Source organism: Papaver somniferum, chromosome 2 (assembly GCF_003573695.1).
Source record: "Papaver somniferum cultivar HN1 chromosome 2, ASM357369v1, whole genome shotgun sequence".
Lineage (NCBI taxonomy): Eukaryota > Viridiplantae > Streptophyta > Magnoliopsida > Ranunculales > Papaveraceae > Papaver > Papaver somniferum.
The window spans coordinates 80,686,964-80,799,191 of record NC_039359.1 but is presented as its reverse complement, the minus strand read 5'-3'; the positions used below and the strand labels follow the sequence as shown (position 1 = coordinate 80,799,191).

Genomic DNA, 112,228 nt, shown 5'->3' with positions numbered 1-112,228 from the left:
GGTATCTCAATCACTCTAATTCACCCTAGCATTGGTAACAACTTGAATCGTGGGCCCCACGTATCACTTAGAGAAACATAGTTTAAAAACAAAATAAAATAAAAATAGAAGTGAAAAGGACTCAACGAGATATGGTGAAACTATCATGTTATTTCTAACACCTGAGCTCTGTTCTTTTATGAATAGACTCTTTAGATGTTTCCATCTAATCAGATTGGTTCCTCAAACTCCTACAATCAAAATGCTTCCATCCACTTAGATTAGTTAGTGCAATCCTCAGTAGGCATAAATTTCTAGGCTCTGGAGTTTATTTATTGCAAAAAGGTGACAAAAAGTGTTTCTTCCCCACCCCCAAACTTAAATCTTACATTGTGCTCAATGTTCTAAAGATGAAATTAAAAGCATGAACAAGGAGAAACTATTACCACTGGAGGGAAAAGAAATAAGGAAGGATATTACCGTATCACATGAACGCGGGAGCCTCCCAGGAAATGCTAAATTTATAGTCATTAGCTAGACATCAAATACCTCAAAAAGAATTCACCTTCCAAAGTCGTGTACCAATAGTCGAAATAATTGTGGGTCCATAAGACCAAATAGAACTGCCACAAATAGGAGACAAATGCTCAAGATCAGAAAAATGAGCAGATAGAGCACAACCTGATCTAAAGTTTCTCGCAAGACAACTGGATTTATATGAGGTTCCCACTTGGGCTTCATATGAGTGTCTCGGCAAACAGATTCATCCGAAAAACGGGTCTCTAACATATGGATTTTCTCCTGGACATTATCAGGCGGATCAGGTTGTGGAGTCTGAATACACTCAAGCGATACCTCAGATGCACTAGGCTTGAGTCCCAAGTTAGGGACTTCTATTGGGGATAATTGACAATCTCTACCCCCAAACTTAGAATTTTGGGTGCCTCTACAATGACTAGTCACAATGTTCCTAATTTCTAGACCATCAGCTTCTTGAAAAAGGTCAATTGCTTTCTCTAAGTCATAATCAGGTGGTTCATCCTCAGCTTGCTTCATATCTTCTATGGTCCACTCTAAGGCTTCCTTATTTTCTTGAAGCACGGTCTCTGGACTACTTTCCTGATCACTATCCAAATCGGAGGCTATAATCACAGGGAAAGACTCGGGTGGGCCTAAAAATGTATAATTAGACTCCAACTCAGGAGGCTCTTTTAAATAAGGTATTAAGATAGACTCAGAAGCTAGTAATGGTTCGAACCTATCTTTACATATATCAATATCTAACATAGGAACAGAATCCAACAGAGCATTTACTTGTTCAATGTTACTATCATCGTCGAAATCCAGGCTAAAATGGGATAAACAACTCTCCAATGTATTTTCCGGTACGATGTTTGGTAATGACTCCTGAACTAAGGTTCCTATCATGTTCACCTCTTCAATACATGTGCTATCTAGCTCAGAATGTAGCTTGTTTACATTAAAAATATTCAGCTCAATAGTCATATTACCAAAAGATAGATTCATAATACCATTTCGACAGTTTATGATCGCATTAGACGTAGCTAAGAATGGGCGACCTAAAATCACAGGTATTTGGTTCTCTGGCTCGGGGACAGGTTGGGTATCTAGGACCACGAAATCCACTGGATAAATAAACTTGTCGACCTCAATAAGAACATCCTCGATCACACCACGAGGGATTTTAACGGACCTATCAGCTAACTGGAGTGTTATCTGGGTAGGTTTCATCTCACCAAGTCCTAGCTTAAGGTACACATGATATGGCAGTAAGTTCACACTGGCTCCTAAGTCAAGCAACGCTTTCTCAACACGGTACTTACCTATTGTACAAGAAATGGTAGGGGTATCGTTCAAACTCGAACTTGTGAAGGTAATGGATTTTTAGATTTAAAAATATATATACAAATATTGACAAATTGGTAGAGAGGTACTGGGACTAATGATTCGGCCAATCTTCATAACATAAGGCTTAATGATTTATTCTCAACAATAATAGCTCAAAACATATATGGACTCTTATTTTGCCAAAGTCGATTCTCAAAACATTGGTTGTAAATGTTAAGCATGGAACATCAAATCACCTAAGCTAAGCATGACCCATCTAATCAAATAACACCCAATTTAATCAAATCATATTTCAATTAATTTTTAATGCAAAAGTCTTAAAAAGAATTAATAAAATTACCCATTTATGAAGCTCGGCCTCCTCCGTCGCCCCAGTGTTGGGGTTTAACTCATCATAGTAAAAATGCTCTCAAAATAATTCATTGATGCTCAAAAGTGTTTTACAATGAAGAGAAATACAAGAAATTGATGTAAAACAGAAATATGCGACCCACAGAAGACGTCCAGAATCAACGACAGAGCTGAGTTGCTGTTGTCGTTGAAGAACTACGACCCACAATCGACAGTCGATGTTTCTGTTGATAAACGACTGCTGCTGAGAGTCCGTTCTTCGTGTTCTTCAGGCGTGTTAATGGCAGCAGCAGCAGCAGCAGGTAACTTCTCTGCAACTCCTCCTGCGCCTCTCTGATCGCCTCCAAACCTCCCCAAACTCTCGACAAAACCTTTTCTAACTTCTCTACACCTCTTATATACTTCACAGCTCAAAGAAATCCCGATAGAATCTCTTTTTTTTTCTTCTCTGCCGTTGAAACAATAATCACCTCTGTCAGTGTTTGTACGCGTCTGTTAGCTATAAAATAGCCACCAAACTCTTCCTATGACTTGAACAGGACCAAATACATGATTATACAGCGTAAAACTCTCCCAAAATCTCCACAAAATCTTTGAAAGTGCACAACAGGACACGTCTCTCTGTTTTAACTTTGATTGCTTCTCCCGGATATTCTAGCCCAATTAAGCCCATGAAATCATCCATACTAGAATTGTATATCCATATCACGTCCATCCCATGAGAATCAGTGATTTAATCTCATTAAAACTCGTCCGAAAATCCAACCCTAAATCTGTCTGGTGAAAGAAAATTTTCCCGCCAAAATTTGTTTTCAAACGGTGAAGGTGACCTCCCCCTTATCCAGTTCTGGTGTCCCTTTAGCACATGTCCGAATTGGGTTACCCCTTATCCATAGTGAGAGTCCGAATAACACTTTCCCCTTGGGTGCAAATAGTAATTTTTCTGGGATATTTTCAACACTTTTTCAGGGTTCCTCCGGGGTATTTCTGGGGTGCTTCCAACATACTTCTGGGGTGCTTCTGGTACGTTATCTACGGAGGTTCAAATGCCACATTTTGAGCCAATTTCGCCGCAAAAGCTTATTTCTCCAAAAACACCTACAAAGACATAAAATAACCAAATAAGTACAAAATCGAGCACTAACAATATAAACAATTGGGACAAATTAGACACATAAATGTGTCTATCAAATACCCCCAAACTTATTATTTGCTAGTCCCGAGCAAATCAAAACTACAAAATAAAATCCTAACTCACTGTCGCAGGCATCGTCGATTGCATTTAGCGTATGCAATAAGCCTTTAAACCCCTAGGTGGCCCTAGTGGCCGAGTTATAGTCTCGGGAGGGCTTACCAGAGATATACCCACAAAACCTGTACTCCAGACCTTAGCTATCTACGCAGAACCTTGGAAGGAACTAAAGAATCTCCTTGGTTGGCATACTTATTGACTACAGGAAGAAGTACCCTGATGCGAAATTCCAATTGCTGTACACGAGTTTGCACTCAAGCATACTAAAATTCATATAAAGTGACAGAGCTCTACTCAGATAGTTGCACTATGGACATCATATTCGGAGTCAAACTAATCACATGGAAAGATTAAGAGATGGATATAGAAAAACATAGATGGTTTTGATGTTTACTAAGTGAACGACGTTTCCCATATCTGTCTGAAGGCCTCCGCCAAAATGAACCTATCCTAATGGATTGAGATACTAGTCTGACTAATATCAATACACTGGCATATACAAGGGTACCAGTGGTCGATAACCTAACTCTAGGTCAACACAACTGGCATATACAAGGGTACCAGTGGTCGACTTTATTGAATTTATTCCTTTTGGTCAAATGGTCTGGTCTCAATTTTTTTTTCATGGTATCTCAATCACTCTAATTCACCCTAGCATTGGTAACAACTTGAATCGTGAGCCCCACCAAATCACTTAGAAACATATTTAAAAAGAAAACAACATCAAAAAAAAGAAGTGAAAAGGACTCAACGAGATATGGTGAAACTATCATGTTATTCCTAACAACTGAGCTCAGTGCTTTTATGAATAGACTCTTTAGATGTTGCCATCTAATCAGATTGGTTCCTCAACTCCTACAATCAAAATGCTTTCATCCACTTAGATTAGTTAGTGCAATCCTTAATAAGCATAAATTTCTAGTCTCTGGAGCTTATTTATTGCAACTAAGAACTTTCTCCCATACCCCCAAACTTAAATCTAACATTGTCCTCAATGTTCTACAGATGAAATTAAAATCATGAACAAGGAGAAACTGTTATCAATGAAGCAAAAGAGATAAGGAAACATATTCCCGTGTCGCATGAATATTGGGTTACCTCCCAAGAAGTACTAAGTTTAAAGTATTTAGCCAGACTAAGCAAGGATTAGTAACCACGTAGAATCATATAGTAGTAGCCGGAATAACTGTGGGTCATCTGGATCAAAAAGTGTTACCCACAAGAAGAGGAAACTGCAACATACCAAGAAGATACCGAACATACCCTTGATTAAGACAACTACATCTAGTTGTGGTTCAGGTTCAGGCTCTATAAAAGGGTCTAAATAAAAGGTTTTCATCGGTTGGATTTCCTCAAAGCTAAGATCCGGTTCAGGTATTAGAGTCTGGAAAAACTCAAGTAAGAACTTAGAAGCGCATAATAAAAGCCTGAATAACTGGGAAACCTCAAAGTCAATCAGATTTGACTCACACAACTGACCACAATGAAAGAGGTGGTTTTCCTTAAGAAAATGTGTTGACCCTAATATCCTAAAGTAATTAGGTTTAGTCTCAAAACTTAATAACCGACACATCTGAAAATCATATGTTCCCACAATTGGTTGAAAAGTTTTTGGTGGGAAAACAATGTCAATCTAGGTATCATAGCCTGGGTTAACCACATCAACCAGAGGATGGGTTTCTAACAACTGAGCTTCTCTATGGACATCATTAGGTTCGGGAAAATGTGTATGAAGATAATCTTGTAAGATGGTTGAGGCATAGATGTCAAGTCCTACAGGAGGGAACTTCCTAAGAGTTAAAGCACACGAAGAATGATAATCACCTCCAAACTTAAGAGTTTTCTGTGTCTCTAGAAAGACTAGTCACAACTTCCCTAATTTCTAGGTCATCAGATTCCTGGAAATGGTCAATTGATTCTTCTAAGTCAGGTTCATCCTCATCTCTACGAGTTCATCTTCTTCGTCTAAGACTATTGTTTCTAAATCGCTAGACTTTAAAACATTATTCTCAGAATAAACTCGTTCCTCTAAATCATTATCGGCTTTGTAAACAGGAAAAACTACATCGTCTAAAACGGTGGTATCCCTAATCAAATCCTCGTCCTTTTGAATAGGTGAATAATCATAAAAATTATTTGGATTTGAACTAGAAATAATATAATCATTATAAAGCTCAATTGGATTAATAGATTCCTGATTACTATGCCTACATATTTCAGATTCTTCATAACTACTATCCTCATCATCATAATAGTACAAAGATAATTGAACCTTATCCAAATAAGTAGTGTATTTTATTCTAGCCTCGTCCTCTAAATTAGGCAAATAATCACTATTGATATCAAGGGTAGAATTAGAAACCCTATTTTGGAAATTTAGATTATTTCGAGCAGCATTAGCCAACTGTTCATTTTCTGCCTCTAGACGTGCCTGAATTTCACTGAGCATAACACTCATACGTTTACCACTCTCGTTTATCATCTCAGAATATCGTGTACACTCTTCTTTTGAACTATTCATTGCAACTAAACATTTATACGTCCTTTCAATCCGTTGTTGGGTCTCTTCTAGAGATGGAATATGTTCAGAAATATCATAATCAGGACTAGTTTCAAAAAACGAGTAACCAGTACTACAGTGTTCATGATTTTCTTGCTCGTAAGACCAATTCGCGTGTGGATAGTAATTGGGATAACCATGGTATGAACCATAACCTTGAAAAGGTTGGCGTTCCCAACTACTATTCCCACCATGGTCATAAAAATGATGATGTCCATATTCAAATTCAGATCGATACTCATTGTATTGGCTTTTGTCATACCAGTTCGACATTCTTAATTGCAAGGGAATTCTACACAATCACAAACAAGGCTGACTCGACCAAATCAAACCTATAAAGTCTAGCAAACAACAAGCATGATGGCTCCACTTAGATTTTTTTCTAGACCAGCTTCTATTCCTTCGAAAGGGAATTCGTTACAATTTGAGCACACCCCTCTGGAATCAATCCGAGCTAATGTAAGTTGAATCGAGGCGAGGGAAGCTCAGTGGAGCTTTGATACCCAAAGCCTCACCGGTATTACAAGGAGGCGCAGTCACGCATTTAACTTACAGAAACCATCAAGAACTTTGAAGTGTGCTTAAGAAAGTAACCAATATCCTTCGAAATATTTTCCTAATAAGCGCGTTACCCTATCGGTCTCGTTCTAGTCAAGTTTTAAGCTTGGGTTCGCGTTAGGTTTCGTTTTCCTAAGGCGGGCAAGAAGGGAGCTGTGATGAAATCCGAACCCTTATCTTGTATTGGCCAGGCCTTTCCCTTTACTAGGAATTTAAAAACAGTCCAAATTCGTCCTCAATCAATGAATCACCTTAAGGAATACAGTAACTCGCTTACAGGAGATTCGCGAGTGTTTCGATGGACTTACCTCCCGTACCAGACGGGGGATGAACCGTTGTCGTCGACTCGGGCCACGACTCCTATGCCGTGTGCGAACCCGAGGGGCCGAGACGATATAGTAATCGTCGTCCTTCCCTGCACACAGTTTATATAATAATAATTTTTTTTTTTTTTAATAATACCCTTCCGTAGGGTTAAAAAAATAAAGTCCAATTTTTAAAGTCCAAAGTCCAAAATAAATAAAAAAAAATTACAGTTTTCCTCACACACTCTAAAAAAAATTAAAAATTAAATCCTAAAATTGTCCTTTTTTCTTCTCTTTTCGCTTTTCGCTTTAAGCTTTTTCCTCTCCAAGTCCTTAGTGCTCCACTTCGAACCTGTAAATCAAAGACAAAAAGACAAAGTAAAAAGGAACAAATAATAAAAAAAAAAAAACCTAAAAATTCTACCTAAGCACAAATCCGCGTCGGCGGCGCCATTTTGATAAAAGATTTTTTGGTGGTTGTAGTAATGATGATAAGGGGTATCGTTCAAACTCGAACTTGTGAAGGTAATGGATTTTTAGATTTAAAAATATATATACAAATATTGACAAATTGGTAGAGAGGTACTGGGACTAATGATTCGGCCAATCTTCATAACATAAGGCTTAATGATTTATTCTCAACAATAATAGCTCAAAACATATATGGACTCTTATTTTGCCAAAGTCGATTCTCAAAACATTGGTTGTAAATGTTAAGCATGGAACATCAAATCACCTAAGCTAAGCATGACCCATCTAATCAAATAACACCCAATTTAATCAAATCATATTTCAATTAATTTTTAATGCAAAAGTCTTAAAAAGAATTAATAAAATTACCCTTTTATGAAGCTCGGCCTCCTCCGTCGCCCCAGTGTTGGGGTTTAACTCATCATAGTAAAAATGCTCTCAAAATAATTCATTGATGCTCAAAAGTGTTTTACAATGAAGAGAAATACAAGAAATTGATGTAAAACAGAACTATGCGACCCACAGAAGACGTCCAGAATCAACGACAGAGCTGAGTTGCTGTTGTCGTTGAAGAACTACGACCAACAATGGACAGTCGATGTTTCTGTTGATAAACGACTGCTGCTGAGAGTCCGTTCTTCGTGTTCTTCAGGCGTGTTAATGGCAGCAGCAGCAGCAGCAGGTAACTTCTCTGCAACTCCTCCTGCGCCTCTCTGATCGCCTCCAAACCTCCCCAAACTCTCGACAAAATCTTTTCTAACTTCTCTACACCTCTTATATACTTCACAGCTCAAAGAAATCCCGATAGAATCTCTTTTTTTTTTTCTCTGCCGTTGAAACAATAATCACCTCTGTCAGTGTTTGTACGCGTCTGTTAGCTATAAAATAGCCACCAAACTCTTCCTATGACTTGAACAGGACCAAATACATGATTATCCAGCGTAAAACTCTCCCAAAATCTCCACAAAATCTTTGAAAGTGCACAACAGGACACGTCTCTCTGTTTTAACTTTGATTGCTTCTCCCGGATATTCTAGCCCAATTAAGCCCATGAAATCATCCATACTAGAATTGTATATCCATATCACGTCCATCCCATGAGAATCAGTGATTGAATCTCATTAAAACTCGTCCGAAAATCCAACCCTAAATCTGTCTGGTGAAAGGAAATTTTCCCGCCAAAATTTGTTTTCAAACGGTGAAGGTGACCTCCCCCTTATCCAGTTCTGGTGTCCCTTTAGCACATGTCCGAATTGGGTTACCCCTTATCCATAGTGAGAGTCCGAATAACACTTTCCCCTTGGGTGCAAATAGTAATTTTTCTGGGATATTTTCAACACTTTTTCAGGGTTCCTCCGGGGTATTTCTGGGGTGCTTCTGGTACGTTATCTACGGAGGTTCAAATGCCACATTTTGAGCCAATTTCGCCGCAAAAGCTTATTTCTCCAAAAACACCTACAAAGACATAAAATAACCAAATAAGTACAAAATCGAGCACTAACAATATAAACAATTGGGACAAATTAGACACATAAATGCGTCTATCAACCGCCCAGAGATTGACGACTCTATTATCAAGTGACTCAGGGACGACTGGGGACTTTCCACAATTGCGGTGCTTCTCACAAAACTCGGACTTACACCTGACTCATTTTTCGTTAGTAGATCCAAAAAACCGAGTAAGTCTTGCCTAGACAAAATACATGGTTTACTATTTCAAATTTTCAAGGGAATGATAAAACCGATAGCCATGATATGTTTCATCCCATGTCATCTACCGACACGCAACGTTCACGGTTCCATATCTTCCCTGGGATGTTTGTGTCACTTACAATCATAACTAAAAACGACATCATCCTAAAACAGTTCATCCGAATAATAATCCAAAACCCTCATAGGTAACACTTGTCTATCAACCCAAAAATCCAGAAAATCAAAACCATAAAGCCAGGTGTTTCATTTGCCTTTCAAAAAAAAAAACGAAACAAAAGAATTTCAGAAGACAGAAGTGCATTCAAAGGAAGCCATTCAACGATGTTTTGCTCTTCTCGAAGAAGGCGTCTTTCGTCATTTGGAGGACCGCCTGTTTCAGCTCCAACTCTTTGGACAACCTTACGACCTCCGCTTCTTGTTGTTTGGCCACGTCCGCAGAAGGACCTTCGGTCACCTTGGCCTGCAACTTTTGGATCTCAGAGAAACCATAACGCCCAGTTCCTCATGGAATCAGTCACCTACTCGTACGTACCTACTTTGCATAATAACGATTACCAGTAACTATTCATGAGGTAGCCGACGCTACTACAGTGATATTCGAAGAGAAGAACAATATTTCTACAGATTCATGGAAGGCATACCTATGGCTAGGATTTGCTCCAAAACAAGAAAAAAAATTGAAAGAGAAACGCTGGAGTACATAGATGGAATGCACTTGCCCACTTTATTGCTACCGCTAACACCTGGACGTGAGAACAAAGATACGAGATAAAAAAGAGAGCCAACCCCTTTCATACGCATAACACTTTTGGAATTTGAATAAGGAAATCATTTCCTATTTGAGCTACGTATGGAAAGAGGCAACTGGGCCCGCAATAACAAGTCCGTGCCAAGCCAACAGTCTGCGCCATGCCCAGCCAACAGTCTGCACCATACCAAATCCAAGCCAACGTCCACACCAAGACAGCGCCCATTCCAAACCGATCCAGCGCTAACACCTTGCATCTTTCCAGCGTCAGCAGCTTGCATCCTTCCAGCGCTAACAACTTGCATCTTTCCAACGCCAGCAGCTTGCATCCTTTCAAGCGCTAACAACTTGCATCTTTACAGCAGCTTGCATCTTTACAGCGCTAACAACTAGTATCTTCCCAGTGCCAGCAGCTTGCATCCTTCTAGCGTCGCCTTTTGAATGCCCAATAGAAGGGAATCAACAATCTAATTTCATCACACGTAATGATCAGGAACGACTTCTCCAAAATAGAAGCAAAGAAAATCAACAACCTCCCTGAGTTCACAAAGACTCTCTTCCTGTCAGGAGCTGCATCATTTCCGGGGACTTCGCCCACAAAATCGTGCAGTCTATGATGAAACACTTATGTGAGATTCTGTAGGCGCAGCGTCAAGACATATTCGCAGCCCTCAACCGCACTGCATCAGGGAAGCAACTGTTTCCAAACAGAGAAGACGTTCCCAAACCCCAACCTCTCATGGAAAGCACGATTGATAGATGGAACTGGGGACTCCTAACCATTGTTCGCTTGAAGGGTGTCTAGTTTGACAGCACACTGATTAACGTAACCGCTCCGCTTCAACGTTCGCTCCAACAACCGCTTCACTTCAACTTCCTCTAGTAGCGGCTCCGCTTCAACGTTGTCTCCGACAGCCGCTCCGCTTCAATGCTCGCTCAAGCAGCCGCCCCGCTTCAGCGTTCTTTCCATAAGATGCTCCAGAATCCGAAGCTTCAGCGTTTGGCTCCTTAAGTTTCAACATCTTTTCCAAGATCCAAAGATGCTTCAACGCCGTTTCTTCCTGCAAAAGGTCGTACCACCACGCTCCCCATGTCAAGCATCATGATCACATCCATCCAACCTTCGTAGTCATGACCGCCTTTTGATCCATCTCGAACATGGATAGTTTGCTCGCTTACGCGTCCAGCCAATCCTTTTACTTCCACAGATACCTATACAATTCTAGCCAACCTACTTTGTTACCAAGATAATGTAGTCTCTTCTGATTACATCTTCTACCAAGAACTGTTGCCGCTCATTTGTTGATACCAGCCAGAGCTTCACCACAGCAGTAATCACTACAAAAGTAACCTGTACTCCTCCATATTTTAAGTTCCACGTGGAAGAAGTAACAAAATCACCAGTACGAACGCACGATGGTGATGTATTTATCATGGTCAACCCACTGACCATACAAGATGGAAACATGTAAACCGTACTTGGGGACTGAGGATATACACGGAATCCCTTCATTGTCAAAGCTCAGAAGACACATTCAACCAAAAGGTCATAGCCACAACAAGGTCATCTACTCTTCAAGTGTACAGCGCAAGAAAATAATCAGTTATCTGTCCAGAAGACGCCTTCAACACTTTACAAGTCCGCGGAGGATCCCAAGCCTGCTCAGAGAAAAACAACTTCAGAAACTGAAGAAAAATGCGACTGCAAAGACTCATGAGTTAATTCCAGAGACGCGGCTGAAATATTTTCTTGAAGAAACAGAGAGAGCCATGATAAACAACATAACTCTCTCATTCCTACCACTTCACTATCCAGGATATTTCATCATGTGATATTCTGATCACCCCAACGTCACATCCAGAAGAGTACGATAAGCTTATATCAAATCTCGTGGACGTGGATTCAAGGCGATGCAATAAAATTAGGATACACATGGGACTACCAACATGTGACGCTTTCACTCCCCTCAACCAGGTTATTTCTGATTTCAACATCATCACTATCGAAGTTTTACGAGCCGCATGAATTTCTCAACATGAAGCCGTAAATGTGCACCGAAGACTCCAAATGCACGCCACAAAGATACATTCACATATTCGGCCAAGCCATCAGATCTAACAGAAGCATAACTGGGGACTGCTCACCATATCCCATTCCACACGATAGTCCAACATTCGGAAGATGGTTCGAAGGATGCCACTTAGAACCAAGTCCTTGAAGACTTGATAGTAGCACATCGCCAACGAAACGTCTTCCAACTCATCTATTTCATCCAGTGTCTACGGAAGATTTTGACCAATACAAGCATCCACAACATATTTTCATCGCGATCAGAGGGTCCAGGCACTGAACAACCTAAAATCAAGGATGGACCGAAAACGCAACCACATCCATCCGTCCCAAGAATGCAATGGAGTTTGATAAATTTTGGAATCCACTGGAGAGACACTGCAGACGAAAGCACGGATTCGGATGAGCAACAGAAAACAGAAGAAGGTCAGTATCTCTTTTTATGCAGACGGAGTTTCTAGAGTTTGAAAAACATAAAGATTCCTTCTTTCTCCATGAAACGGATGACTGGGCGCGACTATACCACCTCGGGCCCGCAACATCCCTCCTGAGTTCTTCCTGAATTTTACTGTAGAGTTGTTTTGATCTCCCGAACGAGCTCAATACCTAAATATTCCCTCGTGAGGAGATAGGAAATTCTTTTCCGTTCATAATGGAGGGGCGGACCGTCAAAATCCGAGTTTGTACGAGAATTCTACAGCGATTCTAGTAAGGGACGCTAATTAGGGTTGCAACATGCTAAAATCTGAAGCAAGTTGTTACCTTCCCGAAGTCAGTCGTCACCTTCCCAGGGAACTGAAGCAAGTTATTATCTTCCTGAAGCCAGTCGTCACCTTCCCAGGGAACTGAAGCAAGTTGTTACCTTCCCGAAGCCTGTCGTCACCTTCCTAGGGAACTGAAGCAAGTTGTTATCTTCTTGAAGCCAGTCGTCACCTTCCCAGAGAACTGAAGAAAGTTGTTATCTTCCCAAAGCAAGTCATCATCTTCCCACAGAACTAAAGCAAGCTGTCATCAATCCACGGACCCGCAATTCTTCCTGAATTTTACTGTCGACCTGTTTTCACCTCCCAAACGAGATCAAAACCTAAATATTCCCGCGAGGGGAGATAGGAAATTCTTTTCCGTTCAGAATGGATGGGCGGACCGTCAAAATACGAGTTCGTACGAGAATTCAACAGCGATTCTAGTAAAGGGCGCTAATTAGGGATTCGGCATGCCAAACCCTAATTCAGACAAAGTTGCCATCATCCCATGAAACTGAAGCCGGTCGTCATCCTTCCACGGAACTGAAGCCATTCTTCATCCTTCCAAGGAACTCAAGCTAGCTCCACTCCAAGCCGAGAAACGCAAGCAACTCCATTTCAAGACGACCGATGCTAACGACTCCCATTCAAAGCCGACCAACGCCTGCGGCTCCCATTCCAAGCTGACCAATGCATGCGGCTCTCATTCCAAGCCGACCAATTCCTGTGGCTCCCATTCCAAGCCGACCAACGCATGTGGCTCCCATTTCAAGCCGACCAACGCCAGCGGCTCCGCTCAAGCCGCACCAACACCGATAACACGTCAATCCAGCACCCTCGCGTTCCCTAGCCCATCCAAGATGAAGCGTGACCAAGCCAAGCTGACAGTTTGCATCTCAACCAGCAGCCGCCTCTACCATTTCAAGGTCTAGCCAGCAACACCACGAGTAGAATTTACGCTAGGCCGCCGACACAAGAATCACGAATTCTCCTTACCTCTCGAAAAAGGTTAGTCGGGTCTTCCTGACCATCTTTTCATGACTTCCCATTTCGATTTTGTCCTGGCCTGTCACCAGCTTATGCTTACCTCGCAACAATGCTCCTGTTCCGAGCTAAGCAGGGGACTTAATGTTGATGGTGGTTTTTAGATTAAGGTTAAAATCGTAAAACCTTACATCTGACATGACGTCACTACAACCACTAGCGCATTTATTGAATCATTCAACATACCTACGTAAGAATTACCAGGGTACCCTTTTTTTATATACATGTGTCATGTTCCACGGCAGAACCCTTAGTATTGACCGACATAATCTTCGTACATACCAAACCCTAATTCTCATGCTACCGCGCCAAGGCATGCCAACCATGCCAGCCGCACCACTGTGCCAATGGCAAACCATGCCAGCCACATCTTCGCGCCAAGGCATGCCAACCATGCCAGCCACACCACTGTGCTAATGGAAAACCATGCCAGCCACATCTCCGCGCCAAGGAATACCAACCATGCCAGCCGCACCACTGCGCCAATGGAAAACCATGCCAGCCACATCTCCGTGCCAAGGCATGCCAACCATGCTAGCCACACCATGCGCCAATGGCATGCCAAACCCTTGGACCCAACCATGCTAGCCGCACCATGCGCCAATGGCATGCCTTGGCCCCACCATGCCAAGCCAACCTCACCTTGCCTTGGCCCCACAATGCCAAGTCGTCCGTACCAAACCCTTGGCCCCACTATGCCAAGCCATCCGCGCCATTGTCCTTGGTCCCACCATGCCGTCCTTCCCTATGCGGCTACCAAAACGAAGGCGTGCGATGATCAATGACACCCTTCCATCCTAGATGCAAATCCTAGCCATCCAAGGTCGCCAAACAACGCATGGTAACCTTTGGCCCAAAAACCCTAGTTTTGGCCACGCCAAACCGAGCCAAGGCATGCCAATGGCATGCCAACCACCTTGCCGCGCCATACCATGTCGGCCTTCCCCATGCGGCTACCAAAATGAAGGCGTGCGACGATCAACATCCACCCTTCCATCCTGGATGCAAATCCAAGCCGTCCAAGGTCGCCAAAAAACGCATGGTAACCTTTGGACCAAAACCCTAGTTTTGGCCACGCCAAACCGCGCCAAGGCATTCCATGCCACATGTGCCAATGGCATGCCAACCACCTTGTCGCGCCATACCATGCCGGCCTTCCCCATGCGGATACCAAAACGAAGGCGTGCGACGATCAACGACCACCCTTCCATCCTAGATGCAAATCCTAGCAGTCCAAGGTCGCCAAACAACGCATGGTAACCTTTGGCCCAAAACCCTAGTTTGGTCCACGCCAAACCGCGCCAAGGCATGACATGCCACATGTGCCAATGGAATGCCAACCACCTTTCCGCGCCATACTATGCTGGCCTTCCTCATGCGGCTACCAAAACGAAGTCGTGCGACGATCAACGACCACCCTTCCATCCTAGATGCAAATCCTAGTCGTCCAAGGTCGCCAAACAACGCATGGTAACCTTTGACATAAAACCCTAGTTTTGTCCACGCCAAAACGCGCCAAGGAATGCCATGCCACATGTGCCAATGGCATGCCAACCACCTTGCCGCGCCATACCATGCAAGCCTTCCCTATGCGGCCACCAAAACGAAGGCCTGCAACAATCAACGACCACTTTTTCATCCAAGATGCAGATCTTAGCCGTCTAAGGTTACCAGCTAACACATGGCAACCTTTTTCCCTAGTTTGGTCGCGCCTAAACAAAGCCAAAACCCTAACTTTTTGTCGCGCCTAAACTGGGCCATATTAAAGCCATACTGATCATACTTTCATGCCACTGGATACCAAACGAAAGGTTGCAATAATCAACAGCTACCTTCCTCTTAAGATGCAAAATCTCGACCGTTGAAGGTCACCACCGAGTCGGCAAGTCTCCCAAGATCAACTTGCCAGACAACAACAACATGCTACATGTTTTCCACGAAAACATTCGAGACATCAACACATGTCACAAACTAGGGGATGCGCATTGGGTATTGGTTTGGCGGTTTACAGCGTGCGACGTACACTACGCTCGTTATAAGAAAGTGTCATAAGGATGATGCGGTTAGTAAATACATGGAGTAATGGTGAAACGCTTTCTTTTATGGAACATCAATTCCAAGCATTACCGGTTACCACCTCCTCCCATTTAATCACCCGTTTTCAATTTCTTAATGAGACCAGTGTACGTTTCACTTCGACTTGTATAAATAGGCATTACCTATTTCCACCGAACAAAAGGTTCAGGTCAGGAGGATACAACACTCAGAAAATATTTGCTAGCGTTCCATCTTTTAGCTTCCCACTTTCTGATACAAGTCATGAAACAACTACTCTTCCAGAATCAACTATTCTGGTCTCAACACTTTCTTCGCTTCCCTCCCCAAAACCAACCCTTCTCCTTCACTTTGTGACCGAAGCAAGTCTGGAACGACTATTTCTTGGTTTAGGACGGATTTGTACAGATTTGTCTCTCGAATCTAAAGTACTCCCTTGCAGTACATTGTTTAGGGTTTAAATTCGTTTCTCACCCACACACCCGGAATTACCAAAATCAGCAGAAACCGTTTTCACCCTCAAACACCTATTTACAATCCCATAGCAATTTTTGGTAGTTTTTATTACTAACATTTTTATTGAAATAAATAAGGAAAGTAACTAAGGGTATGCATGTAAACTACTACGGTCTCCTTAATATTTTGACAAAGTCAAAACAGACTGTCTTTTTGAAACGGAGGGAATATATATATATATATATATATATATATATATATTTAAATTGATACAATCTCCATCGTAAACTTCATGGTTTTTATTATCTGCCTACTTTCATGCTCTATGATTCCTCTTTTAGAGCCAACAAGTTAAATTTGATTGAAACAATCAAAATCAAATTATTGATCAAATGTTTAAAAAACAATATCATTATGAACTGATGACCAAATTACCATAATATGATCTTATTAAGCCTATCCATGATCTTGATTCTCAATTTTCAACATCATATGAATTTGTATTGTACTTGTTATATTGTTACCTTGTTTACATCAACCCCAAATCCCTATCTGATAATCTCTAATCATATCGGTCAAATAGAACTTGGATAATCTTAATTTCTATTGAATCCATCAAGTTTGGTTTTCACATCTATTCTTTTTATGCTGAAATAAAGTTGAGCTATGACCTAAATTGATTAAGCATCAATATTCTTTTTTTTTACTTGACTATAACCAAATTTAGTGTATTTACAATAGAAGTTTTTTTTTTTTTTAGTAATCTCATTGTTACATATGAGAATAAAGAGAAATGAGAAAAAGAAAAGATACAACAACATTAGTTGAAGAGGAAAAAAAGTATTAGGACGAATAGAGAGATAAATTGAGTGAAGAAGTCTTTTACCCTCTTGTCTCTTCCCTGTTTTTTTTTATTTTCTTTCCACCTCACCTTGCCACATTGGATAAGGAAAAAAGCAGTAACCGAATAGCATTGCCAATTAAAATTAGGGATATATAATACACCTTTAATCACCTATATTGTTAACCTGACCATCGATAGAAAGTGATTAGGTTGTTTTGACTGACAAGTGTAATGGGTAAAAGTTACTGACAACAAGTTTAATGATTAAATTATCTGTTTAATGGTTAAAATAAATTACTGATAGGAGAGTGGTCGACTCAAAAATCAAATTACTTTTACCTTATGTTTTATTTTCCCTCTCCTTATTCTCTTGCTCAAATCAAAATAAAAATTACTTATTATTCCTAAAACACCCCTGAGCTTCTTTCATACGTTACCCCTTTCCCAACCGTCACTTCCTCACGTACCATTGGACACCAATTTGGAAACCTTTCAAAAACAGTTCTTTCTGTACGTTCTGCATTAGCACGCGCATCCCTTCTCTCGGTCTAAGCATTTGAAACACGTGGCACTACCATGTTCAAAAATTCAAAATTTGTTGCATCTCACTAATTTATGCCGAAGGCGCAATACGCACCCCATGCATTATTATCAAAGTCTAACGGTAGAGATACAAAGAGCGGGAACAGAAGTCTCTTGACTTTCAGAGACTTCGACGAAGAAAGAAAAATGGAGAATGCTGGTTCTTTTTCTTCCTTCAAGCAAATTTCTTCCTCTCATCATCATCATCATCATCGTGAAAATGTAGAAGAAATTCTAAAGAAATTCTGTAAGCAACATTTGGTATTTGATCAATCATTTCCTGTTGAAGAACTGATCAAAAGTTTCTGTAAAGATCAATCGTTATCATTAAATGGTAATAAACAAGCTGGAAAAAATGGTCTCGATTTGATCGAAGAAGTAGAAGAAGAAGAAGAATCTTCGAAATTACTTCGGAGGAAAAATCCAACTCTTACTGTTTCTATAAATACAGATTGGTCACTCAAAGTGATGAATCTGTTAATCAAGAGAGTGTGGATTGTAGTGAGTTGAAGAAATTTGATAGTTCAGTTTCTAATTCTCCAAGAGGTGATTGAATTATTAAACCCTAACTTTTGAGTACAGTGTTTTTTGGTTCAAATTTTTCCCTAATTTTTTCTGAATGCTGAAGTTAGTTTCGATTTTGGTTTGATTTTATTGGTAGATGATGTGGTAACTCAACGTATGAGATTGGAGGATCCAGAGAAAGAGAAAAACAAGAGGATGTTGAATGTTGATCAGCCGAGTAATCAAATGATTAACTTGGAATATTCAAGTACTGAGAAGATGAAGAGATTGACATTTAATGATCCACATCTATTAGGTTTGGGGGAACTGGAGTTTAAGAAGATGTTTTTGATTCTAAGTTGCTGCGGAAAGTAAGCTGATCTTTGATGGTACAGTTTCATATGAAGTTTTGTTGTTGTTGTGTGTGTGTGTTTTGGTAACATTTTAGGGGTTCATTCTTCTGCAGGGAGTATAAATTGGAGGATTTCATTAGTGTGGATGAAATTCTGAGGATGAAAAGCTTACAGATGGATCATTTTGAAACCAGGCTTAGGAATATTTTGGGGGATAATCAATATGTTAAGCAAACAGATAGAACAAAGGTGGTTTCGTCTTTAATCATTTGTCAAATGTTTGATCTCAATAGCAGCATTTAATGAGTTTTCTTAGTCTTGCTTAGTTAGTAGTTACATCTGAATCTTGCCAAAATGACTTTTCATTTTTCCTACTTATGAAAAAGTCTGCTAATTTCAGCTGCAAGTTGAGTTGTGATAAAATTTGTGTGCTTAATAATTTATCTTAAGAATTGACTAGCCAGTTATCTCTGACAACAGTTATGTTGCTTATAAGGCTAAAATGATGAATCTGGGGGTTCAGAATTATCTCTGCAAGTTCCTGAAAAATCTGAACTGAAACCATCCAATTCTAAAGATATTCTGTTGTACTAATCAGTGCCAATTCTTTGGAATTGAAACCGGTCAATTCTAGAGATCTTCTGTTCCATTTCGTAGTGCTGGACCTCTAGAAACCTTCCTGAACCATCACCTCCTACAATGTTTGGCTTAATGTATCTTAAGCCAGCACATGAATAGTCGAGTTTATATTTGCCATAGGAGCAAGCTTTAGTTTTTGTTTACTAAATGGGAATGTCACACACATATTCATGTTCATAATTATGTCGACGCAATTACATTTGACTTGAACTGTTTTGCAGAATCTTGATTGGGATTCCGAAAAACCTTTTGTGTGCCACTGTCATGTTGAACCTGATGGGAGTTACACATTTAAGGTTTGTGATTCTTCTCTAAGATATAAGCTTGTGTTTGTTTTCCTATGTTCTCTTGTACTCCATCCTTTGTCCTCGTAAAAGTGAATAAGTTTTTTGAGCTAGCAAATTTGTTTCATCTGTTCAATTTTGCTTCTGGGTTTGCATCTTATACATGTGATTTTTGTTAATGCTCAGGGTCCGTATCTTCAAAGAGATACTACCCATCTACACAGGGTATTAGGGGACGATAATGTATTGCTGGTGAAGTTTTCTGGAAATGAGGGGGATCGAGATTGTAGTTCAAGTCCTGTGTATCATAGGATAGGAAAAGAGGGAATTCTTGTGGGTTTGCGCCGCTTCCAGTTTTTTGGTGAGTTAACTCTTAATGCATCTGATCTGTGGTAGAATTGGCCTTGCTTATTCCTCTCCTCCTGAAAGGGATGCATCCCAAAATGGATCTATTTTGAATGTGGATGTATCTGAGCATGTGTGAGTGTAGTCAACGTGCATTGCATTATAATATAAGCTCTATTTCCACATGCCACAGTAAATGTGATGTACAACTACTGGAATCCTAATAAATAAACATAGAAGAGGATTTAAGATTTGGGGTTATACCAGTAACGTATAACAGAACCTCTAAGATTGACTCTCTTTTCCTCTCTACTTGATGGCATCACTTAGATGAGTGAACTATCATCCAGTCATCTCATATGTACTATGAAAGCTTTGTAGTAGATTCCAACAACAACAGTTGGAATGAACTCATCAACAGTTAAATTGACGAATCCTAAGATATCCATGTTTGTCAGTTCTCCAGTAATCTCTGCCTGTTCCTGAGTGCATCATCTCCAGTAACCTCTGCATTTCTTTGACATCTCTTCTAGCCATTGTTTCAATGATCCTTGCCGTATATGGTTTTCCTCTCATTTCTTTAACAATTTAAATTCTGCACTATTGATCTTTGGATGATTGAAATGGAAGGCTTTGTTTTGTTCCAACTCCTGTTAAGTAGATAGAGTGAAGATGAATGAAATGCACTAGTAACAGTTTAAAATTAGTCTTGGGATCAAGATCTGAGTATTCTATTAGATTCTTAGAACTTTTAGCATGTACCCATATACTGATCAATGTGGTCCGCAAAAACAGAATGAGATAGCATTGAATGAGTCCGCTCCTTGTTATTAGGCCCACGAACTCTTGCCAGACACACCCTCTCAAAAACTTCAAACTTTTAGAGGAAGTAGTTTGTTTACAACCCCAGCGGTGTCGTTTGTTCTTTTCTCATACGTTTTCCAGTAATTATGTTTGTGTTGCTTTGTTACTCTTGTCTGATTTATGATATTTGTTTCTTTTAAACATGATCTAATGTTCCTTTTGTTTCATGGATTCTTGCTCGCATATTGCATCAGTTTTTAAAGATGGGGGCAAAGAGCAAAAGAAGAAACAAATGCAAACAAGTTCCTTTGCTTCATCTGTCAAGTGTTACTTTGTCTGCTTGGAGTCTAGTGGCTTACACGATAAATCTATTTCTGAAGCACGGTCTCATTTTATGCATATACACAATATTTCCAGCATGCCTAAGTATATGCCCAGGTTGGATGTCGTTGCAATTCATCATCACAATTCGATGTAACTAACAATCTGTTTTGAAACTAACCTTAAAGTGCATAATGCAGGTTATCTCTCATCTTGTCTAAGACCACCAAGATACAACTGGATTTTGCATCTGTTAATATTGAAATAATTAAAGATCAACCTTGCTTGGTAGGTAACTTCTGCTTATTATTGTTTGAGTAGGAAATAGTCATTGTCAGTCTTGATATATTCCTACACCCACCTTAGAATGATATATTATGTTGCCCATCTCTTAAGGTCTTAACATCATACCATCTTATTTTTGAATTATAGGACCAGAATGGTAATACCGTCCGCAATCAAGATGGGGACATTTTGATCCACACGGACGGGACAGGGTTTATCTCTGAAGATTTGGCTTTACTATGTCAGAGGAATATTAGAAAAGGGAAGTACACTAGTCTTGATGGCGATAAGGTTTGTTAATCAACCTAACAATTTCAGTTGTAAAATTTCATTTTGTTATGGCTGGGGGTTTGCGTATGAAACCTCAAGGTAAAGATTACTCTCAGATATTTGTGTTTTCTGTGAGTCTGGTATCGCTAAAGCTCCATAATGCATGAATATCTTGTATTTAATCTTTCGCATGATAAAATGATGCTCATAGGTGAATGTTTTACCCTCTAGAGAGTTCTAGATCGAAATGCAGCAGAGGAAAAACCTTCAGATGACAAGTCAATAAGGTCTTACATTGGGGATCCGGTACAGTTGTTTCTGCTTTCTGCTCTCTTTTTTATTCTTACCCTTTTAGTCTCTGGTTAAAAAATTTGCTCTAATTTTATTTTTCATTTTCATGTCTAGCCTTTGCTTACCCAGTGCCGGTTATTCTATGATGGTGCTGCGGCCAAGGGAACCTTGCTCGTCAACAAGAAGGTACTCTCCAGTAGGATTCAGGATCGTCTAGTCATTCCCCAACCCTTGGGGCTTTAGTTGTCAGGGTTGGGGTTCAGACCTATAAAATTGACCATCTTTTCTCCTCTAATTGATGCATCACTTGGAGGAGTGAACTCTCATCCGGTCATCTCTGATTAAGTACTATGCAAGCTTTGTAAGTAGATTCCAAATGGTTAAATGGCAAATCCAAAGAAATTGGTGGTTTATCACTCTTGAGTGCATCTTCTCCAGTAATCTCTGCAAGTTCTTTGACATCTCTACTAGCCACTGTTCCATTAATCTCTGCCTGTCTATGATACAGTGCGAGTCAAAACCAACAGAAACTCACTGATACGTCACCCTAAAAATCTTCCTGGGTTGAATAGAACAAAACCATGAACCATTCTTCTTAAAACCCTTAAATACCACTCAAAACCTCCCAAACTTTCTTAATAAAATACAGTCAGATTTTTTTTTGTCAGTGGAAGTCCAACATAGTCGTTAATGTTTCCTGTTCATATTTGCAGCTACCATTCGATACAATACAAATAAGACCGTCGATGATAAAAGTTGAAAGTGACCCAAAACTTGTAAATGCTGTGAGTGCTAATTCTTTGGAGAGCGTAACGACAAGGTATAACCTGGTTCTAGCTTTTTAATTAAGGTAAATGTAGTGGTTTTGTGATAATGTTTTTGTTTGCAGTAGCTATTTATAACCGAAGTTTAAGTCTGTTTGAGGTTTACTTGCAATGTAGAACAGTAGAAATTAGGATATAATCGTCATTATCAGAACTGAAGTAGTTGATAGGAAAGAAGAAGAAGAAAGAGTAAGTTAGTTCTTTGTACCTTATAACTATAAGTCAAAGAAAAGCAAACAAACAAAAGTTCAAGGCTACTTATATGAAAAAATAACATACGATAAGCTTTTGTCCTTGACCAATATTTAGTTATTACAGTTTGTGCCCATGCCATTCTCCAATTGCCTCTGTTCGGTTAAATTTACGTATCAAAACTTCAAGGTGATTGAACTTGAACTGATCACTGATTGATCCACTGATGCGTGTATGCCGGGGTTTTTAGTGATTTCCTCAGCCCTTATATGATTATATCTGAGCTATGCCACTGCAGGAACAAATTTGTGTTTGAGAACAAATAATGAACAGTGAATTGGTTGAGGTGTATTATGCATGCGTGGATTTCAGATAATATCTATGTGAGCTCACGTAGGTTGAAGGGAACAATGAACATGGTGCAGGTTGATCTAAGGGTGTTGACTTCTCTGGGAGGAGATGGTGTTATTGGACAAACCGACGTGGGAGGTGATTGGAAGTAGTCAATAATAGATGAGGATCTGCACCAATTTTGTTATCTAGGCTAGAGATAGTAGTTCAAGAGGTTACCTAATTACGGTCCGCAGAGAGTTTAACTGGTCTCAGATTTGGGGATGCTCTACTTAGCAGTTCAACCGTGTAGTTTACAAAAGCTGTTGTTGATGATGGGAGCTTAGACCGAGGGCCTTAATGACAAGTTCTTTTCAGTTGACTATGTACATGTATTGTGCGAAGAGAACATCTGAGCTGCTTTTCTTGCTAAAAGAGGTTCCATCTTGGAAGGCTTCTCTAGTCATTTAAACTTTTCATCTGGATTGAATATCCAAGCAGGGCCTTCTTTTGGTGAACACTGCTTGTGTTATCTCTATGACTTTGGTCAATTTGGTGATGCCCACCCTGTATAATGGGATGGTTTACCAATAGTTTTTAAATTGCTTACTCTTTGTCTAGGCCTTTCTTTTATTTTCTGGTTTTAGGAGGCTCCACAAGTGCCTTGTTTTTGCACTAGCATTTTGCTTTGGATCAAGCAAATAAAAGATCTACTTGTGCATTTCTAATATTAACTTATGTGATAGATAACTTAACTTGCCTGATTCGAACTCATTATGTTTGACACTCGTATTGAAAAGCTGTTCATTTCTAATATTAACCTCTTTTTTGCCAGCAATAAACCAAAGAATTCGTGTTTATCGAAGTATTTACTTGCACTTCTTGCTTATGGTGGAGTTCCACAAGAGTACTTTATGAACCTTTTAACAAAAGCACTGGAGGATGCTCAAAATGTTCACTACAACAAGCATGCAGCATTGACAGGTGATAGTTTACTATTGAATTTATTACGAGTCATCAGATTGCTGTGGGGTTTTTCTCTTATCAAAATTGACTTGAAATGGATTCTGGTCAACAATCCTAGATGTGATTCACATCAATTAGCGATCTACCACCCCACCTCACCCCTTTTTAAGCTGTAGGATTTTCTTGACCCTCAGTGTAATTGCAGTTGCATTGAGGTACGGTGAAATGGACAATTTTCTAGTACCGAGGATGATTTTGTCGGGAATTCCTATTGATGAACCATATTTGCAAGATCGTTTGAGAGTCCTAATGAATGAAGAAAAAAAGAGTCTCATGGGTGGAAAGCTTCCTGTAACTGAATGCTACTATCTTATGGGGACAGTAGATCCAACTGGGATTCTAAACAGAGATGAAGTTTGTGTGATTCTGTAAGTATTTCTGTTATTATTATGTTGTCATATAAATCCTGAGGCACTCTCACTTATTGAGTAGTAGTAAAAGCTTAAAAAACTTTATTTGCTCTAATCACTGTATGCAACCAGTTCTATTCCAGTTGATCAATCCAACCAGTAACAATATATTGAGGATTATAATGCCATTTGGCAGAACAGCAGTGTGGGAAGTGCAAACAATGCTAAAATGTCTTTCCGTATTGTGATTTATTTGATTTGCCGAATGATTTTCAGTGAAGATGGCCAACTGTCTGGGAATGTGTTAGTATACAAGAATCCTGGACTACATTTTGGGGATGTCCATGTAATGAAGGCTACATATGTTGAAGAGTTGGTGAACTTTGTTGGGAATGCAAAATATGCCATATTTTTTCCTACAAAAGGGCCGCGATCCGTGGCTGATGAAATAGCAAATAGCGACTTCGACGGTGACATGTATTGGGTTTCTAGAAATCCACAGGTTGGTTTGCATACTCATAATTTACGTACATTTCATGATTTGTAGTTTCATTCGTTCAAAGGAGAGACAGGAAAAGAATTTAGGGAAAAACATAACATAAAAATAAGGAAGTATATGTCGAGCCTTGTTAAAAGGAGTGGAGATTTGTTGCAGTTACTCTTGCCCAACTTTGTAAGAGTTGTGAGTCTTAGTGAAAACATAGAGAGAAGGCTGGGAACTAATTTGTAGGTTCGTCTATGTGTATTAGTCTTATCCTGTGCTAACTTATGTTAGTTTCTGCAGTTACTAGAGTCTTTCAATCCAAGCAGCCCATGGGAACAAAAATATACAGCAAAGAATGTGCGCCATCGGAAGCCAACTGATTTTTCTTCTGGGGAACTAGAAGATGAACTTTTCCAGCAGTTCTTAACAACTAGATTCAATCCAAGGTTTGCACTCTCTTGAAGTTCACTTTTGGTTTAGTTAGTTGACGTCGTCCTGTGGAAGTTATTATGGTTCACATATAGATATGCTTAATTTACTGAATAGGGACTTGGAAGGTGAGCATTTAAATATGCATTACTGCTGAGCTTGATGTTACCTTTTTGGAAGTTATCTTTCTTTCTTCATTTTTTTTGGTGTATTCCCAAGTTGGTGTTCGTGATAATGTGAAAGGTACCTAAAGCGGTAACGATCAGACTACTGGTGTTTATCTTCTTGCAGTTACGGTATGGGTGTGGCAGCAGACTGCTGGCTGGCTTATATGGATAGATTATTGACCTTGAGTGACGACTGCACTGAAGAGAAGAAATGCATGAAAGACAAGATGCTTCAGCTTACTGACATATACTATGATGCACTTGATGCTCCAAAGACGGGGGAAAAGGTTGGCTTACTTCTTTTCTTTTAATTTCCGTAGAATCATATCAACTCAACTCTTCTCCATATTTTCTGAAATCTGTTTGTGCTTTGGAATTCAGTTCGATAAGGTTGCTTAGAGTAAATAAATTGAAGATTATTCTGAAGAGCAGTTGCACCAAGTTACCTTATTCAATGTCAATTCTGTTTACTTTCTACTCTTTCTCTACTTTACAGGTTGAAGTTCCGAGCAATTTAAGAGTCAGTAGATATCCACATTACTTGGAAAAGTCGAACTTGGGTTCATATCAATCAAGATCTATTCTGGGACTAATTTTTGATAAGGTGGCTTCTTTTAAAACAACTCAGAGGCTGGAGGCAAATGGTGAGAATTTTTTTCGAAATTTTCATGTTCCACTGGTTTTAGAGTTACTGATAGGTGACATGTATTTCTTTTATGAATGTGGTATGCAGAAGCAAGGAAATTACCTGCTTTTGATGGAGAAGAAATTCCAGCATCCTGCATGCGATTATGGGAGGAGCGATATGATCAGTATAGAAGTGAAATGACTGATGCATTGAATCAGGATGACGATGTAAAAGATGATTATGCTGAAGAAGTTAATCAAAAGTATAAGCAGGTAATTCTGTCCGAGTTCGCATTTTCTACACCATCTCTGGATAATTTCGACTTTATGAATCTAGGCATTACATTACATCTATCATTATTGCTTGAAATGCAGATGTTATATGATGCCCCAGAGCTTAATGAAAGTACAAGGATTAGAGAGGAGATATACAACGAAGCACTTGCTATATACAACATCGTTTACGATTATGCAAGGATTAAGGGTGTGGGTAGATGCGGCTTTGCTTGGAAAGTTGCTGGTCAGGCGCTCTGCGAATTTTATGCCAAAAAGCTTGATGAAGATCCCATCATCTGTACTAAATCAGTACTACGTGAACTTTTCATCTAACTGAGCAAAAAAATGTGCCAAGAATTATAGGATTCAGGGTTCATAAGTGAAAAAAAAATTTGTAAAGGGATCAGAGCTCATGATATTTTGTATGTAAAGTTGTAAACATGTAATTATGCAATTTCCTTGTGCATTTTCTTTGCTCGGATACTATGTGATCAGTTAGGCAAAAATGGTCCTTTTGGAATTCCATTTTCTGTGCATAATTGGAAGTGGTGACGCTTTAAGCCTTATGAAACTTCATGTTATTTTCCATTCCAATGTTGAAATATGATGGTGAAAAACGCTTGCATCTATTACCAAAAAAAATAAATCTTGAGCAAATACATGTATGAGATGGGAACTTCCAAAAGAAAAGCAGTAACGTCAGAATTTGCCGAGTATGAAATGGTAGAAAAGAGTGAAGAAGACGGCCAGACTGAAATTACTGAGTATGAAATGGTAGAAAAGATTGAAGAAAATACCCAGTCTGAAATTGCTGGGTATGAAATGGTAGAAAAGAATGAAGAAGATAGCTAGACGACATTGTTGTCGAAGAGTAATACTATTTATTTCTGTTGATGGGAATTTTTCTGCTGCGCTGATGGTTGGAGGGGAGTAATGGAAAGCCATTGATACTCTACTTTCAGATTTTCCGGTGAAAAGCGGCCTTCCGATTACATGCTTGTACTGCCCAACACTCCAGGCCTGAAAAAAGAAAAGACAAAAGAACACCAGCATTACCACTGGCATTGCACTTGCAAGAGTCATTTATCCTAATGAAGTGCCAAGCAAAGTACTGCAAATTGCAAAGTGTACCTGAATTTGATCTCCAATGGTAACAACAAGGGCATTTCTGCTAGGACAGAAAGAAACCCATCCTTTCTTGGAATACAGATTAAAGTCTGACGAAGACGCATCAAAGACATGAACAGACAGTGCATGGGAGTAATCAGATCCTTTTACCAGCATCCGTATGACGTCCGATTTCAGTGAGTTCTCACATAACCGTGCATTTCCGGTATCAAGATTAATATTTTTGCAGTGCTTATACATACAACAGAACAAACCATCCTTGTTTGTCAGATTAGTATTTTCCTTGGCTAACTCTCGACGAATGAGTGTATTTGATTCTGATAGTACCCTCAGAATTTTGGCCGCAATCTTCTGTATCTCTGTTGAAAGGTTCTCTAATTTTTGGCTGAAAAATAAATGAGTTTTGCAGTAACTTAGTACTTTATGATACTTCGATTATACTACTTCCGTTTCAGGAAAAGTGATACTTTTCACGTTTTCACCGAAAAAAATGTCAGAGAGAAAAGAAAGAAACATACCTGAAATTTAAATATCCGTCGGACCAGAATACCTCCATTAGAATATTCAATCTGGAATCTCTACACCAAGCAAACTCTTCACTCGTTTCCATCTCCTCATCATTACCACCACTGGAGAACTCCTCAAACCCGTACGGCTTCCCCGAATTTCTCGACAAAATCGACTTATACTCTTTAGAAATTCCAAAGACTCCCACAGAATCATTCAAAACCGATTCAATCAAATCATTTGAAATTCCATGGTTGAGTAACTGGAAGCAACCGATGACAGAAATTGACTCCAGAACCTCGGAGTCAAACTGTGTTGAAGAAGTCAATGAGTTGTAATCAATTTCTGGTGGCTTTTTTGTAGACAATATTTCTCTAGGAAAGACTCGATTAATGGGTAGAATTAGATCAGGAACTTGAAGTGACCGTTCCAGAAACTCGTTCAGTTCATTTTCGTTAACGAATGTTGATTTTCGATTCGTGTCGTTGTTTCCTATGGGAGACGGTGGTGGTGCTCTAAAATCTGTCTGGTTTTGTTGTGGCAATATGAACGTTGATGATTTTCGGTTGTTTCCTATTGGAGATGGTGGTGGTGCTCTAAATTCTGTTTGGTTTCGTTGTTTCGGTGGCAGTATGATTTGTAACGACGGCGACATTGGTATTGCGGTCGTGTATAGGGAAGAAAATGTGAAAATGCTTGATGAATTCTTGTTTTTATGTTCATGATACTTCTGTGAAATGAAATAGAGAAATAAAAGGAATGTAATGATGAATTATGTTTTAAAAACATTTGGACAGGACAGAATCATTCTATATCACATTGTTTGCTTCTCTTTTTCTGGGTGTCTTTCTTTTTCTTTTGACAATCTTTATTCAGTCATGGCTGGCAAACTGTAGATGTTAAGATTCGTTGATCGGGGTCCATTGTCATAGTTTTTGCTCATAAGAATTTTCTGGACACCATTGTGTCCACTTGGATTTGTCATTTATGTTTTATGATGTATTTGATGAATTTTGAGTCTTTGATCCTTTTGTGAAACTGGCCATATATCATGGGCCATGGCCACAACCACAAGCCCACAAACCAAGGCTGTTGCAACTTGAAACCCTTTTTTTTTCTCTTGGAAAGGCTTGTAGCCTCTAAGTTGTTATTTTAACCTCTAGAAGCAAAACAGTCAAAAGTCAATTTGTGTACACAATTTTATAATGACTTCTAAAAAGCAAAAATAAAATAGAGTAAACTTTTGTGAAGCAAAAATATTAGTATGTTAAGATACCAGAAGCAGAAATCAGAAGTGAGAGTCAGAAGCAAAATGTTTTTGCTTCATAAAAAGTTTGTATTTTGTTTCTAAAAGTCATTCTGAAATCGGGTACCCAAATTACTTCTGACTTTCCTCCTTCTGGAAGTTAAAAAGCAACTTCTGAAGTGGTATTCAAACAACTTTCTTCTGACTTCTGCTTCTGGAGAATCTGGAACACTTCTACTTCTAATAACCAGACAAACTTTTTGATCCACACTTTTGGGTGGCCTAAAATTTGTCTTGCAGTCTCTTATCTCTGTAAGTGTGATACAAATCTATCACATGACCCAAAATCTAAATGGTAATATAAAAAAAAAGTCTGTAAAAATCGTAATCCAAAAGTATCTTTAACGTGATCGAGTGACTCCCAACCGGCCTATGACTCTATTGTTGAAATCCAAACCAAAATTTATTTGATAAATTAAGTAGAAGAAAAAATTAAATAAAATAACATTAAAAAACATCTTCCTAAAATTTTCTTATAAACCTACGAAGTACCTTGTGGCGTTAAATCTACATTGTAGTTCATGATCTGTTGAGTGATTCAAAATAGGAATAGGCCCCGTGTGACAATCATAACTTTGTTAGGTTTTGTTCAGTTAAGTTCTGGAATATTCCAGAACTGGTCAGAAACATTACTTGGGTATTTCCCAAATTCTGTGGTTTCCTAGTTGAGTTGGTTATCTATTTTAGGTAGGAAACTAACCTAGGAAGTTCTTGTGGAACATGTTTGTGTCATCTATAAAAGGGGTCCTTAGGATCAGGGTTTATATATCTTATTCTTAGGGAAAAACAAACGTCTGTTTGTGAGAAAAGAAAAGAACAACTAGAGTTCTTATTGTGGGAGAGCTTTGAGTGACTAGTTTTTGTGAGGAAATCTTTTGTTTGTCGAATCGTTCTTGTCTCTTCTTAGTTTTTCTATATTGTATTTAATCGCTAGAACATCTTACTCGAGACGAACGTGTAGTAGTGTTTCTATCTTAGAGGAAATATCTACTGAATTCTACAATTGGTGCGGAGAGCGTTGATAGTCGAGAAGGAGTTGCTACGATGGAAAAGTATGGAGAATTGAAGCCTTATCGTATGGAAAGGTTTGATGGGAATTCTGATTTTAGTCTATGGCAGATGAATATGAAAGATTATCTTGTCGTGCTAGATTTAGATGATGCCCTAAAAGGTCCACCGGTAAGGCAACAGAAAGAGAAAAATGTGGAGTCGTCATAAGATGTTACCGATGCATGGAGAAAGATGGATAAAAAGTGTTTATCGGAGATTCGTCTTCATCTCGCTAGAAAGGTGCAAGGTCATGCTGCGATCAAGGATGCTACATCAGCAAAACAACTTTGGGTGTCCCTTGAAAGTTTGTTCATGGATAAAACAATGACTAATAAGATCTTTATTAAGGGTCTTTTACATGATATGAGGATGGAAGAGAACAATCCGGTAATGGAACATATTTCTGACTTTGATTCATTAATATTGAAGCTTGAAGCTGTTGGAGACAATTTGAATGATCAAGACAAATCTCTACAGCTGATATGGACGCTTCCAGAATCGTACAAGACGTTGTCACAGAATTTTATGAGTCGATCGTCGTTTACTACATTAGAAGTCTGTAGCGCTTTAGCTGCAGAGGAGATGATGCGAAAGAGAGATCGGGTTAGTAATACTTCTGAAGATGCGTTTGTAGCTGATGGGAAGAGAGTTGGTAACAACAAAGGAAAACGAACTGTTTTCAAAGGTGATTGTTACAAGTGTGGTCAGCCAGGTAATTGTGCTAGAGATTTTCCTAAGAAGAATGAAGGTTTTGGGAAAGCTTCGGCAAACTTTCCTAAAGATACTGCAGCCTTAACGATGTTATCGGAAGATGGTGATCGTGATGAGATCCTACCGACGCCTGCAAATTTTAAAAGTCAGGAAGGATGGGTATTAGACTGTGGTACCGCTGTGCATGTTTGTAACAATCGTTCATTATACAACAATTATGAAGATTGCAGCAGGTTTGTCTACATGGGGAATGGCTCTAGATTGCTGGTTCATGGAGTCGGTGAAGTTCGCCTGGAATTGTTTGATGGCTCAGTTCAAACAATCACAAATATTAGACATGTACCGGAGATGAAGTGGAATCTAATTAGTTTACCTAGATTAGAATCACTTGGAATGAGATACTCTACTAAAGATGGAGTAATGAGTGTATATCATGGCAACAATGTAATCTTGATGGCAAGACGGTGCATGAACTTGTATGGATTACATGGAAGAGTTGCTTGTGGTGGTGCTAGAAGTTTAAGAAATATTCGTTCCGGTGGTGCTGATGCAACAAGGAGGAGGTTAGGCTTAGGTGGTGCTTCTAGACGCAAGTTCAAGACAACTCAATGGAAGGTGTCATTGACTATGTCCTCTTTGGACATGGATTAATTATCAACCTAGATAATTGAGGGCCCTTAAGGGAGGGCGGCCCTGAATAAGGGTGAGATAAAAGAAGATGTTTGTACGCAAAGTGAAGAAGTAAGAAGACAGCTGCTGGTTTTGTTCACGTCACAAAAGGTGGTGATTGTTAGGTTTTGTTCAGTTAAGTTCTGGAATATTCCAGAACGGGTTAGAAACATTACTTGGGTATTTCCCAAGTTATGTGGTTTTCTAGTTGAGTTGATTATCTATTTTAGGTAGAAAACTAATCTAGGAAGTTCTTTTGGAACAAGTTTGTGTCATCTATAAAAGGGGTCCTTAGGATCAGGGTTTATATATCTTCTTCTTAGGGAAAAACAAACGTCTAGTTCTTATATTGGGAGAGATTTCAGTGACTAATTTTTGTAAGGAAATCTGTGTAAGAGTTTTTCAAGGAATTAGTGAAATCTTTTGTTTGCCGAATCGTTCTTGTATCTTCTTAGTTTTTAATATTGTGTTTAATCGCTAGAACATCTTACCCGAGATGAACGTGTAGTAGTGTTTCTATCTTAGAAGAACTATCTATCGAATTCTACAAACTTATCGTTTGATACAACATCAATATAATTTCTTAATATTTCACTGTAATAAAAAAATATGACCTAAGTTTGGTCTCAATTTTCTTCATGATACAAAACTTACCGCGAGATTCAAAACTTGGTTGACCCAAATGTGGGGAGTCATTGATTACTAATTACAATGGAGATCAGTAGTATCAACGCAAGAGTAATATGTAGTGCAACATATGTAACCTAAAACTCTCACATAAAGGGGTAACTACTTATTGGGACTGGAACCTCTGACCCCAAATATGAAAGAAAGACAAGAGATGAGACTTACCAATGATTCCCTCGCAATTGGAGAATCATGAGTCCCCAAAGCGACAAGTTGAAGACCTTCACCAACTTCACTAACTTTCATATCGCTTTGGAGATGAATCGAGCGACTCATCTAAAGAAAAAGAAAACGTTATCTGTTGGGATCCTAGTCCCACATTGGTTAGATGGGGCTTAATTAGTAGTTTATAAGTCAATGGGTTCCCTCATCTAGTCAACCAGTTTTCGAGTTGAGTTCTATCCATGGGCTTATGACAAGTTTAGGTTCGGTACCCTAACATTTGGTATCAGAGCCAACCACCACGACTCCACGGAAGGGGTGACCTATAGGCTAGATTAAAATTTTAGGGCACCTATGTATGGGCGTAGTTGTCACCCGCATTGGATACTGATAGGGGAGTGAAGCCGCCATAAGAGAAAGGGATACCTTCGGGTCAGTGTCGATAGAGTGGGCCAACAAGGACGTTGGGTCTGGAAGCGTGGTGGGATGTTGGGATCCTATTCCCACATTAGTTAGATGGGGCTTAATTAGTAGTTTATAAGTCAATGGGTTCCCTCATCTAGTCAACCGGTTTTCGAGTTGAGTTCTACCCATGGGCTTGTGACAAGTTTAGAGTCGGTACCCTAACATTATCACTCTCCAACATCCATATTCCATAACTCTAATTCAGAATTCAAGAATCAAAGTAGAACAATCCAAGCATTAAAGGTTAACATGCGGTTTCCTTTTGTCAATCAAACTACAATATCAATCCTACTTCAAACAGGAAAGGGATTCAATTCAAACAATAAAGAGGAATTTGATTAGATAAGAAAAGTTAGTCCATAAATTTTCCAAGTTGAGCTAAGGGCGTGATCAAGCCCTATTTTATGTATGTAATCAACCTCATACATGTTCAGGGCACCATCCACTCCTCCCTCTCTCCCGAGTCAGAAACCTATGGCGCAAACCAGAAACCAAATTATGGTTAGGAAGAGTAAACCCTAAGATTAAATTTTGACGTATTAAAGACAAGGTTTTGATCATTACCAACTTGTGAGTTGTGACGAAGCTTCAGTTTTTTAGCTTTGTGTTGTTCAACTAAAAGTGTTAGATCAAGCTCAAGTCAGAAAAAAGGGATTGAGCCTTGACTCCCATAATAGGCATTGTACACTACCAAGACGCAAATACGACCTCAACATTATGCACATATTTCACGTCAAACAAGTTCTTACCTTTCCAATTAGACCACGAGATGAGCCAAAAGTTTTGGTCATTAATTATTAGCTCTTGATAAGGTCTCAACTCTACAAACTCACGGTTCTATGAAGCCAGTGTGTACCATCTGAACATGCAACAACTCACGGTTCTATTGTGAGTAATCTAGATAGTGATTCAGTTAATGAGAGAAAAATTGGTTAGTTCGAATATTATCGCAAAACTTAGACTCATAAGCCCAGGACAACTCTCGAACTCATGAGAGAGACTCCGCTCCCGGCTTTATGTGCGAGACTTATCTCTTGGCCTCACTAGAGACACTCAGCTCTCGGTCCCACGAGAGAGACTAAGGTATTACACACCTCGTGACTGACTCATAGTACATCCCACCTAGATACACTAGTCATGTCTGCTTTACATAGTAATCACCCACCCTTCACTGAAACTGTCTCCATCTAACCACTGCGGTTGTGTGTGGTTTTTATCTGGAACTACTACGGTCATCCAACAATAGCTTCCCATATGGTCACCCATCCTTGGATTACTGCTACCCAAAAACACTTAACTGCGGAGCTTTTTGTAAATTTTGAAGCCAATTGTGCTGAAAAGGCATCGGTATAGTGTAGACGTACCCTGCTTCTTGTGAATCCAGCATCTGGCATAACCACTGATAGACGCATTTTTGTGTCTAATTTGTCCTCAATGTTCCGTATTGTTAGTACTCGATTTCGTACTTATTATGGTGTTTTGTGTGTTTGTAGGTATTTTTTTGGAAATAAATATTATTGGAAAATCCGGCTCGAAAAGTTGCTCGGAGTACCCCTGGAGGACATTTGCTATACGGACCCCCACTTTTGCTAAGGAGCACCCACGGCTATGTGTAGCCCATTTGTCTATAGCACCCACTGGTTATTTGGCACCCAAGACGTTGGATAAGGGCTACCCATCTTCATCGTTTCAAAACTCTGGTTTTAGCGGGAAACAATGGCAGCAATAACACATTTCTGTTTCGAATTTTTGGTGATGATTTAGCCAGACTCAATAGCTGGAATTGCATGGGAAGACTTGACTGAGCCTAACGAGATTGGTATGGATCATCGGTTTGATTAAATTTGGCTAGAACCCGTGTTGAAGTGAAGCAGCGAAGATACTTGCGAACACGACCTGGATGGAGATATTCACGGTATTTTGAGAGTTTCGTGAGACTACACAATGTTCTGAGTCATGCAGAGACGTGTTGGAACGTGTTTGCAGAGATTTAACGCGTGCAGGAGAAGAAAAAGGGAAGAAAATATTCCCGAGAATATTTTCTTTTACTGACGAGTATTAGAAGGATTTTCCGGAGTAATGAGCGAATATTCTTGTCCCTGTTGAGTATAAATAGCGTATTAGGGTATCACTGAAGAGGATGGAAAGTTTGGGAGAGGCGGAGAGCAAGAACATAAAAGAAAAAATCGTACCAGAGAACCACCATTTCTGTTGCTGCTGAAGAACACGAAGAACAAAACACCACCAGAGGCAGTCGTTCATGCTACAGTGACAACGACAGTCACACGAGGGTCGCAGAGATACAACAACAACAACAGTTCAATTTTATCGTTCTTTGTAACAGTGTTTTGCAACAACTATAAACGTTGCAGACACCCGATTTTCATTATTTTCTCTTTTATATTTCATCTTTGTAAACAAATTTTGAGCATGAATCAATATTTTGAGCAAGTTTACACAATGATGAGCTAAACCCATCCTCTGGGGCGACGGAGGAAGCTATTTCGCCAATGAAATGTGGTAATCTCTATTTTATTTTATTTATGCAATTATTATATGATTATTTGCCTTGATAAATAAATAGATAAAATGGTTTTTGTTAAACAATTGTTATTTCAATTGATGGAGCATGCTAGCCTAGGGTTTTTATGTCCCATACTTTCGATTTACAATTGTTATTTCTAAAAAATCAACTTTTGCAATATTAAGAATCAATTTGAATGAAGGATTTGCATAATTATAATTAGAGAATATAAATCACTTTGATATTGGTAATTAGTGGAATCCATAGCCCCAATCTTCTCCATATTTTTCATATCACTTTTATTTAAGTTTTCTATATTTTTTATTTAAAATTGAGTCTAAAATCTGCTTTCACAAGTCTTGAACGAATCTTATTACTACAACAACATTGAAAATAACATCAATTTTTGGCGCCGCCGACGAGGATTTGTCATTAGGCTAGAGTTTTTAGATTTTTTTTTTAGGTTTTTATTTTATTTGCTCTTCTTTACGTTTTTGGGTTTTTATCTTTTTCTTACAGAATTCGGAATTTGGAGCGAAAGAAAATTTTGCCAAAGCTTTTGGTGAATACTTAAAGAGCGAGTGAAAGGCAAAGCGAAAGGAGCGAAAGAAGAATTTTTTTTTTATTTTATAAACAAAAAAAGAGAGAAAAAAAAAAGAGAGACATTTTTATTTTTGTAGATTTTTATTTTTTTTAGACTTTCTTTTTCTTTTGCACTTTATATTTTTGGGCTTTAGACTTTAAATTTTGGGACATTATTTTTAAATCCTACGGAAGGGTAGTTTAAATATAAACTGTTTGCAGAGAAGGACGATGATTACGATATCACCTCGGCCCATCGGGTTCGTACATGACATAGGAGTCGTGGCCCGAGTCGACTACAAAGGTCCATCCCCCATCTGGTACGGGAAGTTTGTCGAAACACTCGTGAATCCCCTGTCAACGAGTTACTGTCTTTCTTCGTATGCATATATGTTGAGGACTTGAAAACGGATGCTTTAATTTCCTAGTAAAAGGCAAGGACTGGCCATACAAGATAAGGGTTCGGATTTCATCACCGTTCTCTTCTTGCCCGCCTTAGGAAAACGACACCAAACGCGAACCTAAGCCTAAAATTTTGACTAGAACGCGACCGATAGGGTAACGAGCTTAATAGGAAAGTCATTCGAAAAATATTGGTTACTATTTTAAGCATACTTCGAAGTTCTTGACGGTTTCTGTAAGTTGAATGCGTGACTGCGCCGCCTTGTAATACCGGTGAGGCCTTGGGTATCAAAGCTCCACCGAGCTTCCCTCGTCTCTATTCAACTTACTTTAACTCGGATTGATTCCAGAGGGGTTTGCTTAAATTGTAACGAATTCCCGTTCGAAGGATTAGAAGCTGGTCTAGAAACAATCTAAGTGGAGCCATCATGCTTTTTGTTTGCTAGAAATCAGTATGTTTGCTGTGGTGGAGTCAGCCTTGTTTGTATTTGCATAGAACATCCCTTCCTTTTTAGGACTTTTATTTTTAATTTTGTTTTTCTAGTGTATGCCCGAAGTTTTTAAACGGGCTTGGAAAAGAAACACTCTAGGTCGTTTGATTAGTGACAAACCTAGTAGTTCTTCTTGTGAAGGCGGGGAGCTCGAAGACTCTTCTTTCGAGAGCCCCTTTTTTGAAAACTTCAGTTTTGAGAATCTGTCTCTTCGTGAGAAAAGTATCCCTAGTACTCCTAGTCCTTTCGTAGTGCCAGAAATGGCAACTTTGAAAGCTTTGTTAAACCCAACTAGGACCTCTCGTCCGTCTTGTATCAAGTTAGCTGAAACCGAGGCAAATTATGAACTGAAACCTGGGACTTTACAGATACTCCCAATGTTTTTAGGGAAGGAGAATGAGAACCCCTATTTTCATGTTAGGGAATTTGAGGAAGTTTTTAGTACTCTGAAAATTAAAAACCTAAGTGATGATGCGTTGAAACTTAGGTTATTCCCCTTTTCCTTAAAAGATAAAGCCAAATCTTGGCTGTATTAGTTTGGACTCTGAGTCAATTGAAACCTATGACCAACTTACTTCTGCCTTTATACATAAGTTTTTCCTAAGGAATAAAACATCGTCTATTAGGACGCAAATATGTACTTTTGCCCAACAAGAGGGAGAATCTTTATATAGGTACTTAGAAAGGTTCAATGACTTGATATCTCAATTTCCTCATCATGGTTTGGAGAAGGTTAGGTTAGTTCAGATCCTCTACGAGGGTTTAGATTATTCAACAACAACCATGGTTGAGTCCTTATGCACATGTGGGTTTGAGAATAAAACTGTTGATGAAGCGATGACATTTTTGAATGAAATCGCCGATAAGACCCAACAATGGGAAAATAGTATGGAACCCCAGAAAACAATTCTTCTAAGTAGAGGAAATGTTAATAGGGTAGAAGGATCTTATGAGTCAGATGCCAAAAATAGCAGCTATATCCAAAAGGTTAGAAGCCTTAGAATTAGGTCATTCTAATGGTAGTAGTGGAAGAAATGAGCCTTTTTGGGAAGACCATGTTGTTGAAGAGCAAGCCAATGCTCTTTATAACAACACTAGGTTTGATAACCGACAGAAGTTTTACCCATATTTAGAAACCTATAACCCTGGCTGGAGAAACCATCCAAACCTTTCTTGGTCCAAGGGACAGAATCAAGGTCAGTCTAGTAATGCTCAGGTTCCCCAAGGTTTTGGCTATACTAAGAATCCTTCAGCTCCGGCACAGTTTCAGAACCCTTCAGATAAGAAGATTATGAGTTTAGAAGAGTCTCTTGTTGTGTTAACTCGTAACACTGTGCAGTTTCAGCAATCTGTTGCTCAAGATTTAGAAGAAAATAAGAGAATAGGTCAGGCTAACTCTCAGGCTATTTCCGAGTTGAAAACCCAGGTTAGTCAGATAAATGAGTCTTTAAGAGAAAGAGGTAAGTTTCCTAGTCAGACTCAACCCAACCCTAGAGGAATTAATGAAATAGGTGAAATACCATCTGATCATGTGAATGCTATTAAAACCCTTAGGAGTGGTAGAGTGATAGAAAACAAGGTTTCCATTCCTGATAGTGAACATGTTGTAGTTCACCCTTCTGAACCAGAAACCGAGGAGACTGATAGAGTCTCTAAAGAGACCAATGAGGGTCATATTGAGCCCGAATTTCTCCCTAGATACCCATTGCCACAGCTTCTAGTTCCAACTAAGAGGGAGCCCAATTTTAATGATATATTGGAGGTTTTTAAGAAGGTAACTATCAACCTTCCACTACTAGATGCAATTAAGAAGATTCCCTCTTATTCCAAGTTTCTCAAGGATATGTGTACGCGAAAGCGAAAGCTTAATGTCCAGAAGAAAGCCTTTCTATCTAGTCAGGTGAGTTCTATTATTCAGAATACCACTACTCCTAAGTATAAAGACCCAGGATCCCCTACCATTTCTTGCACAATAGGTAAATACCGTGTTGAGAAATATTTGCTTGACTTAGGAGCTAGTGTGAACTTACTACCATATCATGTGTACCTTAATCTAGGACTTAGTGAGATGAAACCTACCCAGATGACACTTCAGTTAGATGATAGGTCCGTTAAAATTCCTCGTGGTGTGATCGAGGATGTTCTCATAGAGGTTTACAAGTTTATTTATCCAGTGTATTTTGTTATCCCGGATACCCAACCTATCCCTGACCCAGAGAACCAGATACCGGTAATTTTAGGTCGCCCGTTTTTAGCTACATCCAATGTGATCATTAACTGTCGTAATGGTATTATGAAATTCTCTTTTGGTAATATGACTATTGAGATGAACATTTTTAATATTAGTAAGCTACCCTCTGAACTAGATGACTCGAACATAGAAGAGGTGAACATGATAGGAACATTAGTCGAGGAGTCATTACCAAACACTTTGTTAGAAGATCCATTAGAGAAATGCCTAGCTCACTTTGGGATTGATTTTGATGATGATAATGTGATTAATGAGGTGAATGCTTTGTTAGATCCAACCCCTTTGTTGGACACTAGTAATGTATGGAAACCTAAGTTTGAACCACTACCAGCTTAAGACTACCCTAGTTCCTTCATTAGAAGAGCCTCCTAAGTTGGACCTAAAACCATTGCCAGATTCCCTGAAATATATGTTTTTAGGCCCGTCTGAGACTTTACCTGTGATTATTTCTTCCGTCTTGGATAGTGACCAGGAAAGTAAGCTAGTAACTGTCCTTCAAAACAACAAGGAAGCTTTAGGGTGGACCATAGCTGACATTAAGGGTATAAGTCCCACTGTTTGTATGCATCAGATCTATTTAGAGAGTGATACCAAACCTTCTAGGGAGATGCAACGTCGACTAAACCCTAATATGAAAGAGGTAGTTCGAAACGAGGTCCTTAAGTTGTTAGATGCAGGCGTTATCTACCCCATTTCAGACAATAAGTGGGTCAGCCCCGTTCAGGTTGTACCCAAGAAATCTGGTATTACTGTAGTCCAGAATGATAACAATGAGTTAATCCCGACCCGAGTGACCACGGGTTGGCGTGTTTGTATTGACTATAGGAAATTGAACAAGGTCACTAGGAAGGACCACTTTCCCCTTCCCTTCATCGACCAGATGCTAGAGAGATTAGCTGGACATAGTCACTATTGCTTTTTAGATGGCTACTCTGGATATAATTAGATCGTTATTGCCCCAGAAGACCAGGACAAAACCACTTTTACCCGTCCCTTTGGTACCTTTGCGTATAGACGCATGCCTTTCGGGCTTTGTAATGCCCCTGTGACTTTTCAGCGTTGCATGATGAGCATAGTTTCTGACATGGTAGAACGGTTCTTAGAGGTCTTTATGGATGATTTTTCAGTGTTTGGTTCGTCTTTCGATGAGTGCTTGCATTATTTGTCACTAGTGTTGACTAGGTGTAAGGAAAAAAATTTAGTGCTTAATTGGGAGAAATGTCACTTCATGGTTCCTTCAGGAATTGTTTTAGGGCATATTGTATCTTCTAAGGGTATAGAGGTAGATAAAGCCAAAGTTGACCTTATTAAGACTTTACAGGTCCCAAAAACCGTAATAGATATTAGGTCATTCTTAGGGCATGCAGGTTTTTATCGTCGATTCATTAAGGATTTTAGCCTAATTTCTAGACCTCTTTGCAATTTTCTTGCAAAAGATGTTAAGTTTGTCTTTGATGATGCTTGTTCAGAGGCTTTTGAGAAGCTTAAGAATTTACTCACTACCGCCCCCATAGTCCAGGCACCCAACTGGAACCTACCCTTTGAGATCATGTGTGATGCTTCAGATTATGCTATTGGTGTTGTGATAGGTCAGCGAGAAAACAAATTACTTCATGTGATTTACTATGCTAGCAAAACTCTGAATGATGCCCAGTTGAACTATACCACTACCGAGAAGGAACTGTTAGCCATTGTGTTTGCCTTAGACAAGTTTAGACCCTATCTCTTAGGTTCTATATGATCATGCTGCTTTGAAATATCTTTTGTCTAAGAAGGATACAAAACCTATATTAATTAGGTGGATCCTTTTGTTGCAAGAGTTTTCTCCAGACATTAGAGACAAAAAGGGTGCCGAAAATGTTATAGCAGACCACTTGTCTAGGCTAGTTGTTAGTTCCCCTGATGATTCCCTTCCTATAAGGGATAACTTTCCTGATGAACAATTGTTCTTTGTCACCCAATTACCTAGGTATGCGAATATAGTGAACTATCTTGTTACTGGTCGAATTCCCCAACATTGGGGTAAACAAGATCATTCTAGGTTTTTAGCTGAGGTTAAGCACTTCTTTTGGGATGATCCTTATTTGTTTAAGTATTGTCCAGACCAGATTATTAGGAGATGTATACCTGAGAGTGACCAGTACAGTATTATTTCCTTTTGTCATGATCATGCTTGTGGGGGTCACTTTAGTGCTAAAAAAACTGTTGTTAAGATATTGCAGTGCGGATTCTATTGGCCTTCGTTGTATAAAGACTCCCACAGTTACTGTGTGACTTGTGAACGTTGCCAGAAATTAGGAACCATTTCCCGTAGGAACATGATGCCCTTGAACCCTATTTTAGTTGTGGAGGTCTTTGACGTGTGGGGTATTGACTTTATGGTTCCGTTTCCTAATTCTTTTGGTAACTAATACATCCTTGTCACTGTAGACTATGTCTCTAAGTTGATTGAGGCGGATGCGTGTAAAACCAATGACCATAGGGTTGTGATTTAGTTCTTGAAAAATAATATACTTACACGTTTTGGTACACCGCGAGCTACAATTAGTGATGGAGGGTCGCACTTTTGTAATGGACCTTTTAGGATTTTGATGAAAAAATATGGTATTACACATAAGGTAGCTACCACATATCATCCACAGACTAGTGGTCAGGTAGAAGTTTCCAATAGGGAGATAAAACGTATATTAGAGAAAACAGTTAATCCTAATCGGAAAGACTGATCGTCTAGGCTTACTGATGCCTTATGGGCTTACCGTACTGCGTTTAAGACCCGCATTGGAATGTCGCCTTATCGTCTTGTTTATGGAAAGGCATGTCACTTACCTGTTGAGTTAGAACATAGAGCTTATTGGGCTGTTAAGCAGCTAAATTTTTCACTCGACAAGGAAGGAGCCCATAGGAAACTCCAGCGAGTTGGAAGAGATTCTTAGAGATGCATACGATAGTGCTAAGGAGTATAAGAACAAAATGAAACTTGTGCATGATAGAAATATCTTAAGAAATCCATTTTCTCCAGGTCAAAAAGTTCTTCTGTATGATACCTGCTTGCATCTTTTTCCTGAGAAATTACGTTCTCGGTGGACGGGTCCTTTTATTGTTCGCAATGTCTTTCCTCATGGAGCTGTTGAAATCGAGACACCGGATGGTAGTAGTTCTTCGAAAGTTAACAGTCAGAGATTGAAACCCTTTTTAGAGCCCTTTCCTACAGGTGATATTGAGGAGGTCCCTGTTTACCCTTGATTGACCATCGAGGCGATTGTATGTTGTATATTAGTTTTTGATTTCTCTCTTCACCCAGGTACTATCTTTCCGACTTCTCTCTTTACTAATTCCTCATGTTACTTTATTGTTTGGTATTGCTCTTTCATTAGAAACATTGAGGACAATATTAGATTTAAGTTTGGGGGTGGGGAAGAAACTTGTTGTTAGCTTTTAGTTGCAATAAATAAACTCCAAAGCCTAGAAATTTATGCTTATTAAGGTTGGAACTAACCAATCTAAGTGGATGGGAACATCTTGGTTGTAGGAGTTGAGGAACCAATCTGATTAGATGCAAACATCTAAAGAGTCTATTCATAAAAGCACAGAGCTCAGGTGTTAGAATTTAAAAAAACATGGTAGTTTCGCCATATCTCGTTGAATCCTAATCCTTATGTTTTTATTTTTTAAGTGATTTGGTGGGTCACACGATTCAAGTTGTTACCTTTGCTAGGGTGGAATAGAGTGATTGAGATACCATCAAAAAAAAAATGAGACCAGACCATTAGACCAACCTGAATAAATTCAATAAAGTCGACCATTGGTGCCCTTGTATATGCTAGTTGTGTTGACCTAGAGTTAGGTTTATCGACTACTGGTCCCCTTGTATATGCCAGTTGTGTTGATATTAGTCATACCGGTATCTCAGTCCATTAGGATAGGTTCACCTTGGCAGAGGCCTTCAGACAGATATGGGAAACACCGTTCACTTTTAACCATCTTTTTATCCATCTTCTTAATCTTTCCATGTGATTGGTAGACTCCGGTTATGATGTACATAAACTATCTGAGTAGAGATCTGTCACTTATATATGAATTTGAGTATGCTGAGTGCAAACTCGTGTACAACAATTGGAATTTCGCATCAGGGTACTTCCTCATGTAGTCAATGAGAGTATGCCAACCAAGGAGATTCTTTAGTGCTTTCCAAGGTTCTGCGTAGATAGCTAGGGTCTGGAGTAAAGGTTTTGTGGATACACCTCTGGTAAACCCACCGGAGACAATACTCCGCCACTAGGGCCACCTAGTGGTTTAACGGCTTGCTGCACGTGCTAAGTGTAGTCATTTTTATTTTCTAGATTAGATTTGCTCGAGGACTAGCAAATAATAAGTTTGGGGGTATTTGATAGACGCATTTTTGTGTCTAATTTGTCCTCAATGTTCCGTATTGTTAGTACTCGATTTCGTACTTATTATGGTGTTTTGTGTGTTTGTAGGTATTTTTTTGGAAATAAATATTGTTGGAAAATTCGGCTCGTAATGTTGCTCGGAGTACCCCTGGAGGACATTTTCTATACAGACCCCCACTTTTGCTAAGGAGCACCCACGGCTATGTGTAGCCCATTTGTCTATAGCACCCACTGGTTATTTGGCACCCAAGACGTTGGATAAGGGCTACCCATCTTCATCGTTTCAAAACTCTGGTTTTAGCGGGAAATAATGGCAGCAAGAACACATTTCTGGTTCGAGTTTTTGGTGATGATTTAGCCAGACTCAATAGCTGGAATTGCATGGGAAGACTTGACTGAGCCTAACAGGATTGGTATGGGTCATCGGTTCGATTAAATTTGGCGAGGACCCGTGTTGAAGTGAAGCAGCGAAGATACATGCGAAAACGACCTGGATGGATATATTCACGGGATTTGGAGAGTTTCGTGAGACTAAACCATGTTCTGAGTCATGCAGAGACGTGTTGGAACGTGTTTGCAGAGATTTAACGCGTGCAGGAGAAGAAAAAGGGACGAAAATATTCCCGAGAATATTTTCTTTTACTGCCGAGTATTGGAAGGATTTTCCGGAGTAATGAGCGAATATTCTTGTCCCTGTTGAGTATAAATAGCGTATTAGGGTATCACTGAAGAGGATGGAGAGTTTGGGAGAGGCGGAGAGCAACAACAGAAGAGAAAAAATCGCACCAGAGAACCACCATTTCTGCTGCTGAAGAACACAAAGAACAAAACACCACCAGAGGCAGTCGTTCATGCTACAGTGACAACGACAGTCACACGAGGGTCGCAGAGATACATCAACAACAACAGTTCGATTTTATCATTTTTTGTAACAGTTTTTTGCAACAATTATAAACGTTGCAAACACCCGATTTTCATTATTTTCTCTCCATTTCATCTTTGTAAATAAATTTTTAGCATGAATCAATATTTTGAGCAAGTTTACACAATGATGAGCTAAACCCATCCTCTGGGGCGACGGAGGAAGCTATTTCGCCAATGAAATGTGGTAATCTCTATTTTATTTTATTTATGCAATTATTATATGATTATTTTCCTTGATAAATAAATAGAGAAAATGGTTTTTGTTAAACAATTTTTATTTCAATTGATGGAGCATTCTATCCTAGGGTTTTGATGTCCCATACTTTCGATTTACAATTGTTATTTTTAAAAAATCAACTTTTGCAATATTAAGAATCAATTTGAATGAAGGATTTGCATAATTATAATTAGAGAATATAAATCACTTTGATATTGGTAATTAGTGGAATCCATAGACCCAGTCTTCTCCATATTTTTCATATCACTTTTATTTAAGTTTCCTATATTTTTTATTTAAAATTAAGTCTAAAATCTTCTTTCACAAGTCTTGAACGAATCTTATTACTACAACAACATTGAAAATAACATTAACCACCTGGCATACTCTCCAACCCGAGCACAAGATACCTGTCCCTAGTTGTATCAAAACTATCACCGATATTTTTCCACTTACCCACTGCAGTTATTTAGCAGTATAGAAGTTTTAGCGACACTACTGAGAGGTCACCTATCCCGTGACTACTCCCGACCGAGCATGCTTAGCTGATAACTGAGAATTTTTTTCCACAACTCAGTCAAGTGTACCCATCAGGCCTCGGTATGATATAGACATTCCCTGCCTTATGTGAAGTATCTGGCGTAACCGCCCAGCATAATCTCCCGCACGAGCACAAGCAATATTATATCCCACTTACCCACTACGTTAATCCAGTAGCGTGAGATTTTTTAACAACACTGCTTCTGTCATCTAGACACAGCTTTCCGATAGGTCACCCATCTCGTGACTACTCCCGGTCGAGCACGCTTAACTTAGAAGTTTTTCTCAAAACTAAATAAAGTATATACTCTTCAGCCTCGGTATAAGGAAAAACAAACCATTACCTACATTTTATTTAGCCATTGCAGCTATTCGGCAGTGTGGGGTTTTCAACGGGCACCACTGCGGTTATTCAACAGCAGCTTCCCTGGAGATCACTCATCCATGGATTACTCCCACCCGAGCACACTTAGCTGAAGAGATTTTTGCTAACGCTGGAGATAATTATGTTGAAAAGGCCTCGGTGTTTGTAAAGGACAAACCATTACCCATATCCCATTCGGAAAACCCTACCTGCCGAATCGGGGTATTACAGTTCCATAATCTCATATAAACAAGGAACACTCTCAAGCACATATACATGCCTCACTTTTAGTCTCATGAGCATATCCAAGTTGTCTCTCTTTTGAGAACTGTTTTGATAGTTTTTTAACTAAGATTAGTTATCTCAGTAATCTTTGTCTTAGTTGATTACCATCCGGGCCTGATAGAACTGGGCCCAACAGCTGCCCCGTTGTACACCTGGAATTTGGCTGAATGCCAAATAAGAAATAAACACTTGAAAATACGCAAGGTCGAAAACAACAAACAAGTTATTTTACGTTTTTGTTTAATATAGTTTGCGTATATTTTAAAATTTTGATGTTTATTTAAATGAGCTTGGATGAGAGTCCATGTCACCATTTCTAAGGGATTCAACTTTTACAAGCGTTATTAAATTTTTATGGATCATGCTAATGATTTGTTTTTTAGTTTTATCCCCATCTAAGATAAATTATCCAAACATTGTTGAAGATACTCTTATATCTTAAGAAATCTTTGTGCACTATGCTAACTAATTTTTTCTTATTTCTATCTCTACCTAAATTACAGTACAAATGCTATTAGAAACGCTCCAAGTAAAGGCGTAAAATGTGCCATCAGAACACATCACGACAAGTGAAGGAGCGTGCATACCGTGTTGTGTATCGAGTTGTGATGTGTGAGCTATTAAGGTGCATTATACCGTGTTGCACTTTTTTAGTTGAAAGCTTAGCACAACTAAATACAGAACACAATACATGAATTACCATGTTGTGATGTTCCCGTAAACCTAAATTACAGTATATTTATCCACAATTATATCATCACCAGAAATAATGAAAACATAATGAAATATTTATATATTAAAAAATAACATATACAAGCCAGCGGATTTGTGATTATTCAGTCAAAACTTGGCACCACAGGCCACGTGATACAATACGAAAATAGTCGTGTGGTGTTCTCATCAGTAAACCTAAATTATAAAATTTGTATTCAAAACAATATCATTACCCATGACAAAAAAACTTGATTCGTTTGAGCAGGAAAAGGCTATGCCCAAACTAGAAACTCAATAGATGATCAAAAATGAATGATATAACAAGTGTCAAAATTGTGCAAGTGAAATTCATTACTTTGATCTGGGTTTAAACCTCCTAGTTGGTATAACTGAGTATACTGCACTTTTAGGTGATTTTCAATTAATAATATAGTGAACTCAATAAGTCGTGCCCGTACATATTTCCAAATAGTAGTATATGTGCAATTTATACTTTTAAGAATGAGATTTTGATAAAGTACCCATGTTTTGAAATACACTAGATTAAAGTATCCTCGTTTTTTTGAACTTTTCAAAAGTTCCCCTTTTTTGACCGTTTTTTCTTCCGAATAACGGTTTCCATCCGGTTGAGTGCTAGGTAGCAGTTATCTCACCCATTAAAAGTCATATTTACCCCTGAACCACATCTCATTGGTGAGTAGGGTAAATGATTCGACGATCATGAAACCAATGTAACGATCCATTACAGCCTCGATGAACCTGAAATAGGTGTAACGATTATGAACTAGGCTCGACGAACTTTTAAAGTGTTGTAGAAGGTCGATTCTCCACCAACCAAAAACCTCAAGACACTTGGAAACGATGAACCTTTTTTAAGTAATGATTTAACGAATCTGAAAACGGTGAAACGATCCTGAACCGATCTCGACAAAACCTTAAAAATAAGGTAAAAGGTAAACGAGGCAACAAGTGAAGGGTAAGTAGAGTTCAGAAAAGTAAACTAGTGTTGATTGACTTAGAAGAAGAAAATTAATTGTGAGGGTTCTTTTGAGAATATTTAAACAACGGGGATAATTTATTAAGTCGGACTTTCAAACTGGGGTACTTTATCAAAATTTCCAAATAAAATACTCCCTTCGTCCCACTATTAATCGACCTATTTATTTTTAGATTTTGTCCCATTAATAGTTGATTTTATATTATTTGATACTCATGTTTATATTCGTAACGTAGGTGTTTTAAAATGCTTTTCAATGATATAAAATATACGAATATCCGTGGTATAGTTTGAGAGACAAATCATTTCTAAATTGTACTACTAGGTAAATTAATAGTGGGACGGAGGGAGTATAAAATATGAATTGATAGATAAACCTCCCCCACCTACAACAGGGAACGCAACTGACGTCCCAACCTATCATCAAATGGCAGGTGATGCAAGGGACACTTGCGAATATAAATCGTTAAACGTTTCTATTTCTAATTTTTCTCTTCAGATAGAAGTATTTGTTTTTAATTTCTGACATTCTATAACATTTTACATTTCACCTTTCATTTTTATATCTTATTTTTGAATATTTTTTTAACTGAGTTATGATTATTTTCCCAAAAGGACCTGTTCATTATGAACAAAAAGTTGATCCCCAAGATTAATCTCTCTCCGTAATTTTTTCTTTTCGCAGTGCAAATGCTAGTACAACTTAGTGATATTATACTTCAGTTTTCGTTACTGGAACTCCTGTTGATATTTTGGCTAATTCTTTCAAAATCGATGTGGGTACAATTGAGCTATGTGTTGGTTTATTTTCTTTTTGTGTGTGTTAGATTTTTTTATTTTATGTTCAATTAACATCATGTAAGATAACTAAATATATGTTCTTTTTTCTTGCTTTTTTTTTTCTTTTTCTTCTAAGGAACTTATACATTGCATCAAACCATTAAACGGATCCAAATAATATTTTATTAAATTCTTTATTATGTATTAGATTTAGACATTTATTTTATTTATAATTTGGTTTTTTAATTAAATAACAGGCCTGATATACTATAAAGGCGTCTATCGTCTTTTTTACCAGTACAACCCTAAAATTATTGTTTGGGGGAATATTATATGGGAACACTCAGTATCCACTGATTTGATAAATTGGTTTCCCTTTGAACATGCATTGGCTCCTTCCAGACAATTTGATATAAATGGACATTGGTCAGGTTCTGCTACTATACTTCTTGGAAACAAACCTATTATACTCCACACTGACATCGATCCAGACGAGAGACAGGTACTAACGTTGCAGTGCCAAAACATTTGTTTGATCCATTATTAAGAAAATGGGTGAAGCTCGAATACAACCCAACAATTATACCAACTATTGGTGTAAATGCGAGTGCATTTCGAGATCCCACGACCGCATGGTGGAGTAATGATAGGTACTGCAGATTAGTAGTTGGTAACAAGAGATATAAGAGTGGAACCGTTGTGTTCTATAAAATTAAGGATTTTACCCATTGGACTAAAGCTAAACATTTGTTACATTCTTCTGCTACTGCAGGTATGTGATAAAAAAATATTTTTTTAATCTTGTATCACTGAATGGGAAACAAGGATTAGACACATAATTTGTCGGTGATGGTATTAAACATGTGTTGAAAGTGAGCCTTGATGTTACAAGGTTTGGATATTACACTCTTGGTCAACATTTTACTAGCGAAGAATGATATGTACCAGACAACACTTCAGTTGATGATAGTCGTACAAGTTTAAGGTATGATTATAGAAATTTCTATGCATCTATCTCATTTTACGATCCGTCGAAAAATCGAAGAATTTTGTGGGGATGGGCTAACGAATCGGATCGAACTCCAGATGATCAAATTGTTAAAGGCTAGGCAGGGGTTCAGGGAATTATCCTTTTCATAACGTCAAATATGTGGTTTGGAGATTTCAGTTTTCATTTATCTTTTTAAGTAATTTTTGTTCTCATCTATAGACAATTATCGGGACTGGGTGACTTGTTAAAAATGAAAAATAATTCTTACAGTCGCCTATTGAAGAAGTTAATCATTTACGAAGCGGTCAAGTGAAGATGACCAAAATACCTCTTAAACAGGAAAGCTGCATTGAGATTGAAGGAATTATACCTGCTAAAATATGTTATTTATAAAATTAAAATATGATATCATAAATATTTTTCCCAGACTTAAATTATGATGTATTCAATTATTTGAGTTAATGTACATTTACTGGAAGATGGTGAAGTTACATTTAATATACCGAGTTTGGAACATGTTTAATGCTGGAAGACTTTGCGGTGAAAATGATACTAGCGTCTTGGGTGGCGTTAGACTTTTTGCTAACACTAGCGTCAAGTGACTTACAAGAATGCAATTTTCTTAGGAAATAAAATAAATAAAATAATAGATGGTGATAAACATAAACACACATACTACAGAACCCTCAAAATCAAATTTAGGGGTTTACCTTGGCTTTAACCAAGTGCTTAGTCTCTTTCTGACCACCACCACTTTTGGGGAAAAAAAGGAATATAAGATCTCTAGCTTTATCCATTCTTTCTATCATCCAATTGTTCATGTTTCTAGAAAGCAGAATCTTTATCTCTTTTAAAAACGGCTCAGAAATCAATCAAAATCTCATATGTCAAACCCCATTTTAGAAAATTGATTTTTTCCTCTGATAAATTTTTTGAGTAAAATTGGGCAAGAAAAGGAAAGAAATTAATAAAGAAGGGTAAATTTATGATGTTTTCTTGTAGAATAGAAGAATTAAATGAATGAAAAGGGGGAAATCTATGCTATTTTTTGCAGAAAAGAAGAAAGAAATCCCATCCTCTTGGGTTTTCTAGGTACTGACCTCTTCTTTCTTTATTGCGGCCATATTACAATACCATTTGAACGTTGTTAATGGGAATATCAGTTTGTTTAGGAGGATACCAAAGTCCATAAAATACAAAACGTCCCACAACACTACCGTATTTTTTTAGGGTCTTCAAGTCGAATTTAAAATATAAAAATTCTTATGTGCTCTGGTGGTATTAGGTAGGTTAAGATGCACTTTTTTCATTTAAATACTTTCTTTAACATAAGAAAGTTAATTCAGGTTGTTGATATTGTTTTTTTTATTACATCGAGTTATTGTTGGTATGTTTTTAACACATGATAAGATGTAGAAACCCTCTTATGGATGCTTCATATATGTTGATATCAGTAATGGAAAGCTTTACATCAAGTTATTGCTGGTATTTTTTAACACACGATAAGATGTAGAAACCCTCTTATGGATGCTTCGTAGATGATAATACATAGAAACCCTCTTATTTGGTATGACTTTTATTCGCTATATACTTTAGTTGTTAACTATATTTGTGTTTCAAATAATAATATATTTTAGTTATACACTTTTTTTTTTGCTTAATACATATGATGTTCGGTAGCAGATCGATAATTCAGTTATAGAGAGCTTTGGTGTTGGCGGAAAAACATGCCTCTTATCAAGGGTTTATCCAACATTGGTCGTTGGGAATAATGCTCCTTTATATGTTTTCAACAACGGGGCTCAAGCAATAAATATTGGGAAGTTGAAAGCATGGAAAATGAATAGTCCAATAATCAATTAAAAAATTAGTCTTCTAATTTTCTAGTTTAGCTATGTTCACTGAGTAATGATAATATTTCTATTTAGGAGAGAATATATCAATCATGTTATATGATGGTTCCTTGTCAGAATTGTCCATGTGAGTAGTACATACGGATGTTACATGTAAAGTCGATTTAAATGATCTGGAATATTTTATTCTATATTAATCTGTTATTTGTTAAGGTGTATTGCATTGTGTTGTAATTTTTCAGGTAAAAACTAGCGCAATTAAACATCCAACACAATACAGGAATTACTGTGTTGTGCTAATCCGGCAAACCTGAATTACAAAATGCGTATTCACAACAATATCATCATTGGCAATAATGAAAAACTTATATATTAAAAAAAAAACATATGTAAGCAAACTGATTAGTGTTTTTTCAGTCAAAAACTTGGCAGAACATAACATACGACAAAATACAAGAATAATCATCTTATATCATGCCGATAAACCTATATTATACAATTTGTACTCGCAACAATATCATTACCCACAACAATAAAAACATAACAAGAGACTTGATGCAAACATGAAATCCAAATCAATGTAGCTTACCAATTAGAAAAATTAAATAACATGCCCAATAATATAACATAACAAAAGGAACAATAAGAGAGAAAATATGCAACAAAGAACACGTTATATACATTCGAAATATACCCATTACACAAAACTAAATAAAACCTAGAAAGCAAGAGATAATATTTGATAGATAACACACTCTGCACATTAAAAACATAACTTTACAAACTATATATTCCAAGTATATATAGCTAATCAATATCACAAAAAATATGTAGTCTATCATAGCTCAGCCAGATCCATGTCAAAAATATGGAATCACTTGTACTACGAACATTTACAATCAATTAAATATAGCTTATTAAATTAGTTACGACAACGAAACAAAACAAGAAATTATTATCTTTATATATCTTCCACTAACAATTTAATCATCCTAGAGAAAACTTCCTTATACTTATCATTAGATTCTTATGTTCTCCTTCTAGAATACATCTAATCCTCCCTGCATGACATAACATTTAATATACAATTCGTCTTATCTTCTTGCTAAATTCTCCCAATTATACTAAAGATATGATCTGAAGCTACCGTCCATGCATCTGGAGTGAGCAAATCACAAGCCATTAAGTTATGAAAAATTGATAACTATTTCTGTAAAAGCATTGCTCGGTTGAGCCTACCAAGAATTGGTGTGTCAAGTTTGGTTGTCACATTTTAGTTCAAAAACTTGAGTCGCTTGATTAGATTACTAGAGTCACTTTGTTAGGTTAGAATAGGAAGTCTAGACGTGTTGAGACAAACTCATGTTACTCTGAAGAACATGAAGACATATCGACATCAACGAACACATCATCCTTATGTTCGAGGTTAGTATTACAAGACTTGACTTGTTTCCATTTATATCCACGTTATTTACAAGTAGTTTAAATGAAAACATAACATGCGAAGTTATATACATGAATCTCTAGTATTGATGACTTGATCATTACGCTATGATCAAAGTGTCAAGGAAGAATATACAAGTTGTGGTTACAACTTTGGTATATGAGAATATGAAGTATAACGTTTATCTTTTGAACTTCGTATATGTGATGTAACATTATCTCTGAAATTCGTTACAAGATTGTGTGATGAACTTTTGGTTGGTTCTCCATTCCTAGAAAACTATGTTTAACTACATGAGTTCAAGGAAGTAGATTTGCGAAACTTGTTTCATAGTTAAAATGGATCAAATGGATTTGGTGGTCTCATTCCTATTGGGGATCACTATTATGACCGATCCCTACCTTGGGGATATCTAGCAGGAACGATCCCTACTTGGGTATGGTATAACTTGAAGGACTGAATTCTACTTACAATTATATCCAGTTTTTGTATACGTATTTTAGGGTTTACATGGAATTTGGAATATCAGTTGCTATTTAGGAAAGTTCATAATGTAGACATTATGAGTATTTGAACATGTGCAAAAATATTATTTATTTATTGATCAAAGATATTTCTTACTTAAGGTGAGATCCCAAATCAAAATATTTGAGAATATTTTATTAGGGTTGTCGAAATTATATTCCTTTACTTTGCCACTAAGTAAAGCATATCTCTGAAAAAATATAATAATAGTATATTCTTGCATGCTAACTAATATTGAGTTATCATCCATGACAGATTTCGGTATATTAGTTGGAATTAAACAAAACCAAAACTTAGTATTTATTGTATATCTTTTGATATTTTCGGTTAAGGAAATCATGAGTGATCCTGGAATGAATCCAAGGGTACTAAGGTATTCAAGTTCTTTTTCACATTGGGTAAAATTTAACAATACTCACCACCTATAATTGCACAAGCTAATGGAGTTGCAGAAAGAAATAACATGAATATCCAAGAATTGGCCAGGGTAATGCTCCATAACAAAAACTCACCTTTAAAGTTTGGGAGAAGCTATCTTCACAGCGTGTTACCTAATCAACAGGGTGTACTTGAGGTCACGTACCCTGAATGCTCCTTATAAGTTATTGCATGGTGAGAAACCTAATTTGAGTTATCTCTATATGTTTGGAAGCAAATGTTACATCCTGAAGGATCGAGAACAAAAAGGGAAATTTGATTCTAAAAGCGACTAAGGAATATTCCTAGGCTATGCCTCAGATAGTCGTGGGGTTTAGAGTATACAATTTCCGAACTAATGTCATGATGAAATTAACAAATATTATTACTGATGACTTGAGAAACTTTTATCATGATGACACTCCTACTGAACTGCCTCTAATGGAGACAATTGATAAAGTCAAAGAAGCACCAACAACGATAAAAGTTGTACCAACTGTTGCCGATACTGATGTCACTAGTGATGATGGGTGTTCCCATTGAACGAAATATTTTTCAACCAAAGTGGGTTCAAAAGGATCATGACACCAATAATATCATGGGGGCCGGGAAACAGACTCTACTGCTAAAATACGAGGTTAGTTTTGAAATTTATGCAACTTTGCATGCTACCTTTCACAAGTGGAGACGAAAAACATTGATGAAGCTGTGAATGACCCTGATTGGGTTAATGTTATGCTTGATGATTTAAAACAATTCAAGAGACAAGATGTACACCTTGTTCTTTTCCCTACCAATTTAAATATTGTAGGCACCAACTGGATATTTAAGAACAATTAAGATGAATTCAGAATGATGGTGAGGAATAAAACAAGACTTGTCACTCAAGGATATTCTCAGATCAAATGAATTTATTTTGATAAGACCTTGGCCCCAGTTGCATGCCTTGAGTCCATACAGTTGTTATTAGCTCATGATTGTTTTCTCAATATTAAGCTATATCAAATGGATGTGAAATCGCATTCTTAAATGGATGATTTAAGGAAGAGGTTCATGATGCTCAACCTAAAGGATTTGAAAGTCCAGAAAATCCTGATCATGTCTTTAAACTCAATAAGGCATTATATGGGTTAAAACAAACACCTCGAGCTTGGTACGAAAATCTAACGACTTTTCTTCTTTAAAAAAGTTCATCAAGAGGTGGAGCGATAAAATGTTGTTTAAAAAATGGAGTGTCAAGGATGTCTTGATTGCTGCGATCTATGTAGATGATATCATTTATGGATCAACGTCCAATAAACTTGCTGAAGAATTTCAAACCTCTTTAAATGAAGAGTTTGAAATGACATATGTCAATGATATCATCTGTGGATCAACGTCTATTTGCATTAATTTGCTTGGATAAATCTTGTTCATTAGGATGAATTATTTCGATAATCATTTGTATTGGTTTGACCTTTAAACCAAATGAGTTTATTGATATAAATGAGAGATCATTTACTTTGATTTATCATTGATTTAAAGATTGATATGAGTGATCCATAAGTGAATTGGTTAGTGGAACATCTTTAATCATTTGGTGTTTCAGGTTACGATCCAAAAGAGTTGAGAATACAAGTCTTCACACCAGTGAAGAAACTCAAGATACTGGACTCTGTCTTGGAATTCATGTGTGTTAGTCAATTGGTTATATGCACAAGGATACAAAAGGAACTAAGTAATGAAGGAGTATTTACTTGGTATCAACTATATGAAGGGTAGTAAATTTGTATAATGACTTAATTATGTGAGTATTCAAAACTGGACTAGGTCCCATGATTTTTTGCTAGGCAGTTTTCCTCGTTAACAAAGTCTTGTGTGTATGTGTTATTTACTTTACTTCTGCATTATATTGTTTAGATTTATAATTAAAGTAAATAAAATTTTACATCTTGGTAATGATCCCATATCTCGTTTGGATGGAACTTTGGCTAACACCAGGATCACTTGACTGTTGTGACACTACGATCTCGTCAATGATAACAGTATATATATCTGCAGAGGTTGATATTGAAAATATTATGGTGTATTTGGTACCCTCGCCATTTCAGTGGGTTTTAAATAATTACGATTTTAATAATGTTTTACTAACAAAAATTACTTGGTAGATGATTACAAAAACAAACTCTCTTTGGTGTATATAATCCTAAAAGCAAAGTAATCTAAAAACGAAGATCCATTGTGCGATAATATAAACATTCAAGTTTCTTAGATATCGAAAAATATTATGAAGGTCCTACAACTTGTCAAGAAATATCATACCTAGAATGGATGTGATAAATCACATACCGAAATTTGAGAACACAACTGGGTTGCTTACTTAACCTGAAATCAATAATAAAATTCATAGAAATACAAACAATATAACACCATAGTACAAATTCTAATGAAGCTGAAAGTCTCTCAATGAGACCATCAAAAGTTACAACTTTGCTTCTTTTATTCTGAAATCTCTGTTAATCAAGATATAAGGATTCCTTCCGAAGCTCAAAATTTCCTACAATGAAGTTTAGCAAGACACGAGTTTTTCTCAGTCAAATGCACTAAAACTAATGCTCATACTGCAAGGGGATCTGACTAAACCAATTTGGTTTTCTGGTCTCGTTGTAGCTACGCACTCCCATCAGAAAAATATTCTCTGCAACAATGGATATCAAGATGAGAGTATAATGTCCTTCAATAATAATTCTAATATCCTTTTAGTTATTATTATAATGTGGGAAATATGGTAGCATATATATGTCTTATAAGTTTTTGAAGTAAAAACCATCCAGCATAGTATCATCTAAAAACTTTTCCAAAAACATAACATCGATGTCATAAATATTAAAATTCATTGCAAGTCAAGAACAGGAAAAATGGACTGCTAGCTCCGCCAATTAATCGGAAAGAAGCTTAAATTTGATGATTATTTTGATTTAAACACTAAAATAGGTGGAATCGATATAATTGTGAGAAATTCTACAGGGAGGTTTTTGGAGGTAATGATGAATTTCAAGAAAGCTAGATGTGGAGCAAACAGAAGCTCATGCTCTTCTAAATAAAGCATAATGGATTGAGAAAAATGAGTTCAGCTTTATAATAGTTGACCGATATTTTAAGTCTTTTATAAAGGTAGTCACCTCTAATTTTGTAATGTCAAAATACAAAAACCATAATCTTCAATCGAGTATGCTAGTGTCTATTAAGAGTCTTAAGTGTGTTCATGTATTAAGGTCTTATAATGAAGATGTTGAATCTTGCTACGAGCAAGCACTATAGTGAGCCAAGGATTCCCCACGATAAGGGTTTCTGTCCAAGCTTTACCTATATAAAAAATTAACCACTTGGGTTTTTATGGCTATATGAGTATCCTTCTTATATTTAAAGTGTGGCTAAAGCTAATAATCTAGTACATCATAAATACATGTGAGTGAATGATTACCACCAAATTGTAGGGAACATAAGCGCCATAGTGATTTCTCTTGTTTACATTGTGGTCACCATGGTACTTGCTCTAAGTATGCTAGAGAGCTTGTGGGAACATGTCATGGGAAGTTAATCTCCTAATATTTAACTTTTTCATCATGGAGAAAGATAATTATACTTTGTTAGATTTTTAGAAATGAATTTGTCTTTATTATAAAATAAATAAATTAAGTAAACAAAAAAAATAAATAACATTATTCAGTATTTATCCCTCATATGAGATAAATTTTTTTTATTATACTTTACATACCTACACTGACATCAATGAAATCAATAGAGAAAGAAGAGAGTGTTAATTTGAAAACATGATTTTTTAACATACCATCTAAAAAAACTAAACAAAAAATGCACTTACATATCTTCACATGGTGGGGCCCAAAACTACCCCTGCTAATTCCAAGAAGAGCGGGCCTCACATCTATATGAGGGGTTGTTTTTGTGTTGTTCTTTAGGTGGTATGTGTAGGATGATCAATTTGAAAATTAACTTTTGAGGCTTTATGAGCAGTTGTAAGCTATCTTGGTCTTGATGAAGCTATATCATGAAATGACCGTTAGGTAAAGGGATTCAAGTATTCAACCATCACGTTACATGCATCAAACTTATGTAAAACCAAACTGGATGTTGGATATCCATTTTTATGAACTTTTATCAAAAGCTGGAGCTATGCAATGCCATGGGTTCAAGTTTTTAAGGCCAATACTATTACATTATAATAAAAAATATTCCCTTATCAATTTGATCAACAAAAATAGATACGAGGATGCAGAGATGCATTCACGGCTTTAGATATAGATTCATCCAGGTGCTAATATATTACACCTAGTAAAAAAAAATTGCTATAAGAAAAGAAGCGAAAACCATGAACTTCTAAGCAGAAGTGTGGCTGCAGTACAATTCACTGATTATATCATTTCTCGTATTGAGATGAATAATCAAATTGTTTAGTTGACCACCTTTCCATCTACCCATAGTGATAGACTTGTTGCAAATGACGGATATGTTTGTCATAAGAGAATTTAAGTTTATGAACTATAATAAAAGACATTGCTCTGAAATTATGTTTTTTGTTTGCTTCTCATAAATAATAACTGTGATTGAATTTTTCTTTCTTGGCCTTTGCATACATTCAAATAAAAAGCAGCAAAATAGGTTCAGAATCGCATTGGAACTCTATATTATGTCCAGTCAGCTCTGTAGCCCATTTGAAAGATTCTTCCACACTATTTAGCTCTAGTAATTCTTTGGACTTCCATCCTGAAGAATGCCCTCTAGCTTCTATGCAGTTTCCTGCATCATCAATGAGTGTTAGTATTATTGCATAATCACTTGTATCAGGTAGCATGGATATATTCTGCAGTTCATAAGCTCCGGATAATGCCAAAGGCTTTGAGATGACAAGGTTTTGGGAAACATTAATGATTTTTTTCAGGACCAGATGAATCGGGCGACATTAATGAGTCAACTCACATGAAATTGTTTTCAAATTTTTTACATCAAATCTTAAGATTTACAACAATGCATCAAATCTCTAAGTCTTATTGATCTGATTTTTTACTTCTTTCCTCTTTTCTATTTGTTTTTAACTTCTGTTGTTTCATTTCAACTTTATAGTGTTATCTTTTCTTAGTTTTCACAAACAATGAAGAACTAATTATCTGGTTCTCTCCATCATGTGTGTGCAGGTTTGTTTATACATCATGGCATTTGCCTTAACATTTGTGCAAGTGAACAAAGCGTTTGCTAGGGAGTTCGCTAATCGTTTGGTAGAAAGAATTGTCTTTGTTAGTATCAGTGGTTTCCATTGTCAAAGAATCCTGAATCGGTTTAATGAAATGAGTCAAAATTTCAACACATCCCGCCTTGGAAGAAATTCAAATTCAAATTCACCCCAAAACCGCTTCTTCAGTTACAAATGGAAACAGAAAATCAATCACCGGATTTTACTTCATTGGTTAATATTCGCTATTTTTTCCTTCTATTCAGCTAAACTCAGTCAATTAATCTGTTACCATAATTTGAGCTTATTTGTACTAAATGCTATGTTGTCAAGCATTGTGGAATTGCCTGCAAGTATGCAACTATCTTTCTTCAAAAAGCTCATGAAAAGCCATATTTTTTTGGCAATCCAAAAATGATAAGGAAGAACATAACTACTGTCTCAAAAAATGTTGTTCCAATTATCAAGAGTACTCAAAAAAAATATGTTAAGAATGCAGTGTTTGTCTCACCTAAGGATGGTGAAATCATCAATATGAATTTCCTAGTCAACAAAGGAGATCAAGAAGAAGTTAGTGAAGACAACAGGCTTGGAAAGAGAAGTAGAATGGAAGATTGCACCACATCTATAGGTTCTTCCAATGGTGCTCATTCCTGTGAAACCACTAAGACTAACAAAGACTTTCAAACTCCCTCATCTATCACTGCTAAGGATAAGAAAACTATGAGCACACAACTGGAGAGTCAGGTATTTCTAAATACTTCCATTTCTACTTTTTATCAGTTAATTTACCTTAGTTATCCACTCAGTGCCATTTGCTTTTCTTTGCATTTAGTTTTTAAACACTTCATACTGCACATTTGTGGAACTCAAAAAAATCATATCCCATACAATCTTTCTTTTGATTATTAGTTTTAATCTTCTTCACTGCATCTTAGTTGACTCAATAAAAATTCGCAGTATGAAAATAATTTCTTGTAATGTACAAGGGATCAAAACTTCAGCCACCGGAAATCACCTCAGTGACCTCATTAGATGTCAAAATCCTGACATTATATTTTTGTGTGAAACAAAAATAAATCAAGACAAAAGCATACCTATTCTTAAACATTATCAATATCCTAATTATGCTTTTATTGATCCTATTGGCTTATCTGGAGGGCTTGTTCTTCTATGGAAAAATGGTTTCTCTTGTGATGTAGTTGGTAAAAGCAATAACATGTTTAACATTCTGGTTCAAGCTGATAATATCAAGCCTGAATTTCTCCTTACTTGTATGTATGGGCACACTAATTATCATAAGAAAAAATCTCAGTGGAATTATGTTCTAGATATTAGTAAGAATAACAGTAGCCCTTGGATTCTTCTAGGAGATCTCAACTTCCACATTTCAGACAATGATAACAATGCTTCTTTCTCTATTAATGGTTAGGTCAATAAGGTTGTAGCAGATTGTGTTTTTAGAAGACTTAGGTTATTCCGACAAAAGTCATACTTGGACTAGCAACAATTTAGGTACAGGAGATAGAAAATCCAAGATAGATATGGCCCTAGGTAATAGTGATTGGAATATCTCTTTCCATAACTCTAAGTTGTATCATCTAAATCATGTGGGTAGTGACCATAGTCCCATAATGTTTGTGACTGATTCTTGTATATCAAACTACTGGAAACCTTTCAAATTCTTTCTTACTTGGTTTAATGGTGATTCTTGTTCCAATGTTATTGCCAATGCTTGGAAAACTGAATTTAATGGTTCACCTGCTTTTCAGTTTACTAACAAAATGAACATTACTAGAAAATTTCTCTCTAAATGGAATATAGAGCATTTTGGTAACATACATCAACATGTTAATTCTCTGCAACAACAACTATCTTCATTACAAGCTCAACCACATAGCTCTCAGGCAGATGCTCAAATTATGGCAGTTAACAATGATCTCAACATATGGCATAAAGTACATAATGAATTTTATCAGCAAAAGTCAAGAGACAGTTTTATCAAGGACATGGATAATAATACCAAGTACTTTCATTCAAAATGTAATAGAAAAAGGAGCATAAATAACATTGATTCCATACAAGACTATAATGGTAATTGGCTGCAGTCTAGAGAGGATATTTCATCATATCTTACCCAACATTTCAGCAGTATAAGTTCCACTACTAATCCAGTTCTTGATGAGCACCTCTTCTCTATACTTCCTACTTGCATTACTGCAGAAGATAATGTACTTCTTACAAGTATCCCTTCTTCAGATGATATCTTTGCAACTCTAAAAAGCATGCAAAATTGGAGTTCTCCAGGGCCTGAAGGATTTCAAGCTGGTTTTTACAAAAGTCAGTGGAGAATTATAGGTAAATATATTTGCCTCATGGTCAAGAAATTTTTTGAGACTAAATATTTGTCAAGACAAGTTAACAAAACTTATATTTCTCTTATCCCAAAGAAGAAAAAGTCAACTTATGCAGCAGATTATAGACCTATAGGATTGTATAATACTTCCTATAAAATAATCACTAAAATTCTTGTCAAAAAATGAAACCATTAATGGAGAAGATTATTTCCTCTTATCAAGCAGCATATGTCTCTGGCAGGCTTATTAGTGACAACACAGTAATAGCCCAAGAAATCATACATTCATTTAAGAAAAAAAAAGGTCAAATTGGCTGGTTGGCACTCAAGATGGATATGTCAAAAGCATTTGACATATTAGAGTGGAGTTTCCTTCTCAAAGTACTCAATTATTTTGGATTCAGTGATGATTTATGTGACTTGATCCATCAGTGTATAAGTACCTCCACCCTCTCAGTACTTCTAAATGGATCACCTTGTGATGAATTCCAACCTACAAGAGGTATAACACAAGGTGATCCACTATCACCTTAATTGTTTATTCTTGCAATGGAATTTATTTCAAGACAACTTGTTGTATCTCAACAAAACAAAACTATACAAGGTATTTAAGTGGCTTGTAATGCACCAGCCATTAATCATTTGCTCTTTGCAGATGACTGCCTGATTTTCACTCAGGAAAATCTTTCTTCTTTTAACAATGTACTTATTCTTCTCAATGAGTTTAGTTCACAGTCAGGTCAAATTATAAATTTTGAGAATCTGCAGTACACTTCAGTAAGCACACAAAGACAGAAGTTGTTAACTGTCTTACCAGCATACTTGGAGTTAAAGCCATGAACTCAAAAGAAAAGTACTTGGGTTCTCCTCTGCTATCAGGGCATTCCAAACAAGAGGATTTCAAGTCAATTCAAGAGAACTTTGAGCAAGGATTATCCACTTATAATTCAATCTCTCTTACTCAGGCAGGAATATCAACAACGATTAAACATGTTTTAAATGCAGTTCCTACTTATCAGATGGGAAGTTTCAAGCTCCCTAATCAGCTCATCAACAAGCTCACTTCCATTGAAAGACATTTCTTTTGGGGACATAAAGAAAATAAGGGTTCTAATCCTCTAGCTTAAATCAAGATGTACATGTCAAAAGATACTGGTGGATTTGTATTCAGGGATTTAGAAAAGCTCAATCTGGCACTTTTCACAAAATTGGCATGGAGAATATGTACTGATTCCAATAATCTTATGGTTCAACTTGTTAGAAGTAAATATTTCAGATATGGAGATATTCTTCATAAAAAGATTGAAGCCAAAAATTGCTCATATACCTGGAATGGTATTACAAAAGGTCTTATTCTGGTGCAACACAATTATTTTATGGAAATCAACAATGGTGAAAGAATTAAAATATGACAAGATAGATGGATCCCATGTATGACAACTCCTTCAGTTCATGTGAATGAATTATTCAGATTTTATGAAGATGTTGTTGATCTTATTATCCATGGAACCAGTAATTGGAATATCTCCCTATTAGATCAATTATTTGATACTAATACTTCTTCTAGAATCCAGAGAATGTTTCTTGATGTCACAAAGGAAGTAAAGATGATTTGGATGCCTTCCAAGGATGGTAAGCACTTACGATAAGCTTTCTAACTACAATAGAGAAGTTTTTGTGAATGCAAGAATTATTGAGTCTGTTGTATGGAAAACTCTTTGGAAAACTGGAGCTTCCCATAGAGTTAAACTCTTTATCTGGAAGTGCATCAGGGAGATTAATCAGACAAGAGATAAATTAGCAGTCTACAATGCTGAGCAGGAAACTCAATGTGGTAGTTGTGGCAATGAATTTGAAACAATTGAACATCTTTTGTTGGAATGCAGACATGCCAGAGCTGTGTGGAGAGGAGTAAATATCAACATTGATACAATAAGAAGTAATTGCACAAGTGTGTCAGAGTGGTGCTCAAGTTGGTTCTCTACTGATAGTAGTTCAAATGAACATTGGTTATACACCTTAATGATTGGTGCTTGGTTCATCTAGAAAGACATATGTGATTCCATTTTCCAGGGAGTATCCTTAAACCCATTTACTTCTGTGCACAAGATCAACTATTATTTATATTCTCATCTATTATTTATAACATTGCATCTGAACCTACACACTGCATTATATCACACTGGCTTCCCCCCTTACCAGGCATTATTAAGATAAATGTAGATGCATCATTTGACTGTTCTTCAAGAAAAATAGGCAATAGTCTAATTATTCATGATGAAACATGAGCATGTGGAGGGATCAAAGGAAGTTTCACAAATGGAGCATTAAATCCAGAAGAGGGAGAATGCATGGTAATCCGTGAGGCACTAGTTTTGGCAAAGGAAAAATCATTCATCAGAATACACATTGAAGCAGATGCAAAGCTTGTTATCCAATCAATTACAGGAACTATCTCTTTAATACAATGGGAAAATAGAAATATCTTGAAAGAGATAACACATTTATCTTCTAGGTTTAGTTTATGCAATTTTACTTTCATTAGTAGAGATGACAATCAAGTAGCATATGAAGTTGCTAAGATAGTTAGAATTTCTGAACTAGATGTTGAGCTTTATGAGAATTTTAGTGCCAACATTTGTAGTCTTGTGGCAAAAGACTTCAATACAATATCTCAATAATAATTTTTTTTCTCTTTTTATCAAAAAAAAGAGATGACAAGGTTTTGGTCCTAAAAGGGTTATAGTACAAGTTTTGAATGAGACGGTAATTATTGTTGTTTGCATTAGTTATAACATTTATATATTTGACTATGTCTGCATCTGTATTTAGGTTGTTTTGGTCTTTCTCGCTGAGTACTTTGTTACACCTTGCCTTCCATATTTTTTCAGGTTAATTATATGCTATTGCATAGGTCATCCCAACTCATTTATGTACCATCCTTTTCAGTTGTCATGATCAATTGCTGATCTATCCATGGCAGTTGGTGGCATTCCCTTTGACGTAGTTCATGCTAAATTTTAAGTGATTTCGTATGTGGGATGTAAAATTATAGTCAAGGAACATGTGGGTTAGAGTTTCTTTGTGTTCGTTACGTAGCATGCAAGTAGTGTTGATATTTAGCAGAATTGCTGCCACTCTCATGCTATTTGGAAATGTGGAGTGAGCCACTTTTCACATAAATATTTTTATAGGAGGAGAGACTTTTATGTACCATATTTTACTTCATTCCTTATTTTCAGGTTGATGGCTATTAAGTTTATTCTATAAGGACTTTATGTTAAGTTTACCATTGTTGTTTAAATTAAAAACTGTTCTATCTTCCCTATGAGATATGTAGTCGAAGGGTTTCATTTTATGTGTTGGTGTCAAAACATATGCTAAGTTTATGATTATTCCAAGTGTTATTTTGGTTAATTAGATCACAGACTAGATTTATATTATTTACTCCCCGATTTAGTTTCGTAACCGGTGGTTTTACTCGTGGAATCCAAAAGTCTTGTCAAAATATTTATTTTATCTCCTTTCCTAATTTCCTAAAAGCATTTTTTTTTGAAGTCCGTAAATTTCATATTTTATTTCTTTCCAAATTCAACTATCCGATTGTTTGGGCTTCGTATCAGCATCACACGCCTTTATCAAGGGAAGTAACAGGCTTTGTAAACAGTTGCTCAAAGAGAATTTGAGCTTTCTTTAAGCCTCCACCAAATTCTTGTAATCATTATTGTACTCCCTCCGTTTCTAAATAATAGGCTGGTTTCTATAAATAGATGTTTCAAAAAAATAGGCTGGTTTTCTAATTGGGAAAGTCAAATGTTACTTTAATTTTCTGGGACCACTTTTCTCTTAACTTCTTTTGATGACAAGTGTTATGGGAACCATTTCACTTTACTTCTTTTGCTGACAAGTGTCATGAGGACCATTTCACTCCACTTCTTTTATTGACAAGTGTCATGAGAACCACTTTCAGTGCTTAGTTCTCTTAATTTTCTTAATTTTCTTTAAAAACAAAACCAACATATTAATTAGGAACGGAGGGAGTATTAAAAAGTCATATATTTCAAAGGCCAAGATCATTTTTTATAGGTATGCTAAACGTATCCCAAGTCTTAAGATAATGTCTCAATGTCCTTTCTCCACCAAAAGTCTCGTTGAAGCTTATTTATATACTTTACAAGAACAAATGTAAGACCACAGGATTCATATGATATCTGATTGAAATAAGTCTCTTTGAAATCTTACTTATATCCTAAACTACTGAACTCTTTAATGTGAAATCAAAGTAGAAATGTCTGAAATTACTGCATGAGACTAATGAGTCGTGTTCGTCTCCAACAAGTCTCTCTCCCTTCTAGCAACACTAACTTATAACTCCAAAAACCTGCTTTGCCCCCAGTAAAATATACATACTCCAATATCTTGGTAGATTGTAGTACTTGTCAACAATCTTTTGACAATTAAGATCAAAGTTTCCAGTAACTTTTCAACAGTATCATTTAATTCGTCTTACTTGCACCTACTAAATTTCAGTACCCAATACCTATGAGCCTAGTGTATTGTTGTTTCTTTGGATAATGTATGAAAAGGGAATGGACTGCGACCTACAAAATTCTATCTCGTCAATCTTAAGGACCCCATGCATAAAAAAAGATCTAGTTAAAGAAGGTTCTACTAGTACAGATGTACAAAGAACCCAATGGGGACAAGCGGTACACTCATACTTACTTTTTTTTGGTGAACATAAAAGGTTAGCTAAAGGTCATCGTCTAAATTATGGTCCTTATACTGACAAGTTGGTAAAATTTTGTACTTTTCTCGTATAGTAGGGCGATGGGAGTTAAATGGCATTTATGATTTTTTAGGTGACGTAGGCTCAAAGACCAGGCGGGTTGTAAGAAGAGATGAATCCAATGATGAGGTGGTCTTTATTAAGTCTTACTGTTTGGAAGTCTGATTTTACAAAATGAGGTCAAAGAGAAGTAGCAGCAACAGCAAGAGCCAAGGGAGACAAGGTCGGGGGTAGGCGACCGAAGCCTAGAAAGTCTTCACCTACTCCTTCCCACGTAATACGTCCATCTTTTTTATCTGCGACTTCCTAACTGTTTCTTGCCCGTTAATTTCTTGTCGTCAACCATCTGGTGATTCTGGTCCTTCTTTTAAATGTGGTGGATTTCTACCCTATTTACAACAAGTGTGCTGGTGAAATAGGACCCATCCTATCATGACCTCATCTGGTGAAAGCATAAAACTGAAATCTCTAAATCTACCAAAAACTAAAAAATTGTAACCAACCCCGATTAGTCCAGTTGACCGGGGTTGAGCTCCCGAATTATAAGTTAGAGGTTTAGTTTCTCAGCTGAAACTGAAGATACCGTAATGTAATAAATCCAATAACACTAGATACGGTTTTTTGTAAGAAGACAGTTTGCGTATGGAATTCCAGAATGACTTTTATAAGCAGAAAAATAGATTTTTTGTAAAATAAAATATCTGAATTTCTGATTTTTATTTTTGGAAAAACAAAAATCAAAAACATAATTATATCCAAACACGCTATAACTATAATTATGACTCTTTATAAGCTTTATTTGATTTATTGCATCTAAAACACAGTAATTAAATAAATCAAAAACAATATTCATTGTTTTCCACGTAAGAAAAATCAACATCACCACTTACATTTACATTAGCTACTGTGTGTCTTTCAAAATGTATTATGGGGTATGCCGCCAAGCAAACGGTCCATCTGAATAAGGTAACATCACTGTTACTCTGACTAGAAAATAATAGTTCATGATTGCATCATGGGTCGGCTGCCAACATAAAGTTGGTGTGCCACAGAAAAAAAAAATTCTGTTTTTAAGAGAACTATATGATGCTACTCCTTCTAGAGAAGATTTGTCCCGCATGGCTTTCTTTGTATCAGGATCCACAGTGTTTTTGATCCCAAATCTCAGGCGCGCCTTTGGCCCATTGATTAGTCATCCGAAAGCCGCCTAAAATCTTATTTTATGCCTACTTTTTGGAAAGTTCTGCCACTAGGCAGAGTCGCCACTGTTGCACTTACCAATGACTACGGGCCAGTTTTGGGGCTGTGCTGCATAAAAAAGAAAATGAAGGTGCAGTGCTTCTTGGGATATTATTACCTTTGTGATTCCAGAGTCCAGACGGCCCTTTTCGAGAATTGGGGTCTAGAATATTACACAGTAATGTGGAAATTTAGCAGCTATTGTCCCTTTTTTTAAAGAATCCTTTTCTTATTTGACTAAAATGTATATGCTAAAATTTAGCATCTACCAAGGTTTGCCATTATCTAAACTTTAAAAAAATGGTAATTTTGGTTATCAAAATGTGTTTAGTACGACTGAAGTACAACATGCAATTAGGTTAATTACAACTTTCATTTAATCCGATAGCAGTATACAAAAATGTAAGTGGATTTAGGCTAAGTCTTATGAGGTAGATTTGGCTTCTACCTTAGACAAAAAGCATTGCAAATTTTTCTCAAAGCGTTGTCTATTCTTCAACACTACTTCTCTTTTCATATATCTTGAATGTCAACTAGTAGCGAGATAGTTTCGTTGTTCCATTCAGCGCAACCAAAATTCAACCTTTTGCGGAATAGTTCAGCGAGATTGTTTTATTTTTTGATCTGACGGCTGAGATGGTTGCATTGTTCCATTCAGCGCGACCAAAATTCTACCTTTCTCGGAATGGTACAGCGCATCTAGATGCTAGATTGGAATGACCATATGACTTGGGTGGGTATTCTAGCTGACATGGACTTCCAATCTAGATGCTAGACTTGAAGGCCATAAGAATAAACCTTAGAAGCAAGGTTAAGGGGTGTCAAAAATAGATAAAATTACGAAATTATCCTTGCGGATTCTAATTCTAATTAAAATGAACCCAATTTATTTTCTAATATCATTTTTATTTTCATCTTCTCCATCGTCCTCTATCCTAACGAACAACTGGTTCTCTCTTCATCCATCTTCATCGATCAAACGAAAAATACTCGTCGATTCGAAATTTTCATTGTGATTAATCTTCAAACATGCGGAAGCGTATAAAACACACTAAGAGAAAACCTAATTGTGATGCCCCTAATATTGGAAAGACTATGCATGCGCAACAATACAAGCGGGAAAAAAAATCAGTGGGTGAAGAAAAAATCTATGAAAGCGAAGAAACTGAAGAAATGACGAGATTCAGAAAGTAAGTGATTACACAAACTCAATCCAATACCTTATTTTGTTGTTTGAATGTCAAATTAGGAAGAATAATCGAAATTGTTGAATTGCAGTTATGTGTCGTCAGGGTATCTCTTCGTCTACCATGACAAACTTTCATGTTTAATTTTAGTCATCATCTTCCTAGGATGAATATCGTGACTATTTTTCATCTCTGAAAGTCACATTCACAGGGTCGTCATGATGTTCATCCCAAAACCGTGACAACTATGATTAGTCGTCAGGTTATGCAAATCTAAATCATCCCAACGACTGTCAAAAACTTATTTTCCTACATTCCATTTTTTAATTAGTCGTTAAGGTTTTGAAAACCTATGGTCGTCGGTCTGATATAATTTCGACCCTGATGACCAACAACTAGCAAAATTCAATGTTTTTTGTGTCTATTTTTGATATTGGTCGTCATGTCTGTGAAATTATAACCTTGACGACTAAGTCCATAAGATAGTTAGTCGTCATTATGTTTGACTATCGACCTTGACGACTAATTGCAATGTAATGTCACTGTTTCTGAGTATGTAGTTTGTATATGCAATTTTAATTGACTCCTTATATATTATGTTATTCTTTAGGCTCCAAAATGTAAATAAAGGAAAGAAACATGCTACTCCTCCTTCGAAACCTCCTCGCAACACTTAGAGGAGATTTTGTGGAGTCGGGAACGTTTAAAATACGCGAACCAAACGGCATTCAACTATCGTCATCTGAAGAACAAAGTGATTCCAATGAAACTGATGAACACCAATCAATTCCACCTAGTAGAGGAGGTAATAATGATGATGATGATCAAGGAATATCGACTTCTAGAGGAAGTAAAGATGATGATGATCAAGGAATTTCAGCTGCTGAAGGAGGTAATCATGATGAGGATGATGACGAGGATGATGATGGGATTCATGATGATAGAGATGATAGAGAAGGTGAAGGTCTTGAGAAAATAACGAAGAAGATGAAGTTCTTGAAGAAGGTAACGGTCTAGAAAAAAGGCTTCGGGTGGAACTAGTAGCATAAAGTTCAACGGAAAAGAAGGATAAGAAACCAAATAAGCCTTTGATTTTCACATGTCGCTCCATAACATGAAGATGACTGAAAAAACAGGTGATTCACTCATTGGGTTACCCGAAGATGGTGGACCTGTGCTCTTCGAATACAAAAACTCGTGGGTATATCAAATCTATTGTACGATTGTAAGTAATCTCGATCTCACTTTTTATTATTTAGTTATTCTCTATAATTTGCTATAAGTGTTGTGTTTATACTTTTTTTGTTACTGTGTTGTGTTTTTATGGAAGTAAAAATAGGATTATTAGAATACCATCTGTTGTTTTGAGGCGTCAAGCTTCGAGTACTCTTATAAAGACTTAGGCACTAAAGAATGAATGTCAGGTTGTGAAAGATATTGTCAAAAACTCTAGGTTGTGACCCGAGGTGAAGATTTCAGTTGTTGGGTATGACAAAGTTGTCTTACCAGGAAAATTGCTTCCGTTGTCGATCTTATGGGCATATATAAAGCCAAACTAATTCTTGGTTTCGCATGTTTCCTTTCGAATACACTGATGGATGATCCTTTTCCAAAGCTTCATGGTATGGCTCATCAACTTGATGCCTCTATAATTCGAGCAGTTCTGAATATCCCCTTTGTTTTTGAAAATCGGGAAAATAACGCTTCTTCGCCAATCCTCCGGCATCCGATTTTCCTGGAAGATTCCTTCATCTCCCAGACACTTCCACACCTTGATAGGTATGTTATCAGGTCCCAATGCCTTACCCCTTTTGGTCCCTCTTAGGGCCTCCTTTACTTCACTATCGTCGATGTTTCGGATAACGGTGTCCTCTCTCGTGTTCACAAGGTTGGAGTTTCCCCCAAGATGAGTTGAAGGAGTACCACTTCCTCCGTTGAAAAGAACGTCGAAATACTCCTTCCATCGTTCCCTTATCTCTGAGTCTTCCACCAAAACACGACCGTCTGCATCCTTAATGCATTTGACCTGGATTACATCGCGCGTCTTCCTCTCCCTTAGACGAGAAATCTTGTAAATATCCTTCTCGTCCCCAACCGTGCTAATCTTACGGTAAATCCCTCATAAGCGCGTGCTTTCGCAATGCTCATTACCCGTTTTGCCTTCTTTTTGGCCGATTTATCTCTCTGTAGATTCTCTTCTCTTTCATGTGCCTGAGCCTCTCTGAAACAGTCTTTCTTTTCTTTGATAGCTTGTTGCACTTGTGGATTCCACCACCAAGTGTCTTTTGGGTCTCGTTTTCCTCCTCCTCTTGATTCTTATAGCACCTCTACACCTAGTTGTTGGAGTCGACTAGCTGTTTCCTTCCGCATATGCGCCCGCATCACCTTCCTCACAGAGTATACCGTTTAAAAGCACTTTCTCACTGAAAACCCCAGCAATATCCTCCTTGAGATTCCACCATTTAGTCCTTGGTGGATTAACGCATCTTTTTCGCTGGAGACACGTCTCTAGATAGAAGTCAGCCACTAGGAGTTTATGTTGTGTGTCCACACCATCCCCAGGGAACACCTTGCAGTCAGAACACTCTTTCCTATCATCCCTCCTTGTGAGAGTAAAATCGATTTGTGTCTCATGATGCGCGTTCACATAGGTAACCAGAAAATAGTCCCTTTTCTGAAAGAAGGTGTTCATGATCATAAGATCGTACGCCACTGCGAAGTTCAGAAAGTCTTCAACCAAACACTCCATGGGCCTTATTGTATACCCTTCCGGACGAGCCGAAATGTCCGTTAAAGTCTCCTCCAATTAACATCTTTTCTCTTGCGGGCACACTGCTTACTAATCCATCCAGGGCATCCCAAAAAGCCAACTTGTACGCCTGAAGAGCGATCGTGTGGCGGTAAGCACTAATAACGTAAAAAGCCATCTTACCTAACAAAAGCCTCACGAGGATTAATCTGTCTCCTTGTCTTCGAACTTCGACGACTTTCTACGCCAGGTTCTTGTTGATTAAGATGCCCACTACACTCTGATAGGTTCTTTCTCCCGACAACCAAAGCTTAAAACCTGTGCCTTCTACTTCCCTTGCTATCTGGCTCGGACACTTTGTCTCCTGAACGCAAAGGATGTCCACCTTCCTCTTGCGCGCCATATCTGTCAGCTCCATAATCTTACCCATCAACGATCCTACGTTCCAACTACCCATGCGAATCCTAGTTGTCCTAATTGACCTAGTTGACGCGACTAGCCTCCTTGCCCCCCGCACCCCTTGGTGATGCGAAGACCTTTAACTATTTGACACTATATCGGGGCGTCGACATAGTAACCCTTGAAAACTTGACACTGGACTCGGGCGATTCGGCGCGTCATAAAAGATATCGGAAGTTTCAGTACGGGGTGACGACCCAGCCCTAGCTAAATTTATCGCTCCACCCAGGATCGGGCTCGGCGCGTCGATACCGCTGGTACGCGCTCACAAATTATCGGTAATTGTCATATTCATAGAAGGTTTGACTGCTTTCACATTGGTCTTATCGATACCAACAACCCGCTCCTTTAGTCGTGGCTGGGGTACAGTCTGTGCGGGGAGAACATATAGGCGGGGTTCAAGGTTGCGGCGTTTGCCGCACAAAATCGGAAAAATTCTTTCCAAGCAAACAGTGACTAGTTTCCCCTCCTATCACCTCGTTGGGATCGCCTAGACGCGACTTAGGGAAGGTGTTAGTCAGTTACCTAGTGTGCCTAAGTACTCTGGCTTGTCGTTCGCCGCCCAGGGCAGAGAGCCAACAAGCACTAGAGAACCAAACACCACCGATGCGCCAACACATATTGTCTTCCAACGATCGTCAATAGTAGCACCAGTAACTCAAGTCAGTTAAGACAACAGATATCAGAGCACCAGGGACGAACCGTTCCAGGCGGACATGCTGAGCGTGCATCGAACAACAATCTCGATTACCTCTTCAGTACCTTTCCAGATTCATCTTCGGGAAAGACCTGTTGGTTCATGTACATATCTTACGGAGAAGGTATCGTTAATTGTCCCTCGAAGTCGTGAACAAGTGAAAAAATACTGGCCTATTGTGAAGGAGGGACCTCCAAACCCTAGCTATGCAGGCAGCAAGATCGTGAAGGGGAGGACTCCTCCCTGTAGTCCTGCAGTCCTGGGCAGGAATATAGTGGGTATGCTACACTAACTGTCGCGAATACGTAAACCCTGCTGGAATAGTGTGCCCACTCCCTATTCCACCCGCGACACGGAATGTGCCAAGGATTGAATATTGTCTCCGCACAGGTTGCCCAGGCTGGCGAGCCGGCGTAGAAACTTAGCAATACTTTTATGAGATAGGATCTTCACGAGATATTATCTCTGCCCTACCCCGACTTGCTCGGGACTAAAGGGGTTTGGTTTCTGGAGGAATTGGGAAATCCAGATACTATACGCTTTCGACGATAATCTTCCATACACATTAAGAACTTATACTGAACTAGATTTATATAAATGGAGTATTTTATGAGATCTCCAAACCTGTAAGTGAAGACTCGATATGACCCGTGAATGAAGATTCCTAGCCAACCGGACTAAATCCTGATGATTACGTCATTTCAGTTTGACCTTCTGATTTCAAAACAAATTTCTTCTTCTTCTTCCAGTTCATTTACTGAGAAGTCGGGTTTTTGTTGGTCTCCCAATGCCATAGCGGCCATCTAATTTTATACGGAAAATAACCCTTGGCATATGACGATTACCCTTGATAATTTATTCCATACACTTGTATTTGTTTTTTTGTCACTCCCAGTGACCATTTTTTTACTTAAATTTCCCCATTTTCGCCTTAAATTTTTTAAAAAACAGTTTAATAGGATTGTAGGGGAGTAGAGTGTCGTCACTTGAGCACTTTACCAGAAGCACACAATACACTGCCTTCGACAACCCGTCTCTTCCAGGAAACAGAAAGATTTAGGCACGTTTAGTTTTTTTCGGACTTAGTTTAGTTTTAGCCACCATTTTGGGTGCACTGGTCAAGGGTGTCGGCCCATAAAACAAAAGTATTTTTTTCACCACCACCACCAACTTGTGAAGACCACTTTCCCTTTCATCTCCTCATATTCCCAATCACAAAACTCTACTTATAATTTCTCACCTTTCACACATCTTCCCCAACATATCCCTTCCACAATCTCATTTCCACACCCCCTATTTAAAGCAAAAAGAGAAACCCAAAGCAAGAATGAGAGCTATTCTTAAAAACAGCAACAAGCAGCTCTGAACAACAAAAACTTAAGAACTGGTCCTCCTCCTCTTCTCTTTCAACTCGAGTTTGCTTACCATCTCAGCCTTCTTCAACAACTCTCTAGAATTCAACTCATTACCTAAAAACATTTATGTTTTATAAAGACTGGGTTTCTTGATCCTGAGCTCTCAACAACCCTAACAAAGTACATTTTCAGAGATAATTCTTTGAATTCGTTTTCTGAAAGGTGAGAAATAAATTGGATAAAGATGGACGGATTAGGGAGAAGTATAAGTAGGAGTATGAGTAGAACGAATTGGGGAATGGAAGATGTGTTTTCAAGATCATCAATGTCAAATAGACATGTAAATGATGATGAAGAAGCGTTAAGATGGGCGGCGTTAGAGAAATTACCGACTTATGATCGATTGAGAACTAGTATTTTACAATCGTATGTCGATAATGAACAACAACAACATCAGAATCAGAATAATCGACAGCAGGTTGTTAATAAAGAAGTGGATGTTCGTAATTTGGATGTTAATGAAAGATTAGCTTTTATTGAAAGGATTTTCAAAGTTGCTGAAGAAGATAATGAAAAGTTCTTGAAGAAATTCCGTAATCGTATCGACAAGTAAGTCCATTTTTCAATTTTTATTAGAATTTTTTGATAAGTTTAAACAATTTCTTTTCTCTGATCGGCGAAAAGAAATTTCATTATATTTTTAATTTTTGAAAAACATTTCAAACTACGATAAAATCTACAATGGGTGATATGATTATTGCCACACATGTTACAAAACGTGTTGAAGCGATCAAAGTATAATTTTGACTAATTAAGAAGTTTCTTTGTATCATTTTAGGGTTCATCTTTATGATTATCTTCTTTTCTTATTTTATTCTGCACATTATCATCATCTTCTTGTGTTTTTTTCTTTGTAATGGTTGGAGTTGTTGCATGTCTTTTCTTTTTGGTATTCTTCTTCCCACTTACATGCTTAATTAAATAAGTACGTATAGGGTGCTAATCTTTTTCAAGAATACTCTAGTCATTTTTACATTTCCTTCTCCATAAATTATAACTAAACAAACTAACAATTTTTAATCAATAAAATATACAGTATTCGAACTCAGATCACGTTTCGGATCGGATATTATGCAATTTTCAACACGTTAAGTTCACTGACTGTTCTTGAACTGAAAATCAAACTCTTATCTGCTTCATTTTCCAAGTTAGGTGACCTTGACAAAACTAAAGCATCAATAATTAAAATTTTGTTTTCTACTCCGGAAGCCATTTTACAACTTGTGTTAATTTTAATTATGGACAAGACTGAGTCAATGCGAGTTAACCGAGTCAATGACGAGCTTGAGCGATTTGATTAACTGATGATTTCATTGGTTTTTGGTGGAAATGCAGGGTTGGAATCAAGTTACCAACAGTGGAAGTAAGATATGAGCATTTAAGAATTGAAGCAGATTGTCATGTTGGGGGTAGAGCACTTCCAACACTGATAAACACAGCAAGAAACATAGCTGAATCGGCTCTTGACACAGTTGGAATCAGTCTAACTAAAAGAACCAAGCTCACTATTCTTAAAGATGCCTCTGGAATTCTAAAACCTTCAAGGATGACACTCTTGTTAGGTCCTCCGTCGTCCGGTAAAACGACTTTGTTACTCGCGCTAGCCGAAAAGCTGGATCCTGGTCTAAAGGTGTGTGACTAATTTAACTAATCTAGTACTAGCTAGTTGCATTATTGGCCTAGGCCTAGTACCATGACATTGACATAATTTGACCTAGCTATTGACTCAAATGTGTTAATTTTACTGAAGTGTAATTGTTTTCTACTGCAGGTAAAAGGAGAGATAACCTATAATGGGCATAAACTCAAAGAATTTGTACCGCAGAAAACCTCAGCTTATATCAGTCAAAATGATGTTCATATTGGAATAATGACTGTTAAAGAAACTCTAGATTTCTCGGCAAGATGTCAAGGGGTTGGATCACGATACGGTAAATTTTATTTCAAAATTTCTTAACACAAAATTCATTCTGTCATTTTACTTGAAATTTCGATTTTAACCATAACGGACATCGTGTAAACAGATTTGTTAACGGAGTTGGCGAAGCGAGAAAAAGATGCAGGCATATTCCCTGAGGCTGAAGTTGATCTCTTCATGAAAGTAATAAAAATGCAAGTTTAAAGAAATTTACTGCCTTCAAATAAGTAGTTTACTGCAGAAAACTAAATTAACTGTTTTCTTTTTGTTTAGGCTACGGCAGTTGAAGGAGCTGAGAGCAGTCTTATAACTGATTACACTCTAAAAGTAAGTTATTGTTAATTAATCTTCATATAATTATTTAAGTTTTTGGAGAAATATATTCAAACATTTAAGACTTTTGGAACATGAAATGATTTGACATTTAAGTTTTACATTGTGCAAACGGACAATAATTTACATTATAATCTTTCTAATGTTCTTAAATTTTTTGATTATGCAGTTACTCGGGCTAGAAGGGTGTAGGGATATCATTGTCGGAGACGAAATGATTCGAGGAATATCCGGCGGCCAAAAGAAGCGTGTAACTACAGGTTCAATTTCTTCCTACTTCCACATTTTTCCTTAAAAGAACTACTATTGATGATAAATAAATAAACTTTAGAGTAGACAGAATTTCTTTTCACTTAAAAAATGTTTATGGAAATTTTCCAAGAATTAAGATTAAAGAAGTGTAAAATGGAAGTCTAGTTGGAGAGATTCGATATGGAAGTACTAAAAAAATAATAATGAAATCTTAGGACTAAAAATACAATAAAACAAGAACAACCACTCATGATAGCTAGCTGCTCCACTTTAACTAAAGTTTTTCTTTTTGCAAGGAAACTTTAACTAAAGTCCTCAAAACATTATCAAAAATCATGGAGCATGATGGCAGAATATTTCTTGTCATTTGGTTTTTGGGACCCTATTATGACATATATATATATATAGATTAGGAGAAGTGGGTTGATTAGGCATTGGATTAACGTTTAATCTAATTATAATCTTAGAGTAAATTTCAAGAAAATCAAAAGTAAAATGTGGGGTTTGCCTTTCAAAAGCGACTTGTTGCGCAATTTGCCGTCGGTTTGTTATCTGAAGCATGATGTTGTAGTAAAGAAGTGAAATAACCCTGAAAGTGATGGTACCTGTAATATGACTTTAAAACTCGTCAACACCAAATTTTTTATCAATTAAAAAAACACACTAAATAACTCTTCAAAAAAAAATTACAGGGGAAATGATAGTGGGACCAACAAAGACATTGTTCATGGATGAGATATCAACAGGGTTGGACAGTTCAACAACATTTCAGATAGTCAAGTGTTTGCAACAAATTGTGCATTTGACTGAGGCCACCATTTTGATGTCACTGCTTCAGCCAGCGCCTGAGACATTCGACCTATTTGACGACATTATTTTGTTATCCGAAGGTCAAATTGTTTACCAGGGTCCACGTGAACACGTCGTCGAGTTCTTCGAATCATGTGGCTTCAGATGTCCTGAAAGGAAGGGCACTGCTGATTTTCTTCAAGAGGTAACATCAAGAAAAGATCAAGAACAATATTGGGTAGACAAGAATAAAAAGTACAGGTACATACCCGTTAGCGAATTTGCAAACCGGTTCAAGAGGTTCCACGTCGGGCTACGTCTAGAAAACGAGCTATCAATCCCTTACGACAGGAGCGTGAGCCACAGAGCAGCTCTAATCTTTAACAAAGATTCAGTCCCTACTAAAGAACTCCTCAGAGCAAATTTTGCTAGAGAATGGCTTCTTCTACAAAGGAACTCATTCGTGTATGTTTTCAAGACAGTTCAAATCATCATTGTTGCTCTCATCACGTCGACTGTGTTCTTAAGGACTAGAATGAAAACAAGGAACCAAGAGGATGGTGGACTCTTTATCGGTGCTCTTATCTTTGGCATGGTCACTAATATGTTTAATGGGTTTGCTGAGCTCTCACTAGTCATTGGCAGACTTCCAGTGTTTTATAAGCATAGAGATCTGTTGTTCTATCCAGCATGGACTTACACTCTCCCTGACTTCCTACTGAAAATCCCAATTTCAGTACTTGAGTCCCTAGTTTGGATGATCATGACCTATTTCACCATTGGGTTCGCACCCGAAGCTAGCAGGTACTAAACCTGAACAACATCTTAGAAGTTCATTTTCCAGTCCGACAATGCAGATTTTTCTGTTTGATGGTGCTAATTCTTTAACTCTTTGCAGGTTTTTCAAGCAATTCTTGCTCGTATTCTTGATTCAACAAATGGCTGCTGGACTTTTCAAAGCCACTGCCGCAGTGTCAAGGAGTATGATGATTGCTAATACTGGAGGAGCTCTTTCTCTTCTTCTCATCTTTCTACTTGGTGGTTTTATCCTTCCTCAGAGTAAGTGAATTCTTATTTATCATTATGATTTATGATTTATAAAACTACATACAAATTTACTTAGTGTTTGCATCATGTTTTCCCTTCTTTTTGCAACAGACTTGATTCCAAAATGGTGGATTTGGGGTCACTGGGTCTCGCCTCTTTCTTACAGTGTGAAAGCATTGGCAGTTAATGAGATGTTTTCCCCTAGGTGGATGAACCAACTGGTAGGTTGCCTATTAGTTTATGTTCATAGTCAAAAAATATACAAGTACATTCCATTTTGGGTTGAAAAGCAAGATGTGGTTTCCAATAAGTATGTGAATGAAATTTACAGGTAGACGGCGTTCCGTTGGGCATCCAAGTACTTAGGAACTTCGCTATCTACCCATTGGAGTATTGGTACTGGATTGGTGCTGCTGCCCTTTTCGGGTTCACTGTTCTATTTAACATTATCTTCACGCTCGCGCTAATGTACCTAAATCGTAAGTGCTTTCTCATATCTTTGGAATGTTCAACTGTGCATATTTTTGAATTGGATTATCCAAAATCAGTATTGTTTACTTGGATCAATTTCGTGTCCATGCAACAGCTGTTGGGGGACCTCAAGCTATAATAAGTGATGAAACAGCTGACGAAATGGAAACAATCCCTGAAGGAACAAAAGAAGAACCAAGGCTTAAACCATCGCGGTCGAAAATTGATGCAGTACCTAGATCTTTGAGGGAAGCCGATGGAAACAATTCGAGTAAGTACCAAAAAGACGAGATTTATGAGAAGAAAATCTATTTAGACTTCATATACAAATTCTCATGCATAGAGATGATTTTCTGCTTTTTCAGGAGAGATGGCGCTACAAAGAATGAGTAGTGTAATGAGGTCGCATGGGAATGGTAGTAGACATGTTGATTCTTTTGACGGAGCAAACGGTGTTGCTGCAAAGAAAGGAATGGTTCTTCCATTCACACCTCTAGCCATGTCCTTCAACGCCGTAAATTACTTCGTCGACATGCCTCCTGTAAGACTAATATTTTCTGACAACTCTAAACTTTTTGATCTTTGACATAATTTTTGAAGTTAAAACTTAAAAATGAGTAAACTCTGACTAAGAAATTTCAAATTTTACAGGAAATGAAAGCTCAAGGAGTTCCAGAAGACAGATTACAACTACTAAGAGAAGTGACTGGAGCTTTCAGGCCTGGTGTCCTAACTGCACTAATGGGAGTTAGTGGAGCAGGAAAAACAACACTTATGGATGTTCTTGCCGGACGAAAAACTGGAGGTTACATTGAAGGAGATGTCAAAATTTCCGGGTACGTCAAGAATCAAGAGACTTTCGCAAGAATTTCAGGATACTGTGAACAAAATGATATACACTCTCCACAAGTTACTGTTAGAGAATCCTTAATCTATTCTGCATTTCTGCGTCTCGACAAGGAGATCAAGGCAGAGGATAAGATGGTAAGATAGTGTTCTTTTATTTCAGATGACCGATATTGAATTTTGAGCACCAGGTTTAATTTTAACCTTTCGAATGTTTCACAGATCTTCGTTGATGAGGTAATGGACCTTGTAGAACTTGAGAATTTGAAGGATGCTATAGTTGGACTTCCAGGAGTTTCAGGACTTTCAACAGAGCAGAGAAAGAGATTGACGATAGCCGTGGAGCTTGTTGCTAATCCTTCTATTATATTCATGGATGAACCAACTTCTGGTCTTGATGCAAGGGCAGCTGCTATTGTTATGAGAGCTGTTAGAAACACGGTTGATACCGGACGGACAGTTGTCTGTACAATTCATCAACCTAGCATTGATATCTTTGAATCTTTCGACGAGGTAACTAGCTCCTCTCTCTTTGAAGCTTTCTCCCAAGTTCTCTCTCAGGAATTTGTAATCTAATGAAATGCATTTTATTGCAACAGCTTTTATTGATGAAGCGGGGAGGTCAAGTTATTTACGGTGGACCTTTGGGCAAGCATTCCCATAAGATTGTTGAATACTTTGAGGTATACAGATGTTTCATTTCTCCGTAACTTTGTTATAGATATGCAATTTACACCGTGCTTAATGTCGGCCTCCATTTCTCATTTTACCTCAGGCTATTCCCGGTGTTCCAAAAATCAAAGAGAAGTACAACCCTGCAACATGGATGCTGGAAGTAAGCAATAATGCAGCTGAAGTTCGTCTTGGGATGGATTTCGCTGAGCACTATAGATCATCTGCATTGTTCGGGTAAGTCAAAATAAACCATCTAGCAGAGCAAACAAGTTATAAAACTGAATTTCATGCTGTTCATCACATGGTTCAAGCTGAAATCTAATATAGTTTACTTTTTTGGATTATAAACAGACGAACCAAGGAAATGGTGAAGGAGCTAAGCACACCACCCCCAGGATCAAAAGATCTTTATTTTCCTACTCAATATTCTCAATCAACATGGGGTCAATTCAAATCTTGCCTTTGGAAACAATGGTGGACTTACTGGAGAAGTCCAGATTATAATCTTGTCAGATACTTTTTCACCTTGGCTGCTGCTCTCTTGCTCGGGACAGTCTTTTGGCAGGTTGGAACCAAAAGGTATGCATCAGTCCACATATCTCTATTGGCCTAACTTTAAACAGAGTACAATGACATATAGGAGTTAAATGGTTATGTGACTGTTCATTGGAGCTAAACCTGTACTCTTTCTATGACACAGGGATTCCTCGACCGATTTGAATATTATTGTTGGTGCCATGTATGCTGCTGTATTGTTTGTTGGTATCAACAATTGTTCGACCGTGCAACCAATTGTTGCTATCGAAAGAACAGTTTTCTATCGAGAAAGAGCTGCAGGAATGTACTCAGCACTACCATATGCTATTTCACAGGTAATTTGGTGTTCAGAAGTCAAAATAGCTTATGTTCGATTTTTACGCGTAATTGTGCTTCAGTCCTGAAGATTTTGATGTTGTAATGCAGGTTGTTACTGAAATACCATACGTACTGGTTCAAACTACATATTACACACTTATTGTGTATGCAATGATCAGCTTTCAGTGGACAGTAGCGAAGTTTTTCTGGTTCTACTTTGTAACCTTCTTTTCGTTCCTTTACTTCACTTATTACGGAATGATGACGGTCTCTATCACACCGAACCACCAAGTTGCAGCAATCTTCGCAGCCGCTTTCTACTCACTCTTCAATCTCTTCTCCGGTTTCTTCATTCCCAGACCTGTAAGTTCACTCACCCTTTACTAAATTCCCATAAATGGTATCTAGAGATCAATATTTAAGATTACTAATGATATTTAAACTGGTAAAAAAATGCAGAAAATTCCAAAGTACTGGGTATGGTATTACTGGATATGCCCGGTTGCATGGACTGTTTACGGTCTTATTTTATCACAATATGGAGATGTTACTGATACAATCACACTCCCTGGACAATCAAGTCCTAAGGCTATTAACGTTTATGTTCAAGAGCACTTTGGATATCAAACCGATTTCATGGGACCTGTTGCGGGTGTTTTAGTCGGATTCACGGTCTTTTTCGCATTCATGTATGCATATTGCATCAAAACCTTGAACTTCCAAACAAGGTAGACAGAAGCATCACAGAAGGAAATGTAGTCTGAAGTTGCAACCAAGCTGGTTTAGGGAAGGATTATAGAGATCATTGTTAAGAGAATGTTTAGTCAATGTATGCTAGAAATTACCAATCTTTGTGTACATATATGTACGAGGCTATATAAGTAAATATTTTAATAGTTTTGTTTAGATTTTTCATTGTAAATCAAAGGATGAAAGACATCCTTTGTACATCTCAGTTGTATTGATTTTTATTTTTAACAATTTTATAAATGAAAGGGAATTATTCACATTGCTGTGCTGTGCAACTGATTCGCGGATAGCTGGATTGCATTTTCACACTTTTCTTTTCTGGAGTGCATTTTGGCACTTTGCTCAAAGGTGACTGCTTGGTAAATGTCTTCCCAAATGCGAGTCACAATATATCTCATTCTAGTTTCTACCATATCTGCCACTATGTTTCCATCCCCTGTTACAAAGAAAAAAAATCCAAAAAACCAATACAGCTATGGCAGTTCAGTTCTGCATCCTGGAGCAAAGGGTTGCATTTGCCAATGCCATCTTATTCAAATTTCCTTTTGCCTGTCATAAAAACTGAAAGTATCATTTTTTATGAAACAGAGAGAGTATTATTATTCCCTAACAGTCTCTGTTGGGTACAATAATCAAAAACAAAGAAAAATCAAATAAGCAAAAGTTATTGATACTTAGCTCCTTTATAATGGAAGTGATTGCTTTGACGAAACGAACAAGGTCCCCGTATCTCCGCAACAGCAACAAGGCAAAACTTTGGAAAATAGAGTGAGTCACGTGTTCAACACGCTGTCCTTAAGACATTAGCGCCCGGATACACTCAAGAGTGATGCTATAGCCCTCACAGGACGGATATCTCCAGGATAAAACACCCTAATACACCTACTACTAGCATATGTAGTAGATGCTCAACTTGAGCTTGGCAACTCCGAAAAAACCGTTAAGGAAAATCGCGAATGCTTAAAAACCGCTATAAAATATTTTCCCTTAGGGGTCCCTCTAAAATATAGAGCAACCCCTTTCCCATAGATTTTACAAAAGTAGTGAATTTCTTTATATAATTGACAAATACAACTTAAGAAGAAAAACTCCCCGATGTGGGACTAAAAGCTTTATATAGTTTCTTAAAACTACTAAAAATTGGAAACTCCACGATGTGGGAGTAAAAAGTTTCATTCACAAAATAAAACAATAAATTATAATTTTTTATTAAAACTTTAAAAAATTATTTTTTTATTAATTGTTTTCCAACAATCCCCCACATGAATGAAAACTCAATAAAACATGAAAACACAGATAGATCTTGGTAAATAAACATCCCAACCTCACGATCCAAACAGACTGATCGTGCAAGTGTTGAAATCATACTAGTCATTTCTACGTCCTCTCCCTCACACAAAAGTGTGTTGACCCCAGGGTCATACTATGGATTGCATAAATCATAATAGTATTGAGAGCTTTCATCTTTAATTCTCACATGGTGAGACTATAGGTATCTTTCACCAAAGTGAAAAAGCATGAACTAGTGAACCCTTAGTGACCTTTAGGTCCTAAGTTCCAGTAGTACCAAAACCATCAAAATGAAAATCACATAAAAAACGCAGGAAATACCATTTTAGGCAGAGGTGTCCATGAGGTCTTGAACCTTTGCTTAGTGAGATATTACCAGAATTACTTGCTAGAGACAGTGAACTATGTCTTGAACTGCTAGCATTTGATGTAATTCGTGATAACAACCACGGGTGATATCTCCAAGATTGCTGCCAAGCTCGTGCCGTTTTGTCCGTTTTGGCCCTGGACGTATCCTGTTTCTCAGAATGCTCTAGAGAATCAGCTCATATTCTCACAGGAAGCGACCCACTTCCTCATTCAGATAGGTGAGTTTCCATAAAGAGTGTTACTGCTACACCCCACTTCAATCTTAAATTGAAACTATAGAACTCATTAAGACTTATTAAAAAGTCATCCTCCACATGCAGTCACACTATCACGTCTACACCATAGGGAAGGGACATAGAATGAAAATCTCTGATAGTGTTTACCTTTACCCACCACAAATTAGTTGTCTCATTCGAAACCTTGATCATGGGATCTCCAGTCAGCAAGGTTGAGTATCCTTCATGGCAAGTTTAATATATGAGCTTAAGCCCCAACCCCCTCGATGCATTTTTAACTATCTCTTTGTACAAACCTTTCGTCAAAGATTGCGCGATATTCTCCTTGGACTTTATCCAATCAATGGAAATAACGCCGATTGAGATTAGTTATTTCTTAGCTTTAACTATTATAGCTTGGCTAACACAATGTATAGATATAGCTGGCACATGCCTATGCCAAAGAGGAATGTCTTCTAAAAATCATCTTAGGCACTCGGCCCCCTCTCATGCTTTATCTAACGCAATACTCTCAGATTCCATAATGAATTGAGCGATATGTTTGTTTGGAAATCTTCCAACAACAAACCCACATGTTAGAGTGAAACCATATCCACTCGTAGACTTAGACTCCTCTGAGTCAACTATCCAGTTTGCATCATAAAGTCCCAAGGACAACAAGATACCTTTCATAAATCAAAAGAGTATTTTAGGTACCATAATACTCTACTCAGTGCATCTGAATTCTCTTGCTCTGGACTACAATTATATCCACTTAACTTACTCATAATATAGGCAATGTCTGGACTCTTACAGTTCATTAAATTCATCAGACATCCTATAACTTTTGAGTATTCAAGTTAAGATACTCCACTACCCTTATTTTTCTTGAGACTACAAGAATAATCGTACGAAGTACAAGCAGGTTTACAATCAGATTGATTGTATCTCTTAAGCACAACTCAACATAATGAGAACGACTAAGACTTATAAATGTTTGATTATCTTCTAATCCTCATCCCTAAGATTACATCAAAAGGGCCCAAGTCTTTCAAGTCAATGTTCTCATTCAGTGCATCTTTTTAGTGGAATTGATCACATCTATGTTTGTATCAAGCATATCATCAATATACAAGCATACAATTACACAGACATCCTTAACAAGTTACTTGTAAACATACTTGTCAGATTCATTAATTTAAATCCACTATCCATTATCACATGATTAAATTTTCCATGTCACTGTTTACATGCTTATTTGAAAACCATACAAAGATTTTTCAAATTACAAACTTTGTATTCACAACCTTTCACTACAAAGTCTTCAGGTTGATCTATGTAAATTTCTTTACCTAATTCACGGTTTTAGAAAAAGCTGTCTTAACATCCATCTGATGTATCTCTACGTTCTTTATGGCAGCAATAACAATTAGTATCTCAACGGAAGTAATTTCCGTCACAATTGAATTAGAATCAAGGAAATCTACACCTTCTTTTAGTTTATAGCCTTTAGCTACCAACTTAGCTTAATATTTTTCCACAGTTTCATCTACCTATCGTTTCCTCTTAAAGACTCATTTACATCCCATGGTCTTACAACCTGGAGGTAAACTAGCAAGCTCCCAAGTCTGGTTCCAACAGACTGAGTCCATTTCACTAAATGAAGCTTTTTACCAGAATGGGGTTTCAGTAGATATCAAGGCTTCTTTACAAGTCTGTGGCTCGGACTAAGCTAGGCATGTTATGAAGTCGGTTTCATAAGAAGTCTCAAGTCTAATTATTTTACTTCTATTAGGCTCAACATCAACTTCATCTTCCTTTAAAATAAGTTCTGACTATTTGAAAATAAATCTAGGGGATCAACAACACATCTCTAATGAGGTACAGGTTTAGAATAAACATGTTCAAAGAACTCAGCATCCCTAGATTCCGTAATAATATTCACATCAATGTCAGAAAAAATCAGAACACACAACCAAAAATCTATTTGTAGAAGTATACTCAATATACCCTATACGAAAACACAATCAACATTTTTGGTTTCAATCTAGTTCTTTTAGGAAGAGGAATTACAATCTTAATCAAACGCCCCCACACTTTGACACATTCATAAGAAGGTCATCTACCGTTCCATAAACCATATGGAGTTTCATCTGATTCTTAAAAGGGTACTTTATTCAGGATATACTAGTTAAGAGGACTGCCTCCCCCCACAAGGCCGCAGGTAATCCTGAACTAATCAACATGGAAATTATCATCTCCTTAAGGATACGGTTGTTATGTTCAAGGCTTCTAATTGGTTTCCAACTTCAAGTTTATACATCTTAAGGCTTCTAAGGCGTCATCCTTATCCTAAGCAAGTATACAAGATAGTACCTCGTACAATCATCTACGGAAGTTATAACCATCTTTTACCACAGTGGTTTTGGGTTGAACTCATGTCAACTAGGCCTAACTGAATTAATTCTAAAGGCTTATAATTACTCTGAACATTTGTGCTAAAAGATTTTATAGCATATTTTGATTCTTCACAGATTTCACTTTTGTGTTCAAAATCCAAACTAAATTTGGGTACGAAGCCTATGCTAGCCAGTTAAGCATTGACTTAAAGTTTACGGTTCCAAGTCTACCACGTAAAACAATCAATCACACAAAGATATCACAAGAATCAACTACGTTCACATCATCAGTTTTTCCGTTAAGCTTATATAGACCCAAAGTCCTATAACTCTTGCTTAAAAAATCACTGCCTAGTTACAACAAGTTTTCCAGATTCAATTAAGATCTTAAATATTTTTCCATCTACAACAGAACAAGATACAAGATTTTCGCATATGCTCGGAACATGAAAACTTCATTCAATGTGAGAACATTACAGATATGAGCTTCTGCTCGACCTTTTCCTTTTATGCAACCTCTATTGCATATGAGTTACTCAATAAGAGTTTCTCGACATCCCCTATCCTATGATAGGAGGTGAACAGGTCTCTGTTTCAACAAACATTCTTGGTGGCTCCAGAGTCCACCTACTGGTCTCTCACATTGGTTATTAAAATAACTTCCGACATCATGCCACCAAACTCGTTCTAGTTTGTTTCAACTAAATTAGTATTAACTTTCTACTTATTAAGGTTTTTATGTTGTCTACAATTTACTGCCGCGTGGCCAGAAATTTTACAAACATAACACTCACCCTTAACTAAAGTAATTCCGGATTCAGGTTTACGAAATATACCTTTATCATGAAGACCATGCTTATAGTTTCGTTCGATGTTCTCACCTTTGCCATCTTTGGAAGATTTGTTTCCAACCACATGCGGCTATTAGCCATGTCCCTCGGAGATGACACCTTTATTCACAAATCAAAATTCCAAATCAGAAAGTAAAATATGAGTTTTGAAGATAACATTTATATATACAAACTTCGTTTGAATCAGCGTTTCAAAAAACTCATGGTTACCCCACAAAAATTAATTTAGTTAACAACAATTTTCTGCTCGTCAGAATTTTTCAGAAACGTTTTTCTGTTTTGTAAAATATCAAAAAAATACTTTTACAACTCCAAAAATTCTGAAATTTTACGCGGGTAACTATCAGGATGTCTACTACGTTGTGTCAAAAGGGTTCATCGAAATTCCTTCTAGATTAAAAGATAAAATTGAAACTCTACAGCTGACCAGAAATTCGTTTTTGTTTTTTCACTCCACAATTAACATCCATGATTCACAAACCAATCAATCGTTTTCGATTATTACAAATGATAATGTCTTAAGATTGTTGGTTGCAATAATCAAAAACAAAGAAAAATCAAATAAGCAAAAGTTATTGATACTTAGCTCCTTTATAATGGAAGTGATTGCTTTGACGAAACGAACAAGCTCCCCGTATCTCCGCAACAGCAACAAGGCAAAACTTTGGAAAATAGAGTGAGTCACGTGTTCAACACGCTGTCCTTAAGACATTAGCGCCCGGCTACACTCAAGAGTGATGCTATAGCCCTCACAGGACGGATATCTCCAGGATAAAACACCCTAATACACCTACTACTAGCATATGTAGTAGATGCTCAACTTGAGCTTGGCAACTCCGAAAAAACCGTTAAGGAAAATCGCGAATGCTTAAAAACCGCTATAAAATATTTTCCCTTAGGGGTCCCTCTAAAATATAGAGCAACCCCTTTCCCATAGATTTTACAAAAGTAGTGAATTTCTTTATATAATTGACAAATACAACTTAAGAAGAAAAACTCCCCGATGTGGGACTAAAAGCTTTATATAGTTTCTTAAAACTACTAAAAATTGGTAACTCCACGATGTGGGACTAAAAAGTTTCATTCACAAAATAAAACAATAAATTATAATTTTTTATTAAAACTTTAAAAAATTATTTTTTTATTAATCGTTTTCCAACAATCCCCCACATGAATGAAAACTCAATAAAACATGAAAACACAGATAGGTCTTGGTAAATAAACATCCCAACCTCACGATCCAAACAGACTGATCGTGCAAGTGTTGAAATCATACTAGTCATTTCTACGTCCTCTCCCTCACACAAAAGTGTGTTGACCCCAAGGTCATACTATGGATTGCATAAATCATAATAGTATTGAGAGCTTTCATATTTAATTCTCACATGGTGAGACTATAGGTATCTTTCACCAAAGTGAAAAAGCATGAACTAGTGAACCCTTAGTGACCTTTAGGTCCTAAGTTCCAGTAATACCAAAACCATCAAAATGAAAATCACATAAAAAACGCAGGAAATACCATTTTAGGCAGAGGTGTCCATGAGGTCTTGAACCTTTGCTTAGTGAGATATTACCAGAATTACTTGCTAGAGACAGTGAACTATGTCTTGAACTGCTAGCATTTGATGTAATTCGTGATAACAACCACGGGTGATATCTCCAAGATTGCTGCCAAGCTCGTGCCGTTTTGTCCGTTTTGGCCCTGGACGTATCCTGTTTCTCAGAATGCTCTAGAGAATCAGCTCATATTCTCACAGGAAGCGACCCACTTCCTCATTCAGATAGGTGAGTTTCTATAAAGAGTGTTACTGCTACACCCCACTTCAATCTTAAATTGAAACTATAGAACTCATTAAGACTTATTAAAAAGTCATCCTCCACATGCAGTCACACTATCACGTCTACACCATAGGGAAGGGGCAGAGAATGAAAATCTCTGATAGTGTTTACCTTTACCCACCACAAATTAGTTGTCTCATTCGAAACCTTGATCATGGGATCTCCAGTCAGCAAGGTTGAGTATCCTTCATGGCAAGTTTAATATATGAGCTTAAGCCCCAACCCCCTCGATGCATTTTTAACTATCTCTTTGTACAAACCTTTCGTCAAAGATTGCGCGATATTCTCCTTGGACTTTATCCAATCAATGGAAATAACGCCGATTGAGATTAGTTGTTTCTTAGATTTAACTATTATAGCTTGGCTAACACAATGTATAGATATAGCTGGCACAGGCCTATGCCAAAGAGGAATGTCTTCTAAAAAGCATCTTAGGCACTCGGCCCCCTCTCATGCTTTATCTAACGCAATACTCTCAGATTCCATAATGAATTGAGCGATATGTTTGTTTGGAAATCTTCCAACAACAAACCCACATGTTAGAGTGAAACCATATCCACTCGTAGACTTAGACTCCTCTGAGTCAACTATCCAGTTTGCATCATAAAGTCCCAAGGACAACAAGATACCTTTCATAAATCAAAAGAGTATTTTAGGTACCATAATACTCTACTCAGTGCATCTGAATTCTCTTGCTCTGGACTACAATTATATCCACTTAACTTACTCACAATATAGGCAATGTATGGACTCTTACAGTTCACTAAATTCATCAGACATCCTATAACTTTTGAGTATTCAAGTTAAGATACTCCACTACCCTTATTTTTCTTGAGACTACAAGAATAATCGTACGAAGTACAAGCAGGTTTACAATCAGACTGATTGTATCTCTTAAGCACAACTCAACATAATGAGAACGACTAAGACTTATAAATGTTTGATTATCTTCTAATCCTCATCCCTAATATTACATCAAAAGGGACCAAGTCTTTCAAGTCAATGTTCTCATTCAGTGCATGTTTTTAGTGGAATTGATCACATCTATGTTTGTATCAAGCATATCATCAACATACAAGCATACAATTACACAGACATCCTTAACAAGTTACTTGTAGACATACTTGTCAGATTCATTAATTTAAATCCACTATCCATTATCACATGATTAAATTTTCCATGTCACTGTTTACGTGCTTATTTGAAAACCATATAAAGATTTTTCAAATTACAAACTTTGTATTCACAACCTTTCACTACAAAGTCTTCAGGTTGATCTATGTAAATTTCTTTACCTAATTCACGGTTTTAGAAAAAGCTGTCTTAACATCCATCTGATGTATCTCTACGTTCTTTATGGCAGCAATAACAATTAGTATCTCAACGGAAGTAATTTCCGTCACAATTGAATTAGAATCAAGGAAATCTACACCTTCTTTTAGTTTATAGCCTTTATCTACCAACTTAGCTTAATATTTTTCACAGTTTCATCTACCTATCGTTTCCTCTTAAAGACTCATTTACATCCCATGGTCTTACAACCTGGAGGTAAACTAGCAAGCTCCCAAGTCTGGTTCCAACGGACTGAGTCCATTTCACTAAATGAAGTTTCTTACCAGAATGGGGTTTCAGTAGATATCAAGGCTTCTTTACAAGTCTGTGGCTCGGACTAAGCTAGGCATGTTATGAAGTCGGTTTCATAAGAAGTTTCAAGTCTAATTATTTTACTTCTCTTAGGCTCAACATCAACTTCATCTTCCTTTACAATAAGTTCTGACTATTTGAAAATAAGTCTAGGGGATCAACAACACATCTCTAATGAGGTACAGGTTTAGAATAAACATTTTCAAAGAACTCAGCATCCCTAGATTCCGTAATAATATTCACACCAATGTCAGAAAAAATCAGAACACACAACCAAAAATCTATTTGTAGAAGTATACTCAATATACCCTATACGAAAACACAATCAACATTTTTGGTTTCAATCTAGTTCTTTTAGGAAGAGGAATTACAATCTTAGTCAAACGCCCCCACACTTTGACACATTCATAAGAAGGTCATCTACCGTTCCATAAACCATATGGAGTTTCATCTGATTCTTAAAAGGGTACTTTATTCAGGATATACTAGTTAAGAGGACTGCCTCCCCCCACAAGGCCGCAGGTAATCCTGAACTAATCAACATGGAAATTATCATCTCCTTAAGGATACGTTTGTTATGTTCAAGGCTTCTAATTGGTTTCCAACTTCAAGTTTATACATCTTAAGGCTTCTAAGGCGTCATCCTTATCCTAAGCAAGTATACAAGATAGTACCTCGTACAATCATCTACGGAAGTTATAACCATCTTTTACCACAGTGGTTTTGGGTTGAACTCATGTCAACTAGGCCTAACTGAATTAATTCTAAAGGCTTAGAATTACTCTGAACATTTGTGCTAAAAGATTTTATAGCATATTTTGATTCTTCACAGATTTCACTTTTGTGTTCAAAATCCAAACTAAATTTGGGTACGAAGCCTATGCTAGCCAGTTAAGCATTGACTTATAAGTTTACGGTTCCAAGTCTACCACGTAAAACAATCAATCACACAAAGATATCACAAGAATCAACTACGTTCACATCATCAGTTTTTCCGTTAAGCTTATATAGACCAAAAGTCCTATAACTCTTGCTTAAAAAATCACTGCCTAGTTACAACAAGTTTTCCAGATTCAATTAAGATCTTAAATATTTTTCCATCTACAACAGAACAAGATACAAGATTTTCGCATATGCTCGGAACATGAAAACTTCATTCAATGTGAGAATATTACAGATATGAGCTTCTGCTCGAACTTTTCCTTTTATGCAACCTCTATTGCATATGAGTTACTCAATAAGAGTTTCTCGACATCCCTATCCTATGATAGGAGGTGAACAGGTCTCTGTTTCAACAAACATTCTTGGTGGCTCCAGAGTCCACCTACTGGTCTCTCACATTGGTTATTAAAATAACTTCCGACATCACGCCACCAAACTCGTTCTAGTTTGTTTCAACTAAATTAGCATTAACTTTCTACTTATTAAGGTTTTTATGTTGTCTACAATTTACTGCCGCGTGGCCAGGAATTTTACAAACATAACACTCACCTTTAACTAAAGTAATTCTGGATTCAGTTTTACGAAATATACCTTTATCATGAAGACCATGCTTATAGTTGCGTTCGATGTTCTCACCTTTGCCATCTTTGGAAGATTTGTTTCCAACCACATGCGGCTATTAGCCATGTCCCTCGGAGATGACACCTTTATTAACAAATCACAATTCCAAATCAGAAAGTAAAATATGAGTTTTGAAGATAACATCTATATATACAAACTTCGTTTGAATCAGCGTTTCAAAAAACTCATGGTTACCCCCACAAAAAATAATTTAGTTAACAACAATTTTCTGCTCGTCAGAATTTTTCAGAAACGTTTTTCTGTTTTGTAAAATATCAAACAAATATTTGTACAACTCCAAAAATTCTGAAATTTTACGCGGGTAACTATCAGGATGTCTACCACGTTGTGTCAAAAGGGTTCATCGAAATTCCTTCTATATTAAAAGATAAAATTGAAACTCTACAGCTGACCAGAAATTCGTTTTTGTTTTTCACTCCACAATTAACATCCATGATTCACAAACCAATCAATCGTTTTCGATTATTACAAATACTAATGTCTTAAGATTGTTGGGTGCAATAATCAAAAACAAAGAAAAATCAAATAAGCAAAAGTTATTGATAGTTAGCTCCTTTATAATGGAAGTGATTGCTTTGACGAAACGAACAAGCTCCCCGTATCTCCGCAACAGCAACAAGGCAAAACTTTGGAAAATAAAGTGAGTCACGTGTTCAACACGCTGTCCTTAAGACATTAGCGCCCGGCTACACTCAAGAGTGATGCTATAGCCCTCACAGGACGGATATCTCCAGGATAAAACACCCTAATACACCTACTACTAGCATATGTAGTAGATGCTCAACTTGAGCTTGGCAACTCCGAAAAAACCGTTAAGGAAAATCGCGAATGCTTAAAAACCGCTATAAAATATTTTCCCTTAGGGGTCCCTCTAAAATATAGAGCAACCCATTTCCCATAGATTTTACAAAAGTAGTGAATTTCTTTATATAATTGACAAATACAACTTAAGAAGAAAAACTCCCCGATGTGGGACTAAAAGCTTTATATAGTTTCTTAAAACTACTAAAAATTGGAAACTCCACGATGTGGGAGTAAAAAGTTTCATTCACAAAATAAAACAATAAATTATAATTTTTTATTAAAACTTTAAAAAATTATTTTTTTATTAATTGTTTTCCAACAGTCTCCTTCCATGAAAAAATGTTGTAGGCTCTTTTCTGCCCATTTAGCTGTTTCAAGAAGAAGTATTGCTTATACTTGATCGGCATAAGTTGCCTTGATTGCCCCAGACCTGAATCCCCTACGTGCAGTTGCAGAATTAGGCTGAAATGTCAGTCAGCTATGGGAGGGACCCAGGAGTAGTCTGCTGCACCTGGAGTCCACTCCCGACTGCTAAATTGTTTTAAGCTGCTCACGTGTAACGCACCCAGGAGTCATGCTGCTTTTTCTATAATGTCAGATATACCCCCTTAAAATGTCTTTCTACCTACATTCGGTTTGAATTTTTCCACACTGAGCTCTCCATTAGGCCGAGGATATTTCAGTCATTTAAAGCGTAACCCTGCACATCCACGTTCATTCCAAAAAAGTCAAACTGTTATCACTTGGTACTGGAGAATGAAGTTCTCATTCAGAATTCAGACAGTCTTTATTAAGATCACCACCACCCTTCTTCTTTTTCTTCTAAATTTGGTACAGGGAGATTTCAATGGCAAGGGCAAATCATCATTTGGTTAGCATGATCTTGAGTTTTTTTCTTTCTTCCGCAGCATTACAGTTCAACAGCATTCATTGTGTTACTACTCTTGATAGAAACTCATTTCCTCCTGAATTTGGTATTGGTTTCAGTACTTCTGCTTATCAAGTAAGTACCTTCAAACTTCATTATTCAAGGCACCTTCTTATTTCATTATTCTTCAACATTCTTTTACTTACTTTGTATGCAATAAAAAAAAAGGTTGAAGGAGCAGCTCATGAAGATGGAAGAGGACTTAGCATCTGGGATACTTTCTGCTCAATTCCAGGTATACCCAGGTTTCTCAAGTCTAGTTTTTCTTTTAAAAAATCATGTACCTCGAGTTGTGTCGGTGCTTGTCCTGTAGATATGTGCACAGTTTGATTTAAACATGTGGTGCTCAGTGATCCATGATATTCGCATTTCAGATCAAGCACCGTCTTCAAAAGATTTCTTCGGGTTTTCATCCTATAACAACTTTTTTTTTTTTGGTGCAATTTATTTTTTCGATTTGGTTTTCATTATTAGTATTCTTTGTGAATTACTCCAATTTACAGGAAAGATTGTTGGAGGAGGAACTGGAGATGCAGCAGCTGATGTTTATCATCGTTACAAGGTATGGTAGCCCAAACTCACATTTGCATTTGACTCCAGTATTGGATGCAATACCAACTAAGGCTCCAATTTGATGTGCATCTCATTTTCAGGAAGATGTACAAATTCTCAAGGACTTGGGGACAAATCTTTACAGGTTTTCAATATCTTGGTCTAGATTATTCCCAAGAGGATCTACAAGACATGGACAAGTGAACCCGAAATCCGTTCAGTATTACAACAATCTCATAAATGAGTTAATTCAGAATGGTATAAAGATGACATTGTAGTGGTAATAGAAGATTGTTATCTGATCAAATTCTCAATAGTACTAATCCGTTCTTTGTTTACTAGGTATTGAACCTATGGTGACGATTTTTCATTGGGATGTGCCGCAAGTTCTTGAGGATGAATACGGAGGTTTCAGAAGCAAGCGGATACTGTAAGATTGACAAGCGCGATACAGTTGTAGTTCTTGAGGATTTACTTGTTCATTTATTCATAGTTCTAATTGGTGGCTATATTGTCATTGTTTCATTTACTCCAGAGATGATTATAGCGAGTTTGCAGACTTTTGTTTCAAAGAATTTGGCGACCGGGTGAAGAAATGGGTGACGGTAAACGAACCGTCAATATTTGCAACTCATGGTTACCAAAATGGTATAAACGCTCCTGGGAGATGCTCACCAAATTTTGGAAACTGCACGGAAGGGGATTCCGCAAGGGAACCTTACATTGTTTCGCACAATCTTTTGCTTGCTCATACGCGTGCGGTCAAAATCTACCGATCTAAATATGAAGTATGTGTTCTCAAATAATTTGACTGATGTGCATATTAAAGACAGTCAGTGGTGAAGATTGTAGCAGTGTAGGATAAGGCTATTCTGTGGTGTAGGATAACATCCTGTGCTGCTACAATCTTCACCACTGACTCTGTCTTTACATATTACTTGTATAAAAGTTTTATAAGCTGATGGTTTTGTATTCCTTGTGATGAAATAAACAGAAAATGCAAAAGGGAAGTATCGGTATCTCCTTGCACTCGGACTGGTATCTGCCTTATTCATCTTCTAAATTGGATGCTGATGCAACTCAGAGGGTTATTGACAACACACTAGGCCTGTACGTAGATTATTTATCTTTGTGTTTTAACAGTTTGGTATTTGATCCTCCATAACTGATAGTGTTTTTTTCATGTCACAGATTCTTGGACCCGATAATGTCCGGTGACTACCCTTCATCAGTGAAGCGAATTGTAGGAGATCGGTTGCCAGTATTTACAGAACAAGAATCTATTGATATTAATGGCTCTTTCGACTTCATTGGGGTGAATCATTATGTTACAGTTTATGTCATGGACAATTCTACGGCCCTTCCTCCGTCTGAAAGCAGTGATTATCCCACACCTGACGACCCCCAACTCCCAGATACTTTTGCCATCACAACAAGTACATTTTCTCCTCTAGTTTGTGTTAACTGTGTTTGCAAATTCTTATTGGTTTTAGTTTTTTTTTAAAAGCGAGGTCTTAATGCATTGCAGGTAGGAAGGATGGAACTGAGATTGGACCTAGTGTAAGTATAAACTGAATTTATGGTGTCTGGTTTTTACATTTTTCTTCTTCTTTTTTTTATTAAAATGGTCAGCGCAGGGACTCAAATTACTGACTGCAAGAATGAGAGTCAGCCCCCTGGCGAACAGAGCTAATCCCAGTTGGTTATATGAAAATTAAGCTGCAAACAGTTATCAACATGTCTCACTGCTAGTTGCGGTGTAATGCAGGAAGGAGGAGTCACATATTGGAGAGCATATCCTCGAGGACTAAAGTTACTTCTGAATTATATCAAAACAAAATACCGAAACCCTCCAGTTTATGTAACTGAAATAGGTCTGCACAAATCAATAATGACTAACATGAGTTTTGCAGTTTGATTTAGTGGCTACTTCGACTGAACTTTTTGCTTACAAACTTTAACGATTTTGTATTAACAGGTTACGTGGCTTTAGATGAAGGACAACCACTCGAGAACATTCTCAACGACACTGACAGGATTCAATTTATCGAGGATTCTCTAAGATATACGCTTGAGTCTATGAGGTAGCATTCTCTAACATTCTCAAAGCCTATGCACATACATATGGAAGTTTTAGCACACACTGCCACATTAATTTATTTTAAAATTTTGTGTCACCTCTTCTTGTTTTGATGCAGCGAGGGAGCTGATGTCCGAGGCCTTTTGTTATGGTCATATATCGATAATTTTGAGTGGGACAGCGGTTATCCATTCCGTCTAGGACTATATTATGTCAACTACACCGATATGCAGCGCATCCCGAAAGCATCAGCATTTTGGTTCAGAGATGCTATGAATCTCAAACTAAGGAAGAAGACAACAATCATGGATCCACCTCTTCAATTCGGAAGATTACCCTATACCAGTAGATCATCATCTTCGTAATAAATGAACCTTGGAAATTCACTCAAGGTCAACACACATTTTTAGTATCAACATTCGACACCCTCAAAACAAGTCATCCAACAGAGGTCCAGGATTTTTCTTTTTTGTTTACAGATTATAGTGTTAAACCATTGCTGTTAAATATGGAGAAAGATAATGAAATTTTGTTGTAATTCAGATAATAGTTGTACAAATTTGAAGCACATGAGTTGTATTGCGCATTTGGTTGCTAAAGCTAAATAAAGGTTGTGGCTTGGTGCTCCTGAGTTTCTAATTTGGATGGGCCTGTTACAAACTTTCTTTTTGTAAGAAGCCCATCCAATTCATGGATAACGTTCTTTTGACCGACTAAAGAGACATCGATTGGAAATCATTGAACTATTTTTCTTGCATAATCTTTTGTTTGAGTTATTTCATAGTATGAACAATGCGCGGGCACATACTACCGAATGCAATTATCCATGACATGGGTGTGGATGAATATTCAAACTAGTTCACATGGTGGTACATGTCACAACCATGGGTGATCTTTAAAACTTGTAACAATCCTCCCTTTTTTCAGGGTATTAAAAAAATGTCAATTTCTGTTCAAATTCTTATCTTTTTAACAAACTAAACAATAAACTAGTATATCGTAGCTGCCTGCTATACCGAAAATCTTACTACAAATAGAGAAGCAGTACTACACTTTATATCTTCCATCAGTCGATCGATCATCATTATATGGCCTCCAAGAGTTCATCTTCTCCTATGTTGGTTGGTCTACTTTTTGCTTTGGTCGTCCTCTCTGCAAATTTGGGTAAGTATTTCCCTCTATTAAGCTTGGTATTCTTAGCGTTTACGTGTACGACCATCCAACAAAGAACTAATAGTGTTGTTTTCTGTGTAATATATATTGTAATGCAGAGATGGCATCCGCATTTGGACTTTCAGCCTTAAGCCGTTATATCTTCGCACTGGTCATAGACCAGATTACGAAAGATATTCAGAGGGAATTGCCCTGGACCATGCTCTTTGCGGACGACGTGGCCCTGATCGGAGAGAGTAAGTCAGATTGTCTGGAGACATGGAGGAAATCCCTAGAAACAAAGGGCTTCAGACTGAGCCGATCTAAGACGGAATACTTGAAATGCCCCTTCGGTACGACGACGACGTCTTGCTGGCAGGTCAAGTGGTCCCCAAAAAAGACTCTTTCCGGTACCTGGGATCAGCCCTACATAGCAATGGAAAAATCGACCTCGATGTCCGGCAGCGCATCCAGATAGGATGGGCTAGATGGCGACAAGCATCTGGTCTCCTTTGCGACAAAAAGGACCTCTCAAACTCAAAGGCAAGTTCCACAAGACGGTGGTCAGACCCGCCATGCTATATGGTGCGGAGTGCTGGGTGACCAGAGAAGAACATCGTAGGAACCTGCACTCTGCGGAAATGCGCATGCTCCGTTGGACATGCGGTGTCACTCGTCGCGATAGGATAAGGAACGAGGACATCCGTAAAACACTAGGAGTCGCACAAATCACAGAGGTGGTGCGCAACCGACGCCTGCGCTGGTTCGGACGTCTAGTACAGAACGACTGGCGTCCAATACACGAAGGAATCAGGAACATAAGAAACATACAACCAGGCAAGGCAAAGGTCGGTCGCCCAATTAGAAGATTTGGGAAGAATCAGTTCGCGAGGATCTAGGAAAGATACCACTGTCTCCAGACATCGCGTCCGATAGGAAAGCATGGAAAATCGCAATCCATGTGAAGGAACCCTGAGGTGCTCACTTAGGTCCCCTTGTACCTCGGTTCCGGATGTTAGTGCACACGTTAACCCTATCCCGATGCACCCTTAGACTTCGGATCTCGGTCCTTAGTCAGTCCTTACTAGCCACGGTAAGCGTCGATGGGGTAAACACTAGGCCCGGAAGGGGCCAAGGAATTAATTACTCCCTGTGCCTACAACGCACTGGGTTCGTACTTCAACTTGCGTACTCGCTAAATGTCCTCTAGGCGGGAATCGACGGACTGCGCCAACGTGTAGCGATCTCATCGAGTGTGCGTAGATACGGAGTCAAGCATTATGAGACAAGTCAGGAGGGATACACTTTGTTCCCCAGACAACAAGATCTCCGCTTCTCCGTACATCTACGACGATACATAAACCTACATTGGCCAGTCCACCACAATCTTCAACTACGGAACAAAAGTCACATTGGATACCGTTGGTGGCCGGGACGGAACAACGGCTTGATGGACTAAGCCTGGGCGGCTGTCCCGAACTGGACAGCATCAGTCGGGCTGGATGTACAAGGTAGGGGTGTCATCGGGGAAGCGGACTAATGCGGAGATTAAAAACGAGACAGAAAGCCGAACTATCGGCATCGAGAAGGGTCGAGCGAAGAGTGTTCCCCTTGGCAACAAGGGCGCTGAGGCGGTCTGGGCACACCGGCGGGACATCAAACGTCTGCAGCACTCACGGTCTAAACGGTGCGATTAGCTCCCGCCCAAAACCACCCAACCCGAGTAAAGGGAACAAAGGGTGATTTTCACTTTTCACTTATGCTTGTGTCCTCGATCTTCTTGGATTAAGTATAAATGGTTGCTCATGTTGCTTTGCATGAATAAACTCCTACTAGCTACCACATATCCACTCCCTAATTAAGGTTACGATGAAGCAACAACACGTACATGCATGGAAGCTTTAATTACTGCTGTGTACGTATTAGTGTTGGTTTATGTTAAGAAAATAAATATTAGCAGCATCATATAGCTGTTTAAGAGATCTTATCTGAAATTTGTATGACAGAATTGATGGCCACTTATATGGTGATCAACAACTGTTAATGTGTATTTCCCTTTCCTATGCTTGATTATGATAATAAAAAGGGAAAAATATCGTTTCTTTGGGAAAACACATTTACTGTTTGGCCCATAATAATTTAAAAATATAAAACAGACAAAATTATCCTTCTGTGTTAATTTTTACTTATTTTCTTGTAGCAGTTCATTCGTCAAAATGAACTCCTGTTAATTTCTACTTATTTTTTCAGAAAACATATAAATCAGAGTTCATTCCAGAAATGAACTCCATATAAAAACCTAAAAAACAGAGTTCATTCCAGAAATGAACTCCATATAAAAACCTAAAAAAAGCAGAGTTCACTCCAGAAATGAACTCCATATAAAAACCTAAAAAAACAGAATTCATTCCAGAAATGAACTCCATATAAAAACCTAAAAAAACAGAGTTCATTCCAGAAATGAACTCCATATAAAAACCTAAACACACAAATCTTCATCTTCTTCATCATCTTCATCGATTTCATCTTAAGCAGCAGCAACAACAAAACACATAAATCTTCATCTTCAAACAACAACACCAGATTTCTAGGGTTTGACGAGTTAATCTTCAATATCAACATATTTCAAGGGTTCATCTTCAACAACAAACACCAGCAAAGAATCATATTTGACGAGTTCATCTTCAACAGCACACAAGTTCATCGTCGTCTTCATCAGCAGATTTGAGTTCGTCATCTTCAAACGTCGTCTTCATCTTCAACAGCAAACAAACACGAGTTCAGATCTAAAAAATCTTCAAATACAACATCGTCTTCGTCGTCAACAACGACGAGTTCATCTTCAACATCTTTAAAAGATGCATCAGCAGATAAAATCTTCAAAAAAATTGTTTACATCTTCAAACGGTAGCATGGAAAAAATAAAAAGAAAAAAAAAGAGAGAAATTCTAGATCTGAAAATATAGGAGAGGGAAAGTAAATCTGAGAATGATGTCTTCTCTCTTACTTTTTGACTATATATATGTTCCTAATCTAAAAGGGTATTTCTGCCACTACAAGATGACAATTACATCATCAATGACATCATCCAAGGACCAAACCATAATTTGTAGGACCAAACTATAATATATTTTGCCAAAAAGGACCAAACAGACAGTTGACTGAGTCAACTAAACCAAACTCTCTATAATATATTATTTCTAGGACCATATGATATTTCCTACTAATAAAAACTATGATTTTAATTAATCATTTTAGTAATTCTTACTAATTTGGAGGTTACCTAGTGCAAATATTATATGCATTGCAGGCACGGACAGAGCCAAGTTTTCTGAAATAGGAGATGCAAATAAACAAAGTTAGGCGTGTAAAGTAAAACTTAAACTTAAATAGCAAAAAAAATTAATTAGTTAGACTTAAATTAGGCTCTGGAGCCAGCTGGGCAAGGGATGCAAGTGCAGACCTTGCAATGGGCTGGCTCCGCTCGTTTGCAGGTGCCAAGAATGGTAATGAAATGGATGTGGTGTAAGGATAGTGTAAATTGAGTCTTTAACAAGTGCACACCCTTACAATGGGCTGGCTCCGCTCGTTTGCAGGTGCCAAGAATGGTATTGAAATGGACGTGGTGTAAGGATGGTGTAAATTAAGTTTTTTGCTTACAATATTGATGATCCCACCGATATGTTGGGCCTGGTCACTCCTTATGGTCCAACAAGGAGAAGATTATGTCAAAATTATACCACATTTACACATTCATCAAAGGGTGTGTGAACACATAAATCACGAAGCCATCCACGTGTTCACAAACAATATTCGCATACATCCTAATTTTAGAATTGTACGTCGTATGCGTAACGGGGATGATTATATCGATTCATCGACTCGAAGCCTTCGGGCTTGTCATTGTCTAGTCGAATATTATCATAAATAATGTTCGTATAAAGGAATAAACCAAGAATCAAGTATAAATGTAAAGCATATGAAGTTTAACGCTGAATGTAAGGTGCTGAAATGTAAATAAGACAGATTTACGTGGTTCGGCACTAAGGCCTACATCCACGGGGTTAGTGTTTCACTATGTATTGAATGGTTACAAAGATAGTCGAATGACTTTAGAGTATACATAGGTCTGCGGAAGTAGGGGTATTACTTACTCTTCCTATTTCTCTCTCCTATATTCTCCTATAATTGCTCTCAATTGGTCGACCCCTTCTCTCTTAGTGGAGAGGGGTATTTCTAGGGTTGGAACGTGGGTCCCATTTTTGAGGTGCCGTTGTAATCTTATCTTCTTGTGCTTTGTGCCTATTACGCAGAGGTCTTCGGCATATGTCGCGGCCTGAGCTTGAATACGAAGGATTATCTTCGCCTCTTCCACGTGCTGATTGACACGTGTATATCTCTTTGGTATTTAATGCGGGTAGATGGATGTCTGCTCGTGTCAGACAAGTGTCTCTTTGTCTGGTCACATCTGTGTCAGCCAAACTTCCTCTTGGCCGTTGATCTGGGATCTTCCTCGGGATTGGGTGTGATAACACCCAAGGGGTATTATCTGGTGCTCCTATGAGCCATCATACCTCTGTGATCCTCTGTCCCTGACCGTCAGATCTGCTGACCGGTGGCATCTTCTGATGAGATGCTTGCCATCATGTTTTGATATCTTGTTTTTCATGCCTTCCACGTGTCTCTTTATGTACACGTGGTGGATGATGAAAGGTGTACATACAATTTGCCCCTCTTCTTCTAACTTGGGCGTATTTTGCAATTTTGAAGAAGAAAGGTAGTCCTACACGTTTCCCACTTTGCATTAACTTTCCCCGTAACTGCTCCTTGGTACGAGGAGCATTTATTGTCTTCTCTAGCTTCATAAATAGGAAAGAGAATGTGAAAAAAAAACTTTTATCCTCTTATTGTCAGTGTTCATTCTCTTCTTGTTTTCTATTCTTGTTCTTTAGTCATTTATTATCATCATTCTTGTGAGGAAGATAACAGCATTCAATTTATTATCATCTGAAAGGGGTATTATTTCTGTTTCTCTAGCATTCAATTTTGAAGATAACAACATTCAATTATTTTGATATCTCCGATCCTCCTTTCTTCGACTGTGGTTGGTGCTTGTTGTCCTCTTCTATACAGGTATGGGGTTTTTCATTAGCTGTTCATCATTGATTTATCTATGTATCTACCCGTTTGTCTCCTGCTGCTGTATTCTTGGTTTTGAGGTGAAGATCATACATGTCGAAGCATATATGCTTGCCCCTGTTCTTTGTTACAACGTCTGTGAGTCTGTATCTGAGTATTATCCCTGGGGTCGGATGAAGTATTTTTTAGTTCTTAGGGTTTTTAATGTTTATCCGGATGAACCATCAATTATGGGTTTTTTGATCTTTAGTGATCTCCTCGTATTCTTCTCTGAACTGTTTTTGTGTTTCCTTGTAGATATGTCTGATCGTCCGCGAGCTCCTTACCAAACCCCGCCGTCTAGTCCGCAAATATCCCCTCCGCGTCGATATTCTGACAGATCTCCACTTGGGGAAGGTCCTTACAAGTCTTCGCAATCGGATCCTCGGGGTCATAGGGTTTCATCTTCCTCAGGTGCGAAGGTTGTGCCTACTAAGAGAGGGGATATGCCGAAGGGTCCTTCTGGATCTAGGTATGCTGTTAACCGCGCCCCTTCTTGTCCTCGTGAAGATTCTAGGAGTACGCAGGCTCCTCCTCGTGATGACTCTAGGAGTACGCGGGCTCCTCCTCCTCGTACTGAAATAGTGGATGCTCCGCCCCTTCGTTCAATGGCTCCTCCTTCAGTGCCTCCGCAGAAATCTTTGCCTCCTCCTCCCGCGGTTTCTTTCAAAGGGAAATACTCCAAGGGTACTATGTTGAGAGCTGATCTGTCTAAAAATCTTCCTTCTAAAAGGAAAGCTTCGGAATTGAGTCCTACTTCTGATTCCGCAGACGAAGAAGAAACTGTCCCCGTGATACGAAGCATTTCAGTTGGTAAGAAGAAGGTCACTTTCAAGCATATTGATCTTGAGATGTTCAAGGAAAAACATGAACTTCAAGCTTTTGAGGTTCGCTTCTATGCCCCTGACGATGATATCACTTACGAGCTCCTTGCTAATTATCAGTTTGACGAGTATCATCTGTTGACTACGTTTGGAGCCTTCGAAGCGGGTCTCATGTTGCCCCTATATAAGTCGGGTGACTCCTTTTATTATGATGTGTTGGCTAGTCTCGAAGGCTCTTCCACGAACACTCATAATCGTTCCGTGTCACAACTATCTGGGAGTTATCTTCGTTCACTGAAGGAATGTTACCTGCGAAGCAAGGGAGAGACTATGATGACCTGCTAAGTTCCAAATCCTGCTGAGAGAGAGTGGTACACTCCTCAGAATTTTAACAGTTCTTTTGGGGATTATGTCAACAGCAGAAACCGTAAGCCGTGGAGTGTTAGTCTTCGTAATATTGCTGCTCCCCATGGTGAAATTCGTCTTTTAAGTGAGGTGAGTGATGTCAAGCTGAAGTATGTTCCTGGTACTGAGGGATCTGCTAAACGGAAACTATTTTCTGCTCGTGAAAGGATTAAGCGTGACCATGATTATGAATGGCATGCTACTGTTATTGAGGTAGTTGGTCCTTGGGCTTATGGATGGGTTCCGGGTCCACGCGGTTGGCGTCCTTCTAAAAATAGCAAGCCTCGTGAAACTCCTCCTGCTCGTTATGGAGATTTCTGTCCTTGGCGTCCGAATTTCGCGGGCATGAATTTTCCTTATGCTCTTGATGTCGTTGATGGAGATGAGGAGGAGGGTTCTGGTGCTACCCATCCAACGAAGAGTGTTGTTGCTGCCAAGGTATAGTTTCTTCTTATATTCTCTATATATTTGACCCTTTTTCCTTGCTTGAAATAATTTTCATTTTTGAAGTGAGGGAAAAAATGAGCCTTTGTGGGATGTATACTGGTTTGTAGGTGTCGAAGAAGAAGAAACTTGGACCCAAACAATCTTCTACTGCGGTTACCGGTGAGGCTGAGGGTTATGAGGAGGTTACGAGTCCCGTAAACGAAGGGTATGGTGAGCATGAAGAAATGTTCAATGGAGAAGAGCGTACCGACACTTCTCACCCTGATAACGAATGTGGTAATGGTGAAGAAGAAGTTGTCGCTGGTGATGGTGAGGCTGAGGGTAATATTACCGTTGGTGGTACTGGCGGGGGTGGATCTGCCCCTGTTGGCGATGATATTGTTGGTGTGGGTACTCTTCCCGTTATTTCCCCTGAATTTTCTTTCGGTAGGATATATTCCGCGGGGGAATCCTTTGATGTGAATGCTGCCATGGGTCTTGCCGAAGACTTCTCATTTCTTTCCCCAAATGATGATTGGGATGTGCTTGGGAATCTTGGCAAAGAAGGTACTACTGATCAGCAAGCTGAGAACGCAGGTGGTCATGCTAAGGGTGGTAATGTCAAGATTTGCGCGGGTGAGGAGATAACCGCCAAGGGGAAGTATGCGGTTGAGTCTCCTTCAGAGGATTTCCCTTACTCGCTAATGCCTGAAGGTGAAGATGCCATTTTGGCTTGGCTTAAGAAGAAGAACCTGATGTTCGTCCCTAACCCTTCCCCAGTGGTCACTGATGAGAAGAATTCCGACGCTTATACTCGTCGAATGATGCAATTATCTTCTGAAGCCCGCGTTGCTGAGATGTGGGAGAAGAATCTGAGAGCTTCGGAAGATAACCTAGTGGTTGAACCTCCCTCCTCTGTTGCTGATATGATGGCCATAGCTGACGGGTACCAATACGGTTTTCCCCAGTAGCGTATCTTAGAGGTAAATCCTTGTACTCTTTTTTTTTCCATGATATCCGCACATTGTGTCCTTCGTGATATCCGATCCCTTTGGTATAATAATGTTTGTTGTTTGTGACGTAGATGATGAGGAGCGAACATTGTAACCATGTTTTATACCAATTCTTCAAAGCAAAGTCTTTAAAGTTGGAGGCCAAGCTTCGTCATAGAGAAGAGGAACTGTCTGCGGCTGAAGTGGAAATAAATGAACTGAGGGGCCGTCTGAAGGAAAAAGAACAGCTGGGTAACGCTGAGGAGAGTCTTCGTTCAGAACTTGATATAGTCCACAACGAATTGGAGCAGACTCGTAGAAATGTCTCGTCCTTCACAGGTTCGTATTTTACGGATCTTTCACTTCTCGTGATTCCCTATCTGTATTTTGGTGTTCTGTCTGAGTCTCCCCACCCTATCTTCAGTGGGTGGAGTCCCCGAGCTGATATGGCTTCGGAAAGAAAGGGAACGACAGAAATCCCGTATTGCAGAGTTGGTGGGTAAGTTGAAAAGCGAAGCCGTAAAGTGGAATGCTCGTGCTGATGAGCACAACGCCTTAACAGCTGAGTGGCGTGAAAAGCGAACACTGATGGTTGATATGCAAAATAAGTACAATCATGACCGTTGTTTGTTTAATGGTACGCTGCTATGGACGCGTGCCAACCTGCGTGATGCTCGAGAACATGCTTAGGACTTAGAGGCTAGAGTGCGCTTTTTGGAAGGAGAGTTACAACAGGCTCGTTCTTTCTTAGGCCCCGGGGTTAGGGATAGTATGCTGCGTCTTTCCGAGGAAATAGATAATGCTAGGGCCGAGGTTGGTGCTCTTAGTAAAGCCCTAGCAACATCTCGAGTTGATGTTGCTCGCCAAGTGGAGTCTGAAAGAGATCTTGAAGTGAATGTGTATCGACTCCATAAAAGGATGGGGGAGATGAATGATGAAGTCAACCATCTTCGTCACTTGGATTGAATGAAGCAGGTAGATTTAGACGCGAGTCAATTTGTTCTTGCGAACCTTCAAACGGATTATAAGAAACTATCCACCGAATATGACTTTCTTGATGAGGCTCGGGACGCAGTTGTCAATGAGTATGAAGAGGCTTCAGCTAATGTCGAAGGTATAACCTCGTTTTATCGAGTGTGATTCTGTTATTTCTTCGTTTTAACCCCTTGGTATTTCTTGTTTTCAGCACTCGAGTGACAGCTTCACGCAGCAAATGATGAGCTTAAAAAAACTCAATCTGCCTTAGTGCAGCAGGAAGGACAAGCCAACTATTTCAAAGGGTTGGCCGCGTCTCGCGAGGAAGCAGCGGAGATTGCCTCCAAAGAGTCGGAACGCCTATCTGCATTGCTGTCTCAGGCCAACCAGCGGACCGATGTTATCACTTATAAAGCTCGATGTCAGTTGGCTGAAGAGACCAAAAAAGTCCTAGATAAGATTGAACTTGGTTTTAAAGTCGAACATGGTCTTGTCAAGAATTATCCGCGCCGTCCCCTTCCCGCGCCCTTGCCTGGTTCTTCTGGGCCCTCTTCAGGTGGTAGCGTACCTTCATCTCGCAGAGACAACCCTGTTGATGGAGCTGTATCGTCCAAGTAGATTTCTTTTATTAGTCATAGAAAGTTGATCCTTGTTGATTATATAATTTCGGGTCATTTTTTGATGTGTTTCCTGCTTTATCTTATTTGCTGAATCTTGTAATCAACTCTTTATGAAATGGATCATCCTTTTGGCATACCTGCGTTATCAATTCATATTTTTATTTTAAAGTATTGTGAAGTGTTAAAATAGAAATAACTTGTTTTGTAAAAATTTGAGAGTGTTTGAGTGCGACACCGAAGGTAAATACCTTCGTGATCGTCTTGAGACCTGTCACCCCGCTGGCGAATCCTGGACCAGAGGATTCCCAAACGGCGGGGGCCGAGGCAGCGTTCTAGGATATGGAATGCTTATTTGAAAATATTTATATGCACCCATTCCGTCGACCCGCTGCCTTAAAATTGGTTGGGTATCTCTTTCTGCTGGATGCCTTCCCCCTGGTCTTACACTCATAGACACTGATAAGGGAGCCCTGAGAGATTGTAGATTAACTACTTTCCCCAATATTGTTAATTTATTACGTAATGTACATGCGTTCATCCAGCGGGCCTTTTGACCATTTCGTTTGCTTGAAGATTTCCCAAAAAGTTTGTTTGATTGATAGGTTGAGGCCTGCTACTCCTCGTCCAGAGATAGAAACATGTAAAGCGGTTACGCTGCCTTCTTCTTCTGGTATTCTTCACGCAGATGCAAAGCTGCGCTGCTCTAATGGGTAGTATGGTTTGAGCCATTTAGCATTCCAAGGGTGACGGAGGACCTCGCCTTTCAGATTGCGAAGATAGTAGGAACCGTTTCCCGCAATGTCGTGTATTATAAAAGGTCCTCCCCATGTAGGTGCTAACTTTCCCCATTTATTCTCTCGTTGATACTGCGGGATTGTTCTTAGCACATACTGCCCTTCTACAAAATTTCGAATCTTAACTTTTTTGTTGTACTCTCTCGCTAGTCTTCGTTGATAATTTTCCATTTTTTGCAATGCTGCTTCCCTCCTTCCTTCCAGGTCGTCCAGCCTCTCTAACATCATGTCTGTTGTGAGATTTTTCTCCCATGCTTCGGTCTTTGTGGTTGGCATGAGGATCTCTGTTGGGATGACTGCTTCAGCTCCATAAGTGAGGAGAAATAGGGACTCCCCAGTGGAAGATCTTCGTGTTGTCCTGTATGCCCATAATACATTGTGTAGTTGTTCACACCATCGCCCCTTGTGTTCGTCTAATTGCTTTTTGAGGATAAGGGCGAGGGTCTTGTTAGTAGCTTCAGCTTGTCCGTTGCTTTGAGGGTATATGGGGGTGGACTTGTTTTTCCTTATTTTGAAAGTGTCGAAGAGCATGTCTATGTTTTTCCCCTGTAATTGTTTACCATTATCGGACACGATTTCCACTGGTATGCCGAACCTGCAAATAATGTTTTGGAATATGATAGTAAACACGTCCACGTCTCTGATCCTGGCTAAGGCTTTGGCTTCCACCCATTTACTGAAGTAGTCCGTGGCTACTATCAAAAATCGTCTTTTCCCTGATCCTTCGATGAAAGGCCCAACGATATCTATGCCCCGTTTTGCAAATGGCCACGGACTATCCACAGAATTCAACGTTGTTGCTGGTGCGTGTATCTTTTTGGCGAAACACTGACATTCTTCACATCGTCGGGACATTCTTGCAGCATCTTGGATCATTGTGGGCCATTAATATCCTTGCATTTTTGCTTTGTCGGCTAGTGATCTCATGCCGCTATGATTCCCTGCGTCACCATAATGGATGTCGTTTAGAATTCGATGCCCCTCTTTCCTGGATAAGCAACGTAGTAACGGTCCGAGGAAAGATTTCTTGTACATGATCCCATTCCGAAGATCATATCTTCCTACTTTGGAGAGTATTTTCCTGGTTTGTTTGTGATCCGCGGGTAAGGTTCCATCCTTGAGAAACGCATGGATCATCATTCTCCAATCATCTTCGTTGTTGAAATCTTCGTCTTGATTTGCTCTTGACAGGATATCTTCTTCGTCAAAATCGTCACGGATGTCTTCTCCCTCCTGATCTTCGATATTTTCTTCCACTTTATCTTGATTTGTAGCAAAGGAAAATTGTGTTGCAATCGAAGGCTCGTATACCCTTGTTATTTTGATAGCTTCGATACTCTTGTCCGTCAGCATGGATGATATTTTGATAGCTGAGATCCCTTCTGCATAAGTGCTGGAACTTGATGTTCGGAATTTGTGATGCCAATGTTTGGACCAAGGCCATGTAAGCTGAGAGGGTGTCGTCGTACACATTGTATTCGAGCCCTATTTGCCGTATGACAAGCTGCGGATCACTTGTCAGTCTTACATCAGTAACCCCCATCTCTATTATTAAGCGGAGGGCATGTATGACTGCCTCGTATTCGACGATGTTATTAGTATGCTCTTTGAATTCTAACCTGAGTGCCTGTACGATCCTTTCTCCAGTTGGGGTGGTGATGACAATGCCTATTCCTGCCCCTTCCTTATTTTTGAAACCATCAACGAAGACTTCCCATTGTCTTTGACTCGCGGGTTCGAGGACATCAACTGGATCCTTGCTTTCCTCGTCGGCTTCTGGTATTCCCCTAATCTCTTCATCGTTGTCCAGGGGGAGGTCTGCTAAGAAATCCGTCAAAACTTGGGATTTTTGGGAATGTTGAATTTCATGAATGATGTTGAATTGGTCCAGGTGGGTGTTCCACTTGGCTATTCTACCTACTTTTCCCGCGCTTTTGAGGACTGCTTCCAGTGGTGCTTTGCATGGGACGCGGATGAAGTGAGTTAGGAAATAGGTTCTCAGCTTTTGAGTAGCCCATACCAATGCCAGGATGAATTGTTCGATCTTCGTGTAATTTCTTTCCGCAGAATTGAGGGTCTTACTGACATAATAGATAGGTTGTTCTATCTTCGTATTGGTTTTGACCAACACTGCGCTAACTGCGTCTTATGTCGCTGCTATGTACAATGCTAAAACCTCATCAGGATCAGGCTTCTGCAGGATTGGAATTGAAGCCAGGTGTTCCTTGATTCTTTGGAAGGCTTCTTCGCATTCTGCGGTCCATTCAAACTTACTCCCTTTTTTGAGAATATTGAAAAAATGTTTGCATTTGTCCGAGGATCGGGCAATAAATCTGCCCAAGGCTGCTAATGACCCATTGAGCTTTTGCACTTCTTTTAAATTCTTCGGAGATGGCATTTCCACTATGGCCTGAATCTTCGCGGGGTCTACCTCAATACCCCTTTTTGTTACCAGATATCCGAGGAATTTCCCTGAGGTGACACCGAAAGTGCATTTTTCTGGATTTACTTTCATGTGATGTTTCCTCATTGCTTCGAAAATATCTCTCAGGTCCCGGTGGTGATCTTTGCGCAGCCTACTTTTGACGAGCATGTCATCAACGTAGACTTCTATGGTACTACCAATCCATGGCCTGAAGATAGCATCGACCATTCTTTGGTACGTTGCCCTTGCGTTTCGAAGTCCAAAGGGCATTCTAGTGTAGCAATAAAGGCCATGCAGGGTGTAGAATGCTGTGTGTAGTTGATCTTCTTCTGCCAGGACTACTTGGTTGTAACCAGAATGTCCGTCCATAAATGACAGCTCTTCGTATCCTTCCACTGCTTCAACCAGCTGATCTATGCTTGGCAGGGGATAGCTGTCCTTTGGACATGCCTTGTTGAGGTTAGTAAAGTCGATACATATCCTAACCCCTCCATTTTTCTTAGGAACGACGACCATGTTGGAGATCCATGTAGGGTATTTGACTTCCTTGATGAAGCCTGCTTCTAGAGTTTCCGAAGTTCTTTTTTTACTGCCTTATGATACTCTGGTGCAACTTTTCTTATTTTCTGCCTGAAAGGTGGCGTGCCTGATTTGATGCGCAGCTCGTGTTAGATAAACTAGTATCTGTTAGTACTTATATTTACATGTTTGCCATCAATACAATCCCATCCCTTTCATGGTCTGTTCATCATCATCATTCTTTCGGTATTGATCTTCATACTATCGGAAGATCAAATCATAAACCCAATGATCTGCTTCAAAAAAATTCATTATTAACCAAATGATCAATCACTCCATTTTGGACGAAACAAAGAAAATATAGAGATGGATTTGAACATGATCGGCGGAGAAGTCCGCAGTACACCCAATCTTTCTTCACACTTCATGATTTAGAATCAAACCCCGATTGGATGATAAGAAAAATAGAATCAAACCCCGTTCACATAATAGGTTGCTCAACCAACAATAAGCACCAAACCTTTCTTCAAAAAAGGTACACCAAAAGAACAACGATTGAGCAACAGAACCCAAATTCACAATTAGCCATACCGAAAATCCAATCTTTTCTGTATAATGATATCAATCCAATGCAATACAAAAACACATCACTAAAATCAACAAAAAAAAGTAACACAAACCAAATTAAATCAAGTTAACCCAATCACTAAAATAAAAATAGATCTTTCAAATAATAAGTTTCGATTTTGTACCTATATCCAAAGAGAATGAGTAATCGAAGATGAAAATTGGGGGATTAGGTCTTCATAAGATAAATTGCGCCAAGAGAATATACAGGAGAAAAGGAGATTACAGAAAGAGAGGAAAATGACCCGGAAGATATAAAAATTGGTTCTTGTTAAGAGGGGGATAGAAAAAAATTGACGGTTGACTGTGGTAGGGAAGAGTTAACACTAACAGACGTCACTTTGCTGACAGTTTGACAAAATCAAACAGTTGACTAAACGGGTCAACGACCCAAACTCAAAATTGGACAAATTTAGGACCCAAACACTAAACTATACCAAAATTTACGACCCAAACACAAAATAATTCTTAAGTTAAGTTAAATACGACTAGTTGTTTTGATTTCTAGTTCTTTAGTAGTCAAGAGAGTGTTGTCCGAACTTGGGATTTGGATACAACTCAAAAACCGTATAGGTAGCTGAAACTTAACCGAAAGCGATAAACCTTGTGCCAAAATGTAAGGTAACAATTTGTTCCTTGTTTCTTTACAAGTACATTACTGCTTTTATCTGCTCACAAGTTAAGCGTGTACGCTGGTTTCCGGGAGTTATATAAGAATCCCAGGCTAACTAGTTACTGGGAATCAAATTACTTTCTTGTAATTGCATAACGCCCTCATTTTTCAATTAAACCTGTCATGGTTTTGTGTTTGATTTTGTTTATTTTCCACTTAGTTTGTAGGTATGTGACAGCTATTGCCCGCTCTGATGGCATTTTCTTTGTGTGTGAGGGGGGGGGGGGGGG

The 112,228-nt window shown here is 38.1% G+C and overlaps 6 protein-coding genes across 6 annotated transcripts; 5 read left to right on the top strand and 1 right to left on the bottom strand.

Moving 5' to 3' along the window:
• Positions 1-17,819: 17,819 nt before the first annotated feature.
• On the top strand, positions 17,820-26,769 carry LOC113348172 (probable RNA-dependent RNA polymerase 5). Its single transcript, XM_026591876.1, has 19 exons — positions 17,820-18,147; positions 18,263-18,476; positions 18,572-18,707; positions 19,319-19,393; positions 19,568-19,742; positions 20,785-20,968; positions 21,052-21,139; positions 21,284-21,427; positions 21,638-21,712; positions 21,812-21,883; positions 22,411-22,517; positions 23,879-24,027; positions 24,215-24,437; positions 24,696-24,921; positions 25,204-25,349; positions 25,624-25,786; positions 25,996-26,143; positions 26,233-26,399; positions 26,502-26,769. The coding sequence occupies exons 2-19, from the start codon at positions 18,283-18,285 to the stop codon at positions 26,733-26,735; spliced, it is 2,706 nt and encodes a 901-aa protein (XP_026447661.1). The 5' UTR covers positions 17,820-18,147; positions 18,263-18,282; the 3' UTR covers positions 26,736-26,769.
• Positions 26,770-27,070: 301 nt separating this feature from the next.
• Positions 27,071-28,788, bottom strand: LOC113348173 (gibberellin 2-beta-dioxygenase 8-like). The gene is made up of 3 exons (XM_026591877.1): positions 28,049-28,788; positions 27,534-27,915; positions 27,071-27,422 (listed from the first exon to the last, which is right to left on the bottom strand). Exons 1-3 carry the CDS (start codon positions 28,690-28,692, stop codon positions 27,102-27,104), a joined length of 1,347 nt encoding a protein of 448 aa, XP_026447662.1. The 5' UTR covers positions 28,693-28,788; the 3' UTR covers positions 27,071-27,101.
• A 31,762-nt stretch (positions 28,789-60,550) lies between these two features.
• On the top strand, positions 60,551-62,489 carry LOC113351478. Its single transcript, XM_026595458.1, has 2 exons — positions 60,551-61,364; positions 62,131-62,489. The coding sequence occupies exons 1-2, from the start codon at positions 60,551-60,553 to the stop codon at positions 62,487-62,489; spliced, it is 1,173 nt and encodes a 390-aa protein (XP_026451243.1).
• A 6,727-nt stretch (positions 62,490-69,216) lies between these two features.
• On the top strand, positions 69,217-69,594 carry LOC113351477 (prostatic spermine-binding protein-like). Its single transcript, XM_026595457.1, has one exon. It carries the CDS (start codon positions 69,217-69,219, stop codon positions 69,592-69,594), a length of 378 nt encoding a protein of 125 aa, XP_026451242.1.
• A 4,094-nt stretch (positions 69,595-73,688) lies between these two features.
• Positions 73,689-81,989, top strand: LOC113348171 (ABC transporter G family member 36-like). The gene is made up of 20 exons (XM_026591875.1): positions 73,689-74,446; positions 75,233-75,527; positions 75,669-75,828; positions 75,922-75,998; positions 76,089-76,142; positions 76,318-76,408; positions 77,093-77,993; positions 78,088-78,248; positions 78,348-78,457; positions 78,568-78,715; positions 78,823-78,978; positions 79,073-79,248; positions 79,359-79,691; positions 79,776-80,066; positions 80,153-80,236; positions 80,329-80,462; positions 80,580-80,807; positions 80,929-81,100; positions 81,192-81,446; positions 81,543-81,989. Exons 1-20 carry the CDS (start codon positions 74,082-74,084, stop codon positions 81,813-81,815), a joined length of 4,464 nt encoding a protein of 1,487 aa, XP_026447660.1. The 5' UTR covers positions 73,689-74,081; the 3' UTR covers positions 81,816-81,989.
• Positions 81,990-93,603: 11,614 nt separating this feature from the next.
• Positions 93,604-97,016, top strand: LOC113348170 (beta-glucosidase 24-like). The gene is made up of 12 exons (XM_026591874.1): positions 93,604-93,831; positions 93,925-93,991; positions 94,260-94,318; positions 94,410-94,566; positions 94,651-94,738; positions 94,844-95,096; positions 95,303-95,418; positions 95,500-95,744; positions 95,837-95,868; positions 96,077-96,182; positions 96,287-96,392; positions 96,507-97,016. Exons 1-12 carry the CDS (start codon positions 93,676-93,678, stop codon positions 96,751-96,753), a joined length of 1,632 nt encoding a protein of 543 aa, XP_026447659.1. The 5' UTR covers positions 93,604-93,675; the 3' UTR covers positions 96,754-97,016.
• The last annotated feature ends 15,212 nt before the right edge of the window (positions 97,017-112,228 follow it).

Bases quoted from the DNA above. Each gene is read 5' to 3' on its own strand.
- LOC113348172 (XM_026591876.1), top strand. From the start codon at position 18,283: ATGAGATTGGAGGATCCAGAGAAAGAGAAAAACAAGAGGATGTTGAAT. The intron at 20,969-21,051 runs GTTGGATGTCGT...TGCATAATGCAG, and splicing joins ATGCCTAAGTATATGCCCAG to GTTATCTCTCATCTTGTCTA. The intron at 21,428-21,637 runs GTTTGTTAATCA...TTTACCCTCTAG, and splicing joins CTAGTCTTGATGGCGATAAG to AGAGTTCTAGATCGAAATGC.
- LOC113348173 (XM_026591877.1), bottom strand. From the start codon at position 28,692: ATGTCGCCGTCGTTACAAATCATACTGCCACCGAAACAACGAAACCAA. The intron at 27,916-28,048 runs GTATGTTTCTTT...TTTATTTTTCAG, and splicing joins GACGGATATTTAAATTTCAG to CCAAAAATTAGAGAACCTTT. The intron at 27,423-27,533 runs GTACACTTTGCA...TTCTTTTTTCAG, and splicing joins CCATTGGAGATCAAATTCAG to GCCTGGAGTGTTGGGCAGTA.
- LOC113351478 (XM_026595458.1), top strand. From the start codon at position 60,551: ATGGCCCTAGGTAATAGTGATTGGAATATCTCTTTCCATAACTCTAAG. The intron at 61,365-62,130 runs GTAAATATATTT...GAGAATCTGCAG, and splicing joins AAGTCAGTGGAGAATTATAG to TACACTTCAGTAAGCACACA.
- LOC113351477 (XM_026595457.1), top strand. From the start codon at position 69,217: ATGCTACTCCTCCTTCGAAACCTCCTCGCAACACTTAGAGGAGATTTT.
- LOC113348171 (XM_026591875.1), top strand. From the start codon at position 74,082: ATGGACGGATTAGGGAGAAGTATAAGTAGGAGTATGAGTAGAACGAAT. The intron at 78,458-78,567 runs GTAGGTTGCCTA...TGAAATTTACAG, and splicing joins CTAGGTGGATGAACCAACTG to GTAGACGGCGTTCCGTTGGG. The intron at 80,237-80,328 runs GTATACAGATGT...ATTTTACCTCAG, and splicing joins AGATTGTTGAATACTTTGAG to GCTATTCCCGGTGTTCCAAA.
- LOC113348170 (XM_026591874.1), top strand. From the start codon at position 93,676: ATGGCAAGGGCAAATCATCATTTGGTTAGCATGATCTTGAGTTTTTTT. The intron at 94,567-94,650 runs GTATAAAGATGA...TTTGTTTACTAG, and splicing joins AAATGAGTTAATTCAGAATG to GTATTGAACCTATGGTGACG. The intron at 96,393-96,506 runs GTAGCATTCTCT...GTTTTGATGCAG, and splicing joins TATACGCTTGAGTCTATGAG to CGAGGGAGCTGATGTCCGAG.